This window comes from Rhipicephalus sanguineus, chromosome 1, assembly GCF_013339695.2.
Source record: "Rhipicephalus sanguineus isolate Rsan-2018 chromosome 1, BIME_Rsan_1.4, whole genome shotgun sequence".
In the NCBI taxonomy this organism is placed as follows: Eukaryota; Metazoa; Arthropoda; class Arachnida; order Ixodida; family Ixodidae; genus Rhipicephalus; species Rhipicephalus sanguineus.
Window position 1 is genome coordinate 266405832 of NC_051176.1, and position 101701 is coordinate 266507532.

A 101701-nucleotide genomic window follows, 5' to 3' on the forward strand; every position below is an offset into this window, starting at 1 on the left:
GTAGAGGCGAAACACGTGGTATCGTGCAACGCGAAGGAGGACGAAGGAGAAATTTTCGTTGCAGTGCTAACTGCACACACTGTAGTTGTAGCCGATCGCTGCTTACCAGTTCTAAGTTTCGCAATGAAAGCTTCGCGTAGCTTCTTTCCCTGCGGACACGTGTGAAGGCTGACACCGGGCACCGTTGCGTACGTCCTGCACTGCGGCACCGAGCAGTGTCTTACCATATAAGACGACTTCAGAGGCAGCGACTCCATATAGTGCTTTCAAGTGTTGTCAGCGCACACCAGAAATTTTCAGAAATTTTGCGTTAATCAAATCAGTACTAGGACTTCGTGACTTAATTCAGACATTTAAGTACATTTTCGACCGAAGTTGTTCGATGATAATAAAATCCATAGCTGCGTAATTGTAACACTCAGGAGTTGGAAGCACAGGATCAGAACATGCAACAAAGATGTTACAGAACGCCGAATCAGGACATGTATTCATCGAATGTTCTTGCGGCACTTTCACTGTAAAAATGAATTCTTCGGCGACTATACTGCGGCGTGCCTGCATAGCCGACACAATCGGCCGTTGACTCAATTTGCTGTGCGATAGGCACAATTACTTCTATGCTAAGGGTCAAACATAAAACAATGAATTCAGAGCCCTTCCACTGCTGTGAAGGTGGGAGCCAGCGAAGCTGTGACTATGGTGGGTCTGGTATAGTGAATATTGCTATATTGGATTTATATATTATCATTATTGACTTTATTGAACTGAGCGAATTAATAAAGATGCATACTCAAAGGTCCCTGTGTTTCTCTTGCTCATGACGCATATCTCATCAAAGGCGGTCGACGGCGATCTCGAGATGAAATACTGTAGTGCATAAGTAACCCCGTTGTTTCGAAAGTACGAAAATGGCATGACGTTCGTTTGTTGATTAAACGAGTGTTCTTGTCTTTGAGCCAAATTGTTCACGTCATTCTGCCACGTCGGCGAAATCATACACTTTTATGTTTACTTTTAACGTCGACTTCGTGAAAGTGAAGATACCGAGAGCGACGCATCATCTGTTTTCGTTGAACAACGTGTCCAAGCGTACACATTTTTTATTTTCCTGACGGCGCGCACTTGAACAAGTGCCGCGGACTCCTTCCCCAAGACAGGCTTTCCGACAGCGCTGCTCGGGAGTTGTGCTGTCTTATCAGTACTTGCTGTGACGCGAAGGCTTCCGTGCCAGGCCGGATGGACGCCGGCGATAGCGTGCACAGCAGTTCCGTCGCGCAGACTATACGTCATCGAGTCTCACACAATGGCCGCCAGTGGCTCGGCTGGGTTAGCCGAGTGGACGAGCTTAGCGCCGCCGCGGGAATAGCAGTGTCGCACCGTGGCCTGTCACACTGCGACGTACGTATACTTCTCGTTTCATTCTGTCGACTTGCATCTCGCTAATGCATCTCGCTTGTGCGCGCAGCGCCTTTCCACGTTTGCGCGTAACGAAGAACGAGGAAGCCGACGTGTGCCGGACTGCGCGCTTTCACGTCCTTGCGAAAAGCGGGCGCTTTATTTATATACGGCCAACCGCAGCCGCGTAGCGGTACTCGCCTCCTCTTCACGTTGCTTTACGCATCACGCCAGCTGGTAGTCGATGCCATGATGTGGTTGAAAGACGGGGAACTGTCAATCATTGTCGTGGAGGCCAATCAAAAGAGCAATTTGTCTCACTTTATTTTCCATAAAAATCTAAAGAAAAAAAGTTGATAACCTAAATTTAATTGCAGTTCATGAAAACCTGGTGAAAAGATGAATTAGTAAAGCTATAAATTCAGGTTTGGGGTCCGAGCTGCAAAAATCGTGTGTGCACTGGGCGCCTTATAAAATTTAATATTAAATGTCCACTGGACAAGTAGAATACGGCAATTCGCACTCGGTCGTTAGTTTGTGCTGACCAATGACCAAGTGAGATAATTGAAAGTTCGGGAGAAAGACATTGAACGTTACATCAAAGGCAATAAGAAGTTTGCGTAATGCAGTTCAGGGATTACTCGCTTGACCAAGCACCAAGCGCACCTAAAATCATGAGAACCATCATATCGCATCTGGCAAATCATCGTGGAAGGTGTAGATGCTATCCCGTTTTTATAGAAACAGTTATAGTTCTATAGCCGCTCACGAGAGGATCAGCTTAGAGGCGTTTCTTATTCGGGATAGGGTGAATGCGTGCACGTGTCTTCTATCTGCTATACATGATAAAGGGCGCTTGCATTTATCGATAGTACGCTGGTGTACCACGGGCTTTCGTTTATTCTTCTTTTTAGGTTTTTCGACGCTTGCCGCTATCGAGTCGCGATAAGCTGTCGTAATCATTGCAACACCACACATTGAGTTATTTTGCTTATGTTATCATTAAACTAAACCGCTCGTATGGATGCTGCATGTAACGTGGCGGCAAACCCCTTCCAGCGAACGAATAGCCTTAGGGGAAGAGAGAGAGCTATGGCAGAGAGGTTCGACATTGAATTTTTAATATTTTTAATATTTGAATTTTTTATATTTTGAATATTTAGCATTGAAGAATGGCGGATGCTAGAGAATACTAACGTATTTTGCAATTAATTGTAGTCATCAATTGTGGGATGTAGGAACCAGGGGGTGGCACACCGGACCCGTTCCTCCCCCCACCCCCCGAAATTCTTTTCTGCCATTAGATAGATAGCGCAAAATGACACTCGATCACACTTACCTGCCCGGACCCCACGTTGGATCAAGGGCGTGCCCCCCCCTCCCCTCCCCCCCGATCAAATTTCTGGCTACGCCAGGAACATACAGGATCAAAATGATAACGCAAAAATAATTCCACATCTTCAGTGGTCCCGAAATTATTGATAAAAACAATGCGTTTCGGCTGTTTACACGATATGTACAGCGCGGGCGAGACTTTATAGCTGCATTATAGGATATTCTTTTTCAACGGAGGAGAACATTGGCCTGATGAACGCAGTGCACATTAAAATCTAGAACTGCATGTGCCAATTAACGCCAGTAAGTGCACTGTAGTGTGAGATCATGTAGTGCTCGTATTCTGTGATGAGATTATGTGACGCCGCGAGAGTACAAATAAAGTCGCGCTAACGTCGATGCAGTGGTCGTATACAAACCGCTTTAGAACTAATAGAACACGTTTCGTTTCGAATTGCTTCACGGCATGTGGAATTGATATTAAGTTCGAATCTTCTTTTTTTTTTTCTCCATTCGCCGTCATTGGCGAACTGATGACGATGGCCACGCGTGATGATGGTGGTGGGGGTGGCGGTGGGGGCAAGCTTTATTAGGCGCGCTCCGCAGAAGGTCGCAGTCGCCGCAAGCTAATTTAAACAACAGCGGTGAAATACGCTTGACACTCGCGGGCACAGCAATCAGATAAGGCGGCTCTTGTCAAAAAACGAAACTGCCTGAAAGCTTCCCAGGATTGCGCAAGACGATGTAATGCCAAGTCTGTTGTCTGTTTCACATCAACACAAACCGCCGCGCTTGCACTGAATGCGACTGGCCGGAAGCATGAGCCCTTATCTGCAAGAGGCACTTCTTTCTCTCGCTGACACTCGCTTCTAAATCGGATGACGACGTATGCAGTCGGAAGCTGACGAAACGCCGTGATCCGATCGAGCACACGTGAACTCTGAAACATCCCATGCCAACAGGAAGCGGACTGAATTAAGAACTTTCCATTTTCAAAACAGCTGAATGAGGCAATCCTTGGAAGTGGCAAGTTATCGCATGCTCCCTATATGTTTTGAGCGCCAAGAGTTTACGGATGAATCTGTACAGTCAGGAAAAAAAAAATAAAATACGAACAAAGAATTACAAAGTGGAACAGCTAACTCGAGAGCACAACGTCGCATCGGTAGTCGGTAGTAACGCTGTCACAAAGGAATGCTGTCACAAAAGAAAGAAAGTTTGCAAGGCGAAATGACAGCGACATTAGGCGTACCGGCGAAACCAAAAGCGATCGCACGCGTTTTAGTGAACTTGTGGCCCTTAGTAAAGGTATTAGGAGGTGGGGGGAGATTCGTCACTAATAATAATATCTGGGGTTTAACGTCCCAAAACCACCATATAATTATGAGAGACGCCGTAGTGGAGGGCTCCGGAAATTTCGACCACCTGGGGTTCTTTAACGTGCACCTAAATCTAAGTACACGGGCCTCAAACATTTTCGCCTCCATCGAAAATGCAGCCGCCGCGGCCGGGATTCGATCCCGCGACCTTCGGGTCAGCAGTCGAGCGCCATAACCACTAGACCACCGTGGCGGGGCGAGATTCGTCACTAGACGGCATCACTGTATTTCACTCAGTTCTGTCACACGTGCATGAAAAGGTTTCCTTTCGCTCACCAAATGTCCTGTAAACATTTACCGGCGTCATGTGCATACATGATGTTTGATATATATGTCGAGAGAGAGAGAGAGAGGTGCGCAGCTCACTGTGCATCAGTTTCAGGAACTTAATTCTCCCAGTTTAATTTAGATACCCCTTAATGTTATCGTATCTGGTCCTTTACTCAGCAGGACACGTTGTGCAACGTAAAATTGATTTGTACCAACAGGTGACACGATGACGCAGAAGCAAAGGGGATGGGGTATTTAGTTTGTTCTGATCATAGGCGTGCGCAGGGTTCCCCTTCAGGGGGGGGGGGGGGGCGAAGGTTCATCTCAGTGCCCCGCCCCCCCCCCCCCCCCCCCTACGCCTATGGTTCTGATAACGCCCGTCGCGAGTATGCCACTGAGGCGGAAATTTGTTGTCGATGCTCAATTTTCTCAATATGGCCCGTCGCGGTAGTTTAGCAGGTATTTTCGTCCTAAAAACTAGGACCAGGACGAATTTTTCGGCAACTAAGAAGCTTTATTTCTGAGAAATCCGTATGAATTTCCTTGTGGCTTCGTGCTACAAATGAGTGGTTGTCAATTTCCCTTTCTTAGCAGGCATGGTGTCGCGCTGATGAGTTCGAGCGCGTGGTTTCGATTCCCGGAAACTGCGGCCGTATTTCTACGTGGGCGAAATGCAAAAGCACCCGTGCAGTTAGGTTTGGGTGCACATTGAAGGACCCCGGGTCGAAATGAATCCGGAGTCCCCAACTACGGCGTGCCTCATAATCACGTCTTGGTTTTCGCGCGTAAAACCCCGGAAATTATTGTACGGGACGTTCAACGCAACTAGAACCAAGGATTAAAAAAAAAAAAAAGTGGTTTACCGCAACTGAATGAAACCGACGACATATGATCTGCCGCCATGCAGTGCTCGTTACAGCACCTTTTATATTGAGCTTCATTAGTTAATTAACTAATATCAATTATGCAATTTTTTATAATTACTATAGGACCAATTGCATTTCGTTACGTTGTGGAAGGCATTCCAAAACGACCGATACAATTTTTTGTGGCAACGTACGTGCTTCGTGGGGATCTTTTCCGGCGTTTAAAAAAACCACGCGAAATACGAAATAAAACCACGCGACTGCGTTCATGCGCAATCGTACTGCAGCGCTTTCAACCGCGCTTCGAGCGAAAGAACTGCGCGCGCGGAATATCTACGGCTATAACGAACGAAAATCGCCGAAACAGTTCATACATCGAACATCGGGCAGCGTGAAATGCCCCAAGAAGTTGGCTTTCCCTCACAAGAGGTTGGCTTTTTTATAGAAAGGAACTTCCCTGCATGCATTTGGGAGTGTGAGCGGTGTGATTAGGAGGGCGGAACGAGTAGAAACTGCCATCACGTTCTTTCTCCCATGATTCCTCGTTATCGGCCCCGTCGTGCGCGGTCGCCGTTCACTTCTCCGCGATTCTCCGCTCTCCGCTTCCATTGCCGTGAAACAAAAGAACCCGCTGTTCTCCGCAAAAGTGGCGATAATCAACACAGTCGAACGTGGAGAAAGAAAGTCTGACGTCGCCGCGGAGTACAGTCATCCTAAGGAGCACGCTAAGTACTATATTGAAGAAAAAGGCCGAAATTCGGGTTAAGGCGGACTATAGGCTTCCGGCGCCCGACGAGTACGCACAGCTGCGTATGAAGATGTTTAGGCGCTGTTTACATTGATACCGTACTTTATCACGTTTAACCCGCCCCTGCATACAACCCTTACCCCCCAAATACAAATCGCGAAAAAAAAAACTAAAAAAAAGTTTCCCTAGTAACGCCGCGTGAACCCAACTTGCGCCCTGAAATTTGCATCGAAAATACGGTTACTGCTTTAAAAGCTTTATGTCGAATTATACAATATATCGAATTAATTTCCGTTTCTTTCGCGAGTTCGATATTTGCGGGTTTCACTGTATTCACTCGTTTCAATTTATTGTTGAATATTTTTATTTCTTAGGTGGTCGGTTCAGTTTGACATGAAAGTAACGTTCGCCTTAACATGTGATTCATTTGAACTAATTGAAATGCGTTATTCTTAATTCACAGTTAATCTAGAAAGAAAAAAAAAACACCCACGTACTAAAAGAACGAGAAGTACAGGCAGTACTACCAGAGAACATCTATAACCACCGGTACTACTCGCACCAGTGATCTCTGCATTGAGACTACAATGGCTGATGCCTCTATGTCGAGTACAACAGTCTAATACATTGTGATTGCTCCCGTTGCTGCTAAAAAATTAAAAAAAAGAGAGAGAGAGATAAGAAAGAAAGAAAGAAAGAAAGAAAGAAGAAAGAAAGAAAGAAAGAAAGAAAGAAAGAACTCTCGGGTCTCCGTCGCGACAACCGCGCGCAGTGGCCCTGCGTTGTACTGTGTGAAGATGCGGCCAGTGTAAAGTGTTGTGTGCTTGTATAGTTTGCCGAGGACCAGTCATATTGCTGTCGATAACGTCCGTTGTTTAGGAAGCACTCATAGAATTGTCAGGCGTTTCTTTCTATGCATTCTAGACTGCTTATCTTACAGAAGAGCGAAGCCTACCTAATTGGTATTATTGGTAGCACAGATCACTGACCAAGGTCGAAAATTCCGGCAGACCCCACGCATTGTGGGAAACGACTTCATGCGAAGCAGCCAGCGTGTACCTGCTTAGGCACGATTTTTTTTTTTTTTTGGCTTTGAGCCAAGTCTTACGAGGTGGATCGACATATTTGTTTAATTGAGTAGCTGTGTGCACATCGGTGAGCTTACCAGGCACGCTGACTACACTGGCGTGTAGTCCATTGTCCGACGTATCGTCGGCAGTCACGTTATAGCACAGATGTCGCTGTTATCCGTACGAAGTGTAAGCAGCGTTCGTTGGCGTATTCCTGCAGGGACGAGCTACGCTAGACTTCTAGAGTCACAATAGTACATATGTGAATTTTATTTCAGTGTTACGAAGCGGATAGCCAATACAGCTGCTACCACAATTCACGTTAGACAACTCACGTTAGGCAACCGTTGATGTAATGCAATTATTCACGGTCTGTACCGCGCGGTGGCTTCCTGAGGGTCGTTGCAGCACCTTCGTCAGAGTTTGTCTGCTATATTAAGATCGCCAGCTATAACAAACGGTATGTCTTTCTTTTGTTTAGCCCACGCAAAGTGTCTTATAAAGTTTCCAGCGTCTGTTTCGTTGTGCCTCAGTTGATATAGACTGCGAATCACCGATGGCGCGTACCCGCATACGATGGGCCATGGTAAACGGGTGTGCGCCACACGTGACTGGGGAATGGGTTTCATGACGTACGCGACAGGCATACCGTGTTATTCCTCTCATGGCCTGTCAGTCATGTTCGTCATACACTCATACACTCCTATGCCAATTTCGACATATGAAAGGTAGAGGAGGCCACCACGAGAGCACCCAGACGTAGGTGCTTAGATAGATAGATGGAAAGATAGAAAGGGCCACAGTGCCATTGATAATGCTTCGCATTCAAAAAAGAAAGCGACGTTTCTGCAACCTACGCACCGAACGCCAGAATGTTGCTCAAAAACATTTCGTTTCTATCACCAGGCCCATAATGTAAAAAAAAAGTTGTTCCGCATATGTGAAGAAAAAAACAAAAAAAAAAACCCAGAAACTTGTATTATGTGCAAGCAGGGTTCAGAGCGCGATACGAGGGAGTGAGTCGCAAACGTGAGGGTATATAGTAACTTGTACAGAATACGAATACACTTTATCATTTTCGTTCACCGACCATAGCGAGGCCTTTTATTCTGTTGACCACTCCAACAGCTCGGTTTAATCTAATTCCCGAACACTTCATAATTCTAATAAAAACGTTTACATGGGACAAGAAGCGCTTGGTAAGTGGTTTATTATTCATAAAGGGGTCAGGAAAGCATAATAATAATTGTCGGGGTCTAACGGCCCAAAACCACGATATGATTATGAGGGACGCCGTAGTGGAGGGCTCCGGAAATTTCGACCACCTCGGGTTCCTTAACCTGCATCTAAATCAAAGTGCACAGGCCTCAAGCATTTTCGCCTCCATCAAGGGGTCACGAAAGATCGTATTCTTTCTGCCTATTTACTTTATTTATACTGACAATAGTCAGAAAATGTGACTTTGGAAGACAAGGATGTATACGTGAAAACGGGAGGAACAGAAGTAACTAACTTTGGTGTGTAAGCGATAGCTTAAAAAACCCTCATTAAGAATCTAAAAGAAGAAAGCGAGAATGCTGGTCTTTTTCTAAACTTAATGGTTATGGTGCTCGACTGCTGACCCGAAGGTCGCGGGATCGATTCCCGGCCGTGGCGGCTGCATTTCAATGGAGGCGAAATGCTTGTGGCCCGGGTAGTTCGATTTAGGTGAAGTCCAGGTGGTTGAAATTTCCGGAGCCCACCGCCACTGCGTCCCTCATGATCATATCGCGGTTTTGGGGCGTAAAACCCGGACAATTATTATATCGTCTCGATGCGACAGAGATGCGTTGATTTCCCATTTAGGCTGAAATATCTGCGCAGGGATGAGGACCGCGGCGCATCTGGCCTGTGTCGTACTCATCGTGGCTCTCGGGCGGCGCCTATGCGCGCAGGTGGCCGAGTTGAGCTGCCCGCATCTCGACGGCTGCGCCTGCAAGAAGGTGCGCCGGGGCCTCCGGGTGCTGTGCAATGCCACCGTGAACGGAGACGTCTTGAGCGCGGACGTCTCCACGCTCAAAGGCTTCTCACTGGACTCGCTCATCTTGGACCACGTGAATCTCACAGTCATTCCCTCGCGGTACTTTGAGAACCTCACAACCAAGTCTCTGTCCGTGAGAAACACTCCCCTGCAGTTCACGGTGAACGACAGCTTCGAGGGAGCCAAGATCCTCTCGACGCTGCACATGGGACGCAACAATTTGAGTGAGATTCCGCGAGGTCTGGAGGCGCTGCCGACGCTAAAGATTCTGCTGCTGCCAGGCAACTGCATAACGGCCATCGAAAATTTCCCGCCGCTCGAGAACCTGACCGAGTTGGACCTATCGCGTAACTGCATCGAGAGGCTCGGGTCTAACGACCTGGAAGGGCTTGGTGGCCTGAAGAAACTGTGGTTGGGCAACAACCGCATACAGTTGATGTCGTATTCGTTCTTCAAGTACGCGAAGAATATAATGTTCATTGACTTACACAACAATTATCTCAAAAATGTCTACAGCGCCTTTCAAGGTCGTGAAGATCTTATGGTATGTACTATAATGCTAGTAGCTTGTCTTGCTCTCACACATCATTCGTATAACGTTTTTGCATATTTGCCGTATTATTGTAACACTCCTCAGGGTTCCGAGTTGAAGATGCAATTGGGCCCGAATTAAGCAAGATCAGGTGTTGTAAAAAAAACCAATCTGCTTGTTGGGATCAACGTTAAGTGAAACTTTCTTGAACTTTCGGTAAAGTTCTATGCAAAAAACTGATGCGCGCGAATTATGCGCATCCAAATCGCATATTGGAGTCAATGTTAAATGAAACATTCACCAAGCTGTTGAATGTTGCAAAGCTTAATTTAATCCGTGCAGTTATGTTTCTTTCTGATTCACAGCAATGTGTTTTCTCGTGCAGTGTTTACGCACATGCATCAATCGTACAGGTGGCAACTTTAATATCGCGTAATACTTATGTTCACACACGTCATTCGCAAGCTACATTTAAATGCAAAAACTACACTCAAATGCACAATATGAGACACCGGCGTAGAAATATCGTGAGGGCGAAGGCGACATTTAATCGATATCGATAATAGGGAGGAGAGGATTTATAACAAATAAACGTGTGAAGTATACGCATATGTAAGTACAGTGAACGTCAGAAGTTTAGAGACCACGAGACACAAGAAAAAGCTTAATATTCCCGCTGCTTCAGCAGGCAGCCTTGAATTTGCATGTCCGGCCTGTTATAAAACGCGCTGACATGCACTGTGCAGTCCAAACGAATACAGTCATAAATTGCTAGGAGATCCAAAGTTTTCCCAGGCATAGCGGTCTCTAAATTTTTGATGTCGCCTGTACGTGCAACGCTTCTGGTCACCTTGCGTCACAGTGGTACTTGTATATCTGGTGATTCAAAAATAAGGGCGGTCACATGCAAGAAAGAAAAAGGAAAAGAATACGCCGTTGAAAATCATACGTCAATCCTTTAGAAATCTGTGTGCCTTTAGTAGATTCATATAAGCTGACATTATATTTACAGATTTTTGTATGCTCATATTGTTCTTTAAAAACGCAGAAAACAGATAATAGGTGCGATCACTTGCATCACATGGTCGATAAAACACCGGAGCACCCGAGAAGACATACACAGATTTATTAAAGAATGGAGAATTCCACTTTGAATAGAAGAGAGCTCCACTTTGAAAGCAAATTTTCATGGCAACCGAGTTTTTAGCCTCAGTGTAGTGCTTGGCCTGCTATTGCATCTTCGATACCGTATTTAGCTTTAAGAGACACCATCAGAAGCGCAGGGTCATCGCAACTGCACGAATCATGCATGGTTCGTTCGCGTAAAACGTCTGATAGCGTTTCCGAACGGCTCTGTGTTAAACATTGTTATGTGTATCACGTTTAGACATGAGAGAGCCGGGTCTGCTATTTTGTTTACTATTTCTTTGCAGGAAATCATCTTGTCTAACAACAGCATCATTGGTATCGACCGGTTATGCTCGGGAAACACGCCTAAGCTCAAAATACTCCGCGCTAGCAATAACAATATCTCTTGGCTCTCCAAGATTGGTCCTCACAACATCGTAATCGAAACAATTGAACTTAGGAACTGCAATATAAGCGAACTGCGAAATGAAACGTTTAGCCAGCTGTCTGAGTTGAAGATGCTTGATCTCTCTTACAACGCCATCGAATACATTCCCGGCAACTACTTTCACAAGGAGTCGAAGCTCAAGTATTTTTTCATTGCTGCGAATAAACTCCACAGCATACAGAACACTTTCAAGGCGACACGCCGCATGGAAAAGCTAAACTTATCGATGAACCTCATTGAAGACATTGGGGATGCGTTTGTCAACATGCCGGCATTGAAAGTATTGACATTAAGGAACAACCGCATCCAATTCATTCTAGATGACACGTTCAAAAGTAACTCGAACATCGAACGCCTGGATCTGAGCGGCAATAAGCTCGAGTGGCTCGGAAAAGACTGCTTCCATCGTCTTTTTCGCCTCAGAGTGCTTCTAATGACCGGGACATCACTCGTGTCACTCAATGGTTCGCTCCATGGCCTGCCCTACTTGAAGTACCTCTTCATTCACGGCAACCGCCTGGCAAGGCTTACCGCTGCGGATTTTGACGGCAGCCGGCAGCTTTCTTTCATCTATGCGAACAGGAACAATATCACCAATGTGCGAGAAGCTTTCAAAGGTCTTTACGAATTGCAGACGCTCAGACTAGACGGAAACCGACTGAGATCCGTGCACAGGGACAGCTTCCCGCGTAAGCTCGACAAACTGAAGCGGCTGGTGTTGGATGGTGAGTTTTTTTACTTCTCTGTGTCCTGAATCGTGTGTGTCCTAGGGTGACTAGAAATAGCTTAAGCTTATCTTAACTTTAGAAATTAGAGCCTTATACGTTTTTTAGGCAAGCTCCTTATAGCATCACCTGGTCGGTCGTCGCTCCATGCGGCGTTCCCCCGCCGTCGCGTCTCCCGTATCATTCAATAGATGGCGCTGTCCCATAGAGATGCATGCAAACTGCAGTTGGGTGACGATATACTAGATGGCGCTGTCCTATAGAGATGTGGACATAACACCAAAGAAGCACTGCTGAAAGCCGTAGAAAAGTGCTTACAGGAGAGGGAAATACCAGACAGTTGGCGAAAAAGTAGAATGAACTTAATCTATAAAGGCAGGGGAGAAAAGGATAACATTAGCTCGTATAGACCGCTAACCATTACATCGGTGTTATACAGGTTGGCGATGAAGGCAGTAAAATTAAAAATAGAAGCGTGGGTAGAACAAAATGATATTTTGGGAGAACTTCAGAATGGATTTCGAATCGACAGGCGGTTAGACGATAATCTGTTTGTTCTTACCCAGTGTATAGAAATATCGAAAATAGAAAACAGGCCCTTATACGTAGCTTATCTAGATATCATCGGGGCGTATGACAACGTTAATCAGGAAATTTTGTGGGATATATTGAAAGAAGTGGGCATAGGGGACGACTGTATACAGCTTTTGAGGGAAATATACCGAGAAAATACAGTTTGTATAGAATGGGAAGGAATAAGTAGCAAGGACAGCGTTGAAATTAGCAAGGGGCTGAGACAGGGATGTCCTTTGTCCCCGCTGTTATTCATGCTGTACATGGTGAGGATGGAAAAAGCGCTAGAAGGTAGCAAAATTGGATTTAATTTGTCGCACAAACAGGTCGGCACGATGGTTGAGCAGAAGCTTCCAGGTCTATTTTATGCTGATGATATTGTCTTATTTGCGGACAGTCAAGATGATATACAGCGACTGGCAGATATATGCGGAAGGGAATGTGAGGCTCTAGGACTAGGATTTAGTGCAACAAAATGTGGATTGATGGTATTCAATGATCACGAAGACCATGCGGTCTTCATACAGGGCCAAAAAATACCGAGGGTAAGCGAGTACAAGTACCTCGGAGTATGGGTAAATGAGGGGGATAGATATATGGAGGTACAAGAGAAAGTATCGGTAGCAAAGGGAAAGAGGAATGCTGCAATTATGAAGCACAGAGCTTTATGGGGATACAATAGGTACGAGGTGCTTCGAGGGCTGTGGAAGAGTGTGATGGTCCCGGGGCTTACATTTGGGAACTCAGTGGTGTGCATGAAGTCAGAGGTACAATCAGGAATGGATGTAAATCAAATGACGGTGGGCCGCCTCGCGTTGGGCGCTCACGGGAAGACGACAAATGAGGCTGTAAAGGGAGATATGGGATGGACAGGCTTTGAAGTGAGGGAAGCTCAGAGCAAAATGAGATTCGAAGAGAGGCTGAGGAAAATGAAGAAGAGTAGATGGGCAGAGAAGGTTTTCAGGTATTTGTATAGAAAAAGCGTTGACACGCAGTGGAGAAAAAGAACTAGGAGGCTCACCAGTAAATATACGGCTAGCAGTGCGGGCGATATGGCAACAAGGAGCATTAAGCGGAAGGTCAGAGAGGCGGAGAGGACTTATTGGATGACAGCGATGGAAAGGAAGCCGGCTCTGAGTAACTACCGAAAGGGAAAAAAACGAAATAAGGAGGGAAAGGTTTTATGATAATTCAAGGGGAAGCGCTTTACTGTTTGAAGCAAGGTCGGGCTGCCTTAGAACGCGTAGTTATAAAGCGAGATTCAGTGACGAAGAACAATGTACATGCTGCGGGGGAACTAAGTAAACGATGGAACATGTACTGATTGAATGTGGCGATATTCACCCAGGTATACGTGTGGGCACGAGTCTACAGGAAGCCTTGGGTTTTAGGGACAACAATGGAAAGCTGAACACGTCCGCGATAGAAATAAGTAAGAGACGGTTGGAGTATTGGTGGCAGAAAGGTAGACATAAAGTACAAAAATAAATAATGGGGAAAAATAAGGTGATTCTGCCTTAAGAAGCAAAGAGATGGACCGTGAATTTATATTTTTTTTTGATATAATAACATAGATTTAATCAATGTGGATAAGGTATTAGGCCAACATAAAACAAGGAAGGTTTTTTTTTTCTTTTTTTTTCTTCGAGCCTGGTGGCAGACATGTCACCGCCCCGTTATAAAGGGGACGCTCATAGCATCCATCCATCCATGTGCAATATGTGTGCAAAAAAGAAAAAAGAAAAAAAAAGGAAAAAGAAGCAAGAAGAAAAAAGGAAAAAAGAAGAAAACAAGAAAAAAAGAGGAAAAAAGAAAAAATGGGGAAAAAAGAAGGAAAAAGAAAAAAAGTTAAAAAAGAAGAAAAAAAAGCAGCGGCACCCGGCACGCTAGATGGCGTGCAGTAATCAAAGCGGCGTATCGCTTTGATTACTGCTGGGCGAAACCACTGAACATTTCACGGTGTAACCATGATTGCTTCAGGAGCTTCGCCCAAGCTCTTCATCATTCACCCGTGGATATGCTGTAATTTTTTTTTTTAAACGCGTGGCCCTATAACATGTGCCTCATTTTATCTCTTATTTTTCTATGAACCTTTAGTTGTCAGTAAGCGCTAGTGTTGTTATCCTATCTATATCGCTGCTCGTTCTTTAGCGCTTCATTGTTTAGCGATAATCATGGGAATAATGTTGCTGCAGAATATGGTAGCTGTGGTGCACGCATTACACATATCGATATCCAGTTGCACCTTCGCATCGGACGCCAAAGAAGCAGTTCATGAAGCGAGCTTCATGAAGCGGACCACGTTCTTGATGAGTGGACGAAATTGTCTCTTGCGCAACATGTACCCATTCTTAAAGTTCTCCGTATGCCTCGCAATTGAGTTGGATTTCTGGCACTTTTACATCTGGTACATCTCGAGCTGACCCGTTTTTTATATCGCATGCGGAAGGTGCCGTTTCCTGAGTGCACTTATTGCGGCACCACTGGGGCTTTCGCAAAGGACATCCACATTGTTACGCATGCAGTTCTTGTTTATATCTACCGCAATAACGCAACGATAATTTCCTTTTGCCAGCGACATATTGTGTTTCATCTTGGTGCTCCTTTTTTTTTATCCCACTTTAGTACTCGATTACTTTTTCACACATCACTGACTTTATGCGCATATCGCTACGAAATCAGCTGTTAAACCATAAGTGGTGACTTACATGGCTTCACTTCTACCATGTCGTTACGGATTTTTATTACCTTTTTACCGCGAATTACGAATGCGTTGAGTTATTCGTCAATCGATCTATGCGTGCAGCCGGGGACGTCGCCAGAAATCTTTTTTTCGGTGGGGGGTGTTCAATCACCCTTTATGTGTGTATGCTCCTGTCTTTGTTTGTATGCGTGCGTGCATATATACACATGCAAAAGTAAAAAAAATTCGGACGGGGGGGGGGGGGGGAATTCGAACCCCCCAATCCCCCACTGGCTACGCCGGTGCGTGCAGCCATGAAAAATACTTATAAATTATGTGTTTCTGTACAGTTTCGTTATGATTATGTTACCTTGGTTATTCCGAAGTGAAATTTATCTATGTTGAATTTAAACGATAATGTGTTGTAATGACGTTGTCATATATACTTTAACGTGTACTGCCACATGGCATTTTTTATATACTACTTGTGTCAATTGCATCGCAGGAAACCGAAAGGGCATTCAGGCCGGCAGGCATTTTGTTTCAGCATTGTATCAAGAAATGAACGTAACGTCGAACTGTGAACTTAACATATCGAATGTTCCCTTACACCGTATTGCAAAAGATGTTGAAAAAGTTCGTAGCTAGATGCGAGGGCCGAGGAAATGCCTATATAGAGCTTGCCTATAAAAAAATTGATTTTCGTATGTAGTACGGATTCCTGTTATTACGGTAGTTTAGTTCCTATTAATACAGCTGCTGCTTTTACGGCATATAACTGAAAACTATAACTGATAGAAACTCGTATGATGCAGGGGCAGAAGCTGAATCACGTCAGACTAGACCGCGCCATGCTCGCATAATTTATTCATACTCCCTTCTATTAGTTATCTGACGCATAAACTGAAATGTATACCTACCACAGACCCAAGCTCATTATGGTCTGAGGATAAGAGTCGAATAGCATGCCACTTTCTTTCGGTGTTGTCTGCATCTGACATTATAGCAACATACAAATTTCTTTTGCAGGAAATCCCCTTCTCTGTGACTGTCAGCTCACGTGGCTTGTGACAAACGCCGCTTCTCTATCTGCAAAAGGTGATCCACTTTGCCACGGGCCTTACTGGAACCGAGGAGAGAAGCTGTTCGACTTATCCATAGAGAACCTCACTATGTGGTTCACCAACTGCAGCCAAGGCTGCGACTGCACCTGCTTTCAAGACACTCCGTTTTCTGCAGCCATTCTCGTCAACTGCTCTCGCAGAGGACTGAAGGAGCTTCCAGAAGAGTTCCCGTCGAAGACGCGCGTTCTTGATCTGAGCTGGAACCGCCTCAGAAAACTGAAGGACAGATTAGTTTACAAGACTCCATTCCTCACCTCACTGAACCTAGCCAATAACCTGCTTTCAGAGATCAAAACAGGAGTAATTCCTATTTCAACTAAACGGATAGACGTAAGCAACAACTCTTTACGTACCTTCCCTCTTGGTATGGTCTCCGAAAGGACTGTAGCGGCCATCTGGCTCTCGGGTAATCCTTGGGAGTGCAGCTGTCAAGACTACTCCTTCAGGCAATGGACCGAAGCGAACAGCTCTGTAGTAAGTGGGTAACTGACTACTTCGATTTTAGGTCTCATATTCGCACAAATATTAAACTCTCCTCTGTATTTCGTCTTCTTTCTGCTGCACATACTCAGATTCAGGACTACAACGAAACTGTCTGCGCTCAAGGACAAAACCAATATACATCCGGAAAGAAGTTCATGGACCTCGGAGAAAAAGACTTGTGCCCTTCACTAAAAGTATTCATCGTGCTGGCGTATGGAATTCCTCTCCTGGGTACGTTCGTATTTCTCATTCACATTCGTGACATATGATGTTTGGCATCGTTAAGCTGCAGTTATAGGATATGACTGAGAGCTTTAGTGAAGCTTTTGTTCGTAGTAAGTCCACGTCTCGTTGAGGTGGTCTTAGCTTAATCGATTTACGCGGACAAATTAGAATGCAAATTAAGATACCGCAGTTATACCCTCTGACGATTCCGGGCACAACTTGAACCATATCGGAGTTATTGATTATACGGATTTTGTGACTGTCTTGCTTTATTTGATTTAGCGAAATACATCTTAGCCATGACAGAGAAATGCCACGTGAGCTTATATATATATATATATATATATATATATATATATATATATATATATATATATATATATATACTACGCTCCCTTAAAGGGGCCCTGCAACACTTTTCGAGCATGCTCAAAAAGCGCTGCCGATCGGTAGTCGAGGCTCCCGAGAACACGCGAGCCAAATATTATAGCGATGCGCACGGCCTGGAATTTACAATAAATTCTCAAAGTCAGCTGAAAATCGCTCCCTCTTCTCTCGACAAATGATGTATTAGTCCGCAAAGTATGACGCGATTGTCGGCAGTTCCACCATTGGCTGATGTTATAATCATGATAACACCCTGATTATTACTTTCGTTGTTAATATTGAGTTCAATAAGTAGATAATATGTATGTTTATATTCTGTTATCGCGTTAAAAACACCGAACAAACATTAATATTAGCACTTCCGGTCTCACCGACAGCTCGTCTGCTCGTAGTTGCGTGGTTCCGTTTTCTTCGCCATGCGCAGTGCCGAAAACGTGAATATTTCTGTGCTTTTGACCATCGCCGGTTCCGTTGAGAGTGGCAGCCGTTCGAGTGTTGCCTCGTCAGCTGAGAACTGCATCGTCGGCACGTTCTCACGACCGACCGAGGCACGGGCGCAGCGTGTCTCCGATAACAGTGCTGGCGTCCGGTAATGGCGGCGCTTCGGGGTCGTTCTGCCAGTGCCGTCTTACGAGGCGGTGTATCGGAGTATGGGCCGAAACCGATCTCAGCTGTCATTCGTTCCAAACGAGCGCGCAGGTTTGCTTCCATGGTTGGCAGAGCGATGAAAACACTACGGCGTTCGAGGTGCACACCCAACATTACCAAACCGACGCGCAGTTTTCAAGCACGCGCGATATCGGCTCCGCTCGACGAGAGCGACGCAAGCCGACAGGAAGTGGCGGCACAGACCACGTGGTTTCGCCCAGACGTCAGAGAGAAAAAAATGAAGAAAAAAACTCCGCCGGCGCTCTTGGGCGGAGCCTCGCTCCTCTGCGCTGCCTCCCTGGACTCGCTGCCTAGCTTTCCGCGCGCTCGCAGCGTTGAGTTGAGGGAGAAAGCTGCGGAACGTGATCTCTATAATTTGGTAACACCACTTAGACTTGACGGATTCGAAAAATTTTTGCGGCATATGACTCGTGAAGAGTCATACGTCAATAATGAGAATATTCCAATATAACTAAGAAAGGTGTTGCAGGGCCCCTTTAAATACTGTGCGAACCATATGTGCTCTGTTCATTCTGACGAATGCTGGCCCACCAGTTGGAACGTTCATAAATCACATTTCGTGGGTGCATCCTTTTCTTCAATCATCTGTCGTACCGGAGACATGGATCTTCATACCGAGTATTATATGGCAATTTAATGGCTATTATCCTACAAACACGTAATTCTATACGACGTCGTCCCCCTTTCTTTTGTCCATTCCTTTCCCCTTTTTTTGTTGAGGAGATGAAGCACAAAAACTAAACAGAATACATTCCTAGCGTCTGCCCATGCAAGCGAAGCTTTCTTAGTCTTGGAGAACCGCGCACTGAAATACAACGCATGATATGTAGCATCACGCCGGTGCGAAGTGTGAGCACGAAAAAAACACTCTAGAAGGCAAATTTTATTTTTCATCTTCGTCGCTGTGTATGAAACTGCACTGATTCTTTCAGGTACTCGCCTATGTCATATACTCACCGTGTCACGAGAAGTCGACAGTGACTCAGCGTTTCTCAACGAAAATTAAGTAACAATCGTCACTTTGATATAATCTGACGAGAGAGATGTCTCTTCGTTTGTGCATTTCATTACGGCGTGATACAACGTGCAGGCCTCTTTACAGAAAACGCTGTCCATGGTTTCAGGTTGTTTCTCTCCTTCTTGTTCCTCAGCTGTCCAGATCTTCTGAGGGGGCGCCATTCGCAGCTGAAAGAAAGGGTCTTCTGCATTCTCTTTTATTTGCATCTGATGGCGTCAATTGACTCTTTCCGATAGGTTAGTAGTTCAGAGTACCTTTTTCCAACCATTTACGAAACTCAGCTGCTCTTGTTGCTGCATAAAGACCTCACAATTTCAGCGCGTTGATAGCTATATATTATGCGCATGCGCCATAAATCGCCTCAGAGAACTAAGAATTAGCTAAAAAATATCGCATAACCTATAGCCAGAAACCACTGTCTACTGGGGCTTATAAGATATTCACGCGTATTAAGAGTGATGAGTGCGTGTGCGGGTTGTGTGTTCCGAATTAGACGCTGTATAAGCCCATGTAAGACTTTGGCGTCAGCATGCACCTTCGCAGTGGATAGAGGTTAGATGCCAAAATGCTGGAGTGAAACCGAGAAAGCTTCGCTCGTAAAGTCAAGATTAGAAGCATTGATGATGACAGAAACACGTTCATATTGTGATATATATGTCGTGCCAGAAAGGCAATTTACCCTAAGAGGATAACCTGTTGGCCGCTTTTTCATGCCATTGTGTTGTCGGAAAAGTCTTCACGTGCTTGATGACGACCAAATAAAGACATTAATTGAATCTAACCATCGTTACACGAACCGAGAGATTGCAGAAACGTTGAACATATATCATTCAACTATTCACGATCGTCTGACGAAACTAGGATACATAAGCAAGCTGGATGTCTGGTTTCCACATGATCCCAAAGTTTATCTGACGGCACGGATAAACATATGCGACATGCTCCTTAAGAAAACGATGTTTTTTATGAAGCTATTAATAACTGGTTATAAGAAGTGGCTCTCGTACAACAATGTGGTACTGAAACGTTCATGGTCCCGAAGAGGTGATTCGCCTCAAAAGACATCGAAAGCACGCCTGCATGACAGAAAAGTTATGCTCTCCGTGTGGTGGGATTTTCAGGTTGTCATGTTTTTGAAATTTATTCTTAGGAACGAACAATTAATTCCGAAGTGTGCTCTCGGCAAATGATCAGTTTGACCGAAGCCATCGTGCAGAAATTGCCAGAAATCGTTAATCGGAAAGGGATTGTGTTCGATCACGACAACGCAAAACCACAGGCAAGCTTTGTCACCTGTCAAAACCTTTGAAACTTGGATGGGACGTGTTGCCACGCCCACCACACCCGCCTGGCTGCGCACCGCCAAACGTCCACTTCTTTCGCTCTGTGCATTAGTCTTTCCATGGTATAACATTCAATTCGATGATGCTGTAAATCAGCACCTGCGGTTTTTAGCAGATAATCGCAGGTCTTTCCATGAACGAAGACTTCTGCTGCTTCCTGACAGATGGTGGAAAGTTAGTGAGCGAAATGGGCAGTATATAATTGAGTGACACGTATTCTTTGTGTCATGAAAGGCGCGTTCTAAAACATAGGCCAAATACGTTAACACTTTTCCGACACCCCCAATATATATATATATATATATATATATATATATATATATATATATATATATATATATATATATATATATATATATATATATATATATATTACGGACGGCTGTCGGTGCCACCATATTGGGCTCTTAACCTTGCCGGTTTGTATCTTGAACAACTGAACGAACAGTGCTGCAGTGGACGTATACAAATGAAGACGGTCGGGTTGGTGCGTTCGACGTTTCCTCACCCTATCAATTCACGTCACGATATACAACAGTTAGAAAACGTGCGTATAAGTGCCGGCGCCCATATGACTTACGTGAAATCGTCTGCATAGGGACGCTCTGAGCATCTGCCTCAGCAGCAATTTGAGTGCGCTATACTCTATAACATCACAAGCGACCGCAAGACGGTTGCTTGCAAGTATGGGCTGATCTATTTAAGAAGGTTCTCTCTGCTACTTGTTCGTTCAGATCTCCCTTCTCATTTGTTCGTATACAATCTATAGACGATTTTCCGCAGCTGGTTTTTTCAATCAAAACTAGATGGCGCCACCGCACCGTGGCCGTCCCCCTACCGTGGCCGTATGGCCATCCCCCTGCCGTGGCCTTTGGCAGCGCTGCTCAATATGTCTCAATCCGCGTCGCGTCGTCTGCTCGGCGTTCCCATAGCGTCTGCGCGCAAGCGAGTAAAAGCGAGCAGACGGCAGCGCCGGAAAAGTAAACATGGCGGCACCTGTGGATGCAGTTTCCTTCCGCCTCTAATTTATCACGTAGTCGTCCTGCGCTGTGTGGCCCGCAAATTCAAAACCTATGTATTTATTTGCTTTATATTCGCGTCCTGAAGCTCCTCGGTATTTTGCAGTGTTTCCAAGATTCATTCTCATATTGTCGGAGACAAGGCTTAGCAGGCATGGCTAAATAAACACAGCTGATCGCAATAATAAGGACAAACCACACCTGCCGCTTTTTCTCCAGCGTGAGCTGACACAAAGCGATGGCCGATTTTGCCATTTATTTATTGCTGTGAGGACAGTGGGCGAGTAGGAAGCGCGGGTTCGGATCGAAGCGGGCTGTCGCGTCTGCATGGGTGCGCCATATTGGCCTGTAACCCCAGCTACTGGCGGCTGCTAATACAACAATTAAAGGCATACACCATAAATATGATGTAGATTAAACATATCGCTTATCGTTGTGGCGTGGTACATACCAAACAAACGCAAATGTCTCAACGTTTTCAACTTTGAGGCGATTACATGTAGAACTATATTTCGCTGCGCAAGCATGTGTCTTGCTTACATCGTGCTGCAACCAGCTCGTGTGGTACGGCTATGGCCACCATAGTACGGCCACGGCCGCTTCGCTGGCCCAATGCGTTGGCTGGGGCAAATGGCTGGGGGAAGGCCAGTTATGATCACGTGATCAAACATGGCAGCGCCCGTGCGCCGCTGCGGAAAATCGTCTATACTCCATCTCAGAAGTTCCCTTCAGCACCGTGAAGGCTACAGGGCCCCTTAGCCAATAGGAAGGGCGATTAGCCCCTCCACATGTATTCATCCGCGTCGTGACGTCTGCTCAGTGTCTCCCTGGCGTCTGCTCGCACGCGTAGGGCGAGTAGAGCGAACAGACGGCATCGCTGAAGAAAAAAAATCACAGCATATCCACGTGGTGAATGATGATGAGTGGGGCGAAGCGAACTCGCGCTGCAGCACGGCGATGGCATTGGTGCGAGCGTGGTCCTTCTTGATGGAAGATATTGTGACTAGATTGTTTGAGAACCACAATCTGTTACACACACCGCAACTATGGCCGAAACTGTTATCAAGGAAGTCCCGCTGGAAGCGCGCGTCGGCGCCTTCGGGCAGAGCCCGCCTGGTGCGTTTTGCAGCCACTTCACGTGCTCGCACAGCCTCGGGCTCTGCCTGCCGGTACGCGCGCTTTCTCGCCTCTTCACGGTCCTTCACATTTTGAAGATCCGATTCGCGCCGCAGCCGTGCAGCTTCGGCCTCGCGGGCTCGAACGGCGGGGTCTTCTCGCCGCAGCTGTGCAGCTTGTCGAGCAGCTTCGGCTTCGCGGGCTCGAATCTGCTTCGCGGCGTCGACGTGCAGCTTCGGCCTCGCGGGCTCTCACCTCAGGATTCTGTCTGCGAGCGCGCGCTGCCGCCGCCTTCCGTGCCCTCCGTTCCGCAGCCTTGTCTTCCATCTGGCGACCTCCGAGCTATAGAGAAAGCGTGCAAGAGGGAGCCTCATGGCGCGTTACTTCTGAAATGTTGTCTTCGGGTGTCGTTGAAAACACGAGACGTAGTAAAGAAGAAAGAACGCCACACAGGCGAACACGCACGAGAGTGTCACTCGTCAACGTCGTCTTCTTCTTCTACTGCATACCAGAACGCGCGCAGTAAAGAAGAAAGAATGCACACAGGGCGGAACACGCACGAGAGTCTCACTCGTCAACGTCGTCTTCTCTTCTACTGCATACCAGAACGCGCGTTTCTCACGAGCTAGAGGTGGCTACTACAACGCTACAAACAGACGTAGGATGGACAGACCCACGGCATAAGGAGCTTCGCCCCTAAAAAGAAATGGCTCCACCCATCGCAGCTGGTGCCATCCGCTTCCAATTTATCAAGTCGTCATCGTGCGCTGTGGAACCCGTAAGTTGTAACTACAGTCACCGGCGGTTACTGATACAGCAATTAAAGGCACACGACATAAATGCGAAGAATAAACATATCACGCATTGATCACGTGCCAAACAAGCGCAAATGTTTCAACCCTGCCAATTGTAAGGTAATTATATCTGGAACTGTGTTTGGCTGCACAAGCGAGTGGCTTGCTTACACCCCGTAGCCTTGGTAGTGCTGAACGGTAGTGGTGAGATGGAGTATAGATGCATTCGAGAGCTGCAGCTCTCTTTGCGCTCCGCATTCAGAACAAAGGGAATCGGCTTTCTTTCACACTCGGCGTCCATCGGGCTGCATTGGTTTCCTGAATTTTCCCTGTTTTATTCCGATAGAAACTGTATGGACACTACAGGCGCTTTGTCGTCGCCGTGATGTTCCGTATGAAGTCCAAATCTATAGCATCGTCCCGCGCATTGTATGTTCTATGCGCAAGTGAAAGCGTTCGAAGACTGCTACTGATTGCTGCTCAAACAGAGAGGAACGTCGCCTGTCATCTTTCGTCAGGTGAAAGGCGCATGGAAATAAGAGCCGGAAAGGAGGGGGGGGGGAGTTGAGTGTGCCTCCGGCAGCAAATGCGTAGTTTGGCCGAACGGGCGTGGTCACACACGGTCCCGCGCGATGTATCATTAGAGGCGATCAGCAGACGGCTCATACATTCGTACATGCATTGTGCGCTCATCACGAAGTTCGCGGTGAAGCCACAGACGGCTCACTGCCGCGGCCGCGTTTCCCAAAAAAGTGAGCCGCTGGCCTTACTTCGAATAGCATTCCAACTAGTTGCTATCGCATTCAATACTTCGGCATTGCAGCGCAATTGTGACTTTTTTCTATTCTCTCTCGTTATGTGTTGTGCGGCCAGGAATGACTGGTCGTCCGTTGTCTTTTGGTTAGTCGCTGCCGAAATGACAAAGCTGCCAGGTGGACTTTCTCGTTTCATAACGTGAATCGCTGCTTTTATTTCGAGACTGAGAAGAAAGAAACGTGTACGAAGTCGTTAGTGATCTCTGTTTTTGCAGAATATCATGAATTTTGTTGAAGGCAACATGTATATTTTAAACGAACACTGCCTCTGTAGATTGCAGTGTGGAGAAGTTTGTTATATATACGTGGAAATCACGCCATAATGAAGACACTGTACTACAGTATTGTTAAGCGACAGTATGACACGTCTTGTTACTATAAGACGCATTTTTTCCGTATTCATATTTTATTGCGCTCCTGACATGGTTTCTGCTATGACGGCTGTAGTCAATCTGTTGCTAGTGTTGCACTCAATGCTGAGTGTCCGTTCGGTTTTGCAAAGTCCACGAATTCCTCATATGCTCTTGATAACCGGGAGCGCCAGTGTTGTACAGTGCGAAGTGCGCATAGATATGTCCTGGTAGGCTGTCATTACCGGTGTCGTCTTTTTCCGCAGTATTGTTGGTTACTGCCATGGCATCCGTGACATTGTACCTGAAGTACAAGCAGGAGATAAGGGTGTGGCTGTACGCGCGCGGAATCTGCCGCTCACTCAATTGCATCAAGGAGGACGACATTGACGAGGACAAGGACTTCGACGTGTTCCTCTCGTTCAGCAGCAAAGATCGGGAGTGGGCGTACCACGAGCTTCTGCCGAAGATCGAGGCGCATGGCTTCTCGGTCTGTACCTACGACCGGAACTTTAAGGGTGGCTTCCTGATTCAAGACATAGTCCAGGAGGCCGTATCGTGCTCAAGGCGAACACTCCTGGTTCTGACACAGTGAGTCATTCAAGCATTGCACTTCGGAGTGATCCTTGAGGGACGTCTTATGAGAGCTCCATTAGATAGGTCTAAATGTTTCCTTCGATTGCTCGGAATGATTGCTGAGTAATGATTGCTGAGCGGAAATCGTTGGCAGTGGCCGGCATCCGTATACATGCTGGTTTATAGTGACTGCAGCCCTTCTCCTATTGAGGACGAGGTCGCGGGTTTAATAAACTGCCACGCTCGCCTCATTTTCTTAGAGAGGAACGTAAAAATGCTCGACTATGTATACTTCAATGCACGCTGAGGAACGCTCTGTGGTCAGAATGAATGAGAACCTTCCTCCGCAGCGTCCCGCATAATGCACTGCGCTTTTCCGGAGCGTTAAAACTTGAACTTCACGGTTCAATTTATTTAATTTAGCTCCATGTGCGAAGCGCTTATATTTTTTAGCGACGGCCTGCGTATATTCTGTATACGAAGTCACTGTATGGCAGAGGATTATGTCCTCGCCTCAACTGCCCTCCATAAAATTGTGTCACTCATCTATATTACAATACTTCTGATTAACACATTCTGTCTCAGAGAGCCTCATTATTGCATTACTGTATATCAATGTGAGATGAAACGAAATTGAAGCGGTGCTCACAGATCACATGTCCACATAAAATATTGACGTTCTGTGAATACAGTCTCGTCAATTTCTCCAACAAGTGCAACTAATTGCCTCGAATAAAAGCTAAGTTCACGTAGTGTCAATTCCGGTAGATTCAAAGCACTTCAAACAAAAAACGAACAGCGCGAAGACTGGGAATAAGAAGAGAATCGCACAGCACGAGCGTGTTGTGTGCTTAGCTTCTGGTCTTCAGTCTTCGCACTGCTTTTTTTTTTTGTGGTTACGGTGCTCGGCTGCTGACCCGAAAGACGCGGGTTCAATCCCAGTCGCGGCGGACGCATTTTGGTGGAGGTGAAATTGTAGAGGACCGTGTACTGTGCGATGTCAGTGCACGTTAGAAAATCTCAGGTGGTCGAAATCACCCAGCGCCCTCCACTACGACGTCGCTGATAGCCCGGGTCGCTTGGGGATGTTAAACACCCCATAAACCAACCAACTACAAGTCACTGTTGAGGTGTAAGAAGAGTTGTAGTCGTACTGTAAAATTATAGGGGGGGGGGGGGGGCTTGATTACTTTAACCCCATAGCTTTCTTTTTTCTTCACTTCTAAAGGCATTACGTGGAGAGCGAATGGTGCCGCTGGGAGTTCCGTGTGGCGCAGCACCGTGCCCTGCAGGACAACATCAACCGCCTGATCATCGTAGCCGTTGGCGAGGTCTGTCCCGAAGGCATCGACGAAGAACTGCAACGGTACATGCAGGAAACCAACTATCTGCGTTGGGGTGAACCTCACTTCTGGGACAAGTTGCTCTACTCGTTGCCTAAGAAGGACGCCCGCACCAGGGTCATCGCAAACGAGTACCCAATGACTCCTGTCGCTTCGGCGACACACTGAGGCCATGCGGCTACCGCGGTCTCAATCCTTCAGCCCAAGATATTTATTGTGTGTGCGTGTGTAGAATTCGAACCCTTAAGACTGCGAATGGGGCAGTGCTTGTCATAATTGCTCATTATGTGACGTGTGTTTTTGCGTCAAGTCGCGTAGGGTTCTTCAAGGATGCCTGCCGATTCATTCCTCACTCCACGCTCAGTTATGCTGCTTTTTACTGCATGACACTGCCAAGGGATGTATTTCATTTTTCAAGTTTTCATGGAACTATTTATTGCGCATTCATTTCTCATATGCTCGTTTTTATCATCCATACTGTTTAGACAGGCATCCTGTTCTGTCTATAGAACCCGTCGTTATGTCTTTGACTTCATCTGAGGGACTCTTATCTCGAGCTCTAATACACGTTGATCCCATGTCAAAACGTTGCTTTCCGCGGCATTACTTTGACCACTGTTGATCACGTGTTGTCCAAATAAAATGTATAACACCAAGTTTTTCTGGTCACATTGACTTGTTGCTTGCTAGTCGAAGTGACCCAATTAAGTGATTGAATCGCATTGTCTTCCGCATCAATTAGCGCATTTATGGAGGGCGGTTTTGTTATGTTGTTAATTGCGGAGCACTTTAGGGGCCCGGGCTGTCGTATGCTGTCGTATGCTGTCATCGTATGCTGTCGTCGCTTGGCGTAACGCAGGCAAAACCACGAATAGCACAGCCATCTGTTGCATATTGAGCGCTTGCTTGCGCCAAGGAGAAGTCTTCTTCCTCTCCTTCTTCGAGCGCCTTGATGATGATAAGTGCGGAGCACTTTAGGGGCCCGGGCTGTCGTATGCTGTCGTCGCTTGGCGTAACTCAGGCAAACCACGTATAAAAATAGAAAAAAAAGGACGAAGCAAGCGAGAAATAGAAAGAGAGAGAAAGAAAGGAAAAAATAGGAAGAAAAATAAAAAGAGCAAGAAAGAGAAAGAAATAAAGAGAGAGGAAGAAATAAATAGGAATAAAGATAGAAAAAGAAAAAAAAACGGAAAAAGAAAAAGAAGGAAAGAGAGAAGGAAAGAAAGAGAAAGCCGAAGAGAAACAAAGAAGGCTGCCCAGCTCCGCACTTCCTTCAGGCTTGACAACCCTAGTGCGAAGCTGCCTTCATTTTTTATGTGTGGAGTCGAACAAAACGATAAAGAGATGAAGAGGAAATTAAAAAAAAAAGGCAAACGTAATTTCGATGCACCAACCTAAAAGTAATAGTTCCATCCACGCAGCCGTGCACACACAGCATTTCAGACTGTCTCTCAATATCAAGCGGTCTGGAGCTGAATCCAATAGTGACTCTTTCGCAGTGAGCGTTCTTGAGCGCTTTAACTACGTTACGCAACTCGAGCATCCAACTAGTCATGTTTGTTGTTGTTTTTTTACCTGATATGTTATTTCATTTCAGCACATCTATTATAGACGGTCATATGTATAGACAACAGTGTTTATACTGTTCCGCAAAAATACCGTTTTTCGGAATGTAGATGTAGCACGCCCAGTGAAACAGCGCAGCAAATACACGCCCATGTGAACATTTTAAACAGATACTCATTTACGAAAACGCGGAAGGCAGGGAAAAGCGGCGGAGAAGTGAAAAGCCTTTCAAATAATTAACGGTTAGATGAAAGGCCCGAAGAACTGGCTCTTCGGTCGAAACTATTTCTAGATTATTGCCCAACATGACCTCCGTATAAAAATGAAACGAACTTACCTTTTATGTCGAGGCTGTATTCTCGACTGACAGTGGTCGAATATCGCTGAAGCCAACGTTTTCGACAATGAGACTTGCCTGCGTTAGTGGCCGCACTGACGACGATTGGCAGGTCCTGGTGCCAAAACATTGGCTTCCGAAAATTTCGTTTCTCAACTGCTGTCACTGTGATCAATTCAAGCTTCCATTTTCCTGCGAATTCCTTTCTTGTGTGGGTGTATTCAAGTGTGTAATACAAAAATAGAGCCTGAGGACAATATTATTCTTTTGCATTTTTTTAATGCTAAGAAATGAATTATGGTTCATTATACACTTTATTAACGTTGTTTTCCTATTCCCAGTGTGTCCGCGAAGAGTAAAGAATGTATGTGCAAGGCACTACGGCCATATCTCGCATAGTGTGTTAAAAATTAGTGATACTTTAGCTTTCTCAGAATACCTTCAGTAACATATGTCTCACGAAGTATATGGTGTGGAGAATAAATATTCCCGGTGACCCGCGTTTGTTGTTCAGATAAGCATGTGTGAGTCCATATGTATAGGTGCGAACACTCATAAATTGCACTTGAGGGCACTTCGTGGACTGCAGCACGTTTCGCTATTTCTGGAGAAAGGCAACGATTAGCATATTTTATTTGCATATTTATGTCAGATCTACTAATTGAACGGGAACCGCTCTAGCAGTTATGCTATTGCTAGTGAAAACTGAAACTTATGTGGTGTTCTGGAGGAATATGCCTCGTTTATTTACGTCAATAAACGATAAGTGCGAGCAGTCATACGCAGCAGCCAACGCTGTAGAGGCTGGCCAGACTTCTTGCTGTAGATGTGTTTGCACCAGGAAATAGTTCATTCCTAATTGTTTCACACTAACAATGTCATTTCTTTCAGTTTTATGCGGAGTAATAAATTAGAAGTTTTTGTGGCTTGGAGATCCTGTTATTGGAGGAACCCTGTTATGTCGTTCTACATCTCTTAGCGTTGTCTTTGTTTCCTGATTTTCATTTGAAGCGTAGCGACGCTCGATGCGTGTGCACGTTGCTCTGCCCGCACTTAACAACGACGAAACGCGGCTATGAGACGCGCGGAGTTATATATTTTACTGACCGAACTCCTTGCGTAGCCTCCACAGCGCTGACTGGTATGTATGGAACGGAGTCCTCTCGCATCTGATTTGTTTGTTTCGTGTTCCTTGTGTTTGTGTGTTCCGTTACGTTTGCCTCTTCATTGTAGCTCTTATTCTTGCCAGTATCATTTGCTGATGTAACATTTGACTACGTTAATGATAAGTGAAACATGACCACGGGGCTTGCAACCAGCGTTAAAATGTATAGCGAATCACTGCTGACCTAAATCTACTTACACATAATGCCATAACCCTAAGAATATACGCCACCGTAGTTTTGATTCGTAAATTCGTAAAGCTTTGCTTTTCGTGCTACTGTGGGGGATGAGGGGTCACACCTCGAACGATCGGACATTGTATCTGTCGAAATGTAAACGCTGTTATATTTATACAAGAAATAACAATGTGACGACACGACACTACGCCGTCATCGACAGTTGCCTGACTTTGCAGTGTGAGGGAAACCAGGCCTATGTGGGCCATGTCACTCACAAATTAGACCGGCAGTGGCCTTTGGCCTGGATAATATGATTCTAATTATCTGCTTTTTCGTCGGATGTGCCAGCGGCGCTTCGCCTGTATGTGTTATCGGAATGGTGGACTGGTCAGTCGTGCACAGTGAATAATAATTAAAAAAAATAATAATAATAACGTAGCGAAAACAGTCGTTGCATTCCTTACTGGCTCTGCATAACGGAGGAACCAGGATTTTCAAAGCCTAAAAAAATTAAATTGCGAGGTTTTACGTGCCAAAACCACGACATGATTATGAGGCACGTCTGTCGAACGTAATTTTTGGCTGATATTTCGACAGGTTTAGCATGCGTTTTTGTGTATGTGTGTGTGCTTGTGTAAATACATACCAGAATTAGCATGTGGGCTGTTTTCGGCAACGAAGCATAAATGTCGTCAGTCTAATCGATTTGAAATGCTGCGCTTGATATCCGTAAGAAATCTTCCTGCTAATAATGATAAGTTGGCTGCATACCACCCATCGCGAGCGCGGACTTGGTGTAGTATATACATACAGTTGCGGCGATTTCACCTAATGGCCTAGTCTGAAGAGATAGATAGATAGATAAAAAACTTTATTTAGGCCCTGAAGGAATCCACCCCCGTTTTATAGGGGGAGGATCGCGGGCCGCTCCCACGTAGGGACGGGGAGGCCGTGCCAGAGAGAAAAGAATATTAGAGCTGTATAATCTTACAAGGACGTTGGAGGAATAAACACTTATTCCAAAACAGTTGTATTGAAAGTAAACATAAGTTGACATGAAAGAAAAAAGATGGAAAAGTGCGCAATACGCACACTTCATGCACATGACGTACAGATATTGAATGCTAAAGCATTAGCACTGCGTGAATACAGTATGTGCGATCTACTGTGGGAACACCACTAGCTTTACGAATCTAAGGCAACAGCATGTAACACGCTGCAACATATTCTGTACAAATTTATGATTTGACGTTCTGTCAAGTCAAGTTGCTGTAAAGTCTAAATATCTGGAGGAAAGGGAGAAAGAAATGAGTTCAGAGAGGCGGAGCCCCGTCGCCTACTCTGCGCTGGGGAAGGCGGAAGTGAATAATAACAATAACTGGTGGGCTTTAACGTCCCAAAACTACGATACGATTATGAGGGACGCCGTAATGGAGGGCTCCGAAAATTTCGACCACCTGGGGTTCTTTAACGTGCACCTAAATCTAAGTACACGGGCCTCAAGCGTTTCTACAGGACTAACTGAGTTGCTTTTCGGGGCGTATCCCTTGCTACAATTATTGCGATAGCAATTATATGGACAGTCTCGGCTAGTTTTTGGCGCCGCCGTCATGCACGTTATATATATATATATATATATATATATATATATATATATATATATATATATATATATATATATATAATTCAGAAGAAAGTTCTGAAGGTCCGGTGCACATGTAGTTGAAGAAATGAAGGAGCACACTTACGAAAATTGCATATTTTTACTCATTTACGTTTTCGGCCGTGGCACGGCCTTCGTCAGAATGATATATATATATATATATATATATATATATATATATATATATATATATATATCTATATATATATATATATATAGAAGTCCCAGGGAAAAATAATTCAGAAAAATGTTTCGGAAGCACGGAATCAAACCAGCGACCTCTCGCTCGGCAGCACGTGGCGCTAACCACTACGCCACAAAACGCAGATCCTTCAGGTAGCTAACGGCGAGCGTTATATACACACCCGGCAGGCGCTTGTAAGCCTTTCTTCATTATCACTGAGATGGCGCGAGGAGCGCAACGGGCGCATTTAAAAGTCGTCGGCCAGCTCGCTCGCTTCTTCTAATATTTGCTCAAGGAGAACCTTGCCCTTCCGCTGTCTGCTCGCGCAGTAGTTGCTGCCGGGGGGTAGATGTTTCTGCAGCGTAGCAGCGCGTCCATCACGGGCCGCTTTTCTTGCTATCGCATTCATTGCTTCGCCCTTGCGGCGAAACTGTGACTTTTTTTCCTCTGTCGCGGCTCTGAGATCAGTCAAAGGCAGCCCCTTCCAACATGACTTTTGACGCTGAAATACGGGCAACCTCAAGCCATTACGACAAATATCTGCGCCCGGCAGTCTCGCCAAATTCAGACTCTTAAACACAGATGTTCCTGAAAAAAAGAAGAAGAAAAGAAACCGAGAAAAACGGTGCAACCTTGAAAACTACGGCGAGTATCGTGTATAACTCATCCACAGAGCGTGGACTATGTTAGAAAATGAACTCGTACCGTTTGGCCAAGCCGCTGCCAGCGCATATCTCGCCGGATCAGCTTTCAACCGGATGCAGAGTCAGCTGACTACGCACATGCGGCAGCCGCATGGCTGTCCGTTCGAAACAGAGCCCCCGCGGAATATTAGCTGCGGGGGACGATACTTATATTAGCACTCTGCCTGAACTTTAGCGGTCCACAGTACACGCGAGGATAAAGTCTCTCTAAGAGCTAAGTGTGTTTCCAATGGTGCCATCAAAGCCGTACGCGCTTGTTTGCGCATTGCTTTAGCGTAAGCATAAAACGTACCAATACGTTATCTCGTTACCCCAAAAGAGCTTGTAAGTACATTCCGAGATATATACGGGCAAACGTGTCGTTCGGGCTCCCTGGAACAGCACGTGCGCGTTCATACTCTGCATAAAAATACAAACGTGAAACAAGTGAAAGGTGCCCACATCTACAACCATGGCAACGACAGTAACGCATTATCTTTCGTTCGTAATGTACGGTACTGGCCGAGAAAAATGAGACCACTGGCAGACTAAACGATATCGTAGTGTACAATACTCAGGAATCGGGATCATGGCCAAGTGGGTGGTAATGTGGAAACAACCTTTACGGAACGCCAATACTTTATGCTCTCTCACCGTAATTTTTCACCTTATATTGTTCCATTTTCCTGTATTGTGTGTGCAGAAGAGGTTGGTATCATAGATGTAATGGCGGCTATCTTCTTATCTCTTTGGCAAACATTACGTGGCAAAGATAGTCTGGCTTCAAGCAAACACACCTGTTTCTCTGCTTATGAATGTGCGGAGGCATGTGGCTCCGTCAAGCTGTCGTATCTTACGCCTTCTTTTTTTTCCCCCTGTTTGCCTCCGCTGTCACGTACGCGCCGTATGTAATGCGATAAATATAACCGTTGTTGTTGTGTCAAAATCACTGAGGCAAAATGACACAAAAACGCAAGTATAACTTTTTTTTGGGTAATAACTAATCCATTACGCAAGATTCTGCGGAAATATATTCCACATTTCATCAAGGTTTCAGAACACCAACGAGTGTAGATTGGCACCCTTTCAAACGCAGCCTTACATCAGCTGAGTTGGGTGGACGCATTTGCAGAAAATAACGCTGATAGAGCATGTAATATCTTTATTGAGAAATATTCAGTCGCAGAAAAGAAACATTTCGCCAATAAAAATGCTTAAAAGTCATGTCGAAGGCTATCGATAACAAGAGAAATATTAAAGAAAATCAAGAAGCGTGAAAAGCTGTATAGCCAGGCCCATTAATACTCTCTATACTGCTGACCTCACAACAATTCAGAGGCTGTAAAAACGTTACCACAAAAGCTCAGTCTGACTCTCAAATTATGCATCGATCGAGTTAGCACACCTAGACCGGAAACATTACATGTGACAGAGTTTTGAACGAAGACTCCTGAAAATAATTGTAGAGCTTCCTCTTACCCGCGATCAAATTTATCACAATTCATTAGCAATAAAGCTGGAAAAGTATGGCATTGTAGCGCCCCCACTACATTTAATAGTCTTATACATATACTAAAAACAATATTTGACATAAATAAGTTTAAATTGTTAATCGAGGTCATAAATAAATAAATAAATAAAAACCACGGTCCACAATATAATTACTTAGACCGTTGCTCTTTATATATCAACGATATTGTTTTGATCGCTCAGGAGACTAAACTCGTAATGTATGTAGATTATGTGATTGCATTTATTTCGTCATCATTCAATACCATCTTAATCAACAGCGCCAATGAGTTGGTACTAAAGTTATTCACATTGTCTACAAACATCTATGAGTATATTCAAGTGAGATAAAATGCATAATTGTTTATGTAAATGGCGCGAACATCCCATGAAATCTAAATTTACACATGAACAGAGGGAGCAGAGAGACAGACAAGCAGTGTGACATGACCAAAACAAGAAATTTTAGTTTCTGGACATTTGCCTCGAAATAACTTTCGGTGCTGAACCTCTCGTTTATTACCGACGGGTTGGTTCGCTTGGCGGTCCATGGAATTCTCAATATTCTACGCCAGCCCTTGAGCTCGAAAGAGTCCAACTTTCTTTTATTTCATATTTCCGCAATTTCCACCGAACAATATTAGTTTGCCGCTCTTTTAGATCACGCATCGCGCACACACATCTTGTATAATGTACAACTAAATCTAATTTTGGGAAAATATACCTATTACACAAAAATGTAATGCGCAGCACCGTAAACCTGTCATAATACCAGCACACAGAGTATCTGTTCAAGCATTACAACATACCCACAACTGAACTTTTCACATATCCGTTCTTTATTTCGTTCATGACACTCATCCCTCCACTGTGAAAATGTATAATAAATAAATCAGCCAGTCTACGATAAAAAGCAGTTAACTATACTATCCGCCATTTTTAAGATTAACTATATTACTATATTAACTATATCACTATATTACTATATTATATTAACTATATTAACTACATTACCCGGCAACTATTTACTGCATTAACGAACAAATTATGGTTTGCAAATTGCATTTAAAGAAACCCAGACTGCTCAATTCATTTCATGACTATTGATTTCATGGCACTGATACATTAACGATGACTCAGTCTTCACTTTGCTCACGTATTCGATCTTTCTCCTAACTATATATCTCGGTACGAATGGTGACTTTGTTTTTGCATCTGTGCTTAAGTTTATGGAATGGTGGATTTTTTCGCTCCAACTTTTTGTATTTATTGCGTTGTTCTACAGGCAATCCACCTGGCATTGTATTTCTTCCTGTAAAAGTTTTGCCAGTTTGAGATGTTTGCCGAGCTTACTGCCGTCATGTGTTATGGAGGATTAGGGTACCTCAATATGCCTGCTGCAGCTTTTACCTTGATCTCTTCCGTTGTTTTCAGCTGCTCGAAATAGAAAGAAAGAAAGAAAGAAAGAAAGAAAGAAAGAAAGAAAGAAAGAAAGAAAGAAAGAAAGAAAGAAAGAAAGAAAGAAAGAAAGAAAGAAAGAAAGAAAGAAAGAATCACAGTGCAACATGTTGATAGGACTGTTTTTCGGAGGTTAGGAGAAATTTATTTGTTTTCAGTGCTAGAATACTCAGGCGAAACTTTTCCTAATGCTGTGGCGCAGTTTCTGTCAGAAAGAGTGCCCTCAGTTTTTATTCAAATGTCATTGAAGGAAGCATTCAAGCCTGCGGCTACTTTCTTTTCACTTCACTGAAATTTTATTCAGAAGTTTAAGATAAGGTGGGAGCATGTTGGCTTGGCTCGTCAGGACTGCCATAGTACTGAATGAAATAGACTGAAAATGCGATCTTCTTGAGAAATTTGAGCAATGACAAAGCAGTTCTAAGCGCAATGCTCTTGATATATTTCTTTAAAAACATAAAGACTCATGCAAGTTCGTTCAAACAATCTGAGTACCTGTAGACTGGCGTCAGCGTCATCGGCGTTTCTGAAAAGAACAAGTGCGTAAACGCGCCGGATTAATTTCCTTTGTGAATCAGACGACTTTCTCGAACAGGAAGAGGAGCGCGGAAGCCTTGTCTACGGGCAAGTCTTGCTTCGTATCCGCGCCACCTTCTCGTCGATATGTTCTACGCCTACACTGGGCACGGAAGCCAGACGGAAACATATGCTAAAAAATAATATATATTTCACTGGAGCAGTGCACCTCCTTCTTCAGAGGATATGTCTATCTGGCGACACAGTCAGTACCGTCGCACTTTGCCGACGTGTTAGCGTCCCCAAACCAATTCGCGCAAGCGTGCATCAGTATAAGCGATAACAATAATAAATCGGAAACAGAAAGCCATATAGTCACCGAACGAGTAGATTTTGCGATAACATTCGTAACTCCATTTTTACTATACGTCAGCTGTATATTTTCCAACTGTTTATGTTATATATGTATACTCTCTTCAGTTCTGCTCTCTTGCCACGATTGCTATCCTCGTAGGCAAGAGAGTTATATCTCTCTTGGCTATGTAATCGGGGTGCGCCGCTTCTGTTCTTTTTTTTCCCCCGCCGTAGTCGTCTATCTTCGTCGGTTAACAAAGAAAAATAAATGTTATCGCAGTCGGCGCTCCGCCCGTCGTAAGCTGCCAGTGCAGTCGCGTGTGCGCGCCGTAGACGTGTGCTATGAAACTTGCTCTGCGGAGACGCACCGTAAACTTTGTGAAAACAGTGGATACAGATGACAAGATGTTGCTGCCATCGGTGACACGAATGCCGCGTCGAATATGCCTAATCGCGGGCCTGGTGTTAATGCCGTGCTTGTTCCGTTCGTCAGCAGAGGGCCGTGTGTCGTGGCGCAACGTGAACGTTACGTGCCCAAAGCTCGAGCGCTGCGAATGTTCGGTCGTCAGTCAGGGCGCTCTGACTCGCTGCAGGAATATCTCTCAACCGCAAGAACTTGACGCAGACATGGCCAGGATCGAGGGGGTCGTCCATAGAAAGCTGACCTTCGACCACGTCCAAATTACCGAGCTACCGGCCGCGTGGTTCACAAACCATACAATCATCATGCTGATCATTGTCAACAGTCCTCTCCGCGACATCGGTGAGGAAGCCATCGGCGCATTGGGCCGAATGTCGCGAATGCTTCTGGAGAACGACCAGCTGGAAGCCCTGCCTCGAGGTTTGACCGCGGCGAAGCATTTGCGCTGGCTGGAGGCGCGCAACAACCGCATCAGATTCCTGCAAGGCGTGCTACGTTTGCCCGAACTGTTCGAGTTGGATCTTCGCTTCAACGCGATCGAAAGAATCGATGAGACGTATCTGTCGGCCTTGCCGAATCTGAAGCAATTGCGGCTTTCCGGCAACAGAATACGGCAGCTGCCGACTGCTCTGCTCAAGAATACGAGAAAGTTAAAAAAAGCTGAGTTTCGCAACAACTACATTGCGGAAGTAGGCGACGTGTTCAACGATATGCCTTACATAGAGGTGAGCGTTGGCTTCCCTTTCCTTATTCTTGTTGTCTATCAAAGTGTGATATGTAAGAGCTGGTTGCCTTAAAGTTACTTTTACATATTGTTACATGCCACACAGCAGTGTGCGTTCTTCAGCTATTGTATGAGCGAGTATATAAAAGCGACGACGTGATATGAAAGAACAGCGAGAAACAGGCCATCGTTGCACTGCTTTATCAAAAAGAAAATTTTCTTAATGAGGGTTTGAAGACGGTTACGGAGTGTCTGATGTTGTAGAATGCAAATGATACGGGTGCTTTTGTTCTGAATACTCGTGACTTCTGGTTATGTAACGCGTTCGCACAAATTTTTGGGAAAACATAGTCCGAGAGGCAAGATCCTGTCCTGTGGCCGAATGCACAAAACTTTTCTTTCGTAAGTGTTCTTTGCTATTGGCCAGACGGCTTCCATAATGAAATGTGAAGTTTCAGGATTGGCTGAAGTATTCTCTTACGAACATTTTTAGCATAAGATATTTTTGTGAATACGGACGTTGATGTACTACCATGCGTTATTGAAAAACTTAAATACCCCTGACAGCCAAATAATTTTGTGACTTTTATGCTTAAATTAGTAGGTTAGTGTTTGATAAAACCGAAATTGAATCGTAAATGCACTAACGTATCGTATAATCAGTGCTAGCGTCGTTAATTGTAAACAATTTTGGCGTCGCTTCAGAACGTCCACCTAAAATCATAAGAAAAGAGCGCATCACCGCGGTGGAGTGCCGTAAGATCACGTGCGTTACAGCTATATAGTGACGCTGCGAGCACGCATTTTGAATCGGGGCTCCGCGTGCCGGAAGTAATGAAACAACGTGGGTGCTGCAGTATCAGTTAGGGTACGTGTGACGCACCGTTCCCCTGCCGAAATTTCCGTCTACAATGAAACGGCACGTGATACGCCCGGCTGCCAAGCTCACATTGGACTGTCAAGAGTGTACGTCCTCAGAAAGAAAAAAAAATCCTTGCTACGTTACCTAAAACGCCACTGGTGTAGGCATCCAGAACTACCTTGAGAGCAGCGCGATAACAGAGCGATCGGGTCGAGGAACAATAGCTCCTGTAACTTCCTGTGACGTCGACAATACTCGCTTTACTTGCTTAACGTCACAGAGGATCCTCTATCCGGATCATACTAGCGGCGATGTCGCGAGGTGCTGCCAACTCAGATGAGCATGATAAGCAGAGGGGCGCGATACTACGGCACACAAGAGAAAGAAGGACACGGGACGATGCGCTACTAGCAACTGAAATATTTTTATTCAGGAAAAACATACTTATACCACCATGCATAAGTCACCCCTCTCTCAGTTTGCAAGGGGGGTAGATAGCCTTTCTAGAACGTCACTTGACGTAGGCATGCTGAGCGCAAGCTTTTAGTGTAGTGTCGAGTCGTTGGGCTTGGTATGATTGCATGGTGGTATAAATATGTCTTTCCTGAATAAAAAACGCCAGGCCTGCGCTGAAACCGCAGCACAGTCACAGCGAAAGCTGGAAGAGCGGCGTTTCTAGAGCCCGTTAAGCTCTCCTGGGGCTACAATACAAGTACATTAGAAAGGTACCCACTACACCATAAATCACAGTTTTTTTGAAGTTGGGAAGCACCTACTAAGCCATTATTCGTCATTCTGCGGAGATGTGAGGCACCAGCTACACGTCTGTAGGCATTATGTGCACTTTGTTGACACGACGACTGATGACGATGAAGAATTATGGCTCAGCCCTTTGTAATGGGTTGGAAGCTTTAAACGACCCACCAGTTATGTAATTTGCGTTGGGTGACGCCCGGTCGCTATTTCCCTCTCCAGTCATGCTGTATACCATACGTTGACGTGAGAGAGACGGGGGGGGGGGGGGGGGGGGCGAAGAACTTTACTGAGACCCCGAGGAAATGGATCATGCGCTTATGGGCTTCCTTGGCAACCAATACAAGTGCACTTGCGAGGAACCCACTACGCTATAAATCATTGTAATTTTACTGAGACCCCGAGCAAGGGGATCATGCGCTTATGGGCTTCCTTGGCAACCCATACAAGTGCACTTGCGAGGAACCCGCTACGCTATAAATCATTGTAATTTTTGAGAAGTAGGGCAGCAGGCACTGTGCCATTTTTCGTCATTCTACGGAGAGCGTTGGTACCTGCTAAACGCATGTAAGGCATTATGCGCACTTTGTTGATGCTGTGCCTGATGACGATGAAGAATTATGGCAGAGCCCTTTATAATGGGTTGGAAGCATTCAACAACCTACTCGTTGCGCAATTCGCATTGTGTGACGCCTAGTTACAGAATTCTCGTTGTGCGACGCTTGGTACTTATTTTACTCTTCTACCACGCTATATTGCATATGCTAATGTGGTTCCTTCCGGACATGAAGCCTGCATAGGACCTTTTTGCAAAGCAGTTTCAAGCACCGGCATGGCTCAGAGGTTGAATACTGGGCTCTCCCACGCAGAGGGACCAGGTTCGAACCTCGTTCCATCCTGGAATTTTTTTCTTATTTCGTTTTTTTACTTATTTCAAGCGATACTGGTTACGGACACCGGCGGCGGCGGACAACTACGGCGCCAAAAACGGCCGGTGAAATGATCTAATAACAGCTTTCGCTGTAAAATATTTCAGTTGCTAGTAGCGCGTCGTCCCGTGTCCTTCTTTCTCTTTGTGTGCCGTAGTATCGCGCCCCTCTGTTTATCATGAACCAACACCAACTCAGCCAAATTTTACTTTACTCAGATGAGCACTCACATTTACTTAAAACCAAATTAAAATATCTTCAAGGCATCTTTCACGGCTAATAATCGGTCAGAAGTACCAAAGTATCCAAGGCTATCAAACAACACAGACATCTCGAGTTTACAACAAGGTTTGCAATGTGGGCTTCTTGGGGAATCATCTGTGCAACTTTGACGTAGCGCGAAAAGACACACGGACACGAGAAGTCACGTAAGGACACCATGCAGGGTTACTAGCAATATGTTTATTTTCGAAACCGGACCGCTTAATAAGGAGTTTTAGGATAGCGTACGCAAAGCATTGCGTTAGCGTTTGTCACCACTGCGCATGCGTCATACGCTATCCTCTTGCGGGCCCCCGTTAAGTGACGGAAACAGCGGGCGAGCGCAACGAACGCTATCTTTGCGTACGCTATTCTAAAACTGCCTTATGTCACAATCGCCACGCGAGTGCGTACACGTGTTCCACACGTGGACGCACTCAGAGACATGCGCGAAGAAAATCACTCTAACAAGGCAAATCCATGGCGAAGATCACAACATTGCAAGTGACTGCTTACGCAAGAAAGCCAACACTTTAGGCGACAATGCTATCGAAGACTTGCTACCGCATAAATCACTAAGTGCATCGATAACTTCGGCTTCAACAATTTGTCGGGTGACCTCTTCCTTATAGACCAGATTATTTTTACTCTCGAACCCACGTTTGAGCAAGCATATATAATCTTGACCCCAGTTGTCATCTGTCGGCGAGGCTAGCGCAAGGGCTGCGGGACAGTTACGTCACAGGTGATGGCGAGCGAACACTGGTGGCCATCATCTGATAAGAACAGGCTGGATGCTAGCGTAGTCGTCCGTTCTACGTAATCAGCAGCCCCCTAGCAAAGATGGCTGCCCTCTGCAAGCGATGAAAATTCTGGTCTATACCCAGCAAGTGACAGTATTGTGAAAGAAAGGTCAGCAAGCACAAGCATGAACGTGGAGGGGGAGAAAACCATCAGGCAGCAACTTAATTGATTTGTAATGGTGCTCTCTATAGCTCGTTTACGCACCTGCTAGTTTGGCCGACATATAGTTTCTCACATAACACGATAAATGAGAAATGCCTTGCAATCAATACATTTGCTTGTATGCTTTTTTGTGTCCTCAACGTTTTCAGCACGAGAAGGATTTGTCAAGACACAGAGCTTCCTGAGCTTATAGGGCACTGAAAAGACAACCCTAACATTATCGCGGAAAGCCACCTTGAGATTATGTGACAGCTAGTGAACGTAGGGGATGAGAAGCACGGCCGTGCTTCTCGTTCCTGCAGTTATGAGGTAATGAGTATTAGATTGGCTTGTAATTCTGTGAATTATTTTGTTGCGTAAGCAGTGACTTGGTTTCTTTCTTAAGCAGTGGCTTACAATGTTGTTATCTTCTCCATGAATTTGCTTTTGTAAAGTGATTTTCTTCGCGCATGTCTGTGAGTGCTTCGACGTGTTCAACTGTCTGCCTGGCGACTGTGATCTGCTTTTGAAAATAAACATGTTGTTGCTAGTAGTGCTGTGTGGTGTCCTTGCGTACCTTCTCGTGTCCGTGCGTCATTTCGCGCTACATCAAAAGTGATTGTGACAGAGCGTTACATGTGCACTTTTTTTCTCGTTTTCAGGTTCTCGACTTGAGCTACAATATGATCACAGATGTCGACAGGTTGTTGAAAGCAAGAATGCCTTACCTAAATACGTTTAATCTAGAGCATAATCGAATTAACTTTATAAGCGAAGTCGCATCGTCGAACACCATGATCGAAGAACTGTTCTTGAATGATAACGAAATAACCCGAGTGGAGGTCGGTGCATTCGCTGCTTTGGAACGAATGACTTATCTCGACCTGAGCCGCAACAGCATAACTTATTTAAACGAGTCGGTGTTTAATACAGGTTCGAGGCTCGAATACCTTGGGTTATCAGAAAACAAGTTGGCTAGCGTGACAGGAGTGTTCGACAGGACACGTCGCCTGAAGGACTTGAAGTTATCATCCAACAGGATCAAGGACATCACCGACGCTTTCAAGGGTCTAACACTACTGAGAAAGCTTTCGCTGAGGAGCAATCTGGTGACTCACATTCCTGATGGCACATTTCGTGACAGCGATGGCTTGGATGAGATCAACTTGAGTGATAACAAGATCCAATGGGTAGGAAGGAACGCCTTCAGGGGACTCGTGATCCTTGACAAGTTGCTGCTGCAAGACAACCTGCTCCTGGCACTGAATGGTTCTGCGAGGAATCTGCCTAAGCTGCGTTACATTGACGCCTCCAGTAACGCTATCCAGTACCTGGAAAATGGCGAATTCGCCAACGATGACCGCCTGGCTTCCATTCAACTAACATCGAACAATATCAGCCATGTGCGAGGGGCTTTCACAGGAGCCAAAAACTTAGCGGGGCTCTACCTAAGGCGAAACCAAGTGGAGGTGCTGCGTCGCAGTGACTTCGCCAAGGTGCTAAAGAAGAAGCCGACGATCATCCTCGATGGTAGGCTATTCCTCTAGAGTGCTTTTCTGCATTGTCTGCGCGGTATACTGGCTTCCTTTACCAAGGGACGGAGTCCCTTGTGATTTCGGTGTAGAGCGTTGTCATGCCATCCGTGTATTCTTTCTCTAACGATCCTAAAGGTGCTCATGGAGAGATATGGCAGGCAAATTTTTATGTACTGGCGCCGGTGAAATATTGATTTGGTGCATGTATACGTTTCAGAGTATTTGAGTGCGCTGTTCCAACTTCGTCTCACCTGAAGTGCAGATCGCTGGCTAGAATGCACATTCGCACGTGTTGCCTCTCTGACGCAACTACGAAACCCCAGCGCAGCGGCAGATGTCAAGTTTTGCGTGGAGTTGGGCAAAAGTTGTTCGTTAAACGACAAACCTTCTGAGTCTAACGTATCTGATTATTACAATAGGTGAGGTATAAAAGGCAAAAGCTGAGAATTAAACGACTTGAATTTCAAAAGCATGTCGAACTAAAATAAAAAAGAAAAATAGGGACTGAATTCACACGCTCCTTTTTTATTATTTATTTAAGTAATGGCGCATAACGGGGGTAAAAAAGGCATCAAAGGGGGAGTAGGTCCTCAGTACATATCCTCGATAGAACACTATCCAAACGTATACATGAAATATAACAACCCGCCGCAGTGGTCTGATGGTTAAGGAGCTCGACTGCTGACTCGAAGGTCGCGGGATCGAATCCCGGCCGCGGCGGCCGCATTTCGATGAAGGCAAAACTAGAGGTCCGTGTACTTAGATTTAGGTGCACATTAAAGAACTCCAGGTGGTCGAAATTGCCGGAGCCCTCCACTACAGCGTCTCTCATAATCATATCGTGGTTTTGGGACGTAAAACCCCAACAGTTATTAATTATTATTGCATGAGAAGTAACGTATCACAGGACGCAACGAACAGCCAACGACGAAGCATATTACCTCCCCAAAAAATACATGTAGCCAGAGTTTCGGGGATCACACCTTGAGCATGCGTGTACGTGGGTATTTAAAAAAAAAACAATAAAAAAAGCTATAGTTGTGGCCGTTCATTTTTATAACCTAATGTATCCATGCATATGGGCAACGTGCTGGCATAAAAGTGCTAGTCCAATATAATGAAAGAACCTGCACATTATAACGTTGCGTGTACATCAGAGACATTAGTAGAGTCCAGATTTTAGACAAATTCCTATTTCGTTCCTTGCGCTCCTATCGTACCACTTGGATATACATGAGCATGAATTACAGCGTAAGAAGGGCTTTTAGGGTGTTTTTATTGTGCCTATAAATGCCTATTTTGGCGTTTGTGCCTAAATGCCTGTTTTTTTTTTTTGGGGACGTTAAACCCCAGATATTATTATTATTATTAAATGCCTGTTTTGAAATTCGGCGCCTACATGAACGCAATTTCACCTCAAGTTTCATTTTCTGGTGCAGTTTGGTACTGTTATTCATGTTATTGGGCGACACTGTTCGGAAACCTAAGGGCTTGTGTCCTTGTGTCTCTTTCCTTCGTCCTGTCTTTGCGCTGTTTTTCAAGTTTTAAGTTATGTACCAACTAGCCCGCCTTTCGCCGCTTCTCCAGCTAGTCCTCTAGTTAAACCAGCTCCCGGAAAACAACCGCTAGCAGCAGTGAAGTGGGACGCGACGGCTAGCATACGCCGCCGCGCTGACATGGCACGAGTAGTTGGCGAATGCAAAACCGTGGAGAGCTGTCAGGGGAAAAGATAGTGAACAGCAAAAGAAGGAAGAAAAATGGAACGTGCACGCGGCTTTTATTTTGTTTGTAAATTAATTTTTAAGGTGCTCACCGCCAAGGGAGAAATTGGCTGTATATGCGATTCGACCCTGCAGCCAATGAGACATCCCTCCCTTCTGGCCTTTTAGCAGCCTGGCTATCTGCTCCTGCTTTTCCTTTCTCAGCCATGCTCAAAAGAAAGACACTCAGGAGTGCCTTGATTTGACAGTGGACGCTTGACTCACCATGCTACAGAATAAACGGAGAGACCGTGTTCTGCGAACCGTGCGGGAAAAAGGGCAATTGCACGGCCATGTTAAATTGTTGGAGTCTTTGTGCCATCATACATTTTTTTTTTCCTGTCGTGGATACAGGTCGCGCACGGCTTCGTTTGAAATTATTTTAATAATGATGTTGAAGGCCTAAAACGTTGTTTTGCCTGCCTATTTCTGGCGCCTAAAACGCGCTTTTTAATGCCTAAAAATCCAACCTCTAGTCATTAGCGTAGCGCTCCAATGACAACATGGCGTAGTGGGCATTACTTACTTGATTGCACCTACAAAGCTCTAGAGTTTCCAACATTTTGCTTACAGTTGCAGGCTTCTTACTGCCACTTTTAAGAGTTTATTTCTGAATGGCATGACATGACAAAGTTGCTCAAAGACGCACATTATTGGTGATGTTATTTGTGGGCATGTTGCAAAGTAGTCCACGTTTCCGTGTTTCTGATGCAAGATATTTGGCCTTACTTTGTATTTCTAGAGAACCCTCTACTGTGTGACTGCAGAATGTCTTGGCTTACACTGCGCCGGGACGGTGCAGTCCGGGCGGGAAACTACCCCACATGCCTGGGGCCGCAATGGCTGAAAGGAAAACTGTTGAGCACGCTTACGAAGAACGACCTGATCAGGTGGGAACACGACTGCGAGCTAGGGTGTCGGTGCGACTGCCGAGAAGACTCCCTCGGTGACCGAGCCATCGCTGTCAACTGCACATCAGCGGCGCTGAACCGCGCGCCGCAGGTCTTTCCAGAGGGCACGACCGATTTGGACCTCGGCGAAAACCGCATCGAAGAGCTCGGCGACGCTCTCGTCAACGGTGCGCCACGCCTGAAAGTTCTCTCACTCAGGAAAAACCTCCTGACAAGCCTCAATGTGACCAACGTGCCCGAAAATGTGCGCTCTCTCGACCTGAGTAGTAACCGTATGAAGCGGTTCCCTTACGACCTTGTGACGAAGCACAATCTGACGTCGTTGCGGCTGTCGGCCAACCCTTTTTCGTGTGAATGCGCCGACTACCCTTTCAGACAGTGGATTGAAAGCCACGGTCATGTGGTAAGTCTCTCAGACGAACTCATCGAAACGGGTATATTGTATTATAAAATCTGGGCATTCATTTAATCTCTATGGGGCGTTAATTTTCTCACATATGTAGTGCTATTTCGCTCTCGTTTTGTTTTTGCTTTTTTTATTAATCATCGTGATTCACTGTCATGCTTGCTTTCTGCAGATCACGGATGTCGCGGACGTTATATGTGCTGAGAGCTCCAATTCACTGGTTTCCCTGAAGCCCTTTCTCACATTAGGACAGAAACAGCTGTGCCCGGGAACTATACCACTAGCCGTTATGTACCTGCTGCCAATCTTGGGTACGTTTGTCATATACATTTGTTAGCATATCGTTGGGCGCCTTGGATATCGTACAGACAGTGGCCGTGGTAAGAACACGGTAAACAGGATGGCTGGCAGCTTCCGATAATCGGAGGTATCCGGTAATAGCGCGGAAAAATGTGTCTTCATTTGTTTTGGTCACAATGGGAACAAAGGAATAGGCGCTCGTGTGTTATTGTATGGGGGTGCTCGCACGTGCGAGCGCGAGCGAGCGCGCACGTATGCACGCACACGCACACGCACACGCGCACACACACACACACACACACACACACACACACACACACACACACACACACACACACACACACACACACACACACACACACACACACACACACACACACACACACACACACACACACACACACACACACACACACACTCGACATACCTATAGTAAAGGCAAACGTTTCCGCCCTCTTCATCAGCACTTTTATGACAACAGTGTACCCACTACGTGTGTGTAAGAGAATGCGCGTACTAATGTGTAAGCTTTTTGTAATGAGTGGAATGCTTTAAACCAGCAGCAGTTACGCGCGTGATACTTTTTCGAAGTTGCGATGCACCAACTACGTGTTGCGTAAGGGAATACGCGCATTAATGTGTGTGCCTTTTGTAATGGGTGTCCGGCTTTAAACCACCAGCTCGTTATGCAGTTCACATGGTGTGACGTCCGATGGCAATATACGCTTGTACCCCGTTTTATTGCAATATTACATCTCGTACTGTGACACCTGTACACAGGACGCGTATGTTTGTGACGCATTAAAGTTAATTTCAGTGCAGTTCCAAGCAATGGAGTAGCTCTATGGTAGAACACCTGCTTGCCACGCAGACGGCCTGGATTTGATTCTCACTCGAACCTAAGATTTTTTTATTATTCATTTGATTTGCATCTTTCTCGATTTTTCGGTCACGGACAAGATGATGATTTTTCGCTCACAACCAATGACGCCGACACCGACGCCGAAACCGGAATTTCTGCGGAACGAGCTCTATGACGCTATCGCGCTAAAATAGACTCAGCGATGCAATTATAACATGTCTCATAATTAGTTAGGAACATCTTAAAACGACAAATGGACTATAACAGAAAATGAATATTTTTAATATCTACATCGCCTCACTAGTCCCGTTAAACAAGGATGTTAACAGGACTAGTGTGGTAAGCGCGAACCCGCGACGGTGGTCTAGTGGTTATGGTGCTCGACTGCTGACCTGAAGGTCGAAGGATCTAACCCGGGCCGCGGCGGCCGCATTTTCGATGGAGGCAAAAATGCTTGAGGCCCGTGTGCTTAGATTTAGGTGCACTTAAAGAACCCTAGGTGGTCGAAATTTCCGGAGTCCTCCATTACGGCGTCCCTCATAATCCTGTCGTGGTTTTGGGACGTTAAACCCCAACAATTATTATTATGTGGTAAGCGCAGTTTGTTAATATCTCTGGCTTCTTGCCGAACAAAGCGTTCTAAATTACATTCTCGAATTCTGACGGACTCTTAAAGGCTCAGAGTCATCAGTTCAATTCAGCTGCATATTTCGATTAACGATCGTTAGTTCGCTTCTATTTCAAGCATCAACAAAATAAAGTCAGAGAAATATTCCACAGGCGTGACAGTGAGTGGCGCCGTCTTTCCTTCTCGCTTCTCCGCACAGCGTCGCTGGTGGTCGGGCTGACGCTGTCGGCGGCCTACCTGCGCTACAAGCGCGAGCTGAAGGTGTGGCTGTACGCGCGTGGTGTGTGCCGCTCGCTGCAGTGCATTAAGGAAGATGAGCTGGACGAAGAGAAGCTGTTCGACGTCTTCCTCTCGTTCAGCAGCAGGGACGCCGACTGGGTGCACGCGCAGCTTCTGCCCGGCGTCGAGGCGCTCGGGTTCTCAGTGTGCACTTACGAGCGAAACTTCAAGGGCGGCTTCCTGCTGCAGGACATCATCCGAGACGCCGTGACATGCTCCAGGCGCACGCTGCTGCTGCTCACGGGGTACGTGCGACCGGAACACATCTACTACTCAGTGATAGGCACAATATTCAACGGCAAATGTCATAGATGAACCGGCGAAGCACATCGTCTCAGAAAACTCTCCTCCCCTAAGTTCCCGTTCGTTCATGCCTACGCGTTGCTCGAGTGCTTTCTTCTCGGTAAATGTAACTGTGACTACTAGTACTAGGAAAAATCGAAAAATCGCTTTTGTTTAGGCTTTTTCAAATGCGCAAGTGACATCCATATGTCAAAAAACCATCTGTTTTAGCATGCACCTCATCGTCATGGGACGCACCCACACAGGAGGAAGTGGCAGAATCGCGAGTTGGGCTAGTTGGTGGATGTTCATCGTGGAATAACTTACAGCACAACAGAGCTAGAAACAGGCAGTAGAAGAGAAGTACACAAGCGCTGAACTCGCAATTAAATTTATTTTGAAACAGGTGGAAACATATATACGTGATAATGGGCCAACGAATATCTGTGCATGCCTGACAAAACAGCATGAATCTTTGTCTTGGCAGCCAGATATCGTATTCTTCATCTAAAAGAGTGATGTCTGATACATATTTGTTGCTTAACTTTATGTAAAATGTTTCAGCGACTTCGCGTGTACGCTGATCAATGTGTTTGTATTTTACAGTCGTTTTCTTGAGATTGGGCACATATCCACACGATCTATAATATCGAGGTTCAAGTGCACACGGCATGAGAGTGTGCTTGGCACTCTCTTATTGGATATATGTCCGTCGAGTGTCAGTATCATTGTTGTGATGTTTTCACACTGACTTTTGACCTGTATATCGTCCAAACCTTTGGTTGTGTCTGAATGAGTTATTGAAACGTTATTGATATAAAGTCTGTATGTATGTCTGCAGAAACTTCATGAAGAGCGAGTGGTGTCGTTGGGAGTTTCGGTTGGCGTACCAGCGTGCCCTGGGTGATCACATAAACCGGTTGGTGATCGTGCTCGTCGACGAGGTTCCTGCTGATTCGCTGGACGAGGACCTCCAAGCGTACGTGCGAGCCTCGAACTACGTACGCTGGGGCGAGCCGAACTTCTGGGACAAGCTGTTGTACTCGCTACCCAAGAAGGACTCCAAGAGGAAGCTCATCACCAACAGAGGAGTAGAAGAGCACGCCCTGGCGTATATCACCGACGTCGGTTAATAAGCGGGCATAAACGAGCCACGCGGGTGGCGTGAGGGAACTCGCCTAGCGGGATAAATGGCTATGTGCTCCTAGTCCCGGTGTCAAATTGTCGTGTCGCACGTTCGAGTTGTACGTTAGGTGATGCGAATTGGTGTCGAGGTGTCTTTCGTCCACGAGGAAATTATTTCCATGTTTTCAATGTACATGCGTTTGCGAAAGGCGACAAGGATGTGAATCTCGACAGCCAGTGTGTGCTACTATGTCCGATCTGTGCAACGATGAAGTTGTACGATGAACCTCAGTGTTTCAGATCTGCCTAAAAAAATTAGAAGCAGTACCCAAACTGTCCCATGGTGACACTAATGGGATTTTAGTCAGCATGACTGTCACCTCGGCTCTTTGTAATGAAGCAAATGCCGAGATTTATGGCCTAAATAGTATATTACCGTAAAACACCGCCTTCATGGATGAAATAATATATTTACTATTATTTATTTGGGTAGAAAGGCCTCTCAGGATACCATGTAGGAACCGCGCAGATACATAATCGACCCTGTGTTACCAAAACGTGGCTACCGTGGTGAAGAAGCAGGGGGTAAGCAATCGAAGCAATTAGAACGCGCTGCGTTGCTTGTGGGCTCACTCCACTGTACAATAATGCTCAGAAGCTGAGGTGAATTCCGTATATTTGAAAAGTTCACCCCGCAATCCATCACAAAAAAAAAAAAAAAACATCAACGTACAAAGCGCTATACCGCCAGATTCACGTGCGATTCTCCGGCGTGGGTTGCGTTAGGATACACTGAAGAACCATACCCCGAAGGACCTAAGTTGCTTTTGTTGAATAAACCTTCACTTGTTAAGCAGCACGGTCTCATATGTTTATTTTTTATACGCATACTTTCCTAAAGGGCAGGGTAACCAACGAGGTGCGACCTTGGTTAACCTTTCTGCCTTCCCGCTTTGTTTTTTTTTTCTTCACGCGTGTACTTGCTGTCTGAAGAAACATTCGAACAACCGGTGTGTTCAGGTGTTCTCAACCAAGGGGTAGTTGCTGTGCGTGCTTCGCCTTCCTTGCTCTCCCATTTCGACAAGAATCACTTAAACGCAAACGTGTTGTGCACTTACGCTCAATATTACGCGTACAGCATTCTCTCTTTACAGACTCCACTGAGGCAATTGGACTCTGGAACATAGTCTGAAACAAATATTTTAGGCCCTGGCCACATCCATCGATGGCGCGGAAAGCCATTCGCGCGCTACCGCAGTCCTTGAGTGACATCGGTTTCAGTCGCCGAGTTTAGTCCTATCTACTGTGCGTACTACTGTGCTCGCCTAGTGCTCCTTCTCTCCCTATTTCCCTCTTTAGTCCCGCTTTCTTTTCTGCCTGTGTAGAGTAGCACACCGTCTCGCTGATCTCCCTGCTGTTCCTCCCCCGTCTCTCTGTATATTTGTACCGGCTTCTCCTGCTATTCACAAATCAACGTATAAAGAAAAAAAATACGAAATTCGTATTTTCTTTCTGGGGTTTTTCGTGCTTTATGAGGCACGCTGTAGCGGGGGGCTGCTGAAAATTTCGAGCACCTGAGGTTCTTTATAGTACACTGACACTGCACAGTCATATTTTGCTAGCCCTTCGCTTCCATCGAAATGCGACCGCCGCGGCCAGGGTCAAACCCGCGTCTTTCGGTTGAGCAGCCGAACACCGTAACCACTGCGCTACCGCGGTAAAGTGAGCTAACCGCGGCGGACAATATGTACTGGTGTATGTTGCTTGATCTTGCTAGGTCATGAGCATTTTTTAAGTACTTATCGTTAATGAGCTGCTGGTCAAATAACTAAAATTTTGGCCATACACCGATACAAAAGCAGTTGAAAATGTCGAAAAATGACCGATGACAAATCTGCAGGTCTTGCGCGGTTCTTTTTTCTGACAAAAAAAGAAAACGCCCTCCGTAAATAACATCCGTGCCTCATTCATTCATTCATTCATTCATTCATTCATTCATTCATCATTTGTGGAAGTGTTATTTGGGACAGCCTATACAGCCATTTTATGCTTTCTTGTAATGGTAATTAATAAGCAACTACCCTCCAATTATTCATCGCGGTATGGTGATACACTGCTTCTGCATAGCTTGCTTGTTGCGGTTATAGCCCCGTCTCCGGAGTCCTTACACTTATTCAAAACATGTCAACTTGCATCGAAATTGCGCCTGTATATGTGGGCGCGCTAACTACCCGTTATTTTTGTACTCTGTTCATTGTGAAACGAAACAGGTAGGCGCCGCAAGTTGTTGTAAATATGTTTTCCAGTGTTTATAACGAATGTTAATATAGCGAAGCATCGTATTTCTCGTGTGACAAAAGAGTAGCCGGTAAAGGACATCAAATCTACTCTCATCAGTACGCTACAAAAGCCTAATTGTAGTCGATGAAAGAACGTTAGAAGGAAGCAGTATCAATGGTGGCAACTGCTTCGGTGCCATAATTAGTGGTGTCCGTTACGTGTTACATATCCCATATATGTGACGTGCCACGGTGGTCTAGTGGTTAAGGTGCTCGACTGCTGACCCGAAGGTCGCGGGATCGAATCCCGGCCGCGGCAGCCGCATTTTCGATGGAGACGAAAATCCTTGAGGCCCGTTAGATTTAGGTGCACGTTAAAGAACCCCAGAGGGTCGAAATTTCCGGATCCCTCTATTACAGCGTCCCTCATAATGATATCGTGGTTTTGGGCCGTTAAACCCCAGATATTATTATATATCCCCGTATATGTATAGCATGCACAAGGGTCGTGAAACGTACGTAAGGGATGAGCTGGGAACGATTTACTTTCAGTCTCTGGCTCCATCTGATTTACTTTGGTGGGGCCTTGCAACATAAAATGCCCTATCACGAAGCTTTTACATCGCTTTTGCTTTGCTTACATCTTAATTAGGCATGCGCGTTGGATTAATGCCATTGAAAAATGTGTTACGCCCGCGATAGCGAGTCAATGACCACTCATCACGACACGTCCTTTCTAATTTCGCTGAAACGCCTGTGAACGTGTTCCCACAAAGGAAAACATGCCAGCGTGTGGGGCTTTTATATTTATTGACATAATTGGCACCCTAACGCTGATATCGCCATGACGTATTGCAGGGGGGCTTAAAATGTGATAACGTGAAAAATGGATATTTGAGGGATCTTTAACGGGCTACGAAACTGGATCTAAGGCATCTTTACATACCTCCCGGTGTTCAGGCCGCCACTGTCGGGTATTAAGCCACCAACCCCACAAACTCAAGCGGCCCAACCACGGGCGTCACATGTCTGCGCCGAACGGCGCCGCGGTTATAGAGCCACAGCCTCGCGTGTTGCGTTATGACAAAAACCGCTGTCCTTCCAGGAGGCGTAGGTTTCACTTGCCTGAAAAGGGGAGGAAGCCAGAAAATATAAATCTTTCATTGTTGTGACCAAATTTGAAATTTTGCGCACGACTCACTCCGCAGAAGTGTCTCTACATGCAGTCAGCTACAACCTTAGAAAAATATAAGCTCCACCCAGAGAGAATTTGCATGAGTACTCCATCCAACTGCGCTTCCTCATTTTCGTGATGCCAAGCACTTCTGCGTGTTAAGATGGTTGATTTAGATCGAAGACTGGAATGCACCCATAGGCGTGCGCACAGGGGGGGCAGGGGGGGGGGGTGGCGGCCGTCCCCCCTAATCATCTAAGAAGGGGGGCGCAAAATCTGCTCCGTACATTGACCCTTCTAGTCATCTAAGAGGGGGGGGGGGCGCAAAATGTGCCCCATATATGGACTTAGTAGGGTGGGGGTCGCTGCGATGAACCTTTGCCCCCCCTAATGGGGAACCCTGCGCACGCCTATGAATGCACCAACAAATTGTAAGATATTATGACATCGTCGCTCAGCCAAACGTAATATTTTAGGCAGGAACGACTGTCTTCAAATGACCAATATGCGTAGTATTTACAATAGCAGATAGCAAGTACTTGCGCTCCGAACGGTAACCAGCTGGCATGACTTTCTTACGCAGCTGATTGGCAGGGCGCGCCGCGGTTCTGAGTGTAGAGCTATTTTTTCTCAAAGGGGCAATAAGAAGAACAACGATATTTTCCGTTTTAGTACATTACCGTTTCCCAATACCAAAAGCACAACTCTTGCCACGAGAAAACGCTTAATAAACGAGAAATTGCGCGAGAAGAAAACGCAGGTGCTGTTTGTACGTGGTGCAAGTAAGCGATGAGAAGTGATTGCCGTTCAGCGACTCCGACAGCAATTTCGGCCTCATCCAGGACCCAACCTGGATCCTAGCGAACTGCGTTGAATCTTCATGATAGTGTTCATTGCGTATGTGCATTGCGTATGTACTCACGTATGTGTTGCGTATGTGCGCTCCATACTGCCTTGCCGGTTTGGCGACGCGGCGCAGCCCTATCTGCACCGACGTACTGCCTGTCTCGTTGCAATGACGCGAGCTGGCGCGTCAGGCGTTGCAAGGGCGACCGACAATCCTCGGTGGTATCACGCCAAGCCTTCAAAGCCATCCGCCGGAATCAACACGTTCTCATGGCTTCAGTGCGCCCCGTTTTTAGAATGCTCGCCGAGTTACTTTCTTTGTGCTCATGCGCGTGTTCAGGTATGAATTACGCTCGCATGCGCAGATATGCGAACATTATACCTGCGTTTTCGTTACGTCGCAGTTGCCACTTTCTGCCTTGGTCTGCGACAGCAACAAGGGCTTCTGTCTGCAATAGCACCGAAGGACCATAGCGCTTACTCCAACTACCGGATATTTCAAAGTTCACGCAGACAGTGTAAATATGTGTCCGTGAGGCCATGCTCCTATGAAAATTGTTATCAATGGGTGATAACGATGTGACGATAATGCCTGATCAATTTTCTGCCGTTCAGTCTGCGTATCTTTGTCACGACTTTTTGTTTTATCTCCTTGCCTGTCTTTGCATATGTTGCGTTTTGGACAGCCAGTGGTGACCTCGTGTGAGCATACGACAGAATTGTGCTGTGAAACGCCAGTTGAAAGGGCTGTGCGCATCGCCTCCGACAGCCTTGCATCGAATCCGATATGTCGACGTCTACAGCTAAAGAACTACGCCAATTTGACTGGCTGGTGTACGTGCTCGTAACGTGCGCCCTCTGTTTGTCCGAAGCCAAAGATTGGCGCCGAGCCAACGCCACCTGCCCAAAGCTGTCGATTTGCCAGTGCACCGTCGTCTCGAAAGGGGCCGTGACTTCATGCAAGAACGTCGTGAACAGTCAAGAACTGGATGCAGACATGGCCCTGTTGGAGGGCGTCGTCCACTCGAGGCTCACTTTCGATCACGTCCAAGTCACAGAGCTGCCAGCTTCGTGGTTCTCCAACCACTCGGCACACATGCTAGTCATCAAAAACTCTCCCCTGCGTGAAATCGAGACGGCGGCCGCCAGTGGCATCCACAAACTATTGCGTGTGCTGCTCGAGAATGACCAGTTGGACGTTGTGCCGCGCGATCTGAGCGCGGCGAAGCGACTACGGTGGCTGTGTATACGAAGGAACCACGTCAAATTCCTGAAGGGCATGCTATCTTTGCCAGACCTTCTGGAATTGGATCTTCGCTTCAACGCCATTGAGACGATAGACGAAAAATATCTTTCGGGAATGGCTAGCCTTCAGTCTTTGCGGCTGTCTGTTAATAAGATACAGCACCTGCCGAGTATTCTCTTCAAAGATACAAGAAAGTTGAAGCATGTGGAGATTCGCAGCAACCGCATTCAAACGATCAACGCCTTGTTCAATGACCTGCGGCGCCTGGAGGTGAGAACTTGTCAATTATCAGTTGAGTAGTATTGAGAGGATAACAAGCACGTGTTGATGAAACGTCTGAGCTCAGTGGACATGAGCTGAGACTTCATAAAGGGCTTCACTCGCAAGGGATGTTTTCCAATGGCCAGTCGCCTTCGAGAATATAGAGTTGTAGAATTGGGCACCCTCGGGTTTATTGGGTGCACACGCTATTCTCTAATAGGTGCGAGCCTATTCGAAACGCTAACCTAAAGCATGGTTTGCGTTTGACGCAAGTATACCGGCGAAAACCAAAGGGCAATTACGTACACAAAGCTCTGGGTTCCCAATTCTAAAAAAATTCAATTACGTATGATATTATCACAATTACTTGTCGCCTGCTCCTACGAACAGTTTTAGTGTAAAGAAAACGTTTTTATTATTAAGTACGGGTGCCGCCACTGATGGTGCCTTTAGAATAGATCCATCTTTACCTGACATACATCCTGTGGGACCGTGCGTATACCTTATCTTTGAAATCCAGCATGGTCCTAGTGCTCACATTGATTTGCTTTGAGCTAAATTAGACATACCTTTGTCGGGTACGCTTGTAACTCTTGTAAGTGAAGACAGTTTTTAGATTTGTATAGAGGACTTTTGATTATTGTTATTATTTTTAATGGCTAAAATAATGTGAGTCTCCTGTCTTCAGGCACGCGTACCAACCTCACGGGACCGCTCTGACCTGGTGGCACTAATGCATAGCTTTGCAGTAAATTGAAGAAAAAAAAAAGAGTGGCAATACGACGACGTGGTTATGGGGCGCACGTCACAGTTGTTATAATTAATAACTGTTGGGGTTTAACGTCCCAAAACCACGATATGACTGTGAGGGACGCCGTAGTGGAGGGATCCGGAAATTTCGAGCCCGCGTGCACCTAAATCTAAGTACACGGGCCTCAGGCATTTTCGCCTCCATCGAAAATACGGCCGCCGCGGCCGGAACTCGATCCCGCGACCTTTCGGGCCAGCAGTCGAGTGTCATAACCACTAGACCACCGTGGCGGGTGCACGCCGTAGTTGTAGACTCGGTATCAATTTTACCACGCAAGTTTCTTGATCGCGCACCTAAATATAAATGCATGAGTGCTTAGATGACATAAAAATGCGGGCTGCCTCAGTCGGGAATGGAACTCGCGACAGACGCAGTGCCGTAAATATCCGCTTAATTAATGCCCTGCGGCGGGTTACCAGTATAAATAAAGAGACGTTATTTGGCCTATATGACACGTCACGCACGCTCACTACGTGTTGTAATGTGCCATTCTTGCGGCAACAATCCACAGCTCCCTTTTAGTTCTGCGCGCGCAAAGCTAGCTAACCGTGGCGCGTCAAAATTGTGCTTCATCAGCGCCAATAAAAAATCCAGTCAGTACAAAAAGACTGCGGCCTTGCGACAGCGGTCATTACGGTTGACAAATGCGAGTTACTCCTTTCTCGTGCCATATGATATGTCGCAGAAGAGTGCGTGTAAAATGTATAGTGCTATAGACAAGCTTAAAGCCAAGAAGCAATGGTTCAGAACCAGCGAAACAGAGATACGTAATAACTGAAAGGGCAACGACGTTGATCAGGTTGGCCATACTGCCTATAGGGCACGAGGAAAGGAGACTGGAAGATGTTAATAGGAAAACGCTTCATTAGTTGTTTTCTTCCTATATTAACGGGTTTTCGCAGAAGCTTGAAAAATTACGCAAATCCTTAGTATGAAAGTGGTCTTTTCTGTTTATACTACGTGTACCAACAATAACGTTAACGGCGACTGATACGGAGAACAGAATGCCAGAGCAAGGTGGCAGGACAGCGCAAAAAGCGGGACAGTCAGCACACAGGACACAGACAGCGCCGAACGGATTCTGGAGAGCTTGAAAGATGAAAGGTGCAAAAGGGCCCGATGCAGAAGAAATACCACGCACAAGGGTTCTTTGGTGAGCTAGTTGGTTCATAACGTTGCGGCAGAACAGCGCAAAAAAACGGTACAGGGACAGTGAAAAAACGGTCAGAGCGGTATTCTGTGTGTTCACTGTACGGTTTTTTGCGCTGTTCTGCCACAATGTTCATGAACCAACTAGCCCACCTAAGAACCCTTGTGCCAGAGTAAGCAATTGATCATATCATATGCTATAAATATGTAGCGCCTGATGAAAACTTTTGTGTACATGGTATCCCTTACATGTGACAAACACTCTTTAATGTATGTAATGTAGACAGGCCGCGGTCTTAGTGATAGGTCATATGAGAAGGCAGACGTAAAGGATGCATAGGAAGGCACACAGGTTAGCCAGAGGTTCAATGAACATCACTATAATGTCAAACATACAAACGTTGGTTTGCTGTCAGCCCACTTCAGCAAGTGTGTGTACTTGCTTATTTTAAAGGAAGGTATTTCCATGTTTTTTTTTTGCGCCCGAGTACGTCACTGCAAATCACGTTAAGCGTGAGCAAATAATTCAACTGTAATGACATAATTCGAGTAAACTTTGTCGCCTTTCTCCCTCTAGTGGTTCAAATAAAAAAAAAAGCAATATATCTTTGCGCTCATACCTTTGTTTCTTACTTTCTAAAATATCACGATTGCTGAACGCGCGGTAAATGCCCCATTAATGCCGAAAAAGACTCTCAGATGCCCATACTCGATCGCAAGGCTAAATATATGGGCTTAAGGGATGGCGCCCCGGGTCAAGTTCCTGTTTATTTCCTTTTGTATTCAAAAATTTGTATGCAAGAATTTGAAGCTAAAGCAACGACAAAAACATAGGATTGTGGTATAGTTACTTGCGCTCCTCATAAGACTGTGGGACAAGGGTAAAACACGCCCTTCCCACGTTCTTCAGAGGTGCACAAGTAAGTATACCATGAAATCCTGTCAACTAGCGCAATCCAGTACCCTTCTAAGTTATAGCACTTAATTTTTTTCAAAAGTTGACTGCGAATTTTCTTAGCAGGCTCAGTGCTTTGTGTCAAGGGAGTGAGCATAATCTCAGGAGCAGCCAGTCATCGAGTGTACTGTCTTATGTGCGAGACCGCTGTTCTGATAAAACAACCTTCAGCGCTGTGAATGCCCTCTCCACGCTGGCCTGTGTTACAGCGAACTTCACTGTACCTGTGTGGCAGGCACACGAAAGTCCACTTGCGTTAATATAAACAGCTCTGGTTACCACTCTTTTCGTTTTTTACAACATTTTTAACACACGTTTACTTTGGAATTCCTGTCTGAGATAAGCGCTAATACGCGCTAATACTGTACCTTGGTATACGCATCATTGCTCACGTTGTATGACCTCGGTTGTTCCCGATCGCCAAGTTTTCCCGTAAACCCAAAAACGATAAAAAATATTTCGGTTTCCCTCCGGAACGAAATAATATGTCACGCTTCGGTTACGTTTTCATTCCGGTCAAAAATATCTCTTTTTTCGTTCTTGGTTTTCGTTCCGTTCAGACACACTGGTCGCGGGGCGAAACGCGGCTCCGGCGAAATGTAAGGGCAGTCGCAAGCCGATTTTCGAGCAGTGATAAACGTGTTTTGACTTGTGGAGAATCACTTGAGTTCAAGTTATGACACTTTGTTATTATTAGGCACTGGGCCTTGTTTACAAGCCTGTTTAAAACGAAACAATTGCCGTACTCAGGGTAGCATTTCGCCATTACTGTCGAGGCTATTGCCAGACTTGTGAAGCTTACGCGTGCTATCACTGCCAGCTGCCGACGATATTATGTGTCCCGTATTCTAGAAACAGTCCCACCGGTTAAGAGCTAACCGAAGGACAGTTGTCCGATTGATTGGTGTCTACGGAAAAACCATAAATTATGTAGCTCATGGGTAAAATAGCTCGGTCCTCTTTTGAAGTTAGAAGCATGGAGCACAATATGTTTTGAGGAGGACTCGGGAACACAGATTATTATAGAGATGAGCCACTAGAAGACAGAGAGAGAAAGCTCTATAATGAAAAATGGAGAATTCTGCCGGCGCATACAAAGGCGCGTACATGCAAGACAAATATATGTACCTCATAAGTACGAGCACGGAATGAAAGAAGACATCAGGAAAGCTGGCAATCAAGTACGTCCCGTTGTATTCGTATAGCTTCGTGTTGTATGTATTGTATTGTATGTATTCGTGTTGGTTTGTCCTCGTGTTGCTGCACTGTTTTCAAGATGAATCCTAACCGATTGGCCCGAATGTCTGTTCTACTGCACCAAAAATAAACTGAGAGACACCTGCGAAGTTAACCAGCACGAAAGACGAGACGAAAGACACATGTACACACAGGACCAGTGCTGACACCGATCACTTTAAGTTGGATGCAAAGTATGGGAGCAAAAAAAAAGTTCAGTGGACTTTTACAAGGACGGATAACCAGAAATTGAAAAATAAAACTTACACGATAACACAAAAGCCGTGTTTTGCTTATTGAGGCTTGAACATGGCTGCCCGAATACAAAAACGCATTCGTAACACCCTTCGGGCCTGTTGGTGCATAATATTGGTAACATGCTGAAAACTGTGCCTGCTAAAGAAAAAAATATCCGCAGGCATCTGACCACATTTTAATGAAGCGCGAAAAAAGTAATATAGCCATGACTGTCAGGAGAAGGCTCCTTACATAAGAGCTGAAGTTCAAAGATGATGGACCGTAGCTGCGGTGCTCTGGAGGTAGGACACGACTTCGGAGCTACCTCCCTCATATGCGGAAAGTATCCTGGCGCCGTCGCGAACCCATCGTTTCTTCTAGTGAGTGTCACGACCGAATGCTCGGCTACCTTTTGGTGTTTTCTCGAAACGGGACACTATAGACTGCAGATGTCTCTAGGCGTGCCTTGTCTCACTACTTTTCTGCCCGACCGCACGACAATTCAGGGATACGCGCATAAATGAGACATATACAGTAACAATGCCCCCCTTCCCCTAGAAATAAAATGCTGATGGGATTGGTAAGCAGTCAGCGGTTAAGATAAGCAAGACAAGTTTGTAATATTGGTAGGGAATAAAAATTCGACAGATGGGGATGCTAGGTAGCGACATGAAAGCACGCAAGTGACTTGTACAATGTGAGAATGGCAGACTGGGCTTGTTGGTTTAACATATTTGAAGTTTTAAGGCGCGAATAAGACACGGACGAAGAATAGGAACACACACACGGAGCTCCGTGTGTGTGTTCCTATTCTTCGTCCGTGTCTTATTCGCGCCTTAAAACTTCAAATATGACTTGTACAGGTCGGATGACCATTTGCTAAGGCGAAAGCCTTAGATGCCTAATCAAACGCGAAAAGGGACCGTTGGCGACGGCGTCAGCGTCAACGCGAGTAATGCAAACAATCATGATCGTGTGATGACGTCACCCTATGAAGTAACCACGACGTCACAGGTCACAAAAATGTGTGACGTCATCATGACGTCACTATTGCGCCACCTAACGTGACGTCCCGTGATGACATCATGATCGTTACGTGACGTCATGATCATTAACGGCATCGTCGCATGGTCAAAGGTGGGCTGACACCGGAGGCACTGCAAAGCCACGTGAATTGCAGAAGGCTTCCAATGCCTGTATATGATTTCGGAGGTAGTGCAAAACCACGTTAAGTGCAGAAAGCTTTTGAGAATGGTTAGGAGGGGGGGGGTATCACTACAATCGAGCGAGAAGGAAATGAAGATGGCTGTCGCCTCTAATCGTCTTAGGCAAATGCATAAGGGAGCGTGTGACCTTTGTCAATCCGATACAAATAGGAGGCCATTGTCCTTCATAACCTCCTTAGCCCAACCGCGCTTCTATTTCCCTTTTGTTTTCGGCGGCGGTGGTCCCCACGTGTCGCGCTAAGCTATGTTTATAGCTATCTGACACACGCTCCTGTGATTAAGTTTATATTGTTTGCGGTGTTCTGCGTCTTTATGCGACTATGTGTTTCCTATTATTAAATACGGAAGACTTGGGAGAAATTATCTTTCACCGACCAAGCTTCATCGCGGCGATGGTCCTTATTATTTGTTAATGACTTTAGGGGACAAGTTAAAATTCCATTACCGAAGTTAGTACTCTCAACATAACTTTCTGCTAGGAACTTTCTAGCTTGCACAAGTTTCGAGAGTTAACTCCTTCTGTTGTAGTTACAGTGCGTCCCCATGGCGAAAAAATGCACTACTAAATCTTCTTAACTGTAATAGCTGTGCACATTACGGTAAATTTGGAGCCAGCAGTTATTTTAAGAAGAACACTCGCGTTTTCTTGGTGTACTTCTTAAAACCTTGTTCGAACTGTGCCCTTTTGTCAGCCTTTTGGAATATTGATCCGAGCTTTTAAAACTCATTTGGAGCTCAGTTGCCCGAATGACCATACTTATTGAGTGAACGAAGCTGCTCAAGCGTTTTCATGGAACTCACAAGCGACATCTGTTTATCTTTCAGGTGCTCGATTTAAGCCGCAACGTGATCACAGACATCGAAGTTCTTATGGCATCCAAAATGCCTTTTCTCAAAAAGGTTAATCTGGAAGATAACCTTATAAACGTTATCCCCGAGGTATCAGCGTCCAACGCAAAGCTAGAAAGACTTCTCCTTAATCGAAACCAAATTACTGAAGTGAAGCCTGAAGCCTTCGCGGCACTGGAAGCAATGTCTCGGGTCGAGATAAGCAACAACAGCGTATCCCGCTTGCACCAGTCGGTTTTTCATCCGTACTCGAGGTTGGAACACCTTGCGCTGTCAGGAAACGAAATAACTAGTGTACGAGGAACGTTCAAAAATATTAATTGGGTTAAAGAATTGTCCTTGTCGTTAAATAAGATAGAGGACATAACGGATGTCTTCAAGGGACTAGCGCTGCTGAGGGTGCTGTCACTGAGGAACAACCTTGTGTCCTACATTCAGGATGACACTTTTAGCGAAAACCGCGGCCTCGTAGACATAAATCTGAGTGATAACAGGATAAAGTGGGTTGGACGAAACGCTTTTAAGGGTCTTGTGACGCTGAACAGGCTGATTCTCCGCGGCAACCAGTTGCTTTCCCTGAACGGTTCTGTAAGCTATCTGCCCTTAGCACAGTACCTGGACGCCTCGTTTAACTTGATACAGTCCTTGGAGAAAGGAGAGTTTTTCAACAACGGCCGCCTGACTTTCATCCAACTAGCAGCCAACAACATTAGTGATGTACAAGGGGCCTTCACTGGAGTCACAAACCTAGTGGGGCTGGTGCTCAGCGGAAATCAAGTGGAGTTGCTACGGCGCACTGACTTCGCCGAGCGACTGGACGCCAGGTTGACCATCACTATTGACGGTACGCCCTCATTTTCGGGAAGTCACTCGCCCTCTTTTTCTTGTTGCAAGCATGAGTCAATATAATATTGGCCTTTGGAATGGCCACCAAACTCGGTGACCAAACTGCAATGGCCACAAAACATCGCAATTTATGATGCAGAAAATGTCGTCCCCGTCAATAAATACACCTGAAAGACGGAACGGCGCTATCTGTTAGTCAGTTTTTTTTTAAATTTAGTTCGAACTTATAAAACGCACTCGTGGCACACGTATACAGTACAAACTGCTATGAATACACATGAGAGCTCTATACTTCTTCAAGCCTCATACGCGATAGGCCTTGTGAGTCACAGTGAAGTTAGGGGCATAGGTAGTCCTGTAAACAGTGACAACGAACTTGCTGTATACCTCTTCTCTCTTATGTGTCGCTTCTGTCGGAGCTTTATTGGATCGTGATTTAATATGAAGCTCACTAAGTGCTTACTAATATTATTAAAAGCTTACTAATATTATGCTTACTAAATGAACTTGTATGCCACTGCCAACGAGATTTTCTCGCATTTCTTTCGTGACGAAGTTACGAAACAAGAGGTCAGAGAGCCTTATGTATTTTTTTCCCTGTTTCTAGACAATCCTTTGATGTGTGACTGCAGACTGGCTTGGCTGCGGGGACGGAATAGTAAAGTCCATACGCGAGGTTACCCAAAATGCGATAGCCCGCCTCGGCTGAAGGGAAAGCTGTTGCATGACCTCACGAGGCGACAGTTGATCCTATGGGAAGAAAGATGCGAGACGGGCTGTCGGTGCGACTGCCACGAAGGCTCCCTCGGCGAACGAACCATCGCCGTCAACTGTTCATCGGCGGCGTTGTACCGCACACCGCGAGTCTTCCCAGAGGGAACGACGCGGCTGGAACTCCGCGATAACCGCATCGAAGAACTCGATGACGCTCTCGTCAACGGCGCGCCACACCTCGAAGTTCTCTCGCTCAAGAATAATCTCCTGACACGCCTCAATGTCAGCAATATTCCCGAAAAAGTACGCTCTCTCGACCTGAGGGGCAACCGTATGAAGCGGCTCCCCTACGCCCTCGTGACGGGTCGCAATTTAGCGACGTTGAGGCTGTCTGCCAACCCCTTTATGTGCGAATGCGCCGACTACCCTTTCAGACAGTGGATAGAAGCTCAGGGTCACAAAGTAAGTTTTTCAGAGGAAATTACTCGAGTATCTCGGTTTTCTGAAGCGATCGGTTCACTTTTTCAGCAACAATCTTTTCTAGGGGCGTGCGAATAGTGAAATTTCATCTCGAATCGAATTCGAATCGAATAGTGCCGAATAGTGGACAAAAATATCGAATATCGAATTGAATATCGAATAGTATCGAAGCGTGCACCGCCAGTTACGGCAAGACAAAAAAATCAAGGAATCTACTGCGTGGTGACAGCTTTGTTGCGCGCTTGTTCTGGAGCCTTTGTTTTCTTTTTCCGGCTTTTATGGGGGTGCAGCCATGTTGATGAAAGAGCCGCCATTCTAGTCAGCACCACCACTTTTAACCTCCTAATGGGTAACAAAGGTTGTTACGGTAGATAGCTTCTTTTTTTCCTATGGCCGTGCAATGCGGCTCATCTGGCAACGGGCACGTTATTGCGCTCCATCGCTTTAGGTGCTCTGGGCCCGAAAATTTTCGGGCGCCCGATCACAGCAGCGTTTTGATTGTGCGCCGAAACAATGAGAGTTTGTGATAGAATGTAGTTTCCGAACGAGTGGTCAGAGCGGCAGTGGCGACTGCGCAGCGTGAACAAATTTTCGCATCTGAAACCAATCATCAAGTGTTTCGCGGGCCAAAGTCGGGACGTTTTACGGCCCTTGCGGCATATGCATCCGAACTATGCAAGAAGACCGGAAGCGAAGTTGAGAAGGGCTTGCCACTTTTTTCATGTTTCTATTGTTTTACGTGCTGAAATGACATAATCTCCTCTAAAGGAAACATGCGCTCGTTTTTGAACCAGAAAATCGGTGAAAGTTTTAACGAAAGGCCTAATGTAACGACGTTAGCGTTATTTTGAGCCCCCTACCTTCACCAAGTTCCACCATTGGCCTTTGTCGCATTTGAGATATTCGTCCTGTCGAATTATTCGAAAGTTCGAATACTAGCTATTCGAAAGTCGAATCGAATTATTCGATTAGGTAGTATTCGATTTGAATTCGAAACTCAAATATTCGCACACCCCTAATCTTTTCCCAATAATGCCTTACAGCGAAGTTGTATATGTTCCGTGTATTTTTAGTGTGCGTCAACAGAAACCGATGTGCCACACAAATTGGGCAAACTCCATCGCTCGCTAAATATTAAGGGAACACATGGGCAGCAGACATCAATTAGGTTCGTGCACGAAACGCTAAGCGCATGCGGAAAGACAGACAAGACGACACATGCCACTAAACGGAGAATGCGGCGAAGAGACGCAAGTGCCTGCTGCTGAAATGGAAAATTTTAAAGGAGCATACGATAATTTCAAAAGGGACTTTCTGGATATATGTTTGGTATTTAGTTGCAGGGTGTGTGATCGGCTATGGTTCGAAATTCTGTGCCACCTCTGTGTCGTGTGCTGAACAGCTTCGCATGGTCATACGCATGCAGAGAGTGGAATTACTCACACTTTTTCGTTTCTTACTTGTGTATCAACGTTCTCCTGACCTTTACTGTATGCTCTGTTGAAATATTTGTATAATCTTTGTTTTCACTAGATTTTGGATGCCGGAGACATCGTGTGCTCGAAGAACTCCAATTCGAGGGTGTCTTTGAAGGCGTTCTTGAGTCTAGGACAAAAGGAACTTTGCCCGTCAGCTGTACCTGCCGTCATAGCGTACCTGATACCTGCCTTGGGTGAGTAACGTGTTGAGTGCGCACGTGTGTTGGTGGTGTATACTCGAGTGCTGTGAGGTGGCGACAAGAGCAGGCCGGTGAAGATAAGCTAGAATGCGAACGGTGTTGGGAGCAATATCGATCGATAACGGCCTCAGGTGTGCACTCTGCAGCAAAGAATGGTCGCCTGAATAAAGCTCGATATGCAGTTTTGAATCGCTGTGTTCCCAATTCAGACGCACGTGTACAGACACTCCCACAGCGCACGTACGTTCACAAGAAAACAGCCGCGCATAATTTCTTCCTCACTGGAACGGGGTGAATCCAGCAGACAATTACGCCAAGTAAAGCATGTGGGACATTCTTTGGCATGACCCCGATGCTTTCCTTGGCCTAACTGTCTCTTGGATTCATTTGGTTGTGGCTAACAAAGAAACCAGCCCCTCGAAAAAATTCCCTTCCTTTCGTTCCCTTGAATTGCAATCATTTAAAAAGTTTATATTTTTTAAAGCCACGTAAACGCTAGCTTTGTGGCTACATCACTTCGCGATTACGAGAAGTTTGTGATAGTCCGAAAGAAACCACCACTTCTTTACGGCTTCTGCAGTTTAAAGGGCCCCTAAACCACCCAGAGGTCGAAATTTAGTTGTGCTGCAGTTGTGCACGAGTCTACAACGAACACGTGGCCGTGAGAATTTTTCGAAACGTTGTCGTAATAGCGGAGTCACACGCGTCTGATGATCCAAAAGAGGCCCTCGCTCGTTTCGCTCTTTCCTTCGCTATGCCCCGTACGTCGGCTCGTCTCTCCTCCTGGCTGAGTGCTCCTCCTCTCCGTGCTAGGAGGAAGAGTGGCGAGCGCGCGTACCGGCGGGCAGACAAACAGGTGTTTTTTTGTTTTTTGTGAATGACATGAGCAGATGAGAATGTTGAAGCCACGGCGAACGCTGAGGACTACCGAAAGGCACGGAGAGGAGAAGGGATTGTTTCTTGGAATTTGTGGGGCGCCCGTGGCTCATAGAGCTGCCGCGTTTGGCATTGTTGATCGTGACGGCATTCTGAACTCGATGCGCCGTCTACTTGAAATGTTAAAAAAAAAATATCGGAAGTGGTTTAGGTTAACACTACGGTAATTACCAACTTGGTGGTGGTAACAACTTTATTAAGAACTCCGGCAGATTCGTGGCCTGGACCTAGGCCGCCCATGAGTAGGACCGGAGACCCTGTCTCCTCGTTGCCTCACGGGCTTGCTGGATGGCCCACGGTTGATCTTGGAGCTTTGAGCTGCGCAGCGCGGCTGTCCACCGCGCCGCAGCTTCATCTGCTTGCGTCAAGAATTTATCCAAGCGTGGTCGCGCTAAAAATCGCCGCATGATTGAATTCATAACGTTAAAGAACAGGCCCCCCTCCGCCACCGAACCGATGGGTGACGACGTTATGTGAATGCATGGAATCGCAAAACGGTGCGGTGGGGCTGATAAAGGGGTATCCTGCCGGTTGACGAAATCGAAGAAAAATAAAGACCTATGCTTCGCGTTTTTCTTTGCGGGACTATATGAGGGTTAAATGAAAATCTCAGCGATGGATATCTCGAAACGCATGCTGATACGGCGACAGTGACACAGACGTACACTTCATAGCCTAGCCCTATTAAATCACCTCGTTTATCATATCTTTAAGACTAATACTATTGCATTCCATGAGTTTACTTTGAATCACGCGATGCTGTACATTTGGAAGGACCTCACCACCGGAGTTGCAAGAACAGTCACTTCAAAAGGAAAAGCATTGAATCGAAGAGGAATGCCACGGGACGTAGACGAAATTGAGCGTAATCATGTAAACATGTGTCCCTGTTAAACCAGGCAGCAATGTTGGTCGAAACGCGAGCAGTCATAGAGGCGGTGGTGAAGTTATCTTCACCGTGTGGCGATGGTGTTGCTGACGATGAGGAGATGGCTTGACAACGGCACAGTAACGACAATGACGGCAATCGTCAGCCTATTTTACATTCGCTGCAGGACGAAAGCCTCTCCCAATTATCTCCAATTCACCCTGTCTTGTGCGAGTTGATTCCATTTTATTCCTGCGAACTTGTTGATTTCACCACCCTACATAACTCGCTGCCGTCCTCGACTGCGTTTCGTTCGGTGTCCATTCCGTGACTAACGGTCGGCCTTGTGCGCGTCACGGAAATTAATCAAAAGCTCCTTTACCACACGGCGTATGTCTTCGAGGAGTGATAGCCGGAGCCTTTCTCTGCGGCGTAAAGCGCGATTCGTGATATCCATCCCTCATTCAAATGATATATATAAATAGCCTTCTGAAAAAAATAATCTTGACACAAATTGCCGGTACAGTTCTAGATGTCTGTCTTTAAGCATATAGGCTCCGTGAATTTGAGAGGACATCTTTCTAATTTGCTTTGGAATACGAGAGACGTTTAGTATTCCCTAGTGCCTCCTCCGTTATACGCACAATTTAATGCCTGTGCTGCAGAGTGGCCCGCCGCCTGAAATACCTCTGCACCGCTATCATCAACACGACAGCTGGTCGGCCTAACATGCAAACATTTCTTCAAGTCAGACGACGCTGTCCTTTGTTCTGTCTCAATCACGGAACAGCGAGCACGCTGTTTACTCTGAGCAATGCGAAGAGTTACCGGTAGGTTGAATAAAATTACGCATATGTCATGCTGTACCTGCGATCTTCAATTCTTTTTTTCTCACTCTCTTTTTCTCTTGTGTAATAATCGATACACGCATTGCGTGGGCTTTTACCTCACCTTACCCACTCAGATCACGGTCACATTGATCAGCGACGACGTACAGTACCCAAGAAAAATGTCGTTTTTCTTTTTTAAGTCTTCTTTCTTCCAACTTCATGGCTGTGCGCATGACGGCTTCTCGGCTACGTTCACGACCATTGCAGCATGGCCTAATACGTGGAATTTCATTTTTCACTTCAGTCATTAAAAAATGAAAAAAGCCTTCGTCCCATATGTCTCTTTCGGGCTGAAGTTAATAATAATTTCTGTAGTTTTACGTGCCAAATATCTACACTACAAATAACGTAATCACAGACAACCACAGAAAATCACGAAACATCATGGAAAGCCACAAGGGAAACACAGGAGAACAGCAGCTCTGCTGTTTATGCGGATTTCACACTGGGTGGAGCAGTGGTAGGCTTTTCTTTATCTTGTCGGCTGAAAGACAATGACTGAAATATTTCACAGGCGTGACAGTGAGTGGCGCCGTCTTTCCTTCTCGCTTCTCCGCACAGCGTCGCTGGTGGTCGGGCTGACGCTGTCGGCGGCCTACCTGCGCTACAAGCGCGAGCTGAAGGTGTGGCTGTACGCGCGTGGTGTGTGCCGCTCGCTGCAGTGCATCAAGGAGGACGAGCTGGACGAAGAGAAGCTGTTCGACGTCTTCCTCTCGTTCAGCAGCAGGGACGCCGACTGGGTGCACGCGCAGCTTCTGCCCAGCGTCGAGGCGCTCGGGTTCTCGGTGTGCACTTACGAGCGAAACTTCAAGGGCGGCTTCCTTCTGCAGGACATCATCCGAGACGCCGTGACATGCTCCAGGCGCACGCTGCTGCTGCTCACGGGGTACGTGCGACCGAAACACATTCGCCATACACATGTGATAGCGTCCTTGGTGCATTAATGTTGTCTGGAATCTAGCTCCGAGCAGGGAATGGTCTCGGTCTCTACATAAGTTCGGAGTTTATAAAAGATCTCAACGTCTGCGGGCCTATCGTTGTCAGTGTAATTCGGCTCGATGAGTCATGATAGAATCACTGATTCTACCTTATGTGCATGAACACTTTGGTCTAGCTGTTGCGTTTATCATCATCATCATCATCAGCCTGTCCACGCCCACTGCAGGGCAAAGGCCTCTCCCATGTTCCACCAATCAACCCGGTCCTGTGCTTTCTGCTGCCACGTTATACCTACAAACTTCTTAATCTCATCTACCCACCTAATTTTCTGTCTCCCCCTCACGCGTTTGCCATCTCTTGGAATCCAGTCAGTTACCCTTAATGACCACCGGTTATCCTGCCGACGTGCTACGTGCCCGGCCCATATCCATTTCTTCTTCTTGATTTCAACTATGATATATCCTTAACCCCCGTTTGTTCCCTGACCCACTCTGCTCTCTTCCTGTCTCTTAAGGTTACACCTATCATTTTCCTTTCCATCGCTCGCTGCGTCGTCCTCAATTTAAGTTGAACCCTCTTTGTAAGTCTCCAGGTTTCTGCTCCGTAGGTAAGTACCGGTAAGATGCAGCTGTTATATACCTTCCTCTTGAGGGATAGTGGTAGACTACCATTCATGATTTGATAATGCTTGCTGAATGAGCGCCATCCCATCCTTATTCTTCTAGTTATTTCACTCTCATGGTTCGGCTCCGCGGTTACTACCTGTCCTAAGTAGGCGTACTCTTTTACAACTTCCAGTGTCTCGCCACCTATCGCAAAGCGCTGTTCTCTGCCAAGATTGTTCCACATTACTTTCAAACAACGCTGGATAGCCAGCTACCTGAGGAATGCTTTGCGTATGCCGATTCCCACCGTGCGAGAGACTCGCGTAATTTTTTTCAAATCGGTAATGTTACTTAAGCAAGGTATTTGCTTTCCTCGAAAATGTTCGAGTCATGCCAACATACAAGGACGTAGTAATAAATGCGAAAATATTGCTGTGTCTTTGCAAGAGTGTTTGCGACGTGCCCGCTGCTATACTGCATGACTTGAGCTTGACACGTGCATGCATGGTTCGCACGTGGAATTCACAACGGCTGCAGGAACTTTGTGGAGAGCGAATGGTGCCGCTGGGAGTTCCGTCTGGCGTACCAGCGCGCTATGGAGGACCACATCAATCGGTTGGTGATCGTGCTTGTCGATGATGTCGCTCCCGAGTCACTGGACGAGGATCTCCGAGCGTACGTGCAGGCTACCAATTATGTGCGATGGGGCGAGCCGAACTTCTGGGACAAGTTGCTGTATTCGCTTCCCAAAAGAAACGCCAAGCGGAAGCTCATCGTCAACAGGCCGCAGGAGTACCCCATGACACATGTCAACGACGGTACGCAGGAACAAAAATAAATCGTCTTTCACCGATGTCTGTGAGCCCCATTCGTAACCAACGCGATAAGTTGTTTTGCTCCGCGTGAACTCTATGGAAGCAGTAGCCTGACTGACAGGAGCCCGTATAGTAACTCTAACGAACTAATGCGGGTCTGGGCCTTCCAGTATGTTGATTTTCAGGGCAGCATGAATAGAGATGGACTTCTAATCAACTGTTGGAAGGCCGATAGGACAACGTGTATGTACGACTACCCCTAAGAGGTCATCATACACAAAAGGTCAGCATCCGCTGATCATGCCTTCAATACGTCGATGAATGAATGAATGAATGAATGAATGAATGAATGAATGAATGAATGAATGAATGTGCATTACACTGCAACAAAGGCATATGCAGAGTTACCAGTAGTCTACAAAGAGTTCAAAATCGATTTACGGCCCGTACGTCAAATATATGCCATCTTCGACAAATCGCACCGGGGCGCCCAGACGCTACGATGACTGGACGAAACGGCGCATCAGGGCACCCCGGTGCGATTTGATGAAGATTCCAATAGACAAGCAAACGATGCGGCTAGTTGACGCATGTGTAGAGACAACATGGAAAGAGTAGGATGAGTGTTGATCGCTGCAAGTCTCGCAAAAGCTGCCGGCATTTGCTGCGCCCGAGCGCCTTTTATCAAATACTGATACGACAAAGAGCAAACCGTGGCCCAACAGACTGCGGGCCACCTAATGCAAGTCACCCTGCTATCCCGCACACGGGGCCACGCTTCACTTCACAAACGCATAAAAATAAACGATTACAGGGTACATGTAAAACGACACTAAATCATGTTGGCCAGCTCAACAGTTTCAGCGCTCTATTACGACTGTGACGTGACGCTCGCGAACAGCCAATGCCGGCCGGCACGAGGACGAAAACGTAACAAAAGAGTGAACTTGCTGCGCGACTGCTCACGTAGCCCGGCCGCTCATCCCACGCCTCAGAGCACGACGGCTCGAATTCAGTGTCTGTTTGGTTCGTATAATTATTTGCCGTACGTTTCAAGGTGTATCGCAGTACCCCCTTCGAGGATTCTCTGGCGCGGGCGGGATAGCCGGTTCCGCTCGTGTTCCCCGAGGCGGATGTGCTCCGCGAGTTTCTCTTTTGTTGCGTTCCGGGCGGTTCGCGCGCGCGGATTGCTGAGCACCGCGGACGATGGCTCTCACGCGCTGCTGCGCAAATAGCGGAACGCCGCACGAGTGCTGCTGCTCCGTCCGAGTGCGGCGACCATGCGTCCGGGCCGGGACTGCCGCGTTCGGGTTGCAGCCAGTCCACGTCGTCCGCCGGAGGGCTCCGTCCGCGCCGCCGCCACACGGTGAGCATAGCCGTCCGCGTGACCGCCGCTCCTCGATCGCGCCACGTGCGCCTGATGCAGCCGATGCTTACCGCGTAAACGGAATGTCGCCGTCGCGTCCACGGGCTGCCATCGAGGGAAGGGATTTTTCGCGGAGATAATGTACCCGTAAGCTACGCGTTTTTTTTTTTTTTTTTGCGCACATCTTCACGCCGGCCGTCGTACCAGCATAAGGTCAAACACGAATAAGTGAAAAAGGATTCAAACGCGTTGTTGCGGTTCGCGATCCGCCTATATTTGTAGCAACTATGTCGTAATTCAGACATTTAAGCGTACTATCGTAAGCAAATATGAGCGGGAACACGGGAGCGCGTGCTAAGTTGCCTCAAATCACACGCTGGGCGATTCGCGGCGCCCGCGGTCAGTAAAAAAAGTGGAAAGGGCGACACGGTCCCGCTAACTGTTGACACTCCCGCCTCGCTAGTGCTTACACGAAACGGCAGCTGACTGCATATCACCGGCCGCTCGCTTTGGTAAGGCGGGTAGGTCTCGTAGAGCGCGTCAGTATGCTGTCCGCGCGAAATACCACTTTTTCATTCGCTTGTGTGTAGCAATAGTAGTAGTCCCTTGAAACCGTGGCACACATCAACGTTTGGGGATTGGCCAAGAACGGGGTAGTTTTAAAAGAAAATTCCTAAATTGCAAGTTGGAATTTGTCTATTTAAAGATGAAAGAAGTAAAAATACTCAAAAATGTGTGTCCGCACAATATCAAGATACAGAAAAAGAGGATAAAAAAAGGAAAAAAAAGCAATGCTCCTTGCTGCGCGTCAGTGCTACAAGACGTGCTACAACATCAAACGCAATAGCGTAGTCACAAATTTTTTTCGGACAATCGTCACCCTTTCCACTTTATTTTTCGCAGCTCTATCTAAGTGCCGGTCGAATTGTGGTTGGAGGCTATTTGCCACGCGCTCGCGTGTTGCCGCCGATATTGCTCACGATAGTACACTTGTACTGCATCTCCACAGTTGGTGATTACAGAGCGCTTACACACACACAACGTCCACGTAATTACTCAAAACAGGAGTCTTCATCAGTTATTTGTTCGCGTTTCAGGTTGTTTTAATGCATACATGCATGTAGTACATGCACACATGAGCACCTTTCTAATGCAGTGGTTATCGTCTTTGTTCCTTCGGCTAGTTTGTGTATTCAGCGAAGTGTGCTCAGCATACGTTCCTGCTAGGAATTACGCGTGTTGTGCTCCGTAGTGTTTCTATGAGACCTTGCCGTGAAGGGCAGATAAAGATGTTGACGGGAAACAGGATACGTACGTGAACGACTTCTAACTGTACTGATTCTCTATTGCAGAAGTGAGGGTGCAGCAAGGTAGCCTGAACGCGAAATTAGGTTGGGATTTTGCTGAGTGGTGCATATTTTTGGAAGGTATATGGGCTCATGGATTTCACGGAAAGGTACGGCCACTTATACGCCAGAGCCATACAGCCAACGTCTGAGTACGTGATACAAGTGCTTTACAGATATGTGATTTTATAGTACATACGCCTGTGTATTATTTGCGCGTAACATGTGCACGCACACTGATCAGCAGACGTGCAGGACGAGGTTGTTAATCGTTCATAATGGCCAGCGTTGTGGTTAGTTGTACATTGTTATAAATGTGACCTTAAATGATCATTTACCTGTCATGCGTATACATGAAACAATGGGCTTCTTTGTTGTCCATTATGGTATAATTACTATAATGTAAAGACTGTGACCCACCGCGTATATTTTGCGATTGACTTTCTACACGTTTTTATTTCTTTCCATTCGTCGCACCGTGAGAACATACTCTATTTATCAAGTGCTTCAAGCTGGCATATTAAAAAAAAATTACAGTGGAAATTGACTGGTGTCAATTCTCATTGTCAATGCGAATAGCAGAACGGCGACGCGACTCGACAACACTCCTTCAGCGTTGGGAAAACGCGCCAGTTAAGCGTCTGAATCCGCTTGCTTGCAGGCGGGACATTCTCAAAGGCTTTCAATTCCACCTGATGAGGCGTGCACCTATGCCGAGATGGCTGTAGAGCATCGGACTTCGGTACTGGAGTCCCAGAGCACAAATCTCGCCGTCAGAACTTTGTTAACGTTTTTATTTATGTTTATCCGGTGCACATATACGCACGCGTTAAACGTCATTCGTGTGTGTGAACTGTGAAGTCACTTGCGGTCGGATGACGTCACGTGTAGGTGACGTCACACCGAAAGCTGGATCGTCCGCCCATCCGGAATCTGTCGTGTTAGCCAAAGAAATGCCTTTCGCGGTTTTTTTTTTTTAACGCCATCCTATTCTCTCTTTTTTGCCGATGCGTTGCGGCAGATGACCTCGTTCACAAATCGGCGACGAATGCGGTTCGTGTTCGTGACCTTGTCCGACGTTATGGTTCATACTCCGATCAAGGTAGCGGTAGCCGCGGTGCCTCAATAGAAGCCGGTCTGCATCATATCAGTATCAGAATCGCGATTCTAACGAATCATCTGCAGCAAAAGAGAGAGTTGGGCTAGTTGGTTTGCGTTCATATCTTGCGTTGTCAAGTCTTTCTGTGTCCTACGTCTTTTGCGATGTTTCAATATGTACTAACGAATCATATCAGAAAGCATCACCTATTTGTTCGCAGCATAAATACTGATTCAGGGTCAAAGGGGCGGAGTACCAGTAACGGAGATGACAGAAAGCACGGCGTTTATTTCAAACCTGCTGTCACTTTCTCATCGACCACGTCATCCAGTGCAGTTCGATTATGTTTATTTAAAGTAACTCGCCCATTTCTCTGCTCGTCTTAACTTTCGGATGTTCATTCGTTCATTTTGCAATGTCCGTCGTTGCTTTCGAAACAGTACTGTACGTAGAGGCTGAAAGAAAAAGAATCTAGAGGCGAAAAAACGAAGACAAAACAAACCCATAGCAGCGATTGGGGAAGTTCGCTATAGTTTGCAGAAGGTAAAACACTCCTGCCGGCAGCAGAGGGTCAAACGCTACCCCCGCTCTACATGCGGGCTTCAGCGGAGCGCGACTTCAATTTCTTTGGCTCATTGCTCGCTTGCCCATGGCTTCTTTGACGTCTCGCAGTCAAGTTTACTGCGCGATTTTTTTTTCTTTTTTCTTTAGAGAGTCTTCTTGAGACGCCTTTATCGAAAATTCGAAGCCCTCTGGGCGGCGGTAAGGGAAGTGGAGCGGACCGTAAAGCGGCGCGCTCAACTAGACCTGCTAAATGCGTTTACATCGCAATTCTCAGTGTATGGTTACGTAAGTCAAGTGGTTCAGGCACTTTTTTCTTCTTTAGACCATTGAATGCTACTACAATTTTATTTGAAATTGGGCTATTTGAAATTAGGATGTTCTCATAATGTTAGGAGCAAATCATTAGAGAAAATAGATGTAATAAGAATTAAATGGCAAGGTTCACGCACGTCCTTGAGTTCGCACGTATTAATCAGCAGCCACGAAACTGCATTGGAAGAATCGCATGTGGTGAACATTAATGCGGAGTCTCCCGCTGGGGCCTGTCTCATAATCATATCGTGCACCTGGCACGTATAACTCCAGAATGTATTTCATTTTAAATTTATAATTAAAAGTGCGGATAAACCTCAATTCACTCGCACCGCTGCCGCTATGTTACCTCGGTAGATAGAACGCAAGAGAGACAGCGACCACGCCTATCAGCCGACGGCGCCTGATCATGAAGCCAGGATGACATACGTAGATAGAATGTAGTGAAGGCGCCGTGAAGAAGTCTCCCATGTAGTCTCGACACACCTGACTCCGGAGAAACCGTGAGATTCGGGGCTTGTGGTGAGGAAGCGTACATGACAGCAGGAAGTGACAGCTCTCCGGGCCAAGGCGCCGCCGGAAATGAGGGCGTGGTATCCTATTTATTCGTATCTTACTCGCAGCACCGACTTTCAGCAGGTCGTAAAGCGCGTGCTTCCTCCTGCAGCCACGTGCCGCCATGCTACCAGGGAGATTGATTGATTGATTGATTGATATTTAAAAAATGTGACCCTCTCTCGTAGCCGCCTTCTCCACCAAGGATATGTTCTTATACGGCAAAACAGGCTGTGTACACACATTGCGCGACGGCACCACTATCGTCTGCGTCCTGTGGATATGGCGCCATCAGTGTTGCGAGTTCAGCAGGTTTCGCGGTAGACGTAGTGATTCCTAGACTCGTATACTGGCAAAAATATAAATACCGCGGAGTCGTATCTTAACGTTTGAATGAAAACAAATTAATCTCACTTCCTCTCTAATAATATTCAGCAGATAGCAGATATTCTCGAAGAACATAATTGATCGATTCTTTCTTTATTTTTCTTTCTTTTTGCTGATTTATACTCATTCTCAGCAGAAAACAGAACTTCCAGCGCCTAACACATCTTAAAAAAGGTGCCATTTACGTATACTTAACACATCCTTAAGGTGTCCATAAGGTTTTGTCAGAAAACCCTCGATCATAAATATCAGATATCTATAGCCGAAAAGTCAGTGCGAGCTAATGCTCTGAGGCTGGGAGCCATCAAATGAGACATAATGGACCTGTATTTTGTTATGCTCTAAATAGCACGCAGTGATGATTACGTCGTCACTCGTCACTTGCCGACAACAACTCCATCGATGTGCGTGCATTTTGAACACTGTGACAAGATGAAGCCGATTAGTACAGGCTCGCAAGGACTGTGGGAATTCTATCTGGTACTCACAGCGTCCCTTAGCGAGGTACGTGTGACACATACAAACGCCCGCTCGTTGTGGGTTTAGCGCCCTTTAAATTTTGTGCCGGAAATATATATGACTGACTGTAAGATACGCAATAAGCGCAAAAAGCCATTGCAATATGCAATTTTCCGCTGTGCCGGTGCTTTCAGCAATATGGCTAAGAATGAAGGCTCTAGAAAGAGAAACCATTCGTGGCTATTTTTACTAAGCGAGCAGGATGTGTTCCATAGGAAGCCGCGACATCATACCTAATGTAGACCTCCAGTCGCCGAAAAAAAAATTAGGTGAACACTGAGAGATAGGAAGACAGCTGTGTGAATTTAGAGTGCTTACATTGGTAGTCGGTATTCTACACTGGAAGGAAAAAAAAAGTTTGCTTGTTACTCATTTTGTTAAGTCATGACATGCCACATATGTAACTCTCTTTAAGGATTCACGTTAGCTCTCTTTTCGAGATCATTATACTCTCCTTTCGGAGTGTCGTGGGAGGCGCGACTACCCAAAATAGAGTCAACGTGTATCAATAAAGAGAATTATATATGTGTCATATCAGGGCTCACCAAAAAGAGTAAGAGGTAACCTTTCTTTTTTTTTAAAGGGGGACGGGAGAAATGGAGCTGGGAAGACCGTGTAGTATGTAGGGCAAATAACCGGTGGTCGATTACAGTAACGGAATGGCTGCCAAGGGGAGGGAAGCGCGTTCGAGGACGACAGAGAATAGTTGGTTGTAATGAAATTGAGAAATTTGCAGGTGTAAGATGGAATGAGTTCGCGCAAGACAGAGGCAATTAGGGATCGGTTTGAGAGGCCTTCGTCCTGCAATGGACGTGAATATGATGCTGAAAGTAACCGCGGTTCCTCTGTGATAAAAAATTACCCCGCTACCAAACTTCACCAGTCATTCGTGCTTGAGCTCGATGTCCCCGAATGTGCTGCCGAGAGCACTTTAGGTGCATTTTCAGTCATGTTCCTCTTCGTCCACTGGAAATATCTCTTAGAACGGTTTTTTTATACCTCGAAAGCCAAAACCTTTTCCTTCTTTTTAACAGTTATCTACCCTCATTAATCATCTTGTGCATATATAGTTGACCGCTTTGTAATTTATCAGCAAGCTGCATTGATACAGCTGAAAGTTGACCTCATAAATTTATAATTATTCGTGGCATCGCGCTATCCTAAACAACGATAACGTTCTTAGTTTCAGCATGCTGAGTAGTGAGAATGCCTTTAGACTTTGTGCGCAATCGAAGCTTCACCAGTTAATATCCCGAATTAGGAACATATGAATGGCAAAATTAAGGCAACACTACATTTCATCCAGTCAGGAGAGGCATGGCAGCTTGCTGGTGCTTTCTTTGTGTGTATAGTCCATAGAGGTGTATCTGCATCTTGAAAGCTATAGCTCTAAAGTAAAAAAAAAAGCACAATAATTACGCGAATCTGAGAAGTGATTCGTGTGAACTCAAAGCGAAATCAATAGGTTTGATGTTGGATAACTTACGATAAACGTCGTGAAGGTGAACATGAAGGCGTGGGGGTGTTGACATATCATCTTCAAGTTGAAGCAAAAGAGTGAGCGACGAAACAGGCTGTTCGTGTCGCTTGGTCAAAATCGCTCGATCGCTTGTTTTAAAATTCTAGAATATGTCGCTCATCGCTCGGAAGTGTACAAGCAGCTAAAAGCCGGGACTTGATGTAGATCAGTAACGTCATATTGATTGTCGCCCGCGCTCGCTCAGTGATCGCGTGCGCAGAACGAGCAAATAACCGAATGCTCCTTCGTGCATGTCAAAAGAAAAACACAAATTAATGCAAAACCTTCGGAAATATTTTATGTCGCTTTGTACAGCAAAGTATAGTAATTGCTTTAAAACCGCAGCCATCACGCCAGTTTCGGCACAGAGCAGCCGCCCTCGTGCCAGCAACACTGCAGGATCCGTCGATCGTCGCTGTCGCGTGGGCTTCAGGCTAGTGAATTTTGAGAAGTGAATGTGAGGTGAGGACGAGGCTCAAAATTTGGGGGGGGGGGGGGGGGGGGTAGGAAAACTGAAATTGAGGGCGCTCTTGGCTGACAACGCCCCTTTCCGCGTAAGAATAAGCGATCTTCACTGTGCGTGCCTAGCCTCGTTTCGCCTCGACGACCACAGGTGTATTGTTCTGTGCGCCATTAAAACTGAGATTTCCATTGCGCGCTTGTGGACTGTGCCGTGCGAAATTAAATAGGGGTAGATCCTATATACGATGATATACATGACCGCTTTTTTTTTTTTGTCTCAATGAGTCGCCATTGTTTTTCGACTGGAACAACAGGGAAAAATGGCGAGTCAGCGGTATATATCTCCGGCTGCGTCATTTGAAGAGCCTGGTAGACTGCATGTCGTAACGATGGCTGCTCCGCAACTGCAGAACATTTCGCAGTCTGTCGAAAGCTTGCGGGATCTTGTCGGTGCGACCACACAGTAGTGCGTCGCTCGCGACCGAACCTTTTGCGAGGCGACACGTTCGTTCAGAGAATACCTGGAATTTTGTTGCTATAAAGATAGCACATTCGATTCCCCGTCTCGCTGGCTGGATTAAAACGGGCACGAAATACAAATAAGTTCGTTCGCATACTCGGATATCGGTCCACGTTAAAGAACATACATTTGTTTAAGGAGAGACATGGCACAGACGCGACGTCCGAAACGACATGCGACGCGTCTGACAAATGGTGCTGGAATTATGGATAACGACGTTGGCCACGCAGGTCGTACGAAAGGATCGCGTATACGTAATCGTTAAATGTGCTTCTTTTTTTCTATGCTGAGAAAACGAAGATCAAAACAACAGAAAGGAAGATACGCTCGGTCGTATGCGCTGACTCTGAGTGTTCACACACACACACAAAAAAAAAACATATTCTAAGTAAAGCCCAAAGCCTGAACGAATAAAAATGAACAAATATCTCTATCGATGAAACACCTGGATAATAGAATGTCCAGTTTTAAAATCCAAACATACCAAAGGGTTTGCAATAAAACCCCCGAACATCCAATCTGGCTACGCCAATGACTGGCGCCTTACACCATGGACAGCAAGGGCCGAAAGATTTCCAACAAGAGTCGACTAACTCATTTTTTGGGCGTCGTCGTCAATCGCACTTTAGCCTGAAGCTCTTAGTTTGCTCACGTGAAGAAGAGGAATTCCAAATTTTCCCATAATACCGAAGCAGTGGCGCGATAGCTGGCGCCGCTATGTGCAACCTTTTCACTGTTTCGTCTGGCATCGGAAGGAATGAAAATGCCTCCTCCCCAGATGCACGTGTGCAGGCGGATTTTGAGAAGGAGGAAACTTTCTTCGATGTCGACCGCGTTTTCTGCGTCGTCTTTGTGAACAAAACGCTACTTATGTTCTTTTATACCACCGGCAGCAACTCAATATCACGCGCAGTAAATCTCGCTCAGTTTCGTACTTTTCGCCGGTTGGAGTAACGTTCACAAATAAGACGAAAACATTATTTCCCGTTGGCTGTGGCGCTCCCGCTTGCGTGGTCATTACTTCCTCATCTTTTTAACCTAGATTTCCCATTGTGACTCTGGATTGTAGGCAGGCCCGTAGCCAGGGGGGGGGGGGGGGGGGCTAGGGGCTCAGCCCCTCCCCCCCCCCCGAAATTTTGGTGAAGTAGGTGCTTTGACCAAAAATAAATAATAAAAATAGGTGTTTTTCTCAAATAGTCCTGGTTTTCAGCAAGTGCCCCCCCCCCCCCCCCCCCCGAAAAATATTCCTGGCTACGGGCCTGATCGTAGGTATAAGCTGCAGAGCATGTCGTCGGCCCGTCAGAGCTCCTGGCGGCGTGATCATGCTCTCCAGCCCTAGTTTTCTCTCCCGCTTCATCGATGGAGTCTTAGAAGTAAAACCTCCCATTGCCAATCCATGGGAGAGGAGGGAGAACCCACTTGGGGCATTGAACCTTTCTTCCTCTTCTTCTGTACAGCGATCTCCGATAGCCATCATATTAAAAATAATACCTGGGGTTTTACGTGCCAAAACAACGATATGATTATGAGGCACGCCGTTGGCTTCGGAAATTTCGACCACCTGGCGTTCTATAACGTCCACTAACATCGTACAGTACGCGGGACTCTAGCATTTCGCCCCCATCGAAATGCGACCGCCGCGGCAGGGATCGAACCCTCGTCTTTCGGGTCAGCAGCCTAGCGCCATAACCACTGCACCACCACGGCAGATGATACTGAATATTATGACGTATACGCACATACATTAGTGCAAGGTGAGTCACCGTTAATACACATGTCCGTTCCATGATTTGAAGAAAAGCTACATTCCATGTTTTTAGCAAAAAATATAGAGCGTTTAGAGTTCTATGTAAACTTCAATCGGAGAGCATTTCCCTAAGCTTTGCGAGACTGACAGATTTGGTCTCACAGATAAAGAGACACCTAATGAAATTCGAGCTTCTGAGTTAAAACATTTCTCAAACAACAGCGTCGATGGTGTGCGAGTCGTTTTCAGCGAACGGCAAGCGAGGTCACGCGCGAGAACGTGACCGGGTCAGCTGTTGTGGTAGAATACCTGACCGCCGCGCAGAATCCTTGGGTTCCATTCCTGCTGGGATTGTAACTTTTAATCTTTGCATTCGTCGGGTCAACGCTGCCGATATCGGTTTTTCTTAATGCGCTCGAAATTAATTACCAATGTCCCTTCCCGCCGTTCCTGGGGTGCATACCCGTACACAACGGCCCGTGGTAAACGGGTATGTGCCACACGTGTCTGGATGAAAGGGTTTGACGATGTACTCGACAGGATTTTCACGTTATTCATGTCATGACCAGACAGTCATATTCGTTATACCCTCTTACCCTCTCATACCAAGTTATGACTACACCAAGTTGAGGAGGCGATAACCAGAGCACGCAGACCTAGACGGCTAGATAGATAGATAGATAGATAGATAGATAGATAGATAGATAGATAGATAGATAGATAGATAGATAGATAGATAGATAGATAGATAGATAGATAGACAGACAGACAGACAGACAGACAGATCGATAGATAGATAGATAGATAGATAGATAGATAGATAGATAGATAGATAGATAGATAGATAGATAGATAGATAGATAGATAGATAGATAGATAGATAGATAGATAGATAGATAGATAGATAGATAGATAGATAGATAGATAGATACGCGCAAAGTGCCAAAGGATCGCTAAGAAATGCTTCGCATTTATAAAAATAGAGGGTTTGGAGTAGTATGTACAGTTCAGTGGGAGAGCGCAGGCTGTCCCATTTGGTTTCACAGATAAAGAGACACCTATTCAAAGGCGAGCTTGCGATTTAAACAATTTCTCAACCAACAACGTCGATGGTGTGCGAGTAGGTTTCAGAGAAACGCCAGTGAGGTCACGCGCCAGATCGTGACAGGCTCAGCTGTTTCTTTAGCCCATCTTTCAAGAAAAAAATATAGAAGGTTTAGAGTACTCTATGCTCTTATGTGGGAGAGCACTAAGCTGTCCCTTGGCTCTGCGAGACTGACAGATTTGATTTCACAGATAACGACACAGCTAATGAAAAGCAAGCTTGCGATTTAAACCATTCCTCAACCAACAACGTCGATGGTGTACGAGTAGTTTTCAGTGAAATGCCAGTGAGGCCACGCGCCAGAGCGTGACAGGCTCAGCTGTTTCACTAGCCCATCTTTCAAGAAAAAAAGTCACAGTTTCGCCGCAAGGGTGAAGCAATGAATGCGATAGCAAAAATTTGAAATGTCACACGAAGAACCAGAAGCAGCACGATACTTGCAGCGCGCCGGTGAAGCACAAAGAAGGACGCCCTAAAAGAATGCACAGACATGCATAGGGCAAGCGTGAACTAACAACTGTCAGAGTTATTACGTCCATGTGCTAGAGCAACGCGCTGCAAGTGTCGACAATGGAGAATCAGACGCTCTTAGATATTTTTTACTCTTTTAAATAGCGGCGCGTGGAGTGACCCCCTGCCTCTCCAGCCACACGGAGACGTCTGATGCGAGGTGTGCCCAGTGCTCTTTGTTTTTTCTTTCCTTCCACACCAAGAGTGGGTACAGAAAAGGGCCACATTGTCGTGCGTGTCAAAAAGGGCAGTTTCCAAATTGAAAGGAAATTAGGAGCGTTGCGTAATAGAAAACACGTTCGCGCTCCTCCGAGATTTTCTTGCCACCAGCGGTACATCGTGTATATAAATAGCTCGAAGTTATTTCGCCTGCGCATTCATGGCACGTGGTTGAGTTATCTAACGTCGTACTCTGGGGAGCGAGGGGTTGCTGGTTCGAATCCGCGGTCGGGTACTTCAGAATTTTTTCTTCTACTTTACTTTTCTTTGTCCCTTTTTTATATATATACATACATATACATATCCGGGGCATGACGGTGACGGCCAAAATAAGCCGAGAGTGTCCATATAAATGTTATCCCAAAAAGTATATAGAGGGTTTAGAGTACTCTGTACTCTTCTGTGGGAGAGCACTAAGCTGTCCCTTGGCTCTGCGAGACTGACAGATTTGGTTTCATAGATAAGCGGATACCTAATGAAAAGCGAGTTTGCGATTTCTACAATTTCTCAACCAACAACGTCGATGGTGTGCGAGTCGTTTTCAGCGAACAGCTAGGGAGGTCACGCGCCAGAGCGTGACAGGATCAGCTGTTCCTATAGCCCATCTTTTTAGAAAAAATATAGGGGGTTTAGAGTAGTCTGTACTCTTCAGTGGGAGAGCACTAAGCTGTCCCTTGCATCTGCGAGACTGACAGATTTGGTTTCACAGATAAGAGGATACCTAATGAAAAGCGAGTTTGCGATTTCTACAATTTCTCAACCAACAACGTCGATGGTGTGCGAGTCGTTTTCAGCGAACAGCTAGGGAGGTCACGCGCCAGAGCGTGACAGGATCAGCTGTTCCTATAGCCCATCTTTTTAGAAAAAATATAGGGGGTTTAGAGTAGTCTGTACTCTTCAGTGGGAGAGCACTAAGCTGTCCCTTGCATCTGCGAGACTGACAGATTTGGTTTCACAGATAAGAGGATACCTAATGAAAAGCGAGTTTGCGATTTCTACAATTTCTCAACCAACAACGTCGATGGTGTGCGAGTCGTTTTCAGCGAACAGCTAGGGAGGTCACGCGCCAGAGCGTGACAGGATCAGCTGTTCCTATAGCCCATCTTTTTAGAAAAAATATAGGGGTTTAGAGTAATCTGTACTCTTCAGTGGGAGAGCACTAAGCTGTCCCTTGCATCTGCGAGACTGACAGATTTGGTTTCACAGATAAGAGGATACCTAATGAAAAGCGAGTTTGCGATTTCTACAATTTCCCAACCAACAACGTCGATGGTGTGCGAGTCGTTTTCAGCGAACAGCTAGGGAGGTCACGCGCCAGAGCGTGACAGGATCAGCTGTTCCTATAGCCCATCTTTTATAGTCTGTACTCTTCAGTGGGAGAGCACTAAGCTGTCCCTTGCATCTGCGAGACTGACAGATTTGGTTTCACAGATAAGAGGATACCTAATGAAAAGCGAGTTTGCGATTTCTACAATTTCTCAACCAACAACGTCGATGGTGTGCGAGTCGTTTTCAGCGAACAGCTAGGGAGGTCACGCGCCAGAGCGTGACAGGATCAGCTGTTCCTATAGCCCATCTTTTTAGAAAAAATATAGGGGGTTTAGAGTAGTCTGTACTCTTCAGTGGGAGAGCACTAAGCTGTCCCTTGCATCTGCGAGACTGACAGATTTGGTTTCACAGATAAGAGGATACCTAATGAAAAGCGAGTTTGCGATTTCTACAATTTCTCAACCAACAACGTCGATGGTGTGCGAGTCGTTTTCAGCGAACAGCTAGGGAGGTCACGCGCCAGAGCGTGACAGGATCAGCTGTTCCTATAGCCCATCTTTTTAGAAAAAATATAGGGGGTTTAGAGTAGTCTGTACTCTTCAGTGGGAGAGCACTAAGCTGTCCCTTGCATCTGCGAGACTGACAGATTTGGTTTCACAGATAAGAGGATACCTAATGAAAAGCGAGTTTGCGATTTCTACAATTTCTCAACCAACAACGTCGATGGTGTGCGAGTCGTTTTCAGCGAACAGCTAGGGAGGTCACGCGCCAGAGCGTGACAGGATCAGCTGTTCCTATAGCCCATCTTTTTAGAAAAAATATAGGGGGTTTAGAGTAGTCTGTACTCTTCAGTGGGAGAGCACTAAGCTGTCCCTTGCATCTGCGAGACTGACAGATTTGGTTTCACAGATAAGAGGATACCTAATGAAAAGCGAGTTTGCGATTTCTACAATTTCTCAACCAACAACGTCGATGGTGTGCGAGTCGTTTTCAGCGAACAGCTAGGGAGGTCACGCGCCAGAGCGTGACAGGATCAGCTGTTCCTATAGCCCATCTTTTTAGAAAAAATATAGGGGGTTTAGAGTAGTCTGTACTCTTCAGTGGGAGAGCACTAAGCTGTCCCTTGCATCTGCGAGACTGACAGATTTGGTTTCACAGATAAGAGGATACCTAATGAAAAGCGAGTTTGCGATTTCTACAATTTCTCAACCAACAACGTCGATGGTGTGCGAGTCGTTTTCAGCGAACAGCTAGGGAGGTCACGCGCCAGAGCGTGACAGGATCAGCTGTTCCTATAGCCCATCTTTTTAGAAAAAATATAGGGGGTTTAGAGTAGTCTGTACTCTTCAGTGGGAGAGCACTAAGCTGTCCCTTGCATCTGCGAGACTGACAGATTTGGTTTCACAGATAAGAGGATACCTAATGAAAAGCGAGTTTGCGATTTCTACAATTTCTCAACCAACAACGTCGATGGTGTGCGAGTCGTTTTCAGCGAACAGCTAGGGAGGTCACGCGCCAGAGCGTGACAGGATCAGCTGTTCCTATAGCCCATCTTTTTAGAAAAAATATAGGGGGTTTAGAGTAGTCTGTACTCTTCAGTGGGAGAGCACTAAGCTGTCCCTTGCATCTGCGAGACTGACAGATTTGGTTTCACAGATAAGAGGATACCTAATGAAAAGCGAGTTTGCGATTTCTACAATTTCTCAACCAACAACGTCGATGGTGTGCGAGTCGTTTTCAGCGAACAGCTAGGGAGGTCACGCGCCAGAGCGTGACAGGATCAGCTGTTCCTATAGCCCATCTTTTTAGAAAAAATATAGGGGGTTTAGAGTAGTCTGTACTCTTCAGTGGGAGAGCACTAAGCTGTCCCTTGCATCTGCGAGACTGACAGATTTGGTTTCACAGATAAGAGGATACCTAATGAAAAGCGAGTTTGCGATTTCTACAATTTCTCAACCAACAACGTCGATGGTGTGCGAGTCGTTTTCAGCGAACAGCTAGGGAGGTCACGCGCCAGAGCGTGACAGGATCAGCTGTTCCTATAGCCCATCTTTTTAGAAAAAATATAGGGGGTTTAGAGTAGTCTGTACTCTTCAGTGGGAGAGCACTAAGCTGTCCCTTGCATCTGCGAGACTGACAGATTTGGTTTCACAGATAAGAGGATACCTAATGAAAAGCGAGTTTGCGATTTCTACAATTTCTCAACCAACAACGTCGATGGTGTGCGAGTCGTTTTCAGCGAACAGCTAGGGAGGTCACGCGCCAGAGCGTGACAGGATCAGCTGTTCCTATAGCCCATCTTTTTAGAAAAAATATAGGGGGTTTAGAGTAGTCTGTACTCTTCAGTGGGAGAGCACTAAGCTGTCCCTTGCATCTGCGAGACTGACAGATTTGGTTTCACAGATAAGAGGATACCTAATGAAAAGCGAGTTTGCGATTTCTACAATTTCTCAACCAACAACGTCGATGGTGTGCGAGTCGTTTTCAGCGAACAGCTAGGGAGGTCACGCGCCAGAGCGTGACAGGATCAGCTGTTCCTATAGCCCATCTTTTTAGAAAAAATATAGGGGGTTTAGAGTAGTCTGTACTCTTCAGTGGGAGAGCACTAAGCTGTCCCTTGCATCTGCGAGACTGACAGATTTGGTTTCACAGATAAGAGGATACCTAATGAAAAGCGAGTTTGCGATTTCTACAATTTCTCAACCAACAACGTCGATGGTGTGCGAGTCGTTTTCAGCGAACAGCTAGGGAGGTCACGCGCCAGAGCGTGACAGGATCAGCTGTTCCTATAGCCCATCTTTTATAGTCTGTACTCTTCAGTGGGAGAGCACTAAGCTGTCCCTTGCATCTGCGAGACTGACAGATTTGGTTTCACAGATAAGAGGATACCTAATGAAAAGCGAGTTTGCGATTTCTACAATTTCTCAACCAACAACGTCGATGGTGTGCGAGTCGTTTTCAGCGAACAGCTAGGGAGGTCACGCGCCAGAGCGTGACAGGATCAGCTGTTCCTATAGCCCATCTTTTTAGAAAAAATATAGGGGGTTTAGAGTAGTCTGTACTCTTCAGTGGGAGAGCACTAAGCTGTCCCTTGCATCTGCGAGACTGACAGATTTGGTTTCACAGATAAGAGGATACCTAATGAAAAGCGAGTTTGCGATTTCTACAATTTCTCAACCAACAACGTCGATGGTGTGCGAGTCGTTTTCAGCGAACAGCTAGGGAGGTCACGCGCCAGAGCGTGACAGGATCAGCTGTTCCTATAGCCCATCTTTTTAGAAAAAATATAGGGGGTTTAGAGTAGTCTGTACTCTTCAGTGGGAGAGCACTAAGCTGTCCCTTGCATCTGCGAGACTGACAGATTTGGTTTCACAGATAAGAGGATACCTAATGAAAAGCGAGTTTGCGATTTCTACAATTTCTCAACCAACAACGTCGATGGTGTGCGAGTCGTTTTCAGCGAACAGCTAGGGAGGTCACGCGCCAGAGCGTGACAGGATCAGCTGTTCCTATAGCCCATCTTTTTAGAAAAAATATAGGGGGTTTAGAGTAGTCTGTACTCTTCAGTGGGAGAGCACTAAGCTGTCCCTTGCATCTGCGAGACTGACAGATTTGGTTTCACAGATAAGAGGATACCTAATGAAAAGCGAGTTTGCGATTTCTACAATTTCTCAACCAACAACGTCGATGGTGTGCGAGTCGTTTTCAGCGAACAGCTAGGGAGGTCACGCGCCAGAGCGTGACAGGATCAGCTGTTCCTATAGCCCATCTTTTTAGAAAAAATATAGGGGTTTTAGAGTAGTCTGTACTCTTCAGTGGGAGAGCACTAAGCTGTCCCTTGCATCTGCGAGACTGACAGATTTGGTTTCACAGATAAGAGGATACCTAATGAAAAGCGAGTTTGCGATTTCTACAATTTCTCAACCAACAACGTCGATGGTGTGCGAGTCGTTTTCAGCGAACAGCTAGGGAGGTCACGCGCCAGAGCGTGACAGGATCAGCTGTTCCTATAGCCCATCTTTTTAGAAAAAATATAGGGGGTTTAGAGTAATCTGTACTCTTCAGTGGGAGAGCACTAAGCTGTCCCTTGCATCTGCGAGACTGACAGATTTGGTTTCACAGATAAGAGGATACCTAATGAAAAGCGAGTTTGCGATTTCTACAATTTCTCAACCAACAACGTCGATGGTGTGCGAGTCGTTTTCAGCGAACAGCTAGGGAGGTCACGCGCCAGAGCGTGACAGGATCAGCTGTTCCTATAGCCCATCTTTTTAGAAAAAATATAGGGGGTTTAGAGTAGTCTGTACTCTTCAGTGGGAGAGCACTAAGCTGTCCCTTGCATCTGCGAGACTGACAGATTTGGTTTCACAGATAAGAGGATACCTAATGAAAAGCGAGTTTGCGATTTCTACAATTTCTCAACCAACAACGTCGATGGTGTGCGAGTCGTTTTCAGCGAACAGCTAGGGAGGTCACGCGCCAGAGCGTGACAGGATCAGCTGTTCCTATAGCCCATCTTTTTAGAAAAAATATAGGGGGTTTAGAGTAGTCTGTACTCTTCAGTGGGAGAGCACTAAGCTGTCCCTTGCATCTGCGAGACTGACAGATTTGGTTTCACAGATAAGAGGATACCTAATGAAAAGCGAGTTTGCGATTTCTACAATTTCTCAACCAACAACGTCGATGGTGTGCGAGTCGTTTTCAGCGAACAGCTAGGGAGGTCACGCGCCAGAGCGTGACAGGATCAGCTGTTCCTATAGCCCATCTTTTTAGAAAAAATATAGGGGGTTTAGAGTAATCTGTACTCTTCAGTGGGAGAGCACTAAGCTGTCCCTTGCATCTGCGAGACTGACAGATTTGGTTTCACAGATAAGAGGATACCTAATGAAAAGCGAGTTTGCGATTTCTACAATTTCTCAACCAACAACGTCGATGGTGTGCGAGTCGTTTTCAGCGAACAGCTAGGGAGGTCACGCGCCAGAGCGTGACAGGATCAGCTGTTCCTATAGCCCATCTTTTTAGAAAAAATATAGGGGTTTAGAGTAGTCTGTACTCTTCAGTGGGAGAGCACTAAGCTGTCCCTTGCATCTGCGAGACTGACAGATTTGGTTTCACAGATAAGAGGATACCTAATGAAAAGCGAGTTTGCGATTTCTACAATTTCTCAACCAACAACGTCGATGGTGTGCGAGTCGTTTTCAGCGAACAGCTAGGGAGGTCACGCGCCAGAGCGTGACAGGATCAGCTGTTCCTATAGCCCATCTTTTTAGAAAAAATATAGGGGGTTTAGAGTAGTCTGTACTCTTCAGTGGGAGAGCACTAAGCTGTCCCTTGCATCTGCGAGACTGACAGATTTGGTTTCACAGATAAGAGGATACCTAATGAAAAGCGAGTTTGCGATTTCTACAATTTCTCAACCAACAACGTCGATGGTGTGCGAGTCGTTTTCAGCGAACAGCTAGGGAGGTCACGCGCCAGAGCGTGACAGGATCAGCTGTTCCTATAGCCCATCTTTTATAGTCTGTACTCTTCAGTGGGAGAGCACTAAGCTGTCCCTTGCATCTGCGAGACTGACAGATTTGGTTTCACAGATAAGAGGATACCTAATGAAAAGCGAGTTTGCGATTTCTACAATTTCTCAACCAACAACGTCGATGGTGTGCGAGTCGTTTTCAGCGAACAGCTAGGGAGGTCACGCGCCAGAGCGTGACAGGATCAGCTGTTCCTATAGCCCATCTTTTTAGAAAAAATATAGGGGGTTTAGAGTAGTCTGTACTCTTCAGTGGGAGAGCACTAAGCTGTCCCTTGCATCTGCGAGACTGACAGATTTGGTTTCACAGATAAGAGGATACCTAATGAAAAGCGAGTTTGCGATTTCTACAATTTCTCAACCAACAACGTCGATGGTGTGCGAGTCGTTTTCAGCGAACAGCTAGGGAGGTCACGCGCCAGAGCGTGACAGGATCAGCTGTTCCTATAGCCCATCTTTTTAGAAAAAATATAGGGGGTTTAGAGTAGTCTGTACTCTTCAGTGGGAGAGCACTAAGCTGTCCCTTGCATCTGCGAGACTGACAGATTTGGTTTCACAGATAAGAGGATACCTAATGAAAAGCGAGTTTGCGATTTCTACAATTTCTCAACCAACAACGTCGATGGTGTGCGAGTCGTTTTCAGCGAACAGCTAGGGAGGTCACGCGCCAGAGCGTGACAGGATCAGCTGTTCCTATAGCCCATCTTTTATAGTCTGTACTCTTCAGTGGGAGAGCACTAAGCTGTCCCTTGCATCTGCGAGACTGACAGATTTGGTTTCACAGATAAGAGGATACCTAATGAAAAGCGAGTTTGCGATTTCTACAATTTCTCAACCAACAACGTCGATGGTGTGCGAGTCGTTTTCAGCGAACAGCTAGGGAGGTCACGCGCCAGAGCGTGACAGGATCAGCTGTTCCTATAGCCCATCTTTTTAGAAAAAATATAGGGGGTTTAGAGTAGTCTGTACTCTTCAGTGGGAGAGCACTAAGCTGTCCCTTGCATCTGCGAGACTGACAGATTTGGTTTCACAGATAAGAGGATACCTAATGAAAAGCGAGTTTGCGATTTCTACAATTTCTCAACCAACAACGTCGATGGTGTGCGAGTCGTTTTCAGCGAACAGCTAGGGAGGTCACGCGCCAGAGCGTGACAGGATCAGCTGTTCCTATAGCCCATCTTTTTAGAAAAAATATAGGGGGTTTAGAGTAGTCTGTACTCTTCAGTGGGAGAGCACTAAGCTGTCCCTTGCATCTGCGAGACTGACAGATTTGGTTTCACAGATAAGAGGATACCTAATGAAAAGCGAGTTTGCGATTTCTACAATTTCTCAACCAACAACGTCGATGGTGTGCGAGTCGTTTTCAGCGAACAGCTAGGGAGGTCACGCGCCAGAGCGTGACAGGATCAGCTGTTCCTATAGCCCATCTTTTATAGTCTGTACTCTTCAGTGGGAGAGCACTAAGCTGTCCCTTGCATCTGCGAGACTGACAGATTTGGTTTCACAGATAAGAGGATACCTAATGAAAAGCGAGTTTGCGATTTCTACAATTTCTCAACCAACAACGTCGATGGTGTGCGAGTCGTTTTCAGCGAACAGCTAGGGAGGTCACGCGCCAGAGCGTGACAGGATCAGCTGTTCCTATAGCCCATCTTTTTAGAAAAAATATAGGGGGTTTAGAGTAGTCTGTACTCTTCAGTGGGAGAGCACTAAGCTGTCCCTTGCATCTGCGAGACTGACAGATTTGGTTTCACAGATAAGAGGATACCTAATGAAAAGCGAGTTTGCGATTTCTACAATTTCTCAACCAACAACGTCGATGGTGTGCGAGTCGTTTTCAGCGAACAGCTAGGGAGGTCACGCGCCAGAGCGTGACAGGATCAGCTGTTCCTATAGCCCATCTTTTTAGAAAAAATATAGGGGGTTTAGAGTAGTCTGTACTCTTCAGTGGGAGAGCACTAAGCTGTCCCTTGCATCTGCGAGACTGACAGATTTGGTTTCACAGATAAGAGGATACCTAATGAAAAGCGAGTTTGCGATTTCTACAATTTCTCAACCAACAACGTCGATGGTGTGCGAGTCGTTTTCAGCGAACAGCTAGGGAGGTCACGCGCCAGAGCGTGACAGGATCAGCTGTTCCTATAGCCCATCTTTTTAGAAAAAATATAGGGGGTTTAGAGTAGTCTGTACTCTTCAGTGGGAGAGCACTAAGCTGTCCCTTGCATCTGCGAGACTGACAGATTTGGTTTCACAGATAAGAGGATACCTAATGAAAAGCGAGTTTGCGATTTCTACAATTTCTCAACCAACAACGTCGATGGTGTGCGAGTCGTTTTCAGCGAACAGCTAGGGAGGTCACGCGCCAGAGCGTGACAGGATCAGCTGTTCCTATAGCCCATCTTTTTAGAAAAAATATAGGGGGTTTAGAGTAGTCTGTACTCTTCAGTGGGAGAGCACTAAGCTGTCCCTTGCATCTGCGAGACTGACAGATTTGGTTTCACAGATAAGAGGATACCTAATGAAAAGCGAGTTTGCGATTTCTACAATTTCTCAACCAACAACGTCGATGGTGTGCGAGTCGTTTTCAGCGAACAGCTAGGGAGGTCACGCGCCAGAGCGTGACAGGATCAGCTGTTCCTATAGCCCATCTTTTTAGAAAAAATATAGGGGGTTTAGAGTAGTCTGTACTCTTCAGTGGGAGAGCACTAAGCTGTCCCTTGCATCTGCGAGACTGACAGATTTGGTTTCACAGATAAGAGGATACCTAATGAAAAGCGAGTTTGCGATTTCTACAATTTCTCAACCAACAACGTCGATGGTGTGCGAGTCGTTTTCAGCGAACAGCTAGGGAGGTCACGCGCCAGAGCGTGACAGGATCAGCTGTTCCTATAGCCCATCTTTTTAGAAAAAATATAGGGGGTTTAGAGTAGTCTGTACTCTTCAGTGGGAGAGCACTAAGCTGTCCCTTGCATCTGCGAGACTGACAGATTTGGTTTCACAGATAAGAGGATACCTAATGAAAAGCGAGTTTGCGATTTCTACAATTTCTCAACCAACAACGTCGATGGTGTGCGAGTCGTTTTCAGCGAACAGCTAGGGAGGTCACGCGCCAGAGCGTGACAGGATCAGCTGTTCCTATAGCCCATCTTTTTAGAAAAAATATAGGGGGTTTAGAGTAGTCTGTACTCTTCAGTGGGAGAGCACTAAGCTGTCCCTTGCATCTGCGAGACTGACAGATTTGGTTTCACAGATAAGAGGATACCTAATGAAAAGCGAGTTTGCGATTTCTACAATTTCTCAACCAACAACGTCGATGGTGTGCGAGTCGTTTTCAGCGAACAGCTAGGGAGGTCACGCGCCAGAGCGTGACAGGTTCAGAGGTTCCTATAGCCCATCTTTTTATAAAAAATATAGGGGATTTAGAGTAGTCTGTACTCTTCAGTTGGAGAGCACTAAGCTGTCCCTTGCATCTGCGAGACTGACAGATTTGGTTTCACAGATAAGAGGATACCTATTGAAAAGCGAGTTTGCGATTTCTACAATTTCTCAACCAACAACGTCGATGGTGTGCGAGTCGTTTTCAGCGAACAGCTAGGGAGGTCACGCGCCAGAGCGTGACAGGATCAGCTGTTCCTATAGCCCATCTTTTTAGAAAAAATATAGTGGGTTTAGAGTAGTCTGTACTCTTCATTGGGAGAGCACTTTGCTGTCGCTTGCATCTGTTTAGAAAAAAATTATTTACACTATGTACAGAGCATACATCCTGCGTGACATATCAGTGTTCAGGGACACATTCACATTTGCACAATTTACATCACAAAAACTAACACTTTCACATAGGGCGAACAGCAGAAGTCTGATCAACATAACAACAAACGGACATAGCTCCAATTGACACAATAGGGAATAGGGTAAAATGGTAAATGGGCGAGTGACCATTCTCTTCCATCGTGCACATCACCGTGGTGGTAGATTCACTAGGACATGACATATCAAGGTAGCGAATACAGATCAAAAGGTCGAGAAGACAAGCACATAAACTCCGAACCGACGGTGCGGCCTTTCACCATGTCGGCCGAAAAATAAGTTGAACTCGATCACGCTCAACGCCGACAAAAGGACATGACCAATGGCGCAGACACTCGCGCTCCCCCAAGAAGAAAAGCTCCTCAGAGAGGAACGCGAGGATCTCACGCCTCATGCGCCCCAATATCGGCCATAAGCACGTCGACGGCAATTCCCAGCGATGGCTTCGCAGCGATTGCGCCAAAGGCTGAACAGGCCGGCAACTAGTAAAAGTGGCGTGAAGCGCCCTCGTGGGAAACCGCCGCGGGACACGAACCCTCGGACACCTTGTCCACGAAAACCAGCATGGACCGCACGCCAAAAAAGTCGGGCGACGCATTCGATCGTCGCATGCCGGTTGGTCTCAACCATGACGCAGTTCGGGCAAGTGGAGCTGCGTACCACCTGCCATCGTTGCAGCCGATCTCGAGTGGGGAGCAAGCCCCAGCCCCATCGCTAAACGAAGTCACGAAGGTGACCCGGCAACGCCGCTGCGGTCATGTGCTTCCACGGGCGACTCATTACCGCTTGCCGGTGTCGGGGTACTAAAGGCTGAACTAGGGCGGCCATTGTGTCCACTACTTTCGCTTCGGCTACATCGATCTCGGGGCATGTAGTCTCTAGACGGCGGTGGAAGGCTAGGAGGGCACGATACACAGTCGGTAAATGAGAGGGCTGCGGACCACAGTTGAAAGGACCAGCGGGCACTAGGACACGTAGGGGTGGACCCAGGTGGTAACGCGCGAGTGTCTGCGCAGGCGTACCATCATTATTTAAAATGCGCAATAAAGTGCGGAGGGACAGGATGGAAGCCGTAACGGCCACGTCGGGGAACGCGAAGCCTCCTCGGCTGCGCGGTTGCGCTAACATGGGGCGCGATAATAATTCCGTACCACCATACCAAAAGAACGAGGTGATTAAACGCTGAACTTTCTGTGAAAAGCGGAGCGGCGGTGTGACGGTGTGACATAAGTACCAAAATTTGCCGAGGTAAACCGACTGCGACAAGTACCGGCGTTCTAAAAGGGGAAAATCGAAGTGTTTAGCAGCGTCTATGTTTTCTGTTAGAGATTGTATAACAGATGCCCAGATATTTTCGTGTATACCGAAAGCATTATAAGTGACACCTAGCATCTTCATGGTGGGGGACCATTGCAAAGGCAACGTGATGTTAATACGTCCGGCAGGGTTTCCAATGAAGAAATACTGACTTTTTGACAAGTTTAAACGAGCACCGGAAATCCCACCGAAATGGGAAAAGGCATTCAGGACGTGCTGCAGTGACTGTTCGTTGTGTATGTACAGAGTAATATCATCGGCATAGGCAGTTACTTTAACTTCAGTGCGGCCAGCAAGGGGTAAGCTACGAATCTGTGGATCTCGTTCGATAGCCCTTGCGAGACTGACAGATTTGGTTTCACAGATAAGAGGATACCTAATGAAAAGCGAGTTTGCGATTTCTACAATTTCTTAACCAACAACTTCGATGGTGTGCGAGTCGTTTTCAGCGAACAGCTAGGGAGGTCACGCGCCAGAGCGTGACAGGCTCAGCTGTTCCTATAGCCCATCTTTTTAGAAAAAATATAGGAGGTTTAGAGTAGTCTGTACTCTTCATTGGGAGAGCACCAAGCTGTCCCTTGCATCTGCGAGACTGACAGATTTGGTTTCACAGCTAAGGGGATGCCTAATGAAAAGAAAGCTTGCGATTTAAACCATTTCCCAACCAACAACTTCGATGGTGTGCGAGTCGTTTTCAGCGAACAGTTAGGGAGGTCACGCGCCAGAGCGTGACAGGCTCAGCTGTTCCTATAGCCCATCTTTTTAGAAAAAATATAGGGGGTTTATAGTAGTCTGTACTTTTCAGTAGGAGAGCACTAAGCTGTCCCTTGGCTCTGCGAGACTGACAGATTTGGTTTCATAGATAAGGGGATACCTAATGAAAAGAGAGCTTGCGATTTAAACCATTTCTCAACCAACAACGTCGGTGGTGTGCGAGTCATTTTCAGCGAACAGCTCGGGAGGTCACGCGCCAGAGCGTGTAAGGCTCAGCTATTACTATAGCCCATCTTTTTAGAAAAAATATAGAGGGTTTAGAGTACTCTGTACTCCTCAGTGGGAGAGCACTAAGCTGTCCCTTGGCTCTGCGAGACTGACAGAGTTGGTTTCACAGATAAGGGGATACCTAATGAAAAGAGAGCTTGCGATTTAAACCATTTCTCAACCAACAACTTCGATGGTGTGCGAGTCATTTTCAGCGAACAACTAGGGAGGTCACGCGCCAGAGCGTGACAGGCTCGGCTGTTCCTATAGCCCATCTTTTTCGAAAAAAAAATATAGAGGGTTTAGAGTACTCTGTACTCTTCAGTGGGAGCGCACTAAGCTGTCCCTTGGCTCTGCGAGACTGACAGATTTGGTTTCACAGATAAGGAGACACCTAATGAAAAGAGAGCTTGCGATTTAAACCATTTTTCAACCAACAACGTCGATGGTGTGCGAGTCAGTTTCAGCGAACAACTAGGGAGGTCACGCGCCAGAGCGTGACAGGCTCGGCTGTTCCTATAGCCCATCTTTTTAGAAAAAGATGGTTGATCCCTCCGTAATAGGAATCGAAATAACACGAAAGTAAAGCGTGCCCTTACAGAAGTAACTGAATGTTTACTGTACATTGATATAAGAGAGTTTGCACAATGTATATTGATGTGTGGCAGCTATAGCACCGTTTAACGTGGATACACCCACTTTGACGAATGGTGATACATCTCCATCCCGACGACTAACGTCCATGTTAAATGATTGCACAAAACCTTGTGGTAGCTGTAGTAGTTAACGGTGAAAGCGTAATCAGAGAACGAGGTGTGATAGCCAGAAGAGCGTCGCATATTGCACGCAGAACTTGGTCGCCATCCCGCGGCATGTTAAAATGTGATTGAACACCACGGCCGGACTAGAGGGAAACGCAAAGCGCGTCGTGCCGCCCTCCGGCAGCGATTTTTCTCGGGGGAGCACGTGAGCGGGGAACCCGGTGTAACAGCCAGGTAAGGCAGGCGCGCGTCGGAGAGCTATTATTGGTTTGGATTAGCGTGATGCTATGAGCGACGCCGACGCTTTTACGACGCTTGGGCTAAGATCGCCACCTCGCGGTGTGTTAAGGCATTGACACATATAACTTCTATTGAAAACGCGCCGAATGGGACGGACGTGTAACGCGTTCCAGGTGTTAATCGCGGAGGCCACAGTAATGACGAATTACTTTACCGCTCTCAGATGGCAACACCACCCCGCCGACCGGTAGTGTGGTAGATATAAAAAGCGCGTTTGTAATGCCTCTAGAGTCTGTGACCGTGGCGCAGTGGATAGCGTGTCCGGCATCTGCTGTTGCGGACCGAGCGGTCGTTGGTTCGATGCCCGTTGACGGAGCTTTCTTTCTTTGCCATCTGATCGTGTAAATTTTTTGGACGTCACTTCCGTGACGGAAATACGTCACTAAAGTCTTGGTGGACGCCGGCATAAAACACTTTCGTGTTAAAAATATAGAGGGTTTAGAGTGCTCTGTACTCTTCAGTGGGAAAGCACTAAGCTGTCCCTTGGCTCTGCGAGACTGACAGATTTGGTTTCACAGATAAGGAGACACCTAATGAAAAGCGAGCTTGAGATTTAAACCATTTCTCAACCAACAACCTCGATTGTGGGCGAGTCGTTTTCAGCGAACAGCCAGTAAGGTCAAGCGCCAGAGCGTGACAGGCTCAGCTGTTCCACTAGCCTATGTTATTAGAAAGAAATATAGAGGGTTTAAAGTACTTTATACTCTTTATTGGGAGAGTAGTGTTTAGAAAAAAATTTATTTACACTATTTACAGAGCAAACATTATGCGTGACATATCAGTGTTCAGGGATACATTCACATTTTCACAATTGTACATCGCAAAAAGTAACACTTTCGCATAGGGTGAAGAGCAGAAGTCTGATCAACATAACAACAAACGCACATACTCTTCCATCGTGTACATCAACTTTGTGGTAGATTCGCCAGGGCATGAGATACCAAGGTGTCGAACAGAGATCGAAAGGGCGAGGAGACAAGCACATCAACTCCGACCCGACGGGGCGGCCTAGGACCATGTCGGCCGAAAAATAAGTTGGACCCGATGATGCTCAACGTCGTCAAAAGGGCATGACCAATGGCGCAGAAACTCGCGCTCACCCCAGGAGAAAAGCTCCTCAGAGAAGAACGCGAGGATTTCACGCCTCATGCGCCCCAATATCGACCATAGAGCACGTCGACGGCAATTCCCAGCGACGGCTTCGCAGCGGTTGCGCCAAAGGCTGAAGAGGCCGGCAACTGCTAAGAGTGCCGCGAATCGCCGTTGCGGGAACCGGCCGCCGGACACGAACCCTCGAACACCCTGTCCACGAAAACCAGCACGGACCGCACGCCAAAAATTCGGGCGACCACGCATTCAATCGTCGCATGTCGGTTGGTCTCAACCATGACGCAGTTGGGGCAAGTGGAGCTGCGTACCACCTGCCATCGTTGCAGCCGATCTCGAGTGGGGAGCAAGCCCCAGCCCCATCGCCAAACGAAGTCACAAAGGTGACCCGGCAACGCCGCTGCGGTCATGTGCTTCCACGGGCGACTTGCTGGTGTTGCCGGTGTCGGGATACTAAAGGCTGCACTAGGGCGGCCATTGTGTCCACTACGTTCGCTTCGGCTACATCGATCTGGGGGCATGTGGTCTCTAGACGGCGGTGGAAGGCTAGGAGGGCACGATACACAGTCGGTAAATGAGAGGACTGCGGACCACAGTTGATAGGACCAGCGGGCACTAGGACACGTAGGGATGGGCCTAGGTGGTAACGCGCGAGTGTCTGCGCGGGCGTACCATTATTATTTAAAACGCGCAATAAAGTGCGGAGGGACAGGATGGAAGCCGTAACAGCCACGTTGGGGAACGCGAAGTCTCCGCGGCTGCGCGGTTGCGCTAACGTGGGGCGCGATAATAATTCCGTACCCCCAGACCAAAAGAACGAGGTGATTAAACGCTGAACTTTCTGTGAAACGCGGAGCGGGGGTGTGACGGTGTGACATAAGTACCAAAATTTGCCGACGTAAACCGACTGCGACAAATACCGGCGTTCTAAAAGGGGAAAATCGAAGTGCTTAGCAGCGTCTGTTTTGTGTTAGAGCTTGTATAACAGATGCCCAGATATTTTTCTGTATACCGAAAGCATTGTAAGTGACACGTAGTATCTCCATGGTGGGGGACCATTGCAGAGGCAAGGTGATATTAATACGTCCGGCAGGGTTTCCAATGAAGAAATACTGACTTTTTGACAAGTTTAAACGAGCACCGGAAATCGCACCGAAATTGGAAAAGGCATTCAGGATGTGCTGCAATGACTGTTCGTTGTGTATGTACAGAGTAATATCATCAGCATAGGCAGTTACTTTAACTTCAGTGCGGCCAGGGAGCAGTAAGCCACGAATCTGTGGATCCCGTTCGATAGCCCTTAAAACGGATTCTAAGGCAAGGACGAATAAGACGGGGGAGAGAGGACAACCCTGACGGACTCCTCGTGTAACCTGGAATGGGCGGCTCTCGCGCGAATCTAGGAAAAGGGTATTCTCGGAGTTAGCGTACAAAGCACGGATGAGGCGGATGATTTTGGCAGGAAAACCGAATGCTTGTAAGACGTTGAAGAAATAGGTATGTTCAACGAATTCAAAACTGCTTCCTGATCTAAGGAAACCAGTAACCCCTGGGCGCATCGTCCAGTGGTGCACTATATTATGTGACGTGTGAGCCTGGTATGGCTATGATTCTCAAGCCCTTGAATGGAACAGACTTGATGGGGAGCTATTTGCGATGGAGGAGACGGACTGATGCAGCGTACCAGAATGTTAGCGAGGAGTAAGCTGTCTCTTGGCTCTGCGAGACTGACAGATCTGGTTTCACAGATAAGGAGACACCTAATGAAAAGCGAGCTTGCGGTTTAAGCCATTTCTCAACCAGCAACGTCGATGGTGTGCGAGTCGTTTTCAGCGAACAGCCAGTGATGTCACGCGCCAGAGCGTGACATGCTCAGCTGTTTCTCTAGCCCAGCTTTTTAGAAAAAAAAATACACAGCATATCCACGGGTGAATGATGAAGAGCTTGGGCGAAGCTCCTGAAGCAATCATAGTTACACCGTGAAATCTTCAGTGGTTTCGCCCAGCAGTAATCAAAGCGATAGCCCAGTACATCATCAAGGACGTGACAAACACTGTATATATTTATACAAGAAATTTAATAATCGTAAGTGGTAGCTAGACGTGGCTTCCGTTCCCCCTTCATTATAACGGCTTTATGGTCGGTGAAGTGATGGATCGGTGATGGGTCGTAGTGGGATGTTTGCAAAGACGAAGTAGGGGGCAGTTTGCAAAGGTCGCTTCCGTTCCCCCTTCATTATAACGGCTTTATGGTCGGTCAAGTAATGGATTGGTGATGGATCGTAGTGGGATGTTTGCAAAGACGAAGTAGTTGGCAGTTTGCAAAGGATCGGTGATGGGTCGTAGTGGAATGCTTGCAAAGACGAAGTAGTGGGCAGTTTGCAAAGGTGGTTACGCCCATAGAGTTTCCTAAAATGACTAGGAAACTCTATGGTTACGCCGGACAATGGAGACATGACAAGGTTAGACTAAGAGGAGCTTCGCCCCTAAAATATAGAGGGTTTATAGTACTCTGTACTCTTCAGTGGGAGAGCACGAAGCTGTCCCTTGGCTCTGCGAGACTGAGATTTGATTTCACAGATGATCAACTTCGTTAGTGCTTCTCGGTGGGCTAGTTGGTTTGGAAGCATGGTGATGAAACAGCGCTAAGAGACGAGGACAGAAGGGGCACACACACGAGCGCTTACTCACAACTGGATTTTATTAGCATCAGTGCGTCATATATATAGGAGGCACGCAAAAAGAAGAGAAAGATTTCAACATCCGGTACATTGGTCTTCCTCTCGTTACAAACAGTCAATGCCTAGCGACACATATCAAGGAACAGTTTTTCTTTTTCGGTCAGTGCTCACACGCTGCTCACATAGATAATAAGGGTGGCGCATGTGTAAGCATGGCGTCACTTGCGCTGACCGAAAAAGAAAGACTGTTTCTTGATATGTGTCGCTAGGCATTTACTGTTTGTAACGAGCGGGAGATCAATGTACCGGATGTTGAAATTTTTTTCTTATTTTTGTGTGCCTCCTATATATATATGACGCACTGATGCTAATAAAATCTAGTTGTGAGTAAGCGCTCGTGTGTCTGCCCCTTCCGTCCTCGTCTCTTAGCGCTGTTTCATCACCATGTTCACAGATAAGTTTCAAGTATTAAGAGGGCCCCTCATGTTGGCTCACTGTCGGCTAGGTTTGGCTTGTGATTGCTAATTTATAGCTAGTAGGGGCTAATTTTGGCTGATACTGGCTAATACTGGCTAACCATCAGCTAGTGCTTGCCAAGGAGGTTAACGAAAATTCTGAAGTAGAAGCTCTGGCAACGTCTTAGCAGTAAGTTTGAAGCCAGTTCTGAAGGTAAAGCATTTGCCCATACTTTAGCTCAGAAACGTGGCCTTTTTGTATGATTCCCGATTAGAGACAAAGTGCTTTCATTCTGATAACGTAAATGCTATGTTAATTATGAAATAGAAGATCTCTGTTCGGGGCGAAAGTAATGCATCCGGATTGGTATTGGTAACGGGATCTGTAATAAAATTTGCCACGACATTGAAGTTTCCTATGGAAACCGGTAGCACACAGAGACACGAATCGTTTTTTAAATGCGTAAGCATTTCTATGCCGACTCTACAAGAAAACTATGTACTTTTCCTTAGATCTACCCGGTAAGACGATCAGCGTCATAAAGAAATAATGAATGAAACAAAAACTTGGAGGACGCTTGAGATTCGCATTCAAGATCAAAACGCGATAGCGTAATCGGGCCCCGTTCGCATCGCCTTCTCAATCGCTAGCCTCGCTTCGCTTCTCGGTGGTCACCTCAGCCGTGCCGCAAGTAAACGAACGTCTGTGCCCGTAAGACTGGGCGTTTGAAACTATCCTAGAATACCTACTGCAAGTACAGTTAAGCAGTACCCACTACCCCACAATTCTCCCTTTTGCGAATCGGCAAAGTACCCACTACGCTTCCGTATAGTGCCACGCGCAGCTGCACACTTTGTTGATGCTGTTGCTGATAACGATGATTAATTGTTCCCGCGTCCTTTGTATTGGTTGGGCCTTTAACACACTCACTCGTAGCGCATTTCACATGTTTTGACGCCTGGTGCGGTTCTACGCTTCTGCCAAGCAATATTACATGCGTTGAGGATACGTCCCGCTATATGACATTCATATAGCGTTTTTTTTTTTTTCCGAAGGAGTTTCAACCAATGGCGTGGCTCTGTGGTAGAACACCTGCTTGCACGCCGAAGGCCTGGGTTTTGATTCTCACTCGAACCAACTATTTTATTATTTATTTATTTGAATCTTTCGCGATTTGTCGCTCACGGACAACG

At 46.3% G+C, this 101701-nt stretch overlaps 2 protein-coding genes across 2 annotated transcripts; both read left to right on the forward strand.

Annotated features, from left to right (window-relative positions):
• Positions 1-1301: 1301 nt before the first annotated feature.
• On the forward strand, positions 1302-49758 carry LOC119378906 (uncharacterized). Its single transcript, XM_037647975.2, has 13 exons — positions 1302-1398; positions 8927-9627; positions 11049-11916; positions 16202-16770; positions 16869-17010; positions 24782-25106; positions 26320-26599; positions 36381-37193; positions 41605-42472; positions 44980-45551; positions 45727-45865; positions 47544-47868; positions 48747-49758. The coding sequence occupies exons 2-13, from the start codon at positions 8929-8931 to the stop codon at positions 49036-49038; spliced, it is 5892 nt and encodes a 1963-aa protein (XP_037503903.2). The 5' UTR covers positions 1302-1398; positions 8927-8928; the 3' UTR covers positions 49039-49758.
• A 4358-nt stretch (positions 49759-54116) lies between these two features.
• Positions 54117-70102, forward strand: LOC125757368 (protein toll-like). The gene is made up of 6 exons (XM_049412915.1): positions 54117-54845; positions 61276-62143; positions 62702-63321; positions 64873-65011; positions 68273-68597; positions 69793-70102. Exons 1-6 carry the CDS (start codon positions 54117-54119, stop codon positions 70091-70093), a joined length of 2982 nt encoding a protein of 993 aa, XP_049268872.1. The 3' UTR covers positions 70094-70102.
• Positions 70103-101701: the final 31599 nt, after the last annotated feature.

Excerpts from the sequence above, each read along its gene's own strand:
- LOC119378906 (XM_037647975.2), top strand. The coding sequence starts at position 8,929 with ATGAGGACCGCGGCGCATCTGGCCTGTGTCGTACTCATCGTGGCTCTC. Across the intron at positions 42,473-44,979 it reads GCCGACGATCATCCTCGATG|AGAACCCTCTACTGTGTGAC; the intron begins GTAGGCTATTCC and ends TTGTATTTCTAG. Across the intron at positions 47,869-48,746 it reads ACGCTGCTGCTGCTCACGGG|AAACTTCATGAAGAGCGAGT; the intron begins GTACGTGCGACC and ends GTATGTCTGCAG.
- LOC125757368 (XM_049412915.1), top strand. The coding sequence starts at position 54,117 with ATGTCGACGTCTACAGCTAAAGAACTACGCCAATTTGACTGGCTGGTG. Across the intron at positions 54,846-61,275 it reads ATGACCTGCGGCGCCTGGAG|GTGCTCGATTTAAGCCGCAA; the intron begins GTGAGAACTTGT and ends TTTATCTTTCAG. Across the intron at positions 65,012-68,272 it reads GTACCTGATACCTGCCTTGG|CGTCGCTGGTGGTCGGGCTG; the intron begins GTGAGTAACGTG and ends TTCTCCGCACAG.